Below are 139,962 nucleotides of genomic sequence, written 5' to 3'. Positions count from 1 at the left end.
AGGTATTTACACACCGACGAGTTGTGATTGAGTTAAATCATTTGAAGCTGAATGCTATATTCAGGTGCGTAAAATATAATATTATCTTAAACGGCTATCTATGTTTACGTTTCTGTAATTGTCGTGCAACAAAATGACCATGAGTATAACATTATTTGCGCGTACAGCGCAGACCTTGAAGCTGGTTAAATTACGGTTTATGAACTATATAGATTCATCGTATATGGTTATCATTACTGATAAATGATAAATAGATACCACATGGTTATGGGTTATTTATGAGTATAACATTTTTCGTAATCAATTTTTGTTTTTGAAATGTTCTCCACAAAATATTGAAAAATGTGTATTATTTTTTCAATGATTTGGTGTGAATTTTCTGCATCTTATTATGTACCGATATTTTTTGATTTAATGCATTCTCACACTTATTAGGCTTATTATCTTAGTATGCTTTACATAATCTGTATCGTATCAGTTCGTATATTATACATAAATTATCATATGTTTATATCACACGAATATTATTGAGTAGATGCGTACGTGTGGCATCTGGTTCCAAAATATTTTTGATTTGCATCTAAATGAAGTTAATTCATGAAATGTTTTTCCAAAGAAAAGTTTTACACTATTCACTCAACCGCAATAAACTTAACGTTGGACGTGTTATTCCATTAAAAACGAACTTATAACGTACCTTATATACGTACGCAAATTGCATCGATTGATATATTTTATTGTCTTGCTTGAAATCGTGTAAATACGCGGTTTCAGATGGTTAAACCAGAATCGCTGATTGTCACTTGAGGCACTCGTCGATGACTGTAGTACATCGCATTCGCATTACTTTATATAACACCATGTTCCGTACACGTATATAATACTGAGCGATACTCGATGATAGACCGATGTGGTATGACTGATGAATGTCTCGCGGAAATCGACACGAAAAAAAATAGGTTACTGGAATACTAGACCGACTCGGCCCGTTGGACTTTGATGCTATTACTTATTTTATTTTATTTTTTTCATCGTATTTAATCGTTTGTGGTTTTTTTTTACCCCATTCTTTAACGGATGCTTGCGTGCGCGACTATAATATCAAAACCGGCCCATGTTGACGCGATAGAACGTATACATTCATAACACGATACGGACACTTAATACGTCGTCGATCCAACGCTTGTGAAAAAACGTATTTTGTATCGTTTACGTGCGCGTATAGAAATCAAATATACTTCCTCCGGTTGGTTTTCTTTTAATAACGTGATATTTAAATACGACCGGTAGTGTCCGCAGAACTATAATCATTGTATATTTTACTATTAGAAGAAAAAAACGATCCGCGTCACAATATTTAATATATTTTCATATAAACACTGTTGTCGGTGTATGAACCTAATTTGCAGTGTCGACTCGTCGTATGTTGTCTCGTTTCTCACCTCCATTGCGTGTATGTCATAGCTGCTCATAAACGTCTCGAATTTTGTGTGTTCATTGTATACAAGTAGCGCTTTGCATGTTAGTAGGTAAAAAGAAAAAAGGAGAAATTTTTTTTTTTTTTAAATTACTTTTGGTCTCACGAGAAAAATTCAAATTATTCTCGTGATGTGATAGATATTATGGCGTATTTACTATTTATGTAAAAACGCAATGTATGCTATCGGAAACATATTGTTAACGGTAATTTTTTCGATCGAATATAAATCGATCGGGAGTTAAAATAATAATTACAATAAATACTATTTTACGTTAATTTTTTCACTGCGCCAATTCAATCCTACAACTGCACCACACGTAATCGACTCACCGCCGAATTGTCTAAAACGCGGTAGACATTGTTATAACGTTATTCGTCCGAGTGCATGTGTGCGCGTATCATGATTAAAAACACATAATAATAATGTATTGAGAAGTACAGATATTATGTACAACGTGAACGCGATTGAAAAAAAATCATTATGTACAACGTGGGCAAGCGTGCGCGCGGGAATTGCTTTGATATCCGTACGCGCATAATATTTACAAGACGTATAGATATTATATTTGTCAATAATTATTGTTTTCCCTTTGGGGTAAAAGTTGCATGGGCCGCGTGTTCCGCGTTAATAAAAAAAAAAAAAAATCGGACAACCGGACGACGGTAAATCAGACGGGCGCGCTCGCACAGATCGGAAGGTCATCGTTTCATTAAAACTTATGTAACGCGTTGATATTAATACGTCGTATCCGAAAAACATTTAATAACCACTTTCTTCCTTCCGCGCACGTTACACGCGGCTGCGCGGTCTTTAAATGTCACGAGTCGAAATCTTATCTGAACTTCTTGGTATGGGCTCGCGAACGCGACGTCGGACGTTGAAATCGCACGTCTGTACAGGTGTGTGTGTGTGTGTGAAGTTTTAGCAGATAATGCGTGGCTATCGGAAGTGATAGGATCGTCGACGCGACTGCAGCTCGTCGAACTGCTTTCACACGGGGGGAAAAAAAAACAAACCAACACAAACGGAATGAGAAAAAATTAAAATTAAAAATTGTTAAATATAGGTAGGTATATATTGTAATATTGCTATCGGATGGTGTGCGTCGATCTCTGCGGTACATCCTCGTAAACTCGTTTTCGTCAAGTTATGAGCGCGTGCATGTTTTCTGTGCCGGCGTAGAATGTACAGGTGCATACCGTCGTGTTATAACTATACAATGTACTACAAACGTACAAATTTTTGTCGCACAGCGGGAGCACCGGAGTTGACGGTATTAAGGGTTTTTTTCGGAGAAATGCAGAACCTGGTGAAGCAGTGACAAGGGCAGGTATGTTCATACGATTGTATGGTGATCGTTCGTTTTCAAATCACTATCAGTATATAAACAGGGTAACCTTATCTAGGTTCTTCCGATTACTAGCGTTGAAGGTTTTCATATGTCTCGAGATAATGTATTATGTATCGACTACGGCAGTAGCCTAATTGCGTCCCAGAGTAGTACATTTGCGCCCCCAGGGATGTAGACAGATGCGCCCGAAAGATAAGGTACTACTTACCGATTTATAGCCCATATGCGACCATTTCACAACGTTGCCATTATGATTTATAATATAGATTATTTTTATCTTGATAAATACTTAAATAGATTAGTATAGTATACTATTATAGTACTTTAATAATAATTGTCTAAATAATATAGTTAAAATTTTATAATTTTTTCAACATTTCGGGTTTAAAAAAATTAGTCAATATGACAATAACGAGTAACTCGATTATTTTCACTTGATTATGCTCATCACTATGTACAATAGTTTTAACTTTAAAAGGTTAATAAATAGTATGGCTTGTATTCCAGAATACAATTTGGCAATCTTGCACGGGTTTAACACATTTTTATTAAAAATATTTCGGGCGCAAATGGGTTATAAAAAAGGTGTGATGGGCGCAAATGGTTTTCACCATCGATTACGCGTCGCTGCAGACTGTGGTGATCTTCGTTATTCCGTTGCCGGCGTTGTGAAGCATCATCCTAGGACGTAGGCCATGACATCGACTGACGTTGGGTCGCGAACTCCCGCGTTTGCCTTACATATAAACGTAAATTAATTATTTGTACATGAATCGATGCGTATATGTATTTGATGTGCGCGCGCGAGCGATTCAAAATAATAATAATCGCTCGAGTTTGTTCGTAACGCGCGTATATCCTTTCTAAACATGACAAAAAAAAAACCAGTCCGTACGCTCGTTTGTCTCGAGGATAGGTTCAACAGGAAATTGCTTCCTGCGAGCTCGAGGCGTGCGCAACAAACCCGCGCCCGTCACCACTACGTACGAGTGTACGCGTCGGCTTTGGTTCACGACGTGATATTATGTACATAATAAACGTATACATATATAATATATAAGTCTAATGTGTACAAGTATAAATACTATTATTTATACGCATCGCATTGTAGAGGTGCACACATCGTATACGCATAATGTCGACAAATGAGTGAGTGTGTGTTAATTGACGCGTTTTTCGTAAAACCACTGCCGCCGCACACGTACATCTGCACACTTGCACAATTATTCAGTGTCCTGCGAATACCAACTCATCGCGATATCTCCTAAGATAAAAAAAGAATGAAATTTGGTTTTTTTATTCAGCTCACCAGGTTATTGATTACAATTAATTAATTTGAAAAATTAAAAATAGCCTTTTAATTTTTATAGACATTCGGTTAACCATTAAATAAAAATATTAAAAATCACGAAGTCCGTGAAAATCATAAAACTTAAAATGTTTAAAAGACTATCCAAATCTTATCAAATGGCTATTATAACTCTAATAAAAATGTTTTTATACATTTATTTTTAATATTAATGCATAGTAATGTATTGAAAATATACGAACGTTTGTGTCCGGGAGTATATATATACATATCTCCGGGAGTTATATAAAAAAGTAAATTGTTTTTTTCATGATCTCAGGAGATATCGCAATAGGCAGTGGTGTACCTGTGAAACATTTTTTTTGGAGGGGGGCATAAATTAATTGCACAATTTTTTATGATTATAATATAATCTGAAACTTTATTATAAATTATTACTAAATATATAAAAATCATGTTGATCACTTGATATCAATGATAATCACATTATAAAATAGTGACTATATGTGACAATCACTTCTAATCCCAATTCGGTCGAATATTGATATTTTATATTACATTGATAAGTGATATCAAAACCTTTTGATATCAAACACGATTATAATTAGTGAAAATTAAAAATATTTATAATTTACATTATTTAAGCTGAACAATTAATTTGCATTATGGCATCAAAAAACTTCTCGGGGGGGGGGGCAAATGCCCCTGTTGCTCCCTCACAGGTACGCCACTGGCAATAGGTCTATGTCTCCGTAGAATACCCTGTATGTTACACGAGTGTAAAAAATACACACTCAGTTGCGTGATACCTTTTGTCGGCTGCGATCAATGTAATATAATTTAAAGTGTGCGCATTACGTATATTTTTGCATATAAGAGATGGTGTATACTAATACGCGGCGTGTAGTACATGTGCATGTACGAGAGAAAGAGATTGAGGGAATAAACTTTTCCTATCCCACCGGTCAATAGAAACAATTTAACATAATGAACTCCAGTGTGAGTGTCGGTCGATCGCAAACCAGATTATTGCGTAGGATTACGTATGCCGAGGCGATATCGTCGCAGGTCTCGCGCGCCCTGAGGACACCGAACGTACAAAACTGTAATACCAATTATAAACATAACGTTCGGGTGTAGTGTACGAACTAATAACGTTATTTCAAATGATTCATTCAGTGGTAAACACTTTATAACAGTAGTAATATAGTTGTATTTTCTCTGCGGTCACCGTATATTATTTGAATACATACATATTGTGTAGGTACGATATTTTTTATGAATTGGAAAAAAAGCCTCTTATTCAAATGTATACCTATTTCAGCGAGTGGTCTAGTACTACATGAATCAAGGTGCATTTTACTCGTACGTTTAGTAGATTATTACCGGCCGATAATTTAACTGGTTTTTTGATGTACGATTTTTAAATGTTTCACAACTCGTCAAAGTACATTGCCTTGAATAACGAAACTTTCTATGTACGAATAAAAAAATAAGTATATTTTATACATTTACGCGTAATAATTTATACCTATTGAAAAATATTCCGTTCCAAATAAATAATAATAAAGTACGAATAATACTATAAATAGAAATATAACCTTCTGCGACTACTGGAAGGAGTTAAAAATGAATTAGTTTGAAGTACTTACATTTTTTTTTCGTATAGCTAATTATTATTCACTTTTACTTGATATTTTTAAGTATTAAATTTTATTTTGAGATACTTAATTAATGTATATGGGTTGATTGTTTTGTAAAATATGGCTGTTTCTGTATATAATTTATTTTGAACAAATAACGCATCCACCCATGATATACCATATGATCCACCCATGTGTATTTAAATCTTTGTAATTCTTTTGGACTTACTGAACTGAATAGTATAATATGCGGTATGCATACCTAAGCTTTAGTAACGTTATATTGATTATGGAACTTTTATTTTGGAACTTATATCTTTTATATAGTAGCGATTTCGACTATAGGATATTAAATTACGTTATACAGTGTGTTTCACTTAAAAGGTAACACGAAATATTTTAAGTTAAATACATTTTTTATTTTTAAACATAGATTTAACTGATAAAATAAAACTATTAGTTTAGAGTAATATATTTAACAAATGGGTCTTGTGAAAGAAACAGTTGAAAGTTATAACCTTTTTTTAATTTTTTTATACTCTTTATAATCACTTAATATTTGGGAACGTTTATCAAAGAGATATAAAAATATCAATTTTATACAGGTAAAGGTTACAAAAATAATAGTTAATTTCTTATGTTCATATTCGTCAATTTAAAAATGTAAATTAGAAATAATATTACTGTTATTATACACGAAAGACGCAATTATATAAATTAATAGCTTTCAAAATTGTATGTAATTGAAACGAATAAAAAAGTATTTAAAAATGTAATATTTGAAAACCGAGTTTATACTCATGATAATTAGACTTGGAGTTTTTTAATTATCATTACTTATTCATTAAATATTTTAATATTTTTTAATTTTGGTTAATTTACGGATGAGCAATGCAAAATATCATGTTTTAAATACATATTGAAATGTTGTAATTTTTAAGTTATTAACAGTTAGATTGATTTGTCATTATAATGTGTCGTTATCCGATTAAATACAATTAAATTTTTTTTTTTTCAGAATTCAGTACAAAAACTTTTTTATACTTAGAAAACACTATTTTATATTATACTTTAGTTTTGAGTTATGGCTGCTGAAAATAAACTATGTCATTGGTTATCGATGCTGTTGATTCGTCATATATTTCCTTTTCTTGTACTCCATTGCAAAAAATAGGAAATGCGTACATCAGTCCGTTATCCACAGGATGAAGCTACACTTATCACCAGTAGTCATACTATCCGTTGTGTTATAATGATTACTCTTTGTAAATATTATTACACAACGGATAATACGACTTGATTATGAATTTTGTGATTTACTGAACTACCAAAAAGTTTGGGGTGGGTGTCATTTTAATAGGTGGGTATTTGGTCTTGGCAACTAGCAGTGGTAGGTAATATAAAATTAGTAATTTAATAGAAATTGTAAATTGTTGTACCTAATATGACTTTTTGGTAGGTTAGGGTGAGTGGTATTAACTATGCTTAAACCACCAATTGAAAAATGTCAAACCGCCTATAAATGAATTATTATACTTGGTATTATGTATGTAGCTATTTTAATCCAACCAGAAAAAGCTATCTGTTGTTTTTATTTTAGGTTTTGAACAAAATGCCTCCGGCGGACTGAGTACCCTATCTCATCCACTTATAGTACGAATATAGGACGTGTATCTAATAGAAAACAGAAACTTAAAAATAAAAATTAAAGTAATAATAACAATAATAAAAAGACATCGCCAGAACGCAGCAGCCGCGCAATATCAGGTTATAACTTATATTACACTCGACAACGCGGCCCGTGACATATGTTTTTATTTTAATATTTACATATTGACCCTCTCGCGTGAGACCAATTGTGAGATAACGTTTATTTTTGTTCTAGAATGCACATCCAATTATAATATTTAGTGGCGTGGATGGTATATAGCTTTAAACTTATAGTGTGTCCGTACTGAAATATTCTTTGAAACTTATAATAACCCGAAGGATATAATAAAATGTATCGATAATAATACGGTTTTTTAATATTTTTCCGATCGACAAGTGTGTTTCGTCATGTTATGACAATATTACCGTGTATTTTACGGCATCGGGTTTGGTATCAATAGTTTTCTTTATATTACCTATACATTTCTCGTATTATATGGTATTTCAAATTCGCAATTTACGGCGGATTAGTGACGATAATAATTTATTTAATGAATTATGATACATTATCTATCTTTTTGATATAATTTACAATTATTTTCAAAAAGGGTTGACAACTTTGATTGGGCTGACATAAAAATACATTTTGTAATATTTAATTGTAAATTATATTTTTACATGTGCGCTTATAATTCACTTTATAAAATAATAGTCCGATAAAATACCCAAAGTCATAAATGTATTCAATTTTTTAAAATTTTAATTATTTTTAATTTTATATCACGAATGCTTAACATTTTTTCTTCATTTTATACTAAACTTTTTATACAAAATAAGTGTTTTTTTTTTTTTTGTTTTTTTATAATAATTTGGTGCATTATAGTGAATTTTAATTTTTATTAACTATAGAATATTCGGCCCATCGGCTGTCGGCCGTGTAATCTGTCGACCCAATGATTGTTACATTGTCGACTCAATGTTATGATCCGAATTATATTCTAGAGTCAAGAATCTAGTCCATTTGCTATATATAGAAATGGATATACAAGGATGAGAAAATTGATTGCTGTCATTATTATTGTTATTAGACAAATCCGCATGTGTTCTAAACGTTCTACCGACTTCCACTTCCTATACAGTTGTCACCGTCGGCCATATTATTATAGGTACAGTGGTATTGATCGGTTTCGTTTACAGGTACCTTTTTCTCTCGTGGCCAGAAGCAGCAAGGCAACAAGGCAATATTCTTACCTCGCGCACTGCATAAATATTGGATTCCCATAACAGGTCGGGCCGCAGTTAACGTCGATACGAGTCCACTCGCGTACACATTTAACATTGCACTGTACGACCAATACTTAATTCCGACGTTCCCGTTAGTAGTAAATAAATGTAAACATTTACATTCGTCGTTCCCGTTGCTATTATGCGTGGTTTTTATCGGAAAATCAAGTGTGGATCGAGGCGTTTTACATAATAATAATAATAATATAACATCATTTAGTAGCAGCTGACTTGTTGCTACTCTATCATATTAGTCACAAACACGTTCAACACATGTGCGCGGTGTCCGTACACCGGCGCAGTACACGGGCATAATAACGTGACAATTATTATTTCGTTTCCAACGGAAGTTAACCTAGTCGATTGGCCCGAGGATCGGCGACACACGTATCGAGGAATTATTAATCGACGATGTCGAGCACCGTGAATGTCAAATGAGTTTTGAAGTTATTGAAATCGTCGAATCCGCTAAAGTTCCACGGTGTATCAAACTTGACGTCACGTACGGACTCGGAGAATGACACGTAATTGAATTAATAACGTGTAATGTATGTAGCGTGTCGTATTGTGACAAATGAACCGGTGTAACGAAAAATGGTCACGAAACCGTTTTGACTGCCGTCACCGTACTCGTATTACCCACCCCTCCGTAAGAGGGTAGCTCTTACAGCGATCCATCGTCGTTTCAAATACGTTTCACGATCATATTTCATGCTCGAGAAAAGTTATAGCCGTGCGAGATAACCGGTAATGAACACTGCAGTTTTTGGCAACACGATACACATAGTGTAGGTACACACTGGAGTATTGTGTGTGATCACGCTCACTGATGTATATTATAAAGCCGCAGGAAAAAAATAATTTGTTAATAGATATTGGGCAGTTACTGTCGACTGTGGTCGGTACTTGAAACGGTGGTATTGCGTAATCCTGACACGAAAAGAAATTCGGTTACCTTATAGGTATGTCGTATACGTATGAGCGTTTCGGTGTGGCAAAGGAAGTTATGTACGATATTCCTTCGGAATTCTGGATAATTTTCGCATATGAAATTAACCCGCAAAGTAAACATTTGAATCTTTGTGTATTAATTTTTATTGTTGGTCGTTAAAATAATCGTATTGTGAAGATTTAAAACATCCGAGCGACACATATGCATGAAACCAATTGTTGCATAAACAATAAGTTTTACACGCATACGAAACAAATTAATTTTTATGTGCATTTTTCTGTTTTAAAACGTTGTTGACTGTAGAAAATAATTTATGGTCCATCAAACTTCCTAAATATCTATCTACTAATATGTAAGCACGTTTCGGAATTTGTTTGGGAGTAAAACGTTTTAAGTTTTCCCTAGCTAAGGTTTGGTTTAATTTTACTTAACGTACCAGATGCGTGACTATGTGGTAATAACACTTGAAAAATAATGTTTAGTAAAAATAACTTATAATAAGAAAAAATAGTATTGTAAACTAATACAACCATAAGGCGTGCAATTGGTAAATATAGATATGTTAGGATTACGATACGTATTACGGTATGAATTCGGTTAAGTTTTTTATTTAACATTTTTGAAATAACGAATGAGTTTTTGCCTAAAAATGTCTTAAAAATGTTTATACCTACCGAGGTAATATTATTGGTTGTTTTGTACGTAGGTGATGTTTGTTCAGAAAGATTTGAGTGGCCATGAATAATCTCATATATTCACATCAATGAAAATTGATCCTAATTCAAACGCCATATTTCGTGAACGTAAATGTAATTGAAGAAAGCATTAATTTTCGTAATGCATAAGTACATAAAAATTTAATTTAAAAAAAACGAAAATAAATTGAATTTCTTGTTTTAATATATTGTGATGGTGAATCATTCTTAAAAAAATTTTCTTAGCAAGTTTCTTTATAAAAATATAATCATATAAAAATCAATATACTCGTAATAATCATACACAATTATATAATAAAAAAATTATTATTATTTAAAAATTTAAAACCAATACAGTTTTATCATTTTTTTTTCTATATCATTATTACATGATTAACAAAAATGTTCCACTCACAGAAAATAAATTTAATTTTCACATAAATATGTTTATAAATTTTGTTCAAATTTAACAAATGTCATCATATTTTGTTTGACCATATATTGGTTGAATAAATTCGAAGACCATTTTGGGTTATCCAATGTTTAAACTTACATTATGATTTTCTTCATCTCTTATATGGGTATGTTAATGTACGATCTAGTTTGTATGACTAATTTATAAACAATTTTATACATATAAAATTAACATATTAAAGTCCTATATAATTTTTATTTTTATTATTGATGCACTTCTTTTCAAAATATACGTTGTCGTAACAGTGCGTATATTATTATAATAAACGTTATAATTTATACTGTTATTTTATTTGAAATATTTGTAACTGTAATCGTAACTTAATAACCGTTCGTTCGATTTTTCTATGTTTAACTGTAATACACTTTTAGAAAAGCATACGGTATAAACTATACATTTCCAAAGTAATTTCGAAAATTGTCTGTATAGTAAGTAATTTATCGATTTTTTCACGCAATACTTTTATACGAGTAAGATCACGCACTTTTGGTAAAGTTACTAGCTTAAATAAACTATTATACATAATCTATAATAGTGCATTATATTATTATGGGTGTGGTCGTAGTAATGTAATCATCATCAGATGACTATCATAACATTTTGACATTATTACGTGTAGTTTGCAATGAATAATGATATAATAGTGTACATGCTATTTAATTGTGTACTTCTGTGTTAGGTCGACAAGAGGAAAAGAAAAGTAAATATCAACTTGGCCAGTATTTGTTTGTCAGGCTGGCAATTTACTGACAAATAATTGTAATTCTCGCATTTGTTCTCTCCGTCTTATAACTAGAGCGCGGATTTGTATGCACTTAAAAGTATCGAAATATGCCATATAATATGCAGTAAAAATCATGAAAATATGCAAAAAATATGCAGTCAAAATCATGAAAATATATAAAAAATATGCAGTCAAAATTATGAAAATATGCAAAAAATATACAAGAATTTTTTATTTATTTAAAATTTATAATTCAACTTATAAAAATTAATTATTTAAATACTTAATACAAAAAAATTTAAGGAATTTTCTGAACTTAATTTATTTTTAAAATTTTATTTATTATTAAAATTAATAATCATATGCATTTCAAGTTTATCTTCTGTGAAGCTGTGTCATTTATCGGTTAACATATTTTTAAAGACTGAAAACGAACGCTCGATATCAACCGAAGTTATTGGAGTATATTTGAAGCAAGTGGTATGTCGATAACCTACTGACACAGCAAGAGCTATTAAGTTTACGTCGTAATCGATTATTTATTTTATAACTAAATATATATATATATATAAATTATTATTTAGTGACTATGAAATTTATTTTTAATTTTTCTACTTGACAAAATATTATTTTATACATTTTTTTTTAAATTTTCACTTCAATATACAACACATTTTGAATTTTGCCAAAATATGCAAAAATATGCAATAATCTCGAAATATGCAGAAATATGCAAAAAAAAATTTCACCATTAGCTTCAAATTATGATGATTCGTGGAGATAACTGACAAAAATCCAAAAATGTTGAAAGGAAAAAAATATGCGATTGCATAGAAATCCGCGCTCTACTTATAACTTACAACCTAGTAAATCTGCGTTCAATAAAACCAATATTATTTTGTTAGTTTTAATATAAGAATAAATTTTCCAATTGACAAATTTAAAGGAGGACCATTATCTGTATGATATTATTAGTTTTAAAGATGTTATAGTTCTTTAGCGAATTACGATCATGTAAAATATTACAATTTTACAAAGGTCATAACTCGTTATAATTTAATGTATGGTAAAAATTGTATATCATCGCATAGATAATGTTCTTCCCTCCGAGTTTGTTATTATGTCAGTTTAATCTAATATTAAAGTTAACTACGCAAAATTGTTTCTATTGAACACAGATTTACTATGTTGTACGTTTGTGAGACGGAAATAACACATGCGGATGTGGATGCGAACGTTCTCTTAACAATATTAGCTGTTATCGTATTAGCAAGTGTACGAATTTGGTATAATTGTTGACGAACAGTCCCATTGTTGGGTACCACCAATTTATTTATTTGTATAGTGTTGACAAAGAAATTATTATACATCGAATGTAAGGCTTAGCTCTTTTAAAATATTGGAGTAGACATATTTCCTCGAAAAAATTTTTATTAGAAAACAATTAAAATTAAGAACAATGATTTATTATTGTTCAGGAATAGAAGTTTTTTCATTAAAAAACAAAAAAATAAAATGCATTTACAATAATTGTCTATAGTATTAGAAATGTTGGGAATATCAATGAATGACATCTTAGTAAAGTACGAGATGTCACAAAGGTCCATTTGTCTTCTCGGAGAATAACCGGGTAATATACTGGAAGAAAGGTTATTTTTTAAAAGTATTGATTGGTACTGTTCACCGTGGTGGTTGAAACTTATGATTAACCAGGATGACTGAACCATTTGATGGAGGCGTATAGTCTAAAAACCCTGGATTCTTCTTCTGAGATTTAACAGTTCAGCAGAATCTCATTATTCAAAGTTCTGTAGGATTACCTTGACAATTTTATTTTTGTTTATTTAGTGGATTGCCTTTAAAAGATATTATTTTCCTTACATATTTTATAATTCGTCTACGGGTACATTATGTATACATTTTTAAGAAGTATAACCTAATCCTCTGATATCCCCGACCTACTCGTTCTGGGTTTCAAACGTTCTTTCATCTTCGTACCAATTATAAAATTGCTTACGTCTCTGCCACCGCGTGGTATTCGATATTGTGTGTACGCGATGTGTATTGTAACAGAGTACCTATCAATTAAAGCTGATGTAGAACTCATTGTTTTCAATTAGCAGAAGACGACGGTAAAATGACTTCGTTATTATTATTATTATGAGCTCTCCCACATGCCGCGCGATCCCCTCGCTAGGGCTTAACACGTGTGTAAAATATGTACGTGTACAAACCGAATACGTTTTGTTAATCAACGACGTTCAGGATGTCGTCGCACGGGGTTAATACACTGTGCGCGCGGCGAGTGTAAATTGGAAGACGAATATTTTATTATATACAGGGTATCTCACGAACACACGCTGCTATATTATAATGTAGACTCTTATGGAATTATAAAATTATTTGAGTTCGGTTTTCTTAGAACGAAACAATAAATAGTAATAATAATTATAATTTAAATATCTCGATCAACGTAGAAGAAATAAAAATCAATAAATCTTCGTGGAACACCCTGTACATAGCTTAGTATTATTATCACTGCTTGATCGCTATTTCTTATGGGTCAGCCGTCGTTGCCGCTTCGTAGTGTGTAATGGCGTCGGTCGCATCGATTATTCCTCGGGTCGAAGGAATTCGTCTCCGACAGGCGGGAAAAAACACAAAGGATCGTATTTATTGTTTTCGTCGACGTATCGTACGCAAGTGCATTCGTGTTGCCGGAAGATCACGTGGATGTTAGTATGTCACATCGAGTGCATTAAAGTAAATTGACCACGACTAAATGCTTTTTGTATGTTAAGTATTTAACATATTGTATAATTTTTATTACTTTTACACGGACAATAGTTTTTTGTTTTTTTTTGTGCGTGGCACAATGACGATAATTTCTATTTATTATTATTTATTTTATTATTTATTTTTATTTATTTCTCATTCGATCATTTTATATTTTCAATATAATATCGATCATACAAGTTCACTTGCAAATAGCTTTAATAATTCTTTTTTAATATGCGTTTTCATAATTCAAACGTCATTCATCTAAGGGTGGTTTTCGTCCATTTTATTTGTAATATTGTAGACGTGATAGTTTCCGACGCCATGTAATACTGCCGAACATTGTACGTCATTGTTCTGAAGTCCGTATATATAAGCCAATTTTGGGTTACCGATCATTTCCAAGGTTTCTGTAAGGAATCGTGTACCGGTTGTTTGCTGAACATTCACATTTACGTATTTATACATTCACGCATTTACAAAAAATTATTTTTCTAAAGTTATTTAATAGAATTAAAAATAATGTGAGTATTTGGTCTACAAATCGCCAACAGGGAGAAATTTTAGCCAGAAAAATAATTCATCGGTAGACGGTAACGGTTTCTCGATATCGGAAAAAAAACTCGATGAACGCCTCAGGTCTGCCAAAAGTCCGATTCCTTCGACAAAACCTTGAGAAAATATATAATTTGTATTTTTATTTAAATTAATGTATTATATTACTTACTATTATCTTAATTCATTATCAATCACTGACTGCAATGTTATAAAAAACTCCCTAAGGGAAAACATTTTTCAAAACCCCCCAAAAGAAAATCCTGGATCCGCCACTGGTGGGACATATAATTTATCTATTGATATTAGACATTTTCAGCCGTGGGTCCGGGGCATCTAGACCGAACAATAAGCGACTTGTCAGTATTTCATAACATATTCTATGTCTGAGCATTGGTATATCGCTCTGGTTGAAGGTCAGTTTCACTCCTCTGGCCAAGTATTCCGCGTTTGCACAGGTAAAAACTCCGCAATCGTCATCGTTAAGTTGTTTCGGACAATCTTCAGCGTGCAATAACTGCCACTCATCGCTATTGAATTCGTTACCAATATTTTTCCTGCTTTCCATTTTCAAGTAGTCTAAAACTACTTTTAGACACTGTAGATTTTTCCCACCTACACTGTCGTAATATTTAATGATTTTGTCTTTGAAATAAATACACACTAGGGTCCAGTGATATTTCTCATAGATTGGTATCAGGACTCTATCATAATTGAAGATGTCTTTTTTGTATTCTCTATTATTGACAGCATCGTAACCGCAAGAACTGTAAAATCATAAATTATAATTTATGAATAATTATTCAATAAATATATTATCGTACTTACGAATATAATAATATAAAAATTGGACATAATGACAAGTACACAGTTCAGAAGTTTGGTTGTTTATTATTTAATAATTATGAGTTCATTCATTTTAAAACGTATTTTGTTTTTGTGTAATGTTGAATTCATTTTATGAAAAATTATGTTGATTTCAATACGATTTTCATAATTTAATTTTTACAATTGATTTAAGTTATTGTATATTGAAAATTATCTTAATTATCTTATTATCTTTATTAACGAAAAAAAATCTAAATGATGATATTTAAATATATTCTCGGTCTACGTGAATGAAAGAGAAAAGCTTAAAAATAGTTACTTGTACATAAACTTACGATAGTATTGTGTAGAAGTACGTATCGAAAGCGTACACATTACAGGGATCCCGGTCTATTATTAACTGCATGTAGTTGGAGATTGCTTCATCGGTCAACCATGACCTTTGTTCGAACACGGTTCTCACATCACCGATCTTGATGGATTTACCCGGGATCACGACTTCTTCATCGTGCCGGTGCATGTTTTGGCCGATAAAGTATAACTTGTCCATTGAGTAACCGGGAAATATATCGTCATTGTCCACTCCGGACACGTCTTCACCTAGTGACCATTGCCTATCGCCAGTACCTGCAGGTGTTTACAAAAAAAAAAAATCTAAATGATGTATAAAAAAACATTGCCACGGTGTTATCTTGAGAAAAAAAAAATGTTAACCGTCCAACGCGCGAAGACCGGCCATTGCGGTCTGCGTGTGTTTTATGTTGCCACCGCCGTCGATCGACTTCATCTTACAAGGTCCCACCTGGCGCATCTTTTTCCCAGATATATGAGCTGACACTTGAAGTTTGCGCTTGTTATACATTGATCGTCGCAAGTTTGCTGACAGGATATTGTTGGAAGGGACTACTTCACCTAAGACAGTCACTGTGTCCTCAGAGTCCGTCACCTCATTTAATTCCATCACACGCATTTTCTTCCCAAGTGTATCGCCTGGCTCTTGACGTTTGCGCTTGTTGATTCGACAACGAGAGTCGTTATCTCTTCTGGATCCGATTTGTAATGAAAATCTTTAATCAGCTTTCTGAAAATCTTTGAAAAGCTTTAATTCGCCGAAGTTATTTTCTAACCAGTTGGTATTGTCACCAAGGCAATATATATACTATAAATACGATTTAAGCCAGAATAATACAACTATATCGTGTCGACGTATAACTTTGTGTATAATCTTTAATTAAATATATTATCTGTAATTGATTTTTATCTTTATTTACCCATCAATTATTCTTATTATTCTGTCTACAAACAGATTGAATAAAAACAATTATTTAAATAAAAAATAAAAAAAATTCCCTAAAAGTCAAATATATGATATTTTTTGAATACATTTTATACCTAAAAACCAATTCGATGATATTTTGAGAACCAGTATTTTTCTCTTCTTACGAGTATTTGAAGTTCCTCTCACTCGCGACTAATAAAATGTTTTATTAAGTCTTAACTTATAAAAAACGAGTTTGATGTTAGAGTTTTATATATTGCAGAATATATGTTAAGAAAAATATCAAAAATTGTATGTTGGTCATATTTTTTAGACTAATTTTTTGACTAATTTCATTATGATCTATATTAGTAAATATACTGAACAATATTTGTGCTTCTTAGTCTGCATTGGCTTACAAATCTATCACGTTATAAAAACCATAATATTGTACTGTATATCCATGACGTGTTGTGCAAGATTATCGTGTACGTATATATTTAATCTAATAGTAAACATTGTAAATATATATATATATATATATATATATATATATATGAATTGTTTCATTTTAAGTTCGAACAGAGACATTTTTATCATTGTCCATAAAATGCTGATAACATCCACAAATTAGAGGTTAAGGAAAGAATAAATAGTTCTAAGAACGGAGGTTACGATACTAATGAGATAACTTACTCGTTTATGTGTGCACCACGACGCGTATGCATGGGACCAAATATAAATTAGAAAGTGAGAGTGACCGTTCCGAATGATTTCAATAAATAAAACGCTATTAACCACTATAGAATAATCGCATCCATTCAAACCGAGATTCAAACAGTTGTTTTTTTGTTATTATTGTGATTTATTAAAATAGTAAATTTATCGAAAATAGCATGCAAAAAGGTTTCTCAACAAATGTTTATTGTATACCAATATACTGTCCAAGAGAATAATCTACTAGTATTTTATTATAAGATGGCTACTACTACACTATAATTTTGATTGAATTAGTTGAACACAACCATAATTGATAAATTGATTCAGGAAAATTTTTAAAACCGATCAACGTTTAATAGTTATTATTTCTATGAAATAGGATTGGTGATATATAAAGTATAAATTTGAAAAATAATCAAAACGAGTAAATCGTTTAATTTTTTACCTTTTTATAATACCGGTGAAATACCTATTACAAAATTGTCACAATATTTGTTTTCAGCTTGAAGCTTATTTATCAAATTACGAATTGTGCGTTCAGAAAATATCATATTTGTTTAGTTTGTTCATGATCTGTACTAAATTAAACACTATGTGCATAGTAATAAACAGTAATATTTATCTAAATGTGAGTGATATTTGTGTGTTCACGAATATTGTTTGCAATAATAATTGCGTTTACACTTCTTAAGCTCAAACCTATTACAGTTGTTACAATAAGTAATGTGTTAATCTAGTTAACGGTTTTTTTTTATAAAATACCTAATATACTAATATAATATACTAAGCTCTTATATGCTTATTTTATGAATCATTGTTTATATTTAATGAACTTTATTTTTTTAGTTATCTGTTAGGAATTATTGTTGAGTATATTACCTACTTAGTATATAAGGAATAATTCTGAGAACCCCTTTAAAGTATTTGTGTAGTTACAAGAATATTTATCTAATGGGTAAAAGTATCAATACAAACATTATTTTCCTAGTTTCGAGAAACAAAACTATATAATATAAATAACAAGAAGTCTTAAAAAACAGAATATTAATTAATAGCTTTATGTATAAATTACAATTTACTATGTAAATATTACAAAAGCAAATTATTTTTATGTGAGTGCTTAACAGTGTAAAAAGTTATTTTTATAAACTATTCGACGTTTTAATTCTACCTGTAATTAATAAAACCATATTCTTTAATTTAAAACTGAGATCAATTCTATGTAATTATTTATTTAAACTCTCAAAAGTGTGTATTTTTTGTATAAAAAATACATTTAAATATTGACTAAGTTGTTTGAACTCGTATCATTTATAATTAATGATTGGATCAAATTCGCATCTTAAACCATACGAGTGATTTAAGAAGATTTATTGATGTTTATAGTAATATTTCGTTGTATAAATGTTCATTTTAAGGCAAGTTTAAATATTTTGATAACAAACAAAGCGTGCGCGTGTATATGGCAGTACTGAGACATTGACTGTACAAATCAATTTCACAGATGAATTAATTTCATCTAATTAAATACCTATGATTCCGTTTGAGGTTTGACTTAAATAATCGAATATTTTCGTACTCGGAAATTATTTTTTTTAACTCTATAAGCAATTAAGCGGCACAGTAATCATTTATTTATTTTTTATTCGAACTACGTTTTGAAGGCCAATGTGATGAGCTGCATTTTATAACCATTCACGTATACCTACGTAAAAATAAACACCGCTAAACGTTGCCAAATCACGATCGACTGAAGACGTTTAGCATAATTTTTTTCTAAAAACGATGCGTTTACCAGGAAATACGCAACAGCTATTATTTATGGTATATTGCTCACTGAAGACTATAAATAATTTTGCACAAGTATTCTTTTTCTCTAAAAATTAAAGTTTTTGCCAATTGAGTAAGAATACCATAATATTACGTAGTATTTTGTTTAGGTGGTTACTGTATATAGTAACTTCCTAGATATTTTGGTAGAGTTTTAACTTTGTTTATGAACGTCTATACACAACAAGATGTTCGACAAGATATACAAAAGTTTCTCTACAGTTTCCTTCGAAAAACATATGTAGTTGATTCTTATAAACACAAATGAATATTAATGCCAATATATTAGATTTATTCAATATAATATGTTGAATAAAATTATTTATGAATAACTGTCTGTATGATATAATGAACATTTTACAGATGAATATTGTTTCCGAAGTTAGAAATACATTTAATAGTAATTCAAAACGAAGTAAAATAAGAAAATATATTTGTGGCAGTAATTTATTTGGTTTAAGATGTTTAAATCATGAAATTAATTCCGTGTAAATTGTTGGTTTGCAGATGTCACTAAATACTTGCAAACCGTATTGGTCACCGAATCTCTTTCGGAGAGGGCCGAAATTCAACGGCAACAACTTTTGAAAAAACTTTCCAACAGAGAAATGTCACCGGCCAGAGCTCCGTACATGGACATGAATGGACGTTCAAAAGGTGAGCATTTTAGTTTGTGCGATTATTTTGATATAATACATACTTATTATTACGGTTCTCGTAAATTTTAAAATTTGAGATGACAAGCAAGATGGTTAAGCTTTCACTTTGTCGGTAAAATATAATGGTTCGCAAAATAAGATGGCCGTACAACGAAGTGCTAACAAATAACTATACGCGATATGAATACATTAGGAGTTGGTTTTTTTATTATACTATAGCGTTGTCTCGTCACTTATTTCAAGGAACAATCTTGACGTAATATAAAAAAAAACTGAATACAATGGTCCGTGCCACCGTCGCCGGTAGGTCGATAAATACCTACAATACCCATACGAATACTAATAATTATATTATACGAGTCAACTCATATAATTATTTTCAATTTGATTTTCTATTAAAGTTTTTTTAAACCTATTTTCCCATAAATGTCAAAAACGTTAGTCACACAACAAAAAAAAAAATGTACCTATATATCATATAATATCCCAAAATTAATCCTTGTATAGGTATAATGTACCTGGTACATACTTTAAAAATGAAATAATTTTTAATTTATAGTATACGGTTAGTAGTTGTTTTGTTATCAAGTTTTCGATTGTAGAACATAATTGTCATATTAAAATATTACCACGTTTAGATGTAGTTATATAAAACTTCCGACATAGTGTCATCGTTAGTACAGAGGCCGAGACAGGAATTATGTAGTTATATTTTTTGACTTTTAAAATTAATTTAATACTTGATTGATATCTAATACACATCATATAACTCAATACTTATAAGTAGGACTAGTATAATGCATTTGCATGTTTTTATTGGGCTATTAAATTTATTCCTAAGTAAACTTGAAGTTATTTTCATGAGACCACGAAAAACATATTAAAGTTTATAATGCATATTTTTACATATTTAGTGGATTAAAAATTTTAAACGCATATTTCTTAATTTTGCCATTTTTTAGAGCATATTTGATGATTATTCATGAATTGATAATAATATTTAAAAATGTTAGTAATAAAAAAATATTTATTTTGAGTATTTTTATTAGATATTGTACCAATTATGATTCTCAAATCTCAGGTTGACACAAAATGTCTAGTTTTATTTATATTTAACCATAGCAATTTAATGATTATCGTTGATTGTATTAATCGGATAGTCGGCGATCTCTTAACTTCTGAAAACATTAAAAAATGTTTCATGGTACCGGACACGGACATTTCGGCGTGGCCATTTCGGCGTGGCCATTTCGGTGTGGCCATTTCGGCGCGACCGTTTCGGCGCGACCGTTTCGGCGCGAGGTATGTTTCGGCGCTGGATTACACTAATTTACATAATACACAAATTTACTTCTATAAAATTAATATTAGAATTCACTTTTATAGATATTTTCAAAAAATTTACAATTTTAATAAAATATCAATATGTCCTGTTTAATAAATAAAAAATATAAAATTAATAATACAATATCAATATGTCACTCTAATAATAAAATAAATATGTAGTATATTAATGTGTCATGCTTAAATTATGAGCGATACCTCTTAAAAATATTAACATGTCCCTATGATTATAATTGCTAACTATTATAAAGATTCGCTTATCAACATCCAAAAATTTTTTTTGTTTTTTCGGTGGGCTTTTACCAGCTTCTAATTGGCAATAAAAAGTATCCCGACCACTCTATATTTTTCTTAAGCAAGATATAAAAGCCCATAGTGTTGGATTAGTAACCCCCATTTGAACATTGAGTCGTCTATTAGAAGCTTCGGCATAATTATTAGTTCTATCCTTTTTATTTAAAACTCGTTCGTGGACATTCCACAGATTTGGAGGAAAACGTGCATTTCGACGTCGATTTCTATGAACACTACCTATATAATTTTCTTCAAACCAGTCTAACAAGGGTAAGATTTCTTCTGGTAATTCATCCGACAGAATGTCCATAATAACACCTGGCGCCGAAACGTACCTCGCGCCGAAATGCCCGCGCTGAAATGTCCTAGATCGAGTGGTACAATACAATAGTTTTATTGGTAAAATATAATTCTTACATATGAATTGGATTCTAAGAGTTTTTTCTAATTTTTGTTTATGCTTTACACATACAGTGAGTAAACGCTAACTAAGAACACTCAATATCTTTGCGTAGAGACCTGCGATTTAAATTCTGATTTTTTGTTGGTTTTTATGACATGAAAATATGTATTTTTACGAGTTTTTAATTTTTAACTTAAATAGACAAGCGCATGCGCAATATAACTTTTTTTTTTTTTAAATGGAAACCACCTATTTTAATTACTAATTATTTTTCGCTTATTTTTTTAATGAGTTTTGGTATCCAAACCAACTTTCTAAGTCCAAAATTGACCAAGTTACAGCAATTTAACAAAAAAAAACTATAAAATGCGAGCGATTTTAAATTTTTTGACTATAATTCTGCAAATAATTATTCTAGAATTGTTGAGGCTTGATATTTTCACTCTTATTTATTAAAGTGATATTTACACGCTATTATAATATTATATACCTACTGCATAATTTTCACTTTAATTTGGGTATGTATTATAACTTATAGCAGAAAAAACGTAAATAAGCAGGCATATTTTTTATTTCGTGACGTTTAATGGATCTATTGGAATTTATCAATAATTAACAATAAGTTTAATTTTTATTCAAGTTACAAGTTTATTTATTTACTGATTAATTTGGGTATGGGTGAGTTGCGGCCCGGCGTGTCGTTTCCTGTGTTGGAGACCAGTGAATTCCGGCCCAACAATATTTTAGCTATAGGTGAGTTGCGACCCGAATAATTATTATTACCTATATACCTATTGGCTAGTAAGTATATGTACGATGCGGTGTTGGCTATAAATTTAGTGATAAACGAATAACGATAAACGAATTGTTCAATATGTATGGCAAGTTATATCTTTATATAATATAATACAGATAATATAGATCGTTTTATTGTATTATCTGTCATATAACTTGCATTAACTACGATAATCGGATAATTTCAAATGGCAAATTGAAAATTACTATACGGTTTTATTAATTTACGAATATTTTTTTTATTTATATTCTTGAAATGACAATATTAATAATATACGACAATACTAGAAAATACGTAGTATTAATAAATTTATATTATGATTTTTATATACATGTACTATGTATAGTATATATTATATATGTAGTATATAGATTATTGTATAGGCCGCAACTCGTACGTACCTCTTATAAACTCGGGCTGCAACTCGTACGTACCTCTCATAAACCCAGGCCGCAACTCGTACGTTATTTAGGGTTTGGGCTCCAACTCACCAACACAGATTATTTTAACGTATAAATTGTTAAAATTGTTGTCCTCCGTGAACAAAACATGATTCAGCGTGGCATGAATTCTTTATTTGTTGCAGCAGTAATTTCTTCATCATGTTGAAAAATAATATTTTCTCTTAAAGCTAAAGAAATACCATCAAGCATCATCGGTAATTAATTTGATAAAAAATTATAATATTGTCTAATGTTGAGAGTTCCATCATAAAAAAATGGACCAAGCAATTTACTACCAATTAAACCACACAAAACATTAGTTCCCCAAACGCTTTGGTTATTGGTTTCAAATGTCCAATGTGGATTTTGATCATCCCAGTAACGGTTATTTTATTTTATCTTATATATTTATACCTAGAAATTATGTTTAGCTTATAAAATATTTATTTATTTATTTGGATAAACGCCTGGTATACTCAAGTTAGTTTTATTTGATCAGTTTTTCATGGTGCGAACAATCTAATCTAAAATAATTTGTTTAGTCTTAAGCGATTTAAAACTGCATGCGCGCGTAAACAATTCGCCCAGCGCGTAAGCAGCTCAAAACGGTCCGGGAACATCGACTGTAATCGTCCCCTCCCCCTCGGCAGCTCTTCAAGCAAGTGGCGTGATGAGGGGTTATCCCTATTGGATAATAAGGTGGGTGGGTGGGTAGGTAAGGTGGGTAGGTATGATGGTACCTAGGTAAAGTATAGGCGTAAACGTCGTCAAGTAGGACAATGCTACAAGAGAATTCATATGATGTTACAAGTTACTTAGTTAAAACATAATTGATAAAGTAATAGAAACAGTTGTATCATCTGAATCCACAATATTCGAATATTGACTCTGCATAACAGGTACGCTCGTATATTATGAATTATATACTATAATAGTAACTGCTATTTAATTATTTATTTTGTATAGGTAAGCAAATTTATTGCACCGCCACCTAACCGCATGGTGATAAGATACTAATATGCCGTAGATAAATAAGCGTTAACAAGTGATGTAATGATGAAATCGTTACGTTTTTAAATAATATTTTTTGAACATAAATGTATAATTTCAATGCAGCATAATCAATTTTAAACCATTTTGTTATAAAACATTTAATACTGTAAAAAAGAGAGTTGTTAATTTTTTAATAAACGATATACCACCCTTAGCGTTTAAATTTAAGTGTAAATATTAATATTAGGTGGGTAGATGGGTTGGAAAACTTGGCCCCTGGTCAAAAAGTAGTTCGCCACGCTACTGTCATCAAGTATATATGTGTATGCGGCGTGAATAACGTGAAGGACGGTTGTGTGTCCGCAGGTCTGATAATGAAGTCTAACAGCTTCGCGTGCCTTCACCAGCAAGCGGCGTACGAGGAGCTGTGCGCGGGCCAGCCGATCTACAACAACATGCCGTACGAGGACGACCCGCTGGACAACTACGAGCCGTTCGGCGTGGGCAACGGGTACACGGGACCGCCGCGGCATTTAAACGCGGCGAAACGTCACAGCGCGCCCGATGGTGGCGGTGGCGGTGGCGCGTCGACCGCGGTCGGGTCGCCGTTGACCAAGTGCGCGCTGAACGGCAGCAGCCTGAGCAGCCGGTCGACGAGCGACTCGTCCGAGAGCTCGCGCAGCGGCGACGTGATCTACGTGTCGGCGAACGCTGTCAAGTACTCGGCCAGCAAGTACGGCGCGCTGATGAAACGCGAGAAGATCCTGTTCGTGGATCACACGAAGAAGTACTGGGCCGCGGTGCTGTCGTGCACCATGTACGTGTACAACGGCGAGAAGGAACTGAAACCGTGCCTGGTCGTCAACCTTGAGGGCTACACGGCCAGGGACGCGGGCGCCAACAATCGCACCAAGGACTGGACGTTCGAGGTCGTCTGCCCCGGAAAAAAGACCTATCAGGTGCGTTGTGTTGCGCTATGACCGAGGGGGATAGTTTTTGATTTCAACACGCCCCCTTCCCCAATCTCCTTGCTAAGTTTTCATCCGACTGTTGAGCCGCCTAAGGGATGACCTTGGGTCTTGGCGTTAACCCTAGATCCAACCTTCGTTGTATAACACCGGTGTTGCAGTCGTATCAGTCGGCCGATTGCTGATTGAATTACTTGACGACGTGTTACGATGTGCATTTAAGATAGCTGAAATATTCACTTTGTTATGCTGAAGATACATGATTTCGTTGTATCGATTTTGTTTCGATACTGTCCATTCTTACTCGGCGTCTCTCAGCCGAACAGTGTTTAGCGTGAGACAAAATTCCCGGCTAGGAAAAAACCCCTTCACGTGGGTTGACGTTTAGCAGTCAGTTTTAGCTCAATGATTCGTTGCGTGATCAGAGAATAACGAAGTGGCCGCCAGAATGGTCCTCGCTAATCTAGCGTGATGTTTACCGGTCCATGGTAATAACGGCCCTAAATATTAAATTTTTATATGCGCAACAATTAACGTCGTATGGCGCGCGGTAACTTGTGCGTGTCCGTGCGATGTACGGATAGTCACACACGAGCATATTATTATTATTTCTAATGTATTGTTAAAGGTATAATGATTATGCCGAAAGCTGTTAAATTAAAAAAATATAAAAAAAATGTATTGTTAACAGTGGGATATGACGTGAAAATCATGTGGTTACAAACATTGTGCAAAACGCGCGACAATTATCCCGCTCTTGTTCGCGACTTTTATCTCCATATCGTTAACGACCGACCTTGTAGACACCGTTTGAACGTGAATATTGGTGCGGTCGGATAAACAATTTTTCGAAAAATTTCGTACCAAACTCGCCCACTGGCTAAAAAAAACTTCCTTCCTATTTGAATGATATCGTACGTTTTCTGGTTGTAAATCTCCTTAAAAATTCTAATTTTCAGCTACTATTTTATACCATTGGATAAAAAATTAAAAATATCGTTAAACTTTGTTCAGCAAGTATTAACACATCTTGATAAAAAACCTATCACGTGTGTTTTATGGTTTGAAAGGTAAACTCAATGTCAACTAAAATTCAATTCGTACAGTCTTTTGGCCTGCGATTTTTTTTAGAATCGTTTTAATTATTGAATACAGCAGCCAATTGATTGTTAAGATTTATGATAAAACGATTATTGTTCTAATAGGTACGTGTCAAATATGAGTTAAGTACGATATATAGTGTAATAAATATATTACACTATATAATAATGTGTGCATATAAATAGACGTTACATAATTTACATTGACCTTCGTTCAAAATTGGTATTTTAATACGATGATCTATTATTTCTTTATTCGTACAAGCAGTGCGAAAAATACCGATAAATGATAAACACCACGGGTACATAGTTCTACCATTTTTCATTTTTTTTTTAACTCTCCGATTTTACATATTTCACGTCCATCATTGATTTACCGCGCTAATACATTTATGTGTTTTATATAATTTGTAGAAATTCTAGGGAAATCGCATTGTATTTATATTTTATTTGTATTATTATTATTTTTTTTTTTAGTTTATAGCTCAAAACCAAAATGACATGCTCTCTTGGATTGAAGCCATTAACAATTCGAGCAGTAAGCCATCCACTCCGGATATTTTGCATTCGCCGTCTCCTACTATATGTTTCAAACAGGAGCTGTTGCCTACCCGTGAATTGCCAGTACCTCCCACCACAGACCACACGTCACTGGACAACTGTTACGACAAACCTAATCCGGTTATCAGAGCTGTCAATCTGTACGAAAACGCACCGGACGAATTAGACATGGAGTCGATTTACCACTTCATCGACGAATCGAAACAAGAAAAGGACATGTTGCCAAAGGTTCAATTCCATTAACCATTATTTTCCACTATTTCTGTTATTATTGTTGTTGTTGTTTTGTTGTATTATACACTGTTAATCCGTCCTTGTAGATTTCTCGTTACTGATAAAGGAAATATGGTTTTGTTGTTGTAGATCGATAAACAATTTTGGGATGGCGACACGTCGTATTACAATATACCCAAAAGCACACCAGTGCCGGTGCTAGTCAAGGAAGATCGGAACAACAACGACTACGACGATTATTTCACCGAAAAAGAAACCAGCTACGACATTATAACGAGTAAGTGTTGGTCAAAAATTCGGTTTTGGGTGCCACCACAGTGTTACAGTACGATTGTAATATAATGTCTATAATATCTAAATATGTGTACGCGTGGAATCGTTGTTTTCAGACGACAGTTGCGAGATGAATGCTACCACTCCGGCGCTGGGCGTACAGCAGATTATACAAAAAATCGAAGAGATCAACAGTAAAAAGATGTCGCCGTTCTTAAGACGAAAATCGCAATCGAAAAGCAACAGTCTGATGAGAAACTCCACGCCGCCGGTGTACACTACCGAAGATTATTACGAGCCCGCGAGAGTGATGAAAAACATGTCCAACAATGTTGTGGTTAGTTCCCAATCTTTTCGGAAATGCCGTTGATGCGTACGCATTCTTGTTTAGAGAACGGATACAATTGGTTTGATTTTCTACCAGGCTTGTGGACACACGACAACGTCCATTGGATATTGTGTAATATTTACATAATAACTATGCATTTAAAAACATAACTACGGCGTGATTTATAGTAAACTATTATCGCGTTGCGCTAATGATGTAAAAAGACGCTCAAAAGATTTTTGAAATCGTATATAATTTTAATATTGTTGTATCTAACTAATTGCCTCATATTCTGACAAATCTGCTTACCGGTAGAGATCCTGTGTAAAAATTTGAATATTATTGGGAGTTAGAATACCTACCTATGATTATAAATTATTGTACATTTTTATTAACCACCAAAAAAATAGGAAAGCTACTTTTATGTTTCTAGTCTGTAGGATGTAAACGATTTTTATTTTGTTAATTATGATTTTTCTTTATATATATATTATTATTATTATTTGACAGCATTTAGGCTGAAATTATTACCGTGTAATGTGAAATACTGAATTATTATTAACTTCTATACTTTTTTTTTATATATATAAATAAGTATACATACAAATAAACCAACACATTCCGTATTTTCAATTAATCACATCAAGATGATAGAAATAATCTGTTAAAAGTTATTGCTTGATCTCTTCGTGATATATCTTTAAAATTATCATGCACTTGATTATTATTATTTTTTTCTTAAGTGTTCATTAATTTGCTTACATTTTTGAATTCTTTCCGCTTTTTTCTATTAGTCATTTCTTAATACTTTACTTGGATGAACTATTTATTATACTCTGTAAACAATATAACTTAAATATTTTTAGTTTAAATAATCGGAAAATGTAAATTCGATGTAGTTTACTAAAATTGAAACGATTATAATCTTTGTACAAAATCATATTAGTTGATGTATTAAGTGTAGTATATGAAATTAACTATAAAATTTTTTTTTTTTTTGTTGTTCTGTATGTATTTCCTAAAAATGTGATCAAGATTTATAAAAGTAAAAATAATATGATAATTGATTTGTTTTCCATTAAAGCATTTCATCATCAATAAAATGTTCAAAATTTAAGTACTAAATGATATATTGTTACACAAACACAAAAAGTTTTTTTTACTCTATAACTTGGTCCAAAATAAAATATTATATTCAAAAAATGTTTATTGTTTTCTATTGATTAAAATACAATTCTACCACTTCCATTATTAAATAGTATAAATACTATACTGTATTTATATTTTATGATGCAAATGCAAATGTCAAAAAATCATAACTCTTGATATATCATCATTTAATTTGGATTCATTATTTTTAGTTATACTATAAACAAATTGTTAAACTATTTTTTTAAAAATAATGTTATTATTGTTTCTCGATATAACATAATAATTATAATAATAGTAATAATAATAATAATAATAAATCTTATAATAAATAAATAAATGAATTCTTAGCTTGAAGTATTATATTTGTATAGTACTACCGGTTTAGAATTTAAAATTCATCGTTAGATATCAAAATACGAATAATACTTATGTTGTAGTTTAATTTTATAAAATTGCAAAACTAGTAAGGGAAGGAGTTCGCTTTGGGTCATGAATACCCTTAACTACTAAATTAGCCCTCTTACACTAAAAGTGAAAAATATTATTTACCTTCTTATTTGATTTTTTTTTTTTTGTACGTTATAAACTTATCTATGTTATAATTTAGAAAATATAAATTGGTGGAGCTGAAGGATTCACTTGATCATTGATGTCTAATTGTGTCTATGGTTATGAAATTTAATTGAAAAAAATATGTCTTGAAGCACTACATTCTTTTATATGAGTCAATACAATATTAAAATTAAAATAATGGATTCAGTATTTTTTTTTATCAAATTAATTTATCCTAAAAACTTATTTTGTGCATTGACATATCAAGGATATTTTGAAACCAATACAGTGCTGTAAAAAATTTCGGTTATACTATTTTAGATCAATTATTTTCTCGTAGTTATTAATACAAAGCAAATTCAGTGAACAAAGAGTGCGAAACAGTAGGAAAAATTGCTCTTGATTATAATGATTGTTGTTATATCTTATTAATACATATTTTTCCTCCAATTTCGTTATTATTCTCTCGGTATTAATTGTAACTTGCAATGCTCGCCGTTTCAATTATACTACATTACTTTCTATTACACTCAATTGTTTTCGGTCTTCCTTATTTTTTTTTTTTCATAATTTTCCCACGTATATATATATATATATATATATATATATAAACAGCAAACAAAAACGCTCACGTAATACTCTGATACATTTTTGTTGAGCGGTAAATCAACATTAACCTCCTAGTTGAATTGTTCGTTAAAAGAAAAAAAAATAAAGAAAAATAATACATTTATATTTTGAAATCGATAATCGTGAATACTGCGGTCTAAGACATTTGGACATTGTGACGTTTGATCGTGACCGTTTGGACTTCAAAAAAAAAATAATAATAATAATATTAATAATATGTTATATCACATACAGTAGTGGTTTTTTTAAATTTTTTTTCTGGGGAGGTATTTTCAGGGCCGTCTTGGAGGGGTGTCTCATCCACCTAACGAAAACACTAGTCGGCAGTCGGATTTGTTTCATTAAATCCTAGAAGGACCTAATTTTATTTTTGGAAAACAAATATTACATATTTCGTAATATAGTGTATACACGAATGAAATGTATATAACTACTTATTATACAATATAAAATAGGATTATATATATATAATTAAACTGTTAATTTAAAGAACGTGCGATACTGACACACATATATATATGTTAAAAAGTAAAAATACGATTACATATAGCTAATTATACTACCCACATTGAGTAAAAAATTGCAGTCGGAATTTTTCATATTATTCACCCCCCCCCCCTTGATTTTCATCTTTGGAACGGCCTTGGGTATTTTTACACTATCTTATAATAGTATATAATATATACTTATAATATCACCCAGTGGCGCCAACCCTATATTGAGGTGGGGCCTTGACCCAATATCTTTTGGTAATTTAGGATGGGTCCGCTTCATATTAGGTCAAAGCTTGGTTGGTTAACCTAACCGTATAAAAGCTTCATTACAAAACTAAAGCCGAACATCAATGTTTTTTAGGTAAAAACTACTATCCCCCTACAGGTATGTTTCTGAGGTCGATATTTAGATATCGTGGCTTTTTTAAATATTTTTCGCTCTTTATTTTACTTATTTACTTTGATTTATTATCATTTGTTCGTCTTCAACTAATCGTGGTTGTATGTCACGAAAATAATAATAGCTATATTATGTTATATGATACGAAAATATTTATATTTTATTTAAATAACCTCAGTGTTTATTGAAGAAACCAGTCTATATAAAAAAAATATTTGCCCCACTCTGCCCCCCCCCTGGAAAATTATTCTAGTGCCGTGATTGTCAATCTCTACTATGTATATATTGAATATATATATATATATATAGCCAGGGTTCCCACAAGGGGGGGACTGATGGACCTAGAGTACAGGGACCCAGCTATTTTAAGGGCCAGCGGGCCTGTTGAAATTTATATGTAATTTTTGAAATTTTAATAGAAATACTTATTTTACATTAAATAACATTATATATATATATATATATATATTTAATTATTTTGGTAGTTCAAAATGTGGATTAACCAATTATTACCTAGAAATTATCTTGGTTGCAGTTTGCGTCTTCCTTATCGCTTATAAGCGTAATTAAATTATTATTACCTTGAATTACCTAATTAAGAATTGGAATTGAAAACAAAATCACTTATACAAAAATACAAATCTGATTTATCTGAAAATATGTGTCAAGAAATGTTACATCTGAAAACTATATATTCTTTAACATTTCAAAAAAGCAATGTAATGCCACCCACTCGTACTATTAGATTCCATTTACGTGAAAAATGTAGAAACAATTTTTCTAAACGTGTGTATTAGTCTCGGAATATTTTGTACTATTCCAGTGACTGTAGCAGAAGCAGAAAGATCTTTCAGTAACTTGGGAAATTCACTGAAAACGTGGCAAAGATCCACAATTAATCAAGAACGATTAAACTCACTTACTCATTATCTACGGAGAATGAATTGGCTTCGACAATCAATGTTGACGATATCATTACCGAGTTCATTGAGCTCAAAGCTCACAAAATAAAATTTTCACTTAAAAAAAATATTTTAAATTAAATAAAAATATACTTGTTTTTTCTTTTTTAATTTAAATAATATTGTAATAAAAAAATAAAATAGACATTATTAATGTTAAAATGCTTATGAATCTTGAATTCGAATTGGTATAATGAAAAATCAAATATTATTCCTAAAATTTTTATATATATAGTAAATTGTATTTTTGGAAGTTTTATAAAGGGTCCGGACAAACATTTAGTATAGGGGATCGTTATTGTATGTGGGGAGACTGTATATAGCTACTATATAAAATTGTAAAGGGTATTTTACGACCACGCTAACCGAGAAAACTGCTGAACCGATTTAGCTGAAATTTTTCACAACACGGTTATTTATTATTGTGATAATAATGCATATTTTGGTGAGGGAGAGTAAATTTACGGAATAGTCAAGTGCCTACCCTGACTATCCCGTGCGCACGCTTATGGTCGGGATAGACACTTGCGTCGAGTTTCCGAATTGAATAGATACTTTGATGCACTGCAATGTTCTCGTATGATAGAGGTAAAGACGGATGTCACATTAATATTGCTGTGAGCAAAATTACCAAAATCTAACAAAAACTGTCTCCTGCTTGCAATTTTACTCTTTATGGTTAGATAAACAAGTCTAAATCACCTACATTATTACAGAACCTTATACAATAAATTCGTTGTAGACATGGTGCAAAAATGATTTCTGAAGATTACACTTTATTAGTAAACATCAAGTACAACTACGAGTGGATGATTATGTTCACCTCCGAAATGCTTTTAACAATGATGCAGATATTAATGCTAATAACGTGCAACAAGTAATTCTTCCCACCTCTTTTACTGGTTCCCCGGGTTACATGTATGAAAATAATCAGGATGTCATCACTTATGTTCGTAAGTTTGGTCATCCAGAATTAGCAATTTTTTTTATTTGTATTTTAAATAAAAATATATTTATCATGAATACCGCCAACATAGGCGTAACTTGGAAATTTATTAGGGAGGTGGGCAAAAATATAAATACATATCTAACGAAAAGGGTGTCCGAGGCTAAACGCCACTTTACTACCTATATATTATTATATAAAATTGTTCATTTTCTAACATTATGTTAAATAAGCAAAAATTTAAAATAAAGATTTAAAAAAAAAATAATATTATAGTAATAGCTATAACCAGCAGTTGTGTACTTATTTTAAACAAGGTATGTTAAATATCAGAGGGGGCACTGCCCCTCCTGATTTTTTCTAATGGGGAATTCCCCCCCCCTTGCCCCCTAGTTTACGCCTATGACCTCCAGAAACATTTTAATACGTTTTCATGAACCATTTTTTATATTTACTTACCGATCACATTAAAATTAATCACATTAAACAATAAAGTTTAAATAAAAAATTCTATATATTATCGTCCGAAGGCAAAATAAAGAACTAATCACGTCCCAAGCCGTGATAGATCGGCTAGTTTATATTTTAGGTAAAAATGAAATATTAATAATATTACGTTTTATTTGTTCAATTTAAATTCAAATATTTTTCTAAAAGCTGTAATTTTAAAAATTGTATATTTTGATTAAAACGTTTCACAAAAATATATTGTTTTTGATAGTATAGAATCAAATAGATTATCCTATGGATCAATATAGCGATACAAGTTGTGTCAGCAAACATATAACTTCAACTAATATTATAAAAACACTATCAGCTCAATGTTAAAAACCGCTGAGTAAAGAGTAAATAATAACAAATAGACATTCGTTCAGCGTTTTGTAATCACAGTTTTCCACGTAATAATTATACTGTACAACCACTTGTAAGGCTATCGTTAATGAAAGTTGTGTCAATTTTTATATTTCCATTTCGTAAGAACTAAATTAAAAACGACTATTTTGCTTAAAACTTATTTTTTATTATTTTTATCATGGTGTAACGATAAATTCTAGATGAATTGCCTACACACAGCGCCGTCTTCCTTTCGATTCAGTACATCATAAATATTTTATGTTCATTAAACCCAATGTTATAAATCAATAATAAAACTACGATCAAATATTGAATGGTTATTTTAAAGGACCGGTTTTCTAATGTATAAATAGATTTTATAAATGATTGGTTTAATATCACGTATGATAGGGGTCAAAATTCGTGTAGAAGTTAATATCTTATCCTGTCACAATGACTATAATATAAGAACTTATGTATTTTATTTTTAAATTTTAGTAAATCACTGTAATATCAAATACATAACATTTTAAAATCAGAAAATACAAAATGTACAAAAATGTAATTCAGATTCTATTTTTTCAATGCCTCTTTTTTTTTTTTTTTAGTTACTTTTAGTATAAAAATACTTGGATCAAAAAAGTCTTTTTTATAAATTAAATTGTTTAACTAAATTTTTCGAATAAATATTCTTGAATTAAAAATAATATTATCCAGTAAAAACAAGTCATGCAAGGCTATAATTTTATATTGTGTTTTGAGGCCAATAGTGAAAATTATAGTATGATGATTTCTTGCGATATTTATAAATAAAAACAATTAATTATATTATTATCATCAATCAAACAGTATAAAAAGAACCGAGACACCACTACAATGATAATTAATATAATTTTTATGCGAAATAGTAATCCTTTTGTCAATAATACACTGCTAGCACAAACACGTCATGACCGTAACATACACAATGTCTACAACAAATAACAAATTGAAGTACGATTTGAAGTGGTTGAAGCACCTGAAATGTAATTAGATAATAGTTTATAAGTGTATATATAGACCGGCGAGGTTCAACCAATAAAAACGTATATAGTGATTCATAATTATGCCATATAACTTTAACAAGATTATTTTTTTATCAATAAACAAATAATTATCATTAATGTCATCATAGGCGCCCGTAATCATGTTGACGCATATAATTCTTATAAATTCACAAGTTATATCAATATTCTAGAATTACAAATATATCTATATAAAAAATAATTAACAAAATAATATTACGAAATTTAGTATTGTAGATTTTATACTGAAATAAGAAACAATGAAAAGTCATCTTTGTGACAAATTTTTAAATTTGGGTTTGCAAGTATTGTCTAGAAAAATGATTTCCGCTTCCGTTTAAGAAGAAACTTATACAAGTCATTCGTAAACCCAGTGGTGTATTGGAGGGTATACGGCGTATACCCAATACTTTATTTTTATTCATGGCGTATAGCTTACGATAAATTGATGATACGCGGGTATACGGCCGTATTTAACGTATAGCTTGTAATTTAACAAATAACTATATAATACTTTGACTAACTTAACTTGTGGTTATATTTATGACGTGAATCGGTATCGGATATATCATTATTATTATTATTTTTTTTTTTAATGAAAAATTCAAACTTGTTATTATTTAACAACAAATTTTTGCTATCAAACAGTCATAAATAAGGATGTGTAGTTCATGATTGAGTTTTATTGGTTCCTGCCATATGATAGTTATTATATGAAATAACGCGTATACCCATGATTTATTTTAGCAATACATCACTGCGTAAACTCTTGAGTGGGACCGCAACTGGTGCTAAATACTATAGAAGACTATATACAACTTTGTGTGTTTGGAATCAATCCGAAACCTCCGATCATTTGATATTTTTGAACTCCGAAAGACTTATTATAAAAATTTGTAGTAATTATCTTCCAGTCCGGCGCATTTAGTTCGTTTTTATTCGCGTGAATTTTTTTTTAAGTCTCGTATGAATTTCGTACTGCGCGGCCTTGTTACGAAAAAACCCAGGTCTTAAATACACACCGGATAGATATATAGATCATAATAGCCAAGTATAGCAATTGAAGTCAATTTTTATAATTGCGCAAGAACGCGTCTATTCGAAATTGATGCGATGGTCGCTTCCTGTTTTCCTTATCAATGACGTATGCGAAACAGAGACTTAGGTCCAAAACTACTTTAACACACGTGTTATGGCTATAGAAGCATCTCTCAACGGTGTAGGTCGCGAACAGTTTTTAATGGGTAAAATGAAATATTTTTATTGAAAAAAAAAAGTACAAATTCAGCACTATGATCTTATTTAAAGCTATACAAATTTGGTCAACATTTGCGGAAACTTTATTATATTCGATTAGCTAGGTTCAGTGAATTGCGTCCCATAAATAAAATGTTAATCCCCTCTAATCGTTCTAAGGAATACAACTCTAAATCTCTTGGCTGAATTAGCACCAACGACAAATCGGACAACCAACACTTGTGAGGCATTTCACTCTCAATTAAATAATCTGTTTATCACTAGCCATCCATTATTTACAATTTAATTAATGTTTTACAAAATATTCAGTCTGAAATATACATATATGAAGTAATATATGAAATATAAGTATATATGAAGTAATGGATAAAGAAATATCCACTAAATTGTCGAAAATGAAAATTATATTAAAAAAAAAATATTGAATATAATAATAAATTATTGACTAGGTTCGAATACAGTAAAAACTCAATCAACCATCACTGTCGAGACCGGGACCACGATATTTCTTTCAAGTTCCAATGATTAATATTTTTGACAATAAAATATCTAGTATAAAAAAATATAATAAAATAATAATATTTTCCAATCATTTTTCAAAAATAGTTAACTAATTTAATTAATTGATTAAATATTTTATTTAATCATCTATTTCAAAAATTTTACAACATTCTTTAGTTAGAAATAAAAAACAAAATAATATTTTCTCTAAAACAACGCTTAACTACAGAATATTAATTTATTTTCAGATTTTTTCGAATGCACCCCTACATATTCTGGATAGAGTTTGTTTTACTTTGTATATTTTATTTAAAATATTGTTGATCGTCAAAGTTATTTAATCAAAGCGTACAATTTACCACTATTATTAATTCGAGGATATATGTTGTTTCCTTTAAAATTCAACAGCATAACCTAGTACACTGACATTTTCCGTATGGTAACATTTTCTGATGCTTTCATGGAGTGGATTGTTTTCTTATTCGGCTGTTTGTTCAAAACTAAAGTGGCAATTCATTTAGTCGGTGGGATTTCATAATAAGTTTTACTACATTTACGATTGTCACTAAAATTATGAATAAATAATTAAATTAAAAAGCTTACGTTTACCAAATAATTATGTTTCTAAGAACTTAAATATAGACGCACAAGCCCACCCGATCTCGAGGTGCACTTAAAATTAATTTTTTTACCCAGTAACCTACTTGATGTGGTGTTGCCTTAATATAAAATTATAAAGGTTTTCGGCTTTAAAATTATCTTTCTCAAAAAATAAAAAAATTGATTTTATCTATGTGAGGATTAAATTTGGTTACGTAGATAAATAATTGACGTTGCTATCAACTGCTGATCACTGCGCAACGCTTTTAAACAATTTTGTTGATGAATAATTAGGGTTGCCAGATTTTGAAATTCTTAAATCGGGACATCATATTGAATGGCTTTTTTTTTGTTTTTTTTTTTTTTTTGATGTAACGTTATTATGCGGAAACAATAATAAGTATATAATTTTGTAATTTAAATATTTATTAGCTAATAAAAAAATACATTATTATTCTATATAACCATGTTGATAACCATAATATAATGATATAATGTACAATATTATTCTATGTTTTAATAATAAATAATACAATATTAAATGTTATTATTAGGGCTCGGATTTAAATGCACTGAAAACCATACAAATATGCTCTAAAAATAGCCAAAAATGTCCTTAAAAAATGCATTTTACCACAAAAATGAAAAAATGACATTTAATTTTTTATTTTGGGCATTATTTAACACACTATTTAATACATTAAAATCACATTCACACACACGTAATACGAGCAACGTCTGTGAGGTAATATAAACTATAGCTGATTATTTGTTATTTGATCGAATACTGGTGACGTTCCATAGTCAATAATAAATTAAGATAAGATGAAAACTGAATCGAAAAATAAAGATTGACAATGTGTACAGAAAAACCCGATAAACCTACTAAACCTACTTAATATCAAGAAAATAATTTTTCTTTTGATTTTATTTTGAATAGGCTAAATTTGTTTAATATATCGAACAAATATTCATTAAAAACCAACAAAATGACCCAATAATACTAAAAATGAAAAAACGTCGAAACATGCAAAACAACGTAAAATAAAATTTGTAGTTTTGAAACCCTCGTTACATGAAACGAATTATGTTCTTAGAGAGCATTGTGTATGATCAACCAAAAAAATATGCACTTTGCATTGAAATCCGGGCCCTAGTTATTACCTTTCAGCTTCTATTAACCGGGACAAAGTGATTGATCGGCCGGGACACCAGGACATACCTTTAAAACAGGAACTGTCCCGGTCAAACCGAATGGCAAGCTTATGCATAATGTTTTTAAGTGTTTTACTATAAAATTATAAAATTTAATTAACTATAACTTCAAAACTAAATTCTTGCGTCAAATTTCACGATAATTTTTTCTACCCAAAAAATGACCAAGTCCCCCCAAAAAAATTTGTCAACATTTTTAGGGTGCTCCGTAAACTAGAAATATTCCAAAAGGTTACCCTGCTTGCGAATAACCGTGTGCGGATGGTCGTTAATGAGGTGATAACGCGCACGGGTATCACGACCCAATGCCTGTCACCGCAACGCCACAACAACAAACAGTATTATCTTTAATTCTTATCTTATCGACGTCCGTGTTTAACATTAACCGGCTGCGCTTTGTCCATAGAGTAATTACTCTATGGCTTTGTCGCAGTTTAACGAGAAATAAACAATAACGAGAAATTCAACGCTCCAATAATAGGTACTATGAACCAAACATTACAATATCACCGTTGGTGACGCGATTATCGAACCCATTTTTTTTCCCCGACCGATAGCTGTTCGCTTCCGCCGTCACCGTTGTCGTGGCACGCGTACACGTTCGTCAACAGTCATCTTCGATCGCCGTAGTCAACCAAGACACTGTTGCCCGGAGTTGACGACCGACCCGAAAAAATAATTTCAGCTCGGAGGTTTCATTGGCATCGTTCGAACCCCGTTGTCCGCCGGAAACCCAACACCACTCGAACCACGCACAATGAGCGACGGTGAGTGTGTTAAATGGTATTCCCATTGTTTTTTGTTATTATATTCATTTAGACCGATAATTAATCTTTTATATTTGCGATCAAACGCCGCTCTTGCTGCTATTTCTTTTCCACTGGTTTGTTATTATCGCTATTCCGTGAGCACCGCCGTGTACGTCAATAGCGCAGATGGACAAAGTCCGTGTACTTTGTTACCCAATTACCAGCCCGGCTAGTAGGTCAATTGAAACGAATGATGCATTTATTTAATATTATGTACTTAGCGCTATCAGTTTAGTGTTTGACCGAGCACTGAACAGTTTCCACAGTATAACGTTCTGATCTTGGTGGATTTCACCAAAATCAAAGTCTTCCTTTACCATCAATACTTGAACGCGTTCTGCGTTGAATGGTAAGTGTTTTTTTAACTGTGATCTCAAAATGCTTTTACGTTCCAGCAAAGTTTGATCCATTCGACATGAAATGGAATATCACATTTTATGTTGTGCCAGTGTATTTTTTATAAGGTATTTTTCAGTTGACTGAAAAAAAAATTCAATTCTGTGAGAATCGAAGTTGATACTTGTTCATAATATTAATCACTTTCTCTTATATGTGTTTGATATGTAAAACATGTTTTTTCCATTTAATTATTGCATTTAATATCTATTATTATTGTTCTTAGCTTATAAATATAAATATTAGAACAGTAAGGTTTTAATGCCTTATAGTTAAATAGTAATAATATTCTATTTTGCTTCTTTATTAATTATTTTTTCCATTAAAACTATGTGATATAAAACAATAAATTAACAATTAATACATAAGTAGATATAATATACATAAATGTATACTATAAATCACTGATAATTTAATATTGAATTTATGTATAAATTAATATTGTATTTTAAAACCAGGTGTCTACATTTAGATATTTTTATTTTACTTCCAACAGTTCTTGTTTATTATAAAGTATCTAATACATTTTTTTGGAATCTGAAAAATACATTTTACTAGCCAGCAGTTCATTAATATTTTTCTATAAATTGAGTTAATTTTTCATAGGTACTATGTATTTAAGTGCTAACAAAAATAGGTTTTAAAAATAAAAATCAAGTATTTTTATTAAACAAACTTGAGCGAGGGTAGTAATTTATTTTTTCATGGTAAAGTCATAAGAAATATACTTAATTAACTTGTTAAAAATGTATGTACATTAAATTATTACACTGCTGATCTGAATATTAAATATTAATATATCATTAATTTGATTTTATATAGATGTCAACATTTTAAAATAACTTTCTGATTCATAATATGCAATTAAAAGTAGACATTGTCATTTTAAAAATGTAAATAATTATTACAATTACAAGTTAAAGTATATTATAAAAATGTCTAAATATTTATAGTTTTATCTTTAACTTGTAAAAAAATTATTTTTTACAATTTCATGGACAATGACTTGGAAATAAGTTCTGCTTGTTAAAATTATGTTGTCTTTTGTTATGTGTAGTATTTATTAATGTTTTACCAGGGTTTTCACATATTTTTATTTGTATAATTAATTATTATTAATTTTGTTTTTAGATTAAAATAATTGTATAATCCATGGTCATATACTCTTGCCTAAATTATCACATTATTAAACGAAGGTTACATTTTTCAGTTACTATTATTATTAACCCATTGTTAATCACTATTTCATCAGTACTTTCGGTTAATTTTAAAGTTTATTGAGTTAATTAAATATTAATTTTACACTTCATGCATTTTGTTCCTTTAAATATTGAAATAATATTATGTAGGTTTATAATTTGCATAAGCATTGATAGTTAAAATGTACCTAATGTGAACAAATATATTTATTTACTAAAGATTTGAAATAATTTGAACAGTTTTATAGTTGATTATCAGTTTATAAATAGTGTAATACTATAATGTATGATATATTCAATTAAATGAAATCTATTAGTATTGTTAATAATATGTTATGTTCATTATAAATGTATAAAACAGCTTAATTTTTTTTTTATTTCAGATCCTAAAAACATGGCACTCACAAACTTAGAAGCATTAAACTTGGCCAATCATGATTTTTCACTTTCTTTGTATACTGTAAGAATTAATCATTATATTAAATTAAGTAATTTTTTTTATAGGCACTACATTTTTAATTTTTAAAGGAACTGGCAAAAAAAGAAACTGGGAATATTTTCTATTCTCCATTCAGTATTCATGTGATAATGTTCATGGCTAGCGTCGGAGCAGCTTCAACAACATTTGATGAAATGATTGCTACTATACATTTAAATAAAACTACTCACTCACTGGAAACATATAAAGAATTATTAGACGATTTAATTGTAAGTTTATTATTTTGGTCTGAATTAGTAAAAAAATATTTTTATGTTTTTGTTTTATTTGACTTATAACAAATTGACTGACTAAATTTTATTAATAAAATTTAATTAATAAGATATCATTATTTTTTAAATTGAATATAATTATAAATTATGTATTAATTTTTTTTTTGTATAGCTTATAATAAGTAAGTACATACATTTATTGTGTACTAATTAATTGTTACTTAATTGTTAATTGTGTTTTTTTTTTATAATTTTTGCTATTTTTAATTTCTTATGTACTTTTCTATTATAAAATTTCAATCAATGATAAAAAATTTTTAAATTCACATAAAATTAAGTGAATATACAAATAATATAACATAATTTATCATTTTTTTAGAGTGATAGTGAGAATTTAAAATTGGCCACTGGAATGTTTGTTGATACAAATTTTAATGTTAAAAGTAGTTATGTGGAAAACACAAATAAATATTTAAAAGCTACTATGGAAAAATTAAATTTCAAGCAAAATCCTGAAAAACAACGCCAATATATAAACAATTGGGTTTTACAAAAAACCAATGACAAAATCAAAAATTTATTCCCTAAAGGTTGTTAATTTAGTTGTATTTACATGTATTATTTAATTTAATTATACTCACTTGATTTTCTTTTTTTAAAGATTCTATTAATGAAGGTACTCCTTTAGTATTAGCAAATGCTATACATTTTAAAAGTGGTTGGGCACATAAGTTTAGAGATGCAGAAGATGAACCCTTCTATTTGACTCCTAACAACAAAGTAACAGTTAAAATGATGACACTGGTACATGATTTGAGTTATTATCATAATGATGAGTTGAAATTTGCAGCTCTTGAACTGCCATATGAAGTAAATTTTTCTTTAAATTTAATTTTTGATATTTTTAAGAATTTATAATTTTGTAATTTTGTTTAGCATCATGCTTTTAAAATGATGATTTTATTACCCGATGAAAAAGATGGTCTAAAAAACCTTGAGAATAATTTGTCTAAAATCAAAATTCATGAAATCTCTAATAAAATGAGCCAGTATCATGTAACTGTCAAATTACCCCGTTTCAAACTAGAACAATCATTGCAGCTTGAAGATACATTATCAAATGTGAGTATATTTAAAAAACAAATTCTTATACTTTTTATTAATATATTATTATATTTGTAGCTTGGATGTCCTACTATGTTCTCAAGAGCTGCTAACTTTTCTAATATTGCTGAAAGCGGCGATTTATATGTGAGTAAAGTTGTGCATAAGGCATATGTTGATGTAAATGAAAAAGGAACCGAGGCTGCAGCAGCTACAGGTAATGAAATATATTTGTGTATTGGGATTTTCGGTTATAATTCTTCAATTTACTCTAAGAAGTACTTTGAACATTTATTTCAAAACTTATTGGTTCTTAATTTTTAACCACTTGTGATGTATATGCAAAATTTAACTATATGAAAATAGTATCAGTGGCTGTCTAAAAAATGGTTTGCTTGGTTGTTTAAAATTGCTTTGTTGAGTCTATATTTTTATTTTAATAATAAAAATTAAGTACAATTATTAGTACTGTAAATTATTATTTAAATAATTACTTATTTATTATTAAAATTTCTTTCTTATGTTTATTAATTTGCTGTAAAATTAATACTATTATAAATTAATATAAACTTAAATTTTGGCTTCCAACATTATTAAAATAATTAATTATGGTTAAACACAAAATAAAAAAAAAAAATTGAAATATTACCAGGTATGTCAATTCGTAAGAAGAGATGTTTAAAAATGAATGAACCTAAAGATTTTGTTGCTGATCATCCATTTTTATTTTATATTTTGACCAAATTGGGTAGTATTATTTTTGTAGGTCGTTTGACCAATATTGAGACATTAGTTTATCCTGATAAAGATGAACTCTAATTATATATTAGAAATTGCATTGATTTATATTAGTTTTATATACGTTTATTTTCTTTGTATAACACATTTAATGGTATTATTTATAGTAAGAGTATTATATATTAGAAAATAATATTTATAAACGACAGTAAAAAAAATTTGTTAGTTAGTAATCTTAGTTCTGATATAAATGTATGATTATGTTATTAGGAATGACTATGCTTACTCGGTGTTTGATGATTCCCCAAGATTATGATAAAGTGGACTTTTTCGCTAATTGTCCATTCATCTTCTTTATAGTGGGCAAAAACAATGAACTTTTATTTTTTGGAAGAATACTAAACGTAGTTGAAAATTAAAAAATTAACCCATTGCTATTATATTTATGTCTTAATAATAGTTACCTAATTATCAGTATTTTGAAATATTAATTAAATGTTATAGATTATTTATTATTTTTATTTTGTAATGCATACATTTCTATTATATGTTAACTATATTTTCAAAAAAATTTATTTTTATTACTAAAACTAAATGTTTATATTATTAGTTGCTAATTGTTGTGTGATTTATATTTCTTTATTGAAGATTATTTTTTGCAGCTATATAACCTTTTAATATAACTCTTATACAAGAATATTATTTATTTTTTTTTAAACTTATTTCACATAAACCGCTGTGATAAAGTGTGCATTTTTTTTTTAAAAAAAGGTATGTTCCATTGATAATTTTGATTATAATTTATTTATAATATACAAAATGAACGATTATATAAAGTTTCATTGTTTTCATACGAGTTCAATGTTGTCCTTGCTCAGTGAGTTTTTACTTTAAACATCCAATGAACACTATAATAAATTGTATGTTTATAAAGTATTGGGATGTCTTTAATAATATTTATTAATAATAAATTATTTCTTTTAATCATATTTGATAGCTTGTTTTAAAAAATATTTATTTAAAATGCATTTACTTAAAATAGAAGATTAACGTGGGATCCCCACTAAAACATAAAATGGAATTATTAAATACTAATTTGTTACATTTATTTTGAAATTCTCTCAAATAATTCATGACAGTTTTCTTGGCATTTCATAAGATGTTAGAGAGGGATATCCTTAGTAAACAAATTAAAAATTAAAAAATGGAACTCATCTGTTATTAAATAACTTTCCCTAGTCAATCTCAATTTATTATATTTTTGGCTCATTTGTTTATTGTACTAGATTTATCAGATTAATACTATACTTTTAATGAATAAAATAAAAGTAAATATTTTATTATATAGTTTTAATTATGTTTTACAATTGTATTAATTTAGTTTTGACATTCCTGAACTACTTTTAATTATATGGATTTTTAAAATTGTATTTTGAATTGAGTATTTTATTAAAAATTGTAGTTTTATATGTTCAAATATATTGATATTTAAATTTATGAAATAACTTAAAATAGTTTAGAAAGAATGTCAGAATTGAAAAATCTATTAATTTTTATAAAAGATATCTGTATACTTATGTAATTCTGTTTATTTGTATATTATGTACATACAGTTTTATGACTGTTACTAAATGAACTATTAATGTTATATATTAAATTGGTACAAGGTAAGGTTCATATGCAATTTAGTTTAGTGTTGTGGTCTGTGTTGTTTTGCTTATTTTTCAGGATTCTGCTTGGGTAAACATTTTAAAACCTAATCTACTGTAAATCATCATCATAGTATTACATGTATATGTTCTATAGGCTGGGCTATGGACAACAGTATGAGTTTTCCAAGGACAAAACACAGAAGTGTATTCAATGCTGATCACCCATTCATTTTTGCTATTTTTTGGGGTTTTGACTTTTCTAACATGATTTTCATTGGTAGAATTATTTCGCTGTAATAATTATACCACATTGCCTATTTTAAACATATTAAATATGTTTAAATATTTAATTGTAATTATACATAATTATTTTTTAAGCTTTATGCATGATGAAAAGCTAAAGATAATAATTTGTTGGATTCATATATTGGGCAAATGTGTATGATATTTTTAAGTTAAACACTTTTTGAAACTACTTATGTTATTGTTACTATTTTTATTAAATTATAATCACTATAATATATTTTGACAACAATCAAATTGTTAAATCTAAAAACATTAGTATAGTCAATTTTGATTATTTTCGACAGTATTTCAGTTACTGGCACATGCAGACATATTACTAATATTGATCACAGTAAAATTTATAATAACAATATTGTTCACAAATTTTTATTGATAGCTCTTATGAATTACATAAAATCTATTGTTACTTAAGATATTGAATTTTGTAATCGTTTAAACTTATACACCATTTAGCTTATTTTTATCCTTGTTAATGTGGCATGATTATTCAGGGTCCAAATAATAATATATCTACATATAATTGTGCACAAATAGTATTTTTTTTTTAATAAAAAGACTTATTTATTTGAGTAATTTTTTTTTTGTACAATAAGTAATATTTTTGATTTATAATATAATTTGATAATTTATTAACAGTTTTACGAAAAATAAAAATACATTTACTTATTATTTATTGTTAAACTAGTATTTTTTATTCATTGTTTAGATATCCAATTTCAAATAGTTAAAGAAAGTTCCATTTTTCATTTATTCAATTATTTTTAATTTCTATGTTGAAAATAATATCTAAACAATGTCTAATAATTATAATATTTCTAAAGTAAAAATACACATAGGCGCATTTTGAACTTTAGCTCAGATTACAATATTTGGTTGCTCCTATAGTGTTATTATGTGAGCTCAGTATCTAAATTGTACAGTAATTGTTATAGTGATATAGTTTATTTCTATTTTTTTTTTTTCATTATGGTTTAAATTATATTTTTATTTTGTAAAAATCAGATTAAATCAGAATCTATTTTAATTTTTCTATATTTTGTCAGTGATAAATAAAATAATTATGTTCTATTGTTTCTGTACAGGTTATGAGATCATGTTAATGATGCTATCTAAACCAAAACCTGAAGTAAATTTTGTCGCAAATCACCCTTTCATTGTTTTAATAGTTTCTGCCAAATGGAATGTATTGTTCATGGGCCGTTTGTTACAGATATGAATTTTAAATAATTTTTAGTATCAACTATTAAAGTAATTATTTCGTTCTAATTATAATTCAATATATATTAAACATAATTCAACATTTTACGAAAAATAAATATTTTATACCAATTTTTCATTTTTATTGTTTACGGACACAACAGGTACAAATAAATTTTAAAAATTAAAAAAGATGAATATTTAAAAAATCATATTAATTATTTATGAGATCTTTTCCTAGTAATAATTTAGTATACAATTTTTTAAATCAAATTATAGTCAATAATACGATTTTTTTTAAAAATAATTTAATAGAAATACACTTTTAAATAATAATAAATAATTACTATATAATAGGTTATAGGTAATAATAGTCAATCAAAAATATTAATCAAATTAATTTTAATAATAAATAATAAATAATAATATAATAATAAGAAAAAATAAATAAAGATTTTTTTTAATAAATCTTCCTAATCTTTATTGTAATAAAATACAACTATTTGCACATATTCATAACGCCTTCATTTTTTGGTTTTTATAATTCTCAATTGTTTTTAAAGTTTTTTTTAATCTGGTTTTAACTACACTTAAAATGTTTACGCAGGTAAATTTGGCGCAAATTAGCTGTCTGAAAAAACATACCTTTTTTTATTTTGGCGCAAATGGGCAATGCCCCCAGTTGGTATTGTTCAGGAAAGTTTTTTAAATACAATAGTTTATTGATTATTAAAAACTTCAAATATAATACTATGATATACATAATAGTTTTGATCAGTGTTTTAACTTAAGGCATTGAATATGTGTTGATTTGTTTTACAAAAATTACTTGATTATAATTTTTTCAGCTATGCATTTATAGTGTTTGCTCCAGAGACCAGAGTTGGTCCCTCAAATGTATGTAGGCCCCGGGACCCATTAGAAATCAGTGCAATTGCATCACTTGGTACCCTACATGGGTGCTACTTTAGGTCAGTAGGAAATGTTTTTTTTTAGTTAAATTTTTTTTGGTAAAATGAGGAATTGAAATTATTTTCATAGGTCAATTTTATTCCAAAACGGATTCGTCTAACTACTATTTCTGCTAGTGTTAATGTATTATGATTGTTTGATGCAGGTAGTTTTTATGTAATATTGAATGTACATTTTCAAATTTTATGTACTTAAATTTGTGTTGTTTTATGAACTAAAAATCTTAAAATAAGCGCTAAAATTCTGTAAAATCACGAATATATCAATAAAATAGCTGTAAGTGTAAATATTTCTTTACATTTTTTTTCTTGAAAACAGCTTAAAAATTATACCTACTCAGTAAATAATTATTTTTGAATAAATATAGTTTTTAAAAAATGAAAAAAAAACATGAGGGTAATGATAATTTTAATTTTATTTACGGTAATTTACGGTATTTAAGATGAATAATATAAATCAAATAAAAAAGCACAACTCATGCGTTTTGTGATTCGTCGATAATGATAAATCGAGTTAACATCGGTTTCTTATAAAACTTACCGTCTACATCAATCTTGAATTTTATTCAAATTTGTCAATTACTTGTATTGAATGAATGGAAGCACTCGTCATGTCGAGCTATGTGTCAATTCAATCATTTGCCACTGAATGGATAATTGCATGGTTTTTTTGGATTTAAGAGAGTTCGTTATAATTAAGTAATTCGTTACTAACATCGGGGATGGTCCTCATTTTAAAACAAGTTCTATTACCATATATCAGAACGTATTCTTGTGTATTGAACGACTGTAAAAATGGTGTAGTTTTTCGCTTTGTACTCTGTTTAATGCACACATTTAATAACACTATTTTTATTTTAAAATACTATTTTTAATCTAATAGTAATTGCGTAGGGCGATGGTGTCGGTTGTATCTACGTTAAACGTTTATTGGTAGGATTTAAAATCACTAATAGTTAAAAAGGTACCTATAATTATTTGCTCTACGAAAACTTAATATCGGTTTTATCATTTTCGTTTCAGATTTAAATACATTCTAAGTACATTTTTCACGATACGCATGTACACGGTTTTGACCATAAATTAATTTAAGATTGTTGTTTATTATTTATTATTTTTGTTGTGCAGGTTTGACGTTTGTAGTAACTAGTGCGGTACACGTATATCCGCCACCGCCTGAAGTACAATTTGTCGCTGATCATCCTTTCTTTTTGTCTATATTGTCGCGCAATAATGACGTTTTATTTGTCGGTCGTTTATCAAAATTGTAATTCGTAGTTCTTGTAAGAGTTACGCTTGTCGTCATCACATTTATTAAATCATATATATACATTAAATTCATGTTATATTATATTAAGTTACTGGAACAAATCAATTTCATCCAATTCCATTGGATGTTCCAATAGTTCCATTGAAATATATTTTTGTTATTAGCATTATGAAGTCCAACTTCGATCAGATTTTAATAGATGTATATTTTATATACAGTATGTTGTTATTGTTGTAATCTGTGAGTTTAATTGACTACTTTAATATTATTAATTCATAAATAAATAAATAAATAGTTAATGTATAGAAAAAAGTAATAAATGCTTAGCCGGAATATTATTATATATTTAATTCGAAAATGGTCTTACTTTAATTATAATAACACCTCAGGCCAGGCATATCAAACTCTTAAGTATCAGATGGGCTAAATATATTGAATAATTTACTACGCGGGCCACAATTAAACATTTTACAAAAAATAAATATTTTATACCAATTATTAATTTTTACTGTTGACGTGCACAACAGGTACAAATAAATTTTAAAAGTTTTGAAAAAAATGAATTTTTAAAAAATCATATTAATTATTTATGAGATAGGTTTTATTTAAACGAAAAGAAAAAAAATAATACATTTTATTCGGTTGCATTTATAATTAGGCTTCTTACTTCAATATTCATAATGATTTATTTAATTTAGTTCATTTTCAATCTATTACTTCAGATATTGTAAGGTATTCGATAGATTTCATATTATAATCAAGGTATATTTATCCATGATTGAATATCGACCGAATTTTTTTACAAAATCAATTTTCTTGATTTGAAAGCTAAAATTTTCTGAAATTTGATATGAATTAGATATGATTTGTATTTACTCAAAAACTGTCATAGCGTGTAGTATATATATAATAAAAAGTTTCGAATTATTGTGTAGGTCAGTAGGAAATGTTTTTTTTAGTTTAATTTTTTTTTTTGGAAAGAAGGGAATTTAAATTATTTTCATTAAATTAATTTTACTCCAAAACGGATTTGTTGAACTACTATTTGTGCTAATGTCAATATACTATGATTATTTAATGCTTGTAGTTTTTATATAATATTAAATGCAGTCTCAGATTTTATGGCGACTAAAAATTTTAAAATAGGCATTATAATTATCTATAATCACGAAAAATATTAATAAAAAAATAAAGTGTAGATATTTTTTTACATTTTTTTTTCTGAAAAGAGTTAAAGAAATTATTTTCAGTAAATAATTTTTTATGAATAAATATAGTTTTTAAAAAATGAAACAGAAACATGAAAATTAATAAAAAAAAAATAAAATTTCTATAACTTTAATTTTATTTATGAGGTTAAAGATAAATAATATAAATCAAACACAAAAACACATCTCATGTGTTTTATGACTCGTCGATAATGATTAATCGAGTCAACATCGATTTCTTATAATATATACCGAGTATACCAAATTTAAATTTTATTTAAATATTTGAACTACTCGTATTGAACGAATAGAGGCGATCACACCATTCGTCAAGTCGAACCATGTGTCGATTCTCCTTCGCCACTGGATGGGTGTTTGCATGCGTTTATTTGGTTTTTAGTGAGTTTGCTGTTATTGAGTGATTCGCTACTGGCATCGGTAATGGTTCTCATTATAAAACAAGTTTAATTATCAAACATTAGCACGTATTCGTCTGTATTGAATGGCTGTCGAAATTGTGTGGTTTTTCACTTTGTGCCCTCGTGTTGTTTAATGTACACATTTAATTACAGTGTTGTCTTTTTCAAATATTATTTTTAATCTAATAGTAATCGTATAAGGCAATGGCTTCGGTTGTATGTACGTTTATCAGTTGGTTTTTATATCACTAATACTTAGATTGGTATCTATATTTTTTTGCACTTCGAAATTCTTAAATAGGTTTTAAATATTTTCCTTTTATATTTGAATACTATCTACACATTTTGCACGATATCCATGTAAGGTTTTGAATATAAAATCATTTAAGATTGTTGTTTATTGTTTATTATTTTTGTTGTGCAGGTTTGACGTTAGTAAAATACAGTGCGGTACACGTATATCCGCCACCGCCTGAAGTACAATTTGTCGCTGATCATCCTTTCTTTTTGTCTATATTGTCGCGCAATAATGACGTTTTATTTGTCGGTCGTTTATCAAAATTGTAATTCGTAGTTCTTGTAAGTGTTACGCTTGTCGTCATCACATTTATTAAATCATATAGATATATTCAATTCATGTTATATTATATTACGTTACTGGAACAAATCAATTTCATCCAACTCATAGTTCCGTTGAAATATATTTTTGTTATAATCATTACGAAGTCCAAGTTCGATCAAATTTAAATATATGCATATTTTATAAACAGTATGTTGTTATTGTTGTAATCTGTGAATTTAATTGACTACTTTAATATTATTAATTCATAAATAAATAAATAAATAGTTAATGTATAGAAAAAAGTAATAAATGCTTAGCCGGAGTATTATTATATATTTAATTCGAAAATGGTCTTACTTTAATTATAATAACACCTCAGGCCAAGCATATCAAACTCTTAAGTATCAGATGGGCTAAATATATTGAATAATTTACTACGCGGGCCACAATTAAACATTTTACAAAAAATAAATAAATATTTTATACCCATTATTAATTTTTACTGTTGACGTGCACAACAGGTACAAATAAATTTTAAAAGTTTTGAAAAAAATGAATTTTTAAAAAATCATATTAATTATTTTTGAGATAGGTTTTATTTAAATGAAAAAAAAATAAAAAAATAATACATTTTATTCGGTTGCATTTATAATTAGGCTTCAATCTAATATATTTTTTACGATAACCATGTACACTAGTGTTATGTTGAAACCAGATTTATGAAATCGAATCGAACTTTAAAATATATTTTCGAACTCGAACTCATAACTAAACTTTTATGTTTTTTATTGAACCGAACCGAATCTAGAAAAATTTCAAGTCGAAGTCGAATTCAAAGTCGAATTTTTTTTTTTCAATAAATTTAAAAATTAAACGGCTAAACATCGTTACTAGTCGTAGTTTCTAAAATCTAGGTCAGCCGAATGTAACTAAATGTTTAATTAAATGTTTATGACTGTGCAATCAGTCGATCATAAAAATTCCTAATTTATAAAAATATATTACTATGTAAACATGTTTTTATCAACAAAACAGCTGCAGAAGCGGAATAATTCTATGGGATTTTCCAAAATAGTTTTTTCCCGTTAAAATAAATATGATAATGTAGAAGTCAATACTGGTAATTAAAAATACTTTTTACTAATACTATTATAATACTGATACTAATATTACTACTACTAATAGTACTAATATATATCTATACTATACTATACTATATATTAATAGTATTACTAATTAATGCAGTATAATTCTTCAATTCCATGTCATTATTAATAACACTAATATTTTTAAAATCTTTAAAATTATTTTTTTGAACAATTATAAAAATTGTTATTCAAATTCAATATTTGGTCTTCGAACCATCCTGGCCTACTGGTCTGGTTCGACTAATATTTACAAGTGCGATTTTCGAATATTATAAAATGCTTGACAGTTCGGTTCAAATATTTTTCATACAGAGTTTGAATTTCGAATCGAACTGAATGTCAAGAGTTGGAACAGTTCAACTCATTACTACCTTGTATCTATACAAATTTCTATAATATTTCTTATCTTCCGTTTATTAGTCGCAAATCGTAGAAATTATGTACCAACACATTTCGTTGATCTCGGGTAATCGTTTGATCACAATTAATCTTTAGAATTTTAGTTTTCTTAAATATTACCTCTTTCTTTTTCATTGACTTTCGAGTGATTATTTAACACTTCAGAATTCTTCCAATATTATCTAGGGTTTTAGAGGTGAATGATACATTACAGTTTTATAGTTATTGCACATTGTAAAATGTCAAGGCTGACATGCATGACACTAAGAGAAATATTCCTGTGAACTAAATACATCACCATTCACGGTTATGATCATAAACTAATTTAATATTATTGTTAATTACTTTTTATTTTTTATTTTTGTTATGTAGGTATGATTTTTGCCTTCATGAGTGCGCCTTACGTTTATCCACCAAAGCCTGAAGTACAATTTGTTGCCGATCATCCTTTCTTTTTATCTATAGCTTCACGCAATAACGACGTTTTATTTGTCGGTCGTTTATCAAAATTGTAACCCGTGATTCTTTTAAGTGTTGTTAACACATTTATTCGATAATTAATTTATTCAACTTATATTATATTATATTATTATTGGAAAAAATTAATTTTACCTAGCTCATTGTTTCGTTAAAATATTTTATTGTTATAAGCATTACGAAAAGCGACTTCAAATTTAAATAAATGCATATTTTAGATGCAATATGTTGTTGTAACTTGTTTCCCGTCGATCATCCGTTGTAAATTATTAAGTAACTCTACACACTCTAGTATTGATTATAGCATAACACTTGATTCGAGTTTTTGTACGTCAGAAAATAAAGAAACTTGGTCTAACACAGTTAAATATCTCGTTTTATACTGTGACATTTTTTACCCTGAAAAATCGTCGTTCTGAAAATATGTTATGTTTATCCAATCGTCATTAAGTTAAAATATTTCAACAAGCTTGTTTATTAAAACTGACGGTTATAGTATTTTTTAAAAATTATTTACATTTATAGTGAGTTATGCTGTTGATTTTTTTATGTAAGCATTTGGTTTTTTTCCTTAGAGATAATATTTTATTATTGTAAAGGAAGTTTCGTTTATTACTAGTCGAGTAGGCCATTCAACTAATTGTTTTATTTTTATACCTAATTTTATTTTGTATTGTTCGTTATGTTTTTTTTCAACGTGTGTACCCACTGTTAATTGGACTTGCTCTAATTAATTATTTTCATCGTGGTATATTATAATAATCATTGTATTTGCTGATAATATTCCGTGCTGCTAATGAACGTGTTATTCTTGGTTGTTTTCCACTGCACCTACCTACGGCTTCAACTGTAATCACGAATAAAAATGATTAATCGCGGAACGTGGTTCGAACTCGACACGGATAAGACTTTAATGATTATTGAAAATAAAAAATAATTTTCAACATTCTGATTCTTTAACGATTTTATACGGTTCTTCGATGTAATACCTATTCATTTTATCATTATCTTAAATTGAACTTATTCCGCATCAACGTTTGGATCGCTTTTTCCGAGAAGTAGCTCCAAGGATATATGGGTACTTACAGTGCGTTGTAGAAATATTGACCATAAAATGTGTGGCGTATTTATTCGTGTATTGCTCTATTAATAACGAAGCAAATAGTTTAAATAGGTAATATAAGACATGTCCCGCGAGGGTTTATTAATTTAAAGTGACGGGAAAAATGTAGTTTTCGTTACTTCCACCGGTTGTCGATATAAAACGGGATAAAACATCGCGGGACACCGTCGACATGTATGTACGGTTATTATAATTATAATTTTTTTATTGGCTAAAGAAAATTGTACTTTTGATGAGCTAAACAAGATACGCGCCAGTAGTCTTAAGCCGCGGGGTTTTTACTCGCATTTTCAGTGATTAGATTTTCGGCTTTAAAACAAATAACTGCACTATAGTTTTTGCGCTGTAATTTTTCGAATTACTGTTCGGACAAACTACGATTGTAGTTAAATACCTACGTTCAGTTTAGCTGCTCCGTAGCTCATATTCGAACCAGGCCCTATTTTTATGTGCACCCCGACACACAATGTGCACCACGAATGTACAAGTGTGCACTACGGTCTACAAAACAAAAATTAAATAATAAGCTAACTACTAGGAAATATGAGTATTATTGAATTTTTTAAAATTTAATGCATATATATATATATATTATGTATGTAATATATTCCTTTTTCTAAGACAGTAGCAAGACTAAATTTTCATTTAAAGCAGTAAAATCAAGTGTGCAGTCCGAAATTGTACAAATAATAGGGCCTGATTCGAACCCGTTTGAAGGTTGTCTCGTATGGAATAACATTCATACAGACCAGTGGTTCTAAACCAGGGTGACATGGACGCAGACTGCATCACGCAGTGTAGGGGTGACACGAAATCTCCGAGGGAAAAGGAAAAAAATAAAAAAATAATTAATTTTAATAAAATTATATTATTGCCACAACTGTCATATAAATAGCATAACTTTATGTTTGTGTAAAAACATATATTGTTTAGATTCGATAATGACGTGCAGTATTTTGATTTGTGAAATTGCTGCATTATCGATTATCTTATCGATTTAACTGGGGTCGTTTTCAGTTATTTTGCAGTCGCTAGATATGTAGTGTTAGAGCTCTACAAATCTAGAAGATAATACCTCCAGGTTGGAAAGACCAGCCCTCGACTTCCTCAACTTTGTAAAAACCATCAGGGTCCAATTACTCATCAGTTTCCATACAAAACATTATTATTTTTTCACTATTTTTTTTTAAAAATTTGCAAATTTAAACTTTTAACTGACAATGTTTATTGAACCCTGCACAACTCAAATGAATTGTAGTAGGTGTACTTATTATTTTTCTGAGTACTGAATTTTTTTTTTTTTTGTTATTTCAAGAATTATTCTAAAATACACATTATTTATTATTTTGATGTAAGGTTGACGCGGTGTTTTATTCTAGTGGTTTAAAGGTGACACGAACGAGAAAAGGACGAGAATCGCTGGTGTAGACGAAGCAAGATGTTATTGCACGCGTATAATGTATTTACGTGAGATGCGTGATATTAATATATATATATATATATAGCTGGAGTCGGAACGGGCTTTGCGAAGGTTTAACCGCCGATATTTATGTCCACGTTGAAATTACGTCTCAAGTTCGGCGTAAACAATTACAATGCCACGCTGCGCTCTCCTGTGTTCGAATCCGAGCCGGGGGTTAGAGAATAATGTAAGCCGTTCCTGAATCGCGCCTCGGTCTCTCCGCCGGCCCCGTCTGCCGACGTATGATTGGCATAAAACACGGCAAACAATTTTCCGGCCGTCAATCAATGTCGCGATTCGGAAGACATTCGGTCGCGATGATTTCTTTGACGTTCATGTTTGTTTACAATCGGTTTTTATAAATCTGGATGTAGATTTAACGCGATATTCAAACGGATCCGAACATGGGCGTATTTTAAAGGGGGCAGGAGGCAAGGAGCGATCGCCTACCCCCCTGAATCCGTATTTAAGGAATTGATTTTATATGAGATACACATTTCAAATTTTTTTTAATGCGGATCATTTTATGACGAAATAAAACTATGCGTGGCTGCAAATATTGAATCGGGTTTTTTGTTGGGTCCATATTTGGTGAAAAATAAAATAAAATACAAGCGTAAATTTCAAAACAGACAGGTGTTAAAAAATAACTACATGAAATCGATTCTAAGTGGATCCAGCATTAGATTAAAAAAAAAAAAAAAAACCACAAATATTTAAGATTTACCTGATTTAAGTATTATCAACAATTTTACTTTTAAATTTTGAGTCTGAATTAGAGAAAAAATTTGAGTCCCCCCTCCCTTAGAAGTAAATCTAAATACGCCTTTGGATCGGAATCGAAATCCGAAGCTATAGTTTCTATGTCTGATCTCCGGATTGGCTTAACGAACGCGATTATCAATTTTTCGGTGAGGTCAGTGGTGTATTCAGAATTTTTTTTTTTTTTTTTGGGGGGGGGGGTATAAAAAAATTAAACTTTAATTTTATTTTGAATTTTGTGTGTTTTTATTATAATCAATAGACAATATACATACATTTAACATTTTCGTGGGGGGGTTATAACTCCTAATCCCCTGGATACGCCACTGGGTGAGGTAACATGGTTACATGAAAGTTCTGAACGCGCGTAAACAGTTAATATTATCTGTTTACATGTTTTCTGTTTTCTACGGTCGAATTTGCTATTGATCCGAGTAGTTTGATCACTGATATCTTTGAGTTCAATCAATGATCTTAATATTATTGTTATCAACTGTTGGTTATTAATTTAAAAATAATTGGTTGAAATACATTCACGCGAATAGAATAGATATTTTTTTATATTTATCAAATTACGTTTGACGTTGGTACGATAATCGTAAGTGTTGTAGATAAATATCCGAACTACAAGTGTGTATAAATGAAACTATCGATTATCGGATAAAAAACCGAAATATATTACGACAATTCGTTAAATATTATGTATATTATTGTATTTGGCGTATATTATGACGTTGTAACGGCAAAGGTCGAAACCGAAATCGATTTTTTTTCTCTGAACCAAACGGAGTAGACATTTTTCTCCACATTAACTCAATCAATTCAAACGTAGTGTCTCTTAACCGATATTAAATAACTATAATCGTTCGACGGAGTCGTACGTTTTGTGTTCGCTCACAATAGGTGCAGTCATGTTTTTGCTCATCAACTCTCATCTCATTTCGCAGAACGTATTAGTCGTCACAGTGAAAATATTGCTCGCATAACACGACACGTATTTTACGTTTTGGCTATTCTCGCGTCGTCGTAATACACTTACATTAATTATTCCGTTGGTTGGCTTTTAACGTTTTAACACCACATTGAATCATTCATTACACCATTATGCCAGTTTGTAACTCTCGCGTGGATATACAGGCTGTTCCACTAGAGTTACGATGTATCCTGTGCTGATAAAGATAATCAAATTGCTTTTTTTTTTCCCTTTTTTTTTAATATCGTAAAAGCTCACATGACCAAAGACGTTAGTACATAAAAGTCGATTAAACGAATAGAAAAGAAAATACAATCGTTTAAGAAATAAATATAAAATCTTATATTTTATTTTTGTAACATTTGAACAGTTTTAAAAACATCGTTTTTAAATTTCATTTTTCTGAACATTTTGATTGGTTTGACTTTTAAATTGCATACTTCATGACTTCATGATATTAATTTCTTTTTCATCCACCACGGTATTTTAATTTGTATCCCGTCGGAAACTGCTTTTCGTTGAATTTATTTAGTCATAAAATATGACGAATACAAAAAAAAAAAAAATCACTTCCAAATAGTTATCATCAACACAGGATACATGATGATGTACGGAGGCAGTCGGTGAACACAAATGGGACACAGACCTTATGCGTATAATTTATGCGAAATATTAAATTCGTTAGCGTTTTACCGCTGTCTGAATTGTGTCATGTGTATGTATATAACAGTAATTCCGTTAAAATTTTGACGGCATTGTTATAGCTGCACATTACAACGATGATAACTTAATGTCGATTTCGTGTACAGGAATGTTGATGTTCAGAAGTGCCCGAATCCAGGATGATGAACCGCCGAAAAAAGTTGATTTTTACGCCGATCATCCTTTCGTCATCGGGATATTGTACTACACCGACAGCGTAATGTTCATGGGCCGGATATTGAACCCGCAGTAGACCTAATAACACTACGATGTATAACGTTATAAAAAAAAAAATTTTATTCGTTAAAAAATAATTTCCTAAGCTTAATAATTACGTATAAATAATCGAATAATTATTTTAATAACAACATTTTATTTCATTGTTATGCATTGTTTTTTTTTCTTTAATAAAATGACGCGCGAGAGAAACGCCTTTGGTTCTTGCCAGAGCGGCTTTGTAAAAATATCTATAACCTTTATTATTATACCTCCCCTTGCGTAACGTTTGATCATTCTTTTTTCCACAACGAAAATTTGTTATCCTTATGTCTGGTCCTAAATTCAGCAGATTAATCATCTACTGGATTTGATAATTCCTAATTATAGCAGATTCGATCAAGCAGCTGGCACGGAAGTATCCAGGCGAATTGATCTATCAGAATCTTAATAATTTTCACATGGATAGCTAACAAATGTTTAATAAAAAATTCAATAGTTCGCGCTAAAATGGGCATCTCTTGAATAATATTGATATTAGTCCGTTCTCGTTTTCCGTTTCGCGTAGAACAGCGAACAGCAATTAAATTAAGAAAATAAATCAAGTGTCTCTGACTCCTTACTGATCAGCTGAAGAAGCTTTGGTACATTGGTTGCTGAATTTAAAAACATAGATTATTCACGTCGATGCAAATCCACTGAAACGATACCGCAGTGTACGGCTTTTCGATTTCAGTGTTGGTAGTGCACGTATTATCACACTATCAACCACAAATATAGTAGTATTAATTTAAGTGTAAGTGTACGTGTAAGTATATATTATTTTCGAATCACAGTTTTTAACATAGAATTGAAAACAATTGACTAAAAATACTAAAATAATTAACTTTCATGCACAGAGCGCTGTCCAGAATAGTTATAAACGGGTTTCATACGTTGCGTTCGTATGCGCTTATGATGGTACAATAACGCGTACAAATCTTTTCGGGCTTAAACCCAACCGCACGTAATGATATTAATAATAATACGGATGTTGCTGCAGTCCAAAACCGATAATTGCTGTGCGACGAAAACAAAAACGAATCCGTCGTTCGGCTCCTGGAAGATAAATTTTGGTCGCAGCGTTGTTATTATTATTGCCTCGTGCGCGCACTTTTCGGCGACGGACGGCGAAACGTTTCTATTGCTTCCGGTACCAATTATTATTAATGCTATGGTGTACTGACGGACATTGTTGTTGACACAACTTTGCCGACTCGCTGTTCTCGTACAGCCGTCCATAATATATATTAAGGGCTGCGTTTATCGCATCGGTATTGTGAGTATAGGTACTACGTGCTCGCGGGGGCAGCGGCGAATCGCTGCGGAAGCGCTACTGGCGTGTCGAACCTTTTGCCTTCCATCAACGTCACCCCTAATACGTTGGTCGCGTCGACGAAACGTTTTTGTAGCCCGCGTAAAACAGTGGTTTTCGTTTTATTGTCACGTGTAAACATAATTTGGAATTTTTTTTTTTCCCATTATTTTATCTGTAAAATTTTGATCTATAAAGGCATAAGGCATTGTTGTTGTTTAACTTTCATAGAGCGTTTTGTACCCCAAAAATCGATTTTTATTTCACTCGGAAATGTTCATGTGACTGCAATATTTTTTAATGACAGGTTCCAAGAAAATTTCTTGTTAAAGTTTTTTACGCAAAACAATACACAATTACAAAACTGAAATAATAGACTGACGAACTGGATGTCAAAACGGAAGTTGTGACGCGACATTCTTATCTCATAGAACTGCTACTTGTACCCGTAAATATTCGTTGAACCGGGAATCGAGTCCGGTAACCGTGCGATAAGTTTATATCGTAAAATGTATATAATATTGAAATTATGTCTGATTCCACTGTACAAAATTAAATCTCAGAGATATCTTACGGAACTACTTTTGTGATCTGCGAAGTTAAACAATCATTTATTTCCCACCGAAGTTTCTGAGGCTGAGTCGCAGTGAATTTAAATGCGAGATCCAAACCAAACGTCCTTACAATTTCCACGTGTTACTTTTAAAACCACCATATTTTTATATTTTTTTACATCATCTCTTACAGAAACAACTTAAGATGTACAAAAGTCGTAACGAGAGCTACAAACATTTCACACCAATATTTATTATTATTATTAAATTGAAACGCATATACTATTGTATAAAATACTAAAGTATAAAAACAAGTGAACTTATTTAATTATTAGTGAATTTGGAGAGAGAGGCGAAGAAGTACACGAGCAAAAAATCACGATTTCTTTGGATCTCTGTAATGTTGTAGCAGGAGGAAAATAAGTCGAAGGAGCTGTGCAAGTATTTACAGATGTAATAAATGTTTATAGAATTAGATAACTATTACTTCTTCAACATAAAGCAACGTCCTACCGTGTGTTTACTTACGGATATTCTAATCGAAATCGTGACAACGCGACAACGGTCTAGCAAGCACGAGTCATCAACGATTCTAAAAATAATTGAAATCCTATAACTTTATGCGCGTTCATCACCAGGTTTACTTTCGTTTGAATAATTATTCCGTTGACAGTAATGCGAATGGACGATAAATGTTTTGTTCAAGTTTAAAATATCGATAGTAGTCGTCGAGTCAAACTCGAGGACTTGAAAAAACTCGTCTTTTTTACGGGCCCATTCATTATAGAAATAAAAAAATAAAAAATAAAGTCACATTAGTATGTGTATAGTCTGCGGTAACTTATGTAGTTCATACAACATACTTGAATAATAATATTGTTTAATTTATACTCAAGTTTCGAGTGAAGATTATACTGTTATCAACAAACTTTATTCGAAGAGGATTATATAATTATGTTATTATGTTTACGAAATTACTTGCACAAGTATGGAAAACCTGGAGCACTAATAACTAAGGATTTCTATTACATCGGATCGTATAGCGTCGTCCGTCTGATATAGGTGGGGTAAAGAGTTATTAGAGTAACATTTTCCAACAACGTGTTCGACTACAGAGAGTGTGCACCCGGCGAAAAAAAAGTCAGAAGGGAAAACGAATATTATCAACGGTTTTTTAATTATAAAAAGAAAAAAAAAATTAAATTGAATTGTTTTACTGAATCTTGTCGCATGGCGCAACGGCCGCGACCGAATTGTTTTCTCACCGGTAGTTTTTTAAAAAGTTAATTAAAATATTAAAAACGAACGCGTTTAAACGATTATACCGCAGTAGTGGTACATACGCTAATGGGTTTTACTTATTATAATATTATGTGTGTGGAGAGAACGAATAATAATAATATAATACTCGAATTATCTTGAATATGTGATTGCTTTTAATACAAAGGGACCAGACATTGTTTCGAAAAAAAAAATTGTTTCATTTTCATTATTTCATTTCAATTAAATTCAACGGCGGTGATATAAACTTTTGTACATTTTGTACGGTATCTTAACTTATAAGATTTTAAGTGTTACACTTAACTGCAGTTCATAGCTATAACACCGAAGTAATAATGAGTTTTGCATGTCACATAACTATAGTTTGGTCCGTGTGCTCTACAGCTGTACATTTACCATGATTGGCAGTATCATGTTCGTATACACCAATTTCAACTAAAATACTTTTAGAGTTTGCTCAACAATAGGGTGAATAAACGTCTCGTTTAAAACGGGATTGTCCCTTTTTGATCATCAAGTCCCGTTGTCCCGACAAACTTCGAGTGGGATGCTTTTTATCTCGTTTTTAGAAGATTGTCCCGTTTTAATTCTGTTATTTCCATATTATTTATTATATAATGTAGGTATTAATGCTTGTAAATAAAATATCTAAGTATGTTTAATTATTGAAAACCTTGATGAAAAAAAGAGATAAAGCAAAAATAATTTTATTGAAAAAGGTTGATGCTTTTTATAGTGTATTCTTATCTTATGTAGAAAAATGGAGTTGTCATTTTAAATTTTCGTTGGACTCAATTATTAGATATTCCTGCTTGGGTAGACGTTCAAGAAAGTATTTAATATCCATTTAAAAATAAGAAGTTTAACCAGGATTGTAATGTGAATGAGGATAAATTATTTGATGAACATAATCATGTAGTTCATGTGGTGTAAGTTAAAATTGTTGAATGGAGAAAATTTTCAAAAAAAATATCACAGGAAAATTGTATAATGTATTTAATACACTAGAAAAAGTTTCTTTCTACAACTTCTTAACAATAATTGAATATTTAATTTCTGGAAAAAATGCATCTGTAGAAAGAATTTTTTCAATTTTTTCAACAAACGTATTGTAGACAGATGAAAAAAAACCGTTATATTGTCGAAATCCTTAAATCTATAATAATTACAAAACAAAATTTTAAAAACTTATCTTGTTTACAATTTTATGAATTTCTTTTGAAATTCCCAAAATTGTTAAATTCAATAGTTCTTCCGAAAAGTACGAGAAAACAGTGGAAAGTATAGAAGAAGACTTACAATTATTCATAAATAATGGAGATAGCTGATAGTGAATAATTTTCTTAATTTTTGTTAAAAAAATATAAGAGTAACTATAATGTAACCAGTGGCGCATACCTTATGGGTCAAGGGGGTCGATCGATCCCCCCGAAAAAAAATAGGGCGATTAAAAATATTTGCGATTTTCCAGATTTTATTTCAATTTTGAATATGTGAAACTCGATTGGACCTAGGCTTATGCCTTAAGTGCTAAGTTCCACTACCTTAAACTCCAAAATTACCTTCACTGGAGTTGCTTTGATAATGTTTTTGGGTAATGGGTGGGTGGTCGATATTAATATAATATGTTCGACCCATGTCGGTAAGAATAAGTGTACGCCATTGTATGTAACAATACATTGTTTAATATTTTAATTTAATATTAAAAATTAAATTTTTCCAATTTTTTAAAAAATTATTATAATTTTAAAATATTAAATTGTGTTTTTTTGATGAATAATTAAGAGAAAATATTATTTAATAATTTTTAAAAGAATTAATTTATTATTTAGGTTATTTTACTAAAAAAAGAGTAAAGTAAAAAGAAAATAATTGTTTATGATATAACAGAGATTTGAACTTTAACTCTTGAGATTTATGTGCATATATGTGAATGTATATGGATGAGGGATTTTTTTTTGTGTGGGAGAAGTAACAGCTGTCCCGTTTTTTTATTTTCTTCATATGATCACCCTACTCAACAAGAATGTCATAGTATGATTATAATTATAATAGTCCATCAACATTCGTCGAAAGTATAAATAAATAATATCTATAAGTAACCAATATTATATCCATGGCTTAAAGTTATTTTTGTTATTTTACAAATGCATACAATAAGGATAGTTCGTGAATCTGTTTATTGAAAGGATCTGCTCGAATAAACTCTATACTTTTTAATTTTAATCATTAGAGACTGAGGGACGAATATATATAATAATTTAAAAATTGTGCTTTTCTTTTTTTATATCAAAGTTTTGGGCAGTAAATTTGTAAAAAAAGTTTTATTAAACTATTTTGAATCACTGAATTGGATAGGTCTTTCGGTAACAAAAAAATAAAAAAAAAAAATAATATTAAATTTCGTTCAGCAAATATTTATATTTATTCTGATAAATCGGGTAGATTTGTGTGTTAAAAGCTTTTAAATTCGTGTACAAATAAGACAAAACTTTAGCCATTTCGCATCTAGAGTGCTAAAAAAACAAAACATATCGTGAAGACAATTTTTCTCTCCAAAAGTTTAGTATTCCAAATATGCCATAATCAATTGTTATCAAGAAAATTATTTTTCAATTTGAATTATTAACAGTGTGTAAAAAAAAAAAAAAAATGCTCGGATTAAATATAATTAATTGATCTCTGTGTTTTAAAAATTTTAGGACTATTGATTACAACGGAAGTAAATTAAATTTATTACGCATTTCTGTGATGTACATTTGTGTTATAGTGTTGATGAAAAATAAATGACACTCGAAAAATATAACACTGTAAATACACATTTCTAATTAAATTTGTCAATAAAAGTTTCTTCCTTTATTTTTGGTTTTTATTGTCATCATAACGAAATGATTACTTTTTTGCACCCTGCATGGATTGGTATTCGGTGAGAATGGTTTTTTTCAATAGTTTTCAGGTTTAAACAAATAATTACTGATCACGAGAATTGCTATCCGGCAACCAGGAAAACGTGCAGGCCTAGATTTAGTGGTAATTTTTCGGTCAAACTGAATAAAAATTCAGTGCCAAGCGTTCTTAACTCATCGTCTTTGCAGGGGAATCGGAAAAATGCGTGTGTAAAAAAGGAATCGCCATCTCAAACACAACGGACTGGGAAGGCGCGAGGAATTAGTACGAATAAACGATCGATATCAACGAGAAAACGCATCGTCGCCATGGGAAATCTTCGTACAATGGCTTTGGCATTACACGCCGTGAACGGAACGGATACATCCGTTCATAGACACGCACCTAAATGCAAATCAAAAGCCAACGGATATTCGTGTACGCGGGTAGTTTTTAAACACGGAACAATAAACACCCGGAAACGTTTAATAGTTTTTGGCGACGGATTTTTGAACCAAGGGCAGCAATTTATTAGTACAGCGAATGTTTCAGCACACACGCTGTAGGTACACACATACAGGGCGCGAACGGCACACGACGACCGAGGCCTGCAGATTGAAGATAGCAAAGTTTGCGCCACGCAGTACACCTTCATAAAACACATAATGTACAAATATATTACGGTGATAATATTGTAGTACCGTGTGCTCGGCAACGTAATAACCGGTGTACAACGTTTATGCGTTCAACTGTATATTTCAGTTTATCCCCCTCAGAACTTTCGCGGGTTATGTGTGTGTGTGTGTAATACGATCAAAGGGTTACACTATACTGTGTCTACAACGGTTAGTGGGCCGTTTGTGTCGTTGGATTGTGCGTGTGAGCGGCGCTACAAACATCCTATAAACAATTTGACGGTGGCCGAAGCGAATTTCTCAACAACAACAACAACCTTCCGTTGTTTATACAGACCTTTTGGTTTGGACGCGTATCCAATGCAATGCGTGTGGCGGCATACACGCGAACTATAAAGACTCGAACGTAACGCAATGCCTGTCCTCAGGGTCGTTCAGGGGCGACTCGTCTGGAGGGACTTTTAGACTGCGACTCTCCCATTGAAAAAAAAAATAATAGCTAGTTGTAAACAATTACTATTTAAAAATGCATAGAAATATTTTTATTGAAAATATGTTATACCGTTTTCTATGTTTATTACTATAAAACCTATGAATAGTTTTTTCGATGAAAACATTGTATTAGTAATTTCGACGACGGTCGCCGTTCCATTGAAACTTACGGATTCAATCGTAACACGTAATGGTTTGGCTTGTTGGACGGAGGCGGCCGGAGAGAATAATCCGCGTATTATAGAATTAAATTAAGTTAAAAATGTTAACTAAATATTAAATTAAGTATTAAGCATAATTAATTTTCTAATAAAAGGGTTTTTTTTGTTCGTTGTACGGAGTATATGTTAAACAATTTAAGTCTCCCCAGAATATTTATTACGAACCGCTACTGCGTGCGATAGCGATACATATGACACTACGCGCAACGTCGCGGCCGACGAGCAGAACCTCAACATTCGGGTCATATTTACGGACTCGAATCGAAGTGGAATTTGATATTATTGTTATTCATCTGAACCAAGGTACAAGCAGACCCTTCGGTCTTATCGAAATCGAAAGTGTTCATATTATGTTGGGCTTAAAACGGTTAATTCTAAATATTATAGATAAGACTAGATCTATTGACGTTAAAAATCCATGATGAAATGGTTGATAAAATATTTTTTAACCAGAGAAACACGGTAGTATCTTGTTTTCTTTAAAATTGCTGTTATGCCAAGTTAATTATGTTACCTACAAGTACACTAATGAAATTAAATTTAAAATACAAATGTAATCTAGTAATATTACATAATGGTTGGCGTGCCACTACCACTTAAAAACATGTTTTTACATGTAACAATTAAACGAGTATGCTGGGTTACACTTGTTTGGTTCAATATGTTTAGCTGTGGTTTAATATACTTACGTGTTGGTGGTTGGAAAATAAAAATAAATTATAGTGCATTTACCGTACCACTTCTGAACACTAGCATCATTGGAAATTCGTGAGTAGTGCGGCTGGTGTTGTCTTATGGAGATCGTTATTTTTTGCCCGAGAGGTTTTGCAATTATTTATTTTTTCTTGTATTATATTTGATAAAATATCATTTCATTTTTACACGTAATCAATCTATAGTTATGAATACTTATCGTCAATCGGATGTTGTACTGAAAAATATTCATAGCCGTTACAATTCCACTGTCAATATAGCACTAAGCAGTAACTACAAGTACCAACTGTACACTTGTTAAGTACGCAATTAATTTTTGGTTATTTTGAGATGAAAATTAATTTTTATTTCACTGGTTATTAATAACGAAGTCGTATTAATACATAATAAAATGCATATTTTGCGATCGTGGAAATAGTAAAAAAAAAAAAAAATTCTACGAGTTTGAACTGCCGAACTGATCAATGTAAAATTAAACATAAAGTAGAAGTAAAACTACAGTCAATATTTTAATCAAAACAGATTGTGTTGATCGTACGTAATTTAACGGTATTTTTTCAATTTTACATAATATTTTTAATTTACCAATCGCTAAATTAACCAATATTATAATTAAAATTAATTTTTAACGTTCTGATTTTTTTACGATTATGCCCAAGAACTTTTTTAATATTTAATATATTTTTAAATGTATAATATAGTTACCATTGTTTGCATTTGAAAAAAAAAATTCGTTCTACGTTATTTAAAATTAAAATGTTGGGTATCTTTGGCGTTTTGAGTTATAACTTTAAACTTTAAAACAAATGCCATATATTTATACAAATTAATACTAGTTATTATATTCGTATTTCTATGCAGATAAATACTATTCTATATTATCCTTGTGGATTCGTTTTAAATTTTTCTCTACTTTACCAGAGTGATTTCCAATTCCATTTGGGCTTAAATAATTTTCTACTTGGCATATTATTTTAAGTATTTGTATTTAAAAAAAAATTTTCATCACAGAATTGAAATTTGTTGTACCTATGACAATAATGGTTAGAAAAATAAAAAAATAAATTCATATTCCGTAAAATTGAACAATTAGGATATTAGGTCCATTAAATGTAAATTGACAAACCGGTAACAACATTTGAACACAAAAACAACGACAAAACTAGTTTACTGCGCAATTTTTTATCATTGGTTGTGATGCTATGGGGCGGGAATAAGTGGACTGAATTTAAAAACAATAAATTATCGACAATATTTAAAATATATATACGAAAACCGGTGGCCGCTTGATATGCTTTGTTTTTTGGAGTTCAACTATAATTATAGTCTATACATATAGATAATATTTAAACTTTGAGTATACGTATTTACGCATTTATATTAGAGGCAATATGGGATACCGAGGCAATGTACACATTGCTCAGGAAATTTGATCCTGCTCAGGCAATTCGAACCTCGAATATAAATAAACAATTACATAGTATAAAGGGTCTTTAAAATCGCGAAAACTTTAGTATATATCAATTATTGTTCATATATTGTTGTCTGATTGTATCTACATTATCATTATTACTTGTATTAATGTGATATGGGAAAACAATAGATATAACAGAATAATATAGTGAGTAAGAAATATACTGTTTTTTTATTCTTTGTTCCATATTATAATACAATTATGAGAAATTATTAGTAAAATATTTTACAATATATTATTATAAGTTATTATAAGTTTAACAATTATTCATTTCTGTTCGAGATTCAAATTGCCCAGTCAGGACCAAATTGCTCGAGTACATTGTCCAGTATTCCATATTGTCCGTAATATTCATATATATTTCGTCAATGATGAAAATTAGGTAGTAACGTAAAAGCTTAGCTAATATCTAAATGTCTAACATTAATAGACAATATTTTCAATGCTGTAAAAATTAAATATTAAATATTTTGTTAATACGTTTATAATAACGACTAAGAAATTACCTTAATATCTAATACTGATGGACAAATTTGATATTTTTGTTCAGCGAAATATTAAATTTAGATGAGAAATTTATAAATATAAGATAAATTATTCGTAATTATTTGTTTTCCCAATTTACTGTACTATGACATTTTTAATTGCATAAAATATTAATTTTTTTTACAAGCTTGTCAAATAGTTTTGCATCATGTTTTACAAATACATCTAGTATATCCTCGCAATCCCACGATTAGCCAGCAGACTCACGAATGGTAACTTTTTATAATTTTATTAAATCGATTTTACAACGCAAGGCCATTTTTAATTCAACAAAAAAATATTTTTATTATTATTCATTATCTTCATTATCTAGAGAATATTTCTAAATGCTTCATTGCCTGGAAATAATGAACATTAACGTCACTTCCTAGTCAATATCGTATACTATCTAATTTGATTGGAAATGTCGTTATTGGCTACGCGTTTACATTAATTCCTTAATTTACGTCTTTGCCGGTAATATGTATAAATAAATATATTGTTAATCGTTTTGTGTTATTTAGTGATATCCTGTATTTTTCAATTTATTTTATGTTTGATTTTGTTGTATTTTATTTTTTCCGTTTATCGATTTCCATTTGATTACGTTTAAAAATGTTAATCGTTATTTATCATGTTTAACGTTATAATTAAAGAATGAATTTATATGCATTTTAAATTATAAAATATGCATAAAAAAATGCACTAAAAATGTCAAAATATGCAAAATGAAATTTCAATTTTTATAAAATTTTATATTTGATTTTAATTTGCAATGATAATTATTTATTCATTTTATTAAAATTTTTAAAAACAAAAAGTAAGAAGCAAATATACAAAACGAAAATGTAATTTGTTAAACTATAGAAATTATAGAAATAACAAATTACAGAAATATCCAAATAAATGTTTGTAAGAACATATAAGATGGAAATATTTGATCACCTATTTATAAATAATAATAGTTTATACACACTGTAGTCGAGTATCAAAAAATCGAAAAAAAACATCGCTTATTTCAAACTCATGTATTAAAAATACACGGAAAATATCAATACAAATTTCTCCAAACTCGTTGTAAAAAAAAAAAAAAATACAAGTGTACTCATATGGGAACGCCAAGGTTAACTTGTAGTAACCTATACGTACCTACATACAATTTGTTTTTTTTTAAAGAACATCTTTTTGAATTTTTAGGTGTATATTTGTAAGGTTTTTTTAATTAAAATATGCAAAAATATGTAGTATAAAATTTTGACATTCAATCAATCAAGTAAAGATTTGTGGACACTCATTGACTGCATGTATATAATGATAAATACATATTTATTCATGGTTTGGATGAGGAGGAGAATTAAGGGCAAGATTTTGATAGGCGGTAGCTATCTTAAAAAATGCAATCTTGTCTTACCAAAAAATAATGTTACCGCTTAATTGCCTATACAAAACGCCGTCATACAAATGTGTAAAAGTTGTAATAACTAGAAACGAATATAAAAATATGGGCCTAACACGTTTCTACCAAAAGTAGACCTTTCCTTTTCCACCAATACCCGTTTCCACCAAATAAGATAAAATACCTATACTTTTTATGAGTTTTTCGGATTGATGTAAAATATACTCGTATATAAATATACACACAATATAATCAATGTATATTGTACATTTATTGTATTTAATTGTATGTTAAACCGTTTTTGTACTTATGCATGCACTTTTATGTCCATTAACCATTATAATATCTAAATAATTAAATACTTTATGAACAAGTGAAAAGATGACACAGTTTAAATAGTGTATTACAACTGCGTGTGTGTTAAAATAAAACTTAAATTTCAAAATTTATAATTCTATGATGGCTAAAGTTATCGAAAGTAAACGTAGAAATAAAACACTAGTACTAAACAACTTTACATTTTTTATTGGATCAGTTAACAAATATCAACTAATTATACATATAGTTACAATTTACATAACTAAGGTATCGTATATCATAATATATTATTTTTTCATCTTTTTATATCTGACCATTTTTTTAAATAAAAATTTAACATTTTCCAGCCTATATTGTATATATTATATAATGCCTTTAAATTTATTGAATTAATAGTATATGTTAAATAATGTTATTTCTGTGCTATAGCTTTTAATTTAAGCGTATTATACAATTGTTTTGGTAAAAATCTAGTCAATATCTCATTTGGTGGAAACGGATATTGGTGGAAAAGGGAATGATACACTTTTGGTGGAAATGGGCATCGCTCAAAAATATATTGATGGAGTAAACCGGTTTGGTTTCGATTTATTATTTTAGTATAATAGATGATAGAATTGAACAATGATTTATACATATTATATATATATATATATATATATATAGGTATAATTGACTACAAATAAATATTTTATGAGATGTAATAATTGAAGCATGTTAAAATCATAAATATCATAATATGTGATTCTATAGTTTTAAAAATCATTAGTATTTTAAATTTTATTTGTAATATTAGTTTTTGATTTTCAATATTGTACCGAAGTTTCAATAGTTAGGTTTGTTATTTGTTTGATATGAAGTTGACATTTCAATACATCACAAAATGTCATGTGTACGATGCAGGTGTGGAATTCCGGTAAAAGATTACCAAACATTTTTAATGTTTTCAGAAAATTTTCGTCTCCCCCATTCGAGCACTTCTTGTTTTCTTGTTTGCTGCTGTTATAAATTGGTACTATCGCAGTTATAGCATATAAATTCTAGATTTTTGTTCGGTTGTTTTGCATACATGATTTCCAGAAATTAAATTACCACTACGGTTGCGGTCACTACGACCGTAAGGATGGCTTATTTTTTTCCACGGTTAATTGAAAATTTTTAACTCTTTTTTTTTTTTTTTTTAAATGGGCTAATTAAAAACTGTATAATATAATATATTTAACAGTCGTATGACACTGTTTTATGATATTAAAAATCGTATATGATTACTGAACTGCACGGAAAGCGAAAGAACATAACGGAGACACGATGACCTGCAGCGGCCGACCGTAAAACAGCGATTGTTTATGACAGTAAAAATAATAATTATATAAATAATACTGTAATAAGTGACGCCTGAACTATAAAAAAAAATCACTGTAATCAACAAACTTTTTTCCATTTAAGTATGATTTATACAAATGTTACTACGCAGCATTTGATACTATTCAGTAGTTGTTTTCGAAATGAGCTAATATAAAAAAAAAACATGATGTGCTGAGTCTACCAAACCCTTTTTTATTTCTTTTAACGTCGCAGAGCTTTCATATCCATCTGGGATTGGATTCAGGGGGAGTGACTATGGATTCTGTTCTTCCCCCCCCCTACCTCACATATGAATTGCTACATCGAATAAAATCTTGACATCAAATTGCTGTTCAAAGCGTTCGAAAAATATCGGCTAAACAGGCCTTTACTGTTGCATGAGTAAGTATGTAATATATACTACGTTCGCGAAGTCGAAAAGTGTAATCTAATTTCATTCGTGAAAGTAGATAATAAGTGTTTGTTGAAAGACGTCCAAGTAAAAATTATATGACTCATTATTACTCATATTTTAAAAGTTCAAAGATTTTCGTTTACGAGTCGTGACCAGCCGAGCAAAAGTTATAACCAACAACAATCTGTCCGATTTATTTGTATATTTTTTTAATTTACAATTTTAAAAGCATGTTGTGCGCTATTGAAAATAAAGTTTCCAAATGTGTGCAGTTGCGATAAACGTAATAAATTTATAATGTACTGTATAAATCAGTCAAAGAAAATACAGCTACAGTAAATCGCTACTATCATATCGTAGAATAGTAAAATAAATTTATTTAACATTTAACATGCTTACTAGAACTGCACTTACAGTTTAACTAGTGACGAGAAAAAGTAAACATAAATTTGTTCGTGAAACAGAGGAATAATTGTTTTTAATTTTATTAATATCTGTAGTAGCACCTATCGTTGAAAACATCTAGCTCATCATGATCTACCATTATTGCAAGACAGTGCATAACAATGGGTGTCACGTGGCGTCTGAAACATTTGATTTTGACACCAGGCTTAATTTGCTATGTAAAAATAAAACAAATTTCCATCTTTTTTCGACAGTATGCATTATTTTTCCTTTTTTTTTTTTACATGTACTGCAAGTTTTCTGTCAAACCGACCCCACACGCAGAATCGCATACAGAGAGATTCGAAAAAGAGCAAATACCTCGGGCGGCGATAATTGAATTGAAAAACATATTTACATGAAAATAATCATGATTTTTTTAGAACGATTGAAGCGAGTAATGTATTGGTTTTACATAATGTGCACCGTGTTTCTTTTTTTCGGTTGATTCTGGCTGCGTGTGACAATTCTCGGAAACGTAATGTTGATTGTTCTTTGAATTGATAATTCTTTGATTTTTTTTCAGTAGTTTCATAAGTGTATAGAAACATCGATGAAAAATTAACACAACAAAGGACTTGGTATAGAAATCATGTTTCCGGGGTTGTTTTTTCACAAAGTCGCGGTAAAACGCGAATCGCATTTAATTATACGACAACGTCCCATTCATTATTTGCTAAGAGTGGGATTTTTTTTTATCCTACCAGAATTGTATAAGTAACATGAGAACGTGGTGTCGAAGACATTAAATAGCTCTTGTGTCGACGGTACTGTTGCAAGCCTGCTAGGCAGGTTTCAGAACAATAATTATTGCCTGGCCCCCGTTAAAACGGTACGCACTGGACCTCGTGCGTTATATATTACATAATATATAACATTCGGAGCGCAAGAAAGCTGACTAAGGACATCTGGAAAAGTAATTCAAATTTTATTCGGCACAGATGTTGTACATTACAGTGCAAACCGTGGTAGACGCACCCGCGTGTTTCGACGAAATTCGCTCTTTCGGTCGTTCTCCGTCCGTTGATGAACGCGAATTACGTTCAATTATTCAACCAACAGTTACACAACACACTGATTACATTACAATAATAAAAACAACAGCAACAGGATAATAGTAGTAATCGTAGGTACATTACATACTACATCGGTCTTTTGTTTGCTCCATTGCAGGCGGCCGTCGTCCTGGCATTGTTCTGTCCCTTTATTATGCCGATAAGGATTTTTTTTTTCCATTCCGCGTACACGGGACCACGTGTTGGTGCATATTGCCTTTGGGTGTTTTTTTTTCGGAATTTCAAATAAATACGATAGTGATTATTTTTTACAAAAACGACCGTCCGTTTTCGCATTCGTAACAGCATCATTTGTCCCCGAAGGTTTGCTCGAACGACGTCGACCGTCATGACTACACTGCCATTGTAATAAAAATAAGGTTCACGTTTCGTATATACGTAGTTGCGTACGGATCAGTATAATTTTCGTGAGAAATAATTAGATTATGAACGGTTTTTTTTTTCTAATAATGTTCACGTTTGACGATAATGGCTAGAACATTATGTCGTATTGACTTTGTTTGACTTTTTTTTTATGACAAACTTTTAATTCGAAACCAATCTTGTACTCTACTAATATAATAATATTCCAAGTTAAGCTTGTATTAATTTCTATGTATAAACTATTTGTTTATTTGCATATACTTTTTTTCGTAAGCCGTGCTATAACACTGTCGTGCACTTTTTTCGACAACAATTTTTTTCATCTTATAGCACTGTTTCACCGGGTTTTATTGTAATCGAGAGGTATTTCGCGGACATCTAGACCGCTGACCAATTGAACGAATCGACGTTATACATATTTATAGTGTATTTCACCTGCCAACAGTGCTAACAGAAAAATATAATCACAAAACGCAATAAACATCGACGGAGCATGTATATTATATAATGAAACATAACATGTATATTATAATTTTGCATGGCATTTAATTAATTTATTCATTCGAATGTAATACTTTTGATTATACACTTTGGATAATAATAATGATGTGATATGCTCTTTTGTGCAATGTCATTGATAAATCCGATAGCAGGACTGGCGAATACAATTCAAATTATGTACATTTAAGTTATCTGTAGTACGAGTACATCGTCACATACAATAATACTAAATCGTTTGGTTTTTATCATTTCTTACGATAAACACAAAAAAATATATGAACAAATACCTAAAAAAAACAATAATTAAAATATGAAACGTTCGTATATTATCCAAGGTTACATTATATCAAGTCATAGAAGAAGCGACCCCCAGGAGGTCAGATGACTGATATAGGTGAATTTGTTTTTATATTCGTTATATTTTTATATAATTATAATTACACGGAAACAGGGAGTATATTTGTAATTATTAATAGTTTAGACTGAAAAAACAAGGGAGAAAAACATTCTCCATCGTCCAAATTTTAGTAAATTTTAAAAATTTGACTGTTGTACGGTTTTGAGAGTAAAAAATTTATATTTTTTGAGATGAAATGAAAAGGGTACATTATTAAAATGAAAAAAATATAATGGAAACATAATATTACGAGTAGAATTTTTTTTAAAAAAAAATTCTTAAATTTATAACATATTTCTCTTGATATGATTCGAAAGATTAATCAAATAAAACCATTCCGTCCATTGATACATATACATAGATTCGTGTATCTACACAGTGCATAGTTATTATTTGGTTTTTAAATTGAATAAATATTCGAATAATAACTAAATTTACACTCAAGTTAGTCAAAATAAGGTTATAAGAATTCTTACAAATCATCGTCCAATTTTTCTATTGAAATATCGAAATCCTGAATAGAAACAAATTAAAAAAAAACTATAACCATTTTTCAAAATTTGAAAAGTCAACATTTTTTATATATTTAGAAGAAAACCACGATGTGCATAATTTTTTGTGAATGCCTATTATAAGATGATATAAACAGTCATATACTTCACCAACATGAAATTATTTTCTTATATATGATGTGTAAAAAATCGAAATCGCAAGACTTTGATTTGGGATTGAAACCGGATTTGAATTTATTCATAATATAAAATAATTGATCAGTTATTTCTTGTTTGTTGGTAACATAGCAAAAAGTTAATAGTTGTACTTTATTTAAGGCAGTTACAAGATTTGTATAAACTTGAATAAAAATGGTGGTATTTTAAATATTGTAAAATTAATTTTTAAAATATAAAATATTTATTAATCCGATATAATTCTGCTTAATGTGGACACCAGTTAATAGTTGCATCCACGTAATATGGTCTGGTCCCAAATACAATGTATACTAACAAGTTTGAAAAATTCAGCATAATATGGACACTCGATTCGGTTTATGTGAGCAATAATTATTTAATTATAAACATATGTATTTAAAAACGATTGGTATAATCGAGTTTTGTCTTGCCTATAAGATTGTGTTTATCGAAAGTGATAAAAGCAAAACCATTGAAACCATAATGGAATTTTTTAACTTGATAAAAGAGAAGTAATATAAAAGCGATATACGGCAGACGTTCTGTAACTCGATAACAATCATTTCAGTTTTAACGTGAATTTCAACGTGACACTACAACTTGAAAAAATCTCTTCCTTAAAGAAAAAATCGCGATTTTAGACCAAGTGAAGTCGCTTTCTCCAGACACAACGTACAAACGCAGAAAAAGAGTTCCGAAATCATTCCGTCGATTTTTTTTTTGATACACATTTTTGTATTTTGAACTAATTTCGGTTATTATAGGTAATCGCTTAATGTGGGCAAATGGAGCTGGTCCCAACGTGCCCACATTAAGCGGAATCCACTGTATATATATTTCTATAGGTATCTACCCAATTATACATTGAAGTAGTTAATAATGTTTAATAGCTGTCTATTATTCCAATAAAAAAACAACTAATTATCGATTGATAATAATGATATAATAGTTAACAAAATTAATTTCACTGATGTACACTTTTACACAGACTAATGAGCTAAATATAATCAACCATTTAAATTGAAATATAAGATATTCACGTTTGAGCCAAGATAAAAAATATACGATAAATGATACGATAAAATAACAGTTAAATATTTTTGTATTTTTAATATCTAACCATCACAACGTCTAAACGGTCAAATCCGAATAGCTACATCAAAATAGCCACGTCCAAACGTCCTAATTTCATACGATTTTCGACGAAGATTTTTTAATCGTACTGCACATTACATTTTCAGCACTTCCTATCACGATATAAAATCATAGTTGAGCTATAATGTTTAAAATCCCTCCCTCTCCAATGGTTTGAATAATTGATAGAACATAATATTTTGTTTCGTCCGAGAATACGGCACGTGTATACATAATTATATCCACATATGTCGTATTGCAGTTTCACGCGATCTCTTCTCAATGGTGCGTTTCAGTTATTGTTACACATAGTATTAGTAGTTGCCGTTCATCAGGCGAAATGGCGTAACAAGCGAAATCCTGTACAACTGGCGCACTTAGAACTTTGTCGTTATCCTCCTCTCCACCAGCACCAACACGGAAAGTCGACTGGTGAAGTTCACGTTTCCTCCGCGCAAGCTCTGCCGATTACACTCGGAAAGTTAGAGGAAGGGAAAAATACGGGTTACGGGAAAATGTGTAACGATTGCGTTTTACAAAACAAGGACTGCGTACCGGTAAAGTGTGATCTATTGTAGTTTTGCGTTTAGACGGATCGCTGTTTAAACGGAGGGTGGAATTAGTAAAGAAACCTTTGGTTGACCTTTAATGTATAATCGTTCTCGTAGAACCTTTGTTCAAACGCGCGTAATGTGACCCGCGGGGTTTGGCAGTACGCAGGTATACTTCAATGTACTCGTACCATGTATAATATCATAGTTTTATACGCTCTTCAACAGTCATTCGGCGCTTCGTAAACAGGATTACACCGAACACTGATTATTTTATACTGGTGCATAGGCACACACTCGCGCAGCAATATAGTACTCCGTGACGAGAGCGCCGTGTCTTGGGCGCAGACGACCGGTAATAATTACCACTGCGTACTATCAATGATTTCAACAAAACAAAGCGATGAGGTACACAAGTGCGTGTATTAAAACCGTATTGTTATAATACGTGTAAACGTTATGTTCGTAACCGTATGCATTGTGTTATAGGTTAGTATGTGTGTGTGTGTGTGTGTACGTGTACGTGTACGTGTACGTGTGTGTGTGTGTGTATGTGTACGTGTACGTGTGTGGTTAACTTAATACAATTATTATTCGTATGGGAGCCATTAAAGTTGTAAATTTTAAAATCTGAAAAAACGAGAACTCAAAAATATTGAAAACCACTGGATTACTTGACAAACTTGATAATACTGACGTCATTATAAAGTTTTATTCCGTTTTCATATAATATGTTAATCGTGAACAGCTTTTATATCTAAAAGCACACGGCTAGCTGTTTTAATTAAAACCGTTCAAGTTTTAATTTAAACCGAGATTTTTTTTTCGCGTCCGTGACATGAACATCGGTAATATCGAGTAAAAACACTCAGGACTATAATATTATGACCGCGTACATTTATTTTTTTGAAAAAAAAAATAGCGGAAAATCAAATCATATGCATTCATCGGGATATTGAATTCAATTTAGATTTAGTTTTTTATTTAACACTATCGCGTTCAATTCTAAACTTTTCAATTTATTATTCTAAATCAATTAACTAATACTTACTGACATGTTGTCTATCTCGGTATATTTTTGCTGGTATTATTTAGAACTGCTGACCCGTGGCTCTGTTCAGCGTAGGAATAGGTAAAATTGTTTGAACATCGACATTCGATGTATCGATACATACATTTTTAAAATATCGATGTGTTCTATGTATCAGTGAAAAACCATCGATGTTTATTTTTAAACAAATTTATTATTAATTGTTTTCCAACATAAATATTTATTTTTTTGGCATGCAATTTAGATGCACCGTTTCCGTCATATTAATATTAAAGTACGATGATTTAGCATAAACGCTTATCGTCATTATCTGACAGCGTTTTCGCCCATCACCAACGCAGAAAAAAACGAGAACGTGAACACCGATTTTTCGTTGACGGATGTCTCGTAATTCTGGGAGCCGTTGTTGCAGTTTACCCGCTTAGTAGCACCGTTGACGTGGTCATCCTGACGTGGGTCCTCATCGGGATCCAGCTACATGTTTGCGAAAAGTCAAACCGCGTTACAATTACAACGTTCCAACGTGTATTCGATTCGAAAATTATAATTACGATGACATTTAAAGACGGCGACGGTAAAGGTTTGTCGCCCATTGTTTTATCTGTTCGTGAATCGCATTCAAGCTTGACGGCTTCCTCGGGCTGGTCATGAGTTTTGTTGTCTGCTAATCCGCTTTGGTCCTGCGGGACTGTGGCACTGGCACTGATCGATTGCACGTGACTACAAAGTAACTCATCCGTGTTCACCGTGCAGACCACATAAGGGAATAGTACTTTCTGTTTCAATTACTAAACCATCGCAATTGAACGAATTCGGTAGTATTATTTAAACCGTATGAAAAATGAAAAACAGCTATTTACTCTCATAATTGCAGTGCACAACTGGAAATTTCAATGTGTCTTTCACGTCGGTTTCGATGGTAAACGCCTCTGTGTCTGTCGCAGCAGCAGCACCGCACTGGTCCTCTCGCGCTCCGACGATGCACTCAGTCGTTTCATTGAAAACTGGTTTCGAATCGATCACTGTACTCGTGACACCATCGTTATCCGAAGCGTCTGATTTTTCGTCAGCTGAAGCACCCGTTTCTTGATCAGAGACGGACGAAATGCGTTTGTCGTGACACGTAACTTTCGGACCGCCAGATGGCAAGTTTTCTTCGCTTAAAGTCATCAGGTCATATTCATCATCAGTATCGTTGGGCGAAGAATTTTGTTGCATGTTCGATTCTCGTTATTGCGATCGTGCTTCGCGCGACTGGGTGAGTCGTTCCTGGCCAAACGTCCGAGCGGCCGTCAGTTGTCGTTGTAATGCTACCAAGAGGGGACGCCGGTTATCCTTGTCCTCCTGGATTTGTTCTACGCTGTGATTTTCTATCAGCAGTGTTTCCTGATGAAGCCCCGTTTGATCGTATCCTACAACGTAATTGGGCGACGCGATCGTCAACTCAGAAAAAGTCGAATTATCAACACGGCGTCGGGTGTACCGAGCACATAAACTCTAATAGCTTATATTGCTTTGCGTTTATTTACCTGCAATAATCGCTGACGAATCGTCCGACCATAATGTAACTCATTTCCATGATTCTCGCCGGTCGCACGAACGGTCGCTGTTCGGTCTGTTGAGATGTTGACGACTCGTTATTGTCGAACGTTGCCGCGGGTGCATCAACCTGAGGCGTATACGATTGTAGAAATGAATAGTTAATTTTTTATAAAGAGAGTTGTACGCGTGATGATGATAAATCCATATGAGCACGCAAAACATTCGCAAAGTAATTACCCGTCAAGCCGCGTCCGTTCGGCACACGTTGTTTTTCGAACTCGTGCGTCTCCGGTGGTTGTAACTCTTGCAACCAGTGCATTTGGCCATCGGCTTCCAGACGGAACTCCGATGGCATTCGGAACACTTGTGAAACCATTTATAGAAAGGTTTGTTCACGAACGTGTCCGACACTTGATTTTCCATATCGTGTTCGTTTGTCAGTGTTGTTTTGGAAAAATTATTTGAAAGTGTTCAGAGAGGTTTGTGTTTTTTTATATGATTTCGCGAATCGTGAGAATTAAGATATTGCAGGAACTGGCTTCGTGTCTGTTTATTTTATATCGCATATTCTCTTCGATAGTTTTGCCTAGTGATTCGACCTTGTATATATTGGCCAATCAATTTCGAACATAAACATAGATGTTTAATCGATTAATCGAAAACAAATCATCGATGTTAAAACATCGAAATATCGACCTAAAACATCGGTTTTTCTGAACTAACCTAGTTTAGCGTACATCGTGATCTAAGACCCAGGTAGTAACTTGTAAGCGTGTTTAAAGGAATTCGAATTCGGTCCATGTTACTTTTGTATGTTTGAATTGAGTTCAGTTTATTATCATAATGTCTTCGTATTGAGTCCGTATGGATAAGATACCGTAAGCCGATGACGACAGTTGTATCGGTTACGGAACGATATGGTACTTACTCGTCAATAGCTCAATACTTAGTGTAGGAACACACGTGCGTAATTTTACGTCCTGCTAAAGTACATTAAAACGAGTAAAGCAAAAACACACACGAGTGCCGCGTCGTAAGATTAATGCGCGACTCCGAAAACTGTCGCGATCACCTTGACTTTACGGCGCATTAAGAACTTTTTACTGAAACGCATTAAAACGGTACGTGATGTATTATTATTTTGTTTTCAATATTCGTTCATTCGTAGTTTGTGTTTCAAATATCAACCCATTTCCACTAATTGCTGTCGGAAGAAGATTTGTCTCAATCCGAAATTGGTAGACCTTTTGATTTTGTTCGATTAAAAATAGGCCTATTTTATGGGATAAAAATTCATTGGATCTGTTCTGATACTTTTGACAATTAAATTAAATGTATTTTCGGAAGGAAGTGTTATATTTCTATTCTATATTTGTTTTTAATAAAAAAAATCGGTTACCCAAAAACAAAATAATATTTTCATCTGCTATGATATTGTTTGCCAATAGAATCATAGACGCAAACCAAACGTAAGTAATTATTATTTGATAAAATATTGAAAAATTAAAAATTATTAAACGGTGTAACCGTACTCATAAATGAACTGACAAACAGTTTATGCGTAGAAATGAATAAATAAATGCTCGGTCTGGAGTACTATTATATTTGTAAAGCACCACAGAGTTCGGATTAAAAATTCATCATCGGGAACATGCAAAGTTAATAATTATTATTGCGCTGACCTAGAGTCGTGGCCACGGCGTCCACATGCTTCGATCGTTGGTCGTGGCTGCCGTGACCCTGTGACGTCAGCGCCGAGGTCACGGATGTACTTTGTCGGTTGATATTTACCGAGAAGATCGAATGTTTTGATAAGTTCTGGACGAGAAAATAATTTGCATTTCCCCCACTATCAATTATTAACTTGAACGCCACTAGCCCGTCAACCGTGTCCCGTTATGGCAGTCGTTAAGGGTCCGGTGTCGTCCGCGTCGAACGTTATTTTCCAAAAAGTCGCGGGCAAAAACCAGCGTCTGCGGTTTTAAGGGACCGTCAGGATCGGATTAAGAGTTTATCGAGCCTGGAGCCTAGTAGTCTAAAGGACCCTTAATCCTTATAATATTTATTAACGATAACTGAATTTTATTTCTTTAAAACAATGATATAAAGTATCATAATTGATTATAAAATATCTTTAACAATTTTTAAAATTTGTCAATTTTCGTTACATGCAAATATGCAATATTATTCATTAAATGTAAAAACATAAATATAATATTTTAAAACTAACTTTAATTTCTTATTTTCTCTTCTCTTTTTGGAACTCCGCAATAATTTCACGTGTATTTATTTATTTTAGTAGAGATCTCAATTATAGATACAAATAATACAATTACGAAAATTAAAAAAATGTATAACCAAAATAAAATTTAAAGATTTTGAACTGGGTTTATGATAAAAGGCCCCTCTGGGGCCTTAAATATTTTAGGACCTGGAGCCTGGGCTCCTAGGCTCCATGCTTAATCCGGCCCTGGGGACCGTTAGTGCGTAACACGCAGCCGCGGTGCACTTTGAAAGCCGGTATTTGCAGCAGCAGCTTAGACGCCACCAACAAGAGCTTTTTCAATAACTGTTTTCGTACAGTTGTTGTTCACTTCGGAAAATCAAAACTCGTTTTTAAATATTTCGAGTCGGTAAAGCGCAAACGTCAATTCGACGAACAAATACAGTATTTCTACCATTACGTTTTACTATAATGTGCAGTTGACTGTGACGAAATGACAAGTGGAGCTCCACGTTTTATTTTTCCTCCTAAACCATCCCAGGAAAATATTGCACCGTTTCAGTTTCTGGCTCACGTGGCCGTAATACACAAATAATACGAAAATAATTATCGTACGCGTAACGTTGTTTCATGATAAACCATCACGGGGTCAAGTAATGACGATAATGATAACAACAATAAAGGTTGTTCGCCAGTGTGTGTTTCCGAGGGTCTCGTAAACACTCGGCCAGAACGCAACGTTTTAACGAGTTCGAAATCGATTTACGACAAGTATAATTTATCTTACTTAATTCTTCATTAGACGTTTTTACCTCCCCGCCTCATCTTGACGGTCATCTGGGTACATTTTTTAACGATCGCTATAACAACTCCTCTTGTGTCATTTTTATTTTTTATCTTATTTCACTGCACGCGCGCTCAACTTTGTGTATGGTAACAAATACACGTCACGCGCACGCGCAAACAGGCCGCGCAGCGCACTTACATGGGGTGATCCGGCCTAATAATATCCTATTTATTTGCATATAAACATATATATATATATATATATATATATATATATATAGATTTAACGTGTATTAGTTTCGAAAACTAATTATCCATACTATTTTCCGTCGGTACACGATGGTGATGATATTGATTATTCCTTTTATTATTCCGCTTTCTTCGAGTCACGTACATCGCGCTTTCTAATATTCCGCATATTCCATAACGACATTATTATAATAAACACCTACAGCTCTGAACGTATCTGGACGTATTAATCGTATTGTAAAACAAAACTTTATCTAACAATATGCGCCTTCGGATGTTCACACCAAGCGAAGCTATTCATATAAAGTATACCGAAATAATATTAGTAGGTGTACTTCGGTATATTATACTAAGAAATCCTTTTCTCCTATCCTAAAGCGATGTTCTCGTATTTAATATGATTTTTTTAAAATGTTTTCAAGAATAGTGAATAAACTTTCACAGAAGGAGACTCTTAGATTAAAAAGTTAATAAAATAAAAATACATTGGATAATCGTTCTATAAATGCCTTTGATTTTTTTTTTTTTTTTAATTCTTTTGCAATAAAATTAAATTTTAAGCTTAAAAGTTTATTTTTATGTTTCGCAATATCTTTTGATATTCCCAGAAACGAATGTAGAATGTATTATACATTTTGTTTATCGACTGAAATTTCTAAAACAGGAATGCCATTAAAATGTACCAGTAATACTTGTACAGCTATAAAAAAAAGTAATTATGATAATAGCCATTTTAATGTTCAAGCATTTTACGCTTCTTACTATTATAATAAATTTACTTTTTAGTAAAGTTTCACATCATGCTCAGAAAAATTGTCACCTTTAAACTTTCAATAAATTAAAGACCTATTAATGAGATTGGTGTATGTTAAAATATTTTCAAAACCCATTTTATTAGAAAAATTAATAAAATTTAGTGTTGCTAACACATAGTGGTATAAATTGTATATACAGGAATACATTAAGTAGTCCGGGAATTGATTGTAAAATAGCATAACATACACCAATTTTAATGATATGTATTCGAATATATGCTCTCCTGAACATTTTCATTTTTGTATCATACACCGATTTCATTGATAGGTCTTCAATTATGAAATTCCGTCTATTAACTATTGTATAATTTTAATAAGGTACGTAATCGAGACTTTAAGAATTAGTTCTATGAGTCTCAAATATAAAATACATTAACTTTTATTTCATAATATTATATTATGCTTTATCAGAGTATATTTTCTAAAAAATAAAATTTAAATTTAAATTTCTATCTCAAACATGGGCGTTAATGTTTGAATTTACACGATTTACGAGTGTTAAATTAGCATATAGAAACTCTAGTTAGATGTCAGAATAGTCATAAACCATAATTTATGTTTTAGATTATCGAAAAATTGACTATCGAATAATTTAAGACATATATTGAGTATATAAATAAATAAAATATAAATATAAAATATAAATAAAATTGTTAAAAATTAATAATAAATTACAAAAATTACTATTTGTCATATAGAGCAAGAATTATGTAATATGAGATGATACGGTTATAGAAATATATTATTCACGCATTTTTACGACGTTTACGTCATTTTTGCTCTTAATGTATCCTGTGCTAGAAAAAATCGAATAAAAAAAATATTATTAAAGTTATAGCGGTTGAAATGATTTGGAATTAATATTTGCATTGCCTTTCGAGACTAATTATTTATACTTGTAAATAACGTAGTTATTTTTTTATCATTCAACAATTTTTCATTTGTTTAAAAAAAAAAAAATATATATAAAAATTTGTATTAATAATATGCTAATACGCTAATATGTAAATTAGCGCCACTTTAAACAACTAATTAAAACTTATACTTAAAAATGGCTTTTGTTAAACGTTCGGTGCATTATATGCCGTACGCGAGCCACTTGATTCCATCGTACCCATTGTATTGTATTTTATTTTATAGTGAATCAACATAGCACACACCAGTGTATGTTAACACGTGGCCCGGCGTAAAATAAATAATAAAATATTTTTATTAAAATTACTACATGCGCGTACGATGAAACACCGACATTGGTCGCTTCGATGATATTTTCTCTTACACACACACGTCCATTGACCAATTAATAGTTATTGTTTTTTCGTGTTAACAGATGGACACGGGAATAATTCGATAGCCGTACAAAAAAAATATCAAAATTTCTTTTTCCCGCATAAACACGAAAGTCGATTTGTTTTGTGGTAAGAAAATAAAAAACATCATTATGTTTATGTTTTATATATTTATATTTTAATATCGGTTCGAAATGGGAACGATGAGGCATGTTTGGAGTGCGATATTGCGTTGACATTACGGATCGTTGTAGAAATGCATTCGGTGTAAGTAAAACAAAACGACAAGTTTACTAAGATCACCTGATAACGTTTACATGTATTGCTGGGATGGTGAGGGGGAATCGAAAACGGGTAGGGGAGTGAAATGAAAAAGACGGTATTGTTTGTTAGAGCGACATTAAATTAAGTAAATAAATAAACAAGAGAGAAAATGCTGTCAACTCGGCAAGAAAGAAAATAAGCTGATGTATGATTTTTCTGAGGCAAATTTTTCTAAAGAAACTTTGAAGACTTCACCGACCCGCAGTCATTGCGTCCGTACTTAAATATATACATTGATATAACACATTGTATTGTATTGTACCGCTTCGCACCGAACGTATCTACTCATTTACATATACGTGTATAGGTAAGCATTTTATTTGACAAACTTTTTTCTCCGATTTCTGTATTTTATTCTGTGCTGTATTGTTTTATGCTTTAAGCCATTTGGAAAAATCATTTTTCAAAAATTACAAAAATGTGAACAGCTTCATGGTGAATTTTTTCGAACAGTAAAATAATTCGAATACGACTAATCTCCAAAAACTAAACAAATATTATTTTCCGTTAATATTTAAATTTTTCGGAAAATTTAACAACAGGAATACCAATATTAATGTTTTATTCGATAATTTTTATTGGATCCTCGTATAACCGTTCAAAATATTTATGTAATTTAGTCGCATAGTTAACTTCTAGATTTGTTACGTATAATCAACTGCGTATTTGACTTTTTTTCATTCCTCTAAGAGTTAATTATATTTATAGGATCTATAAGCTTCTTCATATAGTCTATGACGTGACTAGTTTTACATGTTGGTTTATCGATTTTTTTGGCAGTTCACAATAAATAAATGTTATATATAATATAATATATATTTATTAATTAATATATTTCAGAGCAGTTCCCATGTATTCATTATCCCAATGTATTTGGTACAATAGTTTGAATACTATAGAGGATTAATCTAACGGTAAATAATTATAATATAGTTTTTTTTAAGATTTATCCATGACTTTGGTATAGTGTGTTGATATTTCAGACCTATTATTGGTACCAATAGTATGTTGGTAATTTCGTGGATTATGAACACATTCTAATCAATTAAAATCATAACAGATCATTAATTCGATAAGATTTTGAATTGATTACTAAGTCATTATACCGTTATAATATTGGATATTGTGTGTACTTATGTAAATTAAAATAATTCAAAACACGGTTACCAAATTTTCAAATGGAATTTTAAAAATCTAAAATCGATAACGTTCTAAAGAGTACAATGAAATGGTTACTAGTTTATTATAATATTATAAGGTTACACCGCAATAAGTTAAAAAAACTATGAATCAACTTACTTTATTTTAAATATAACAGATGAGTAATGATTTTGTTTTTCTTTGCATTCGGTCGTAATTATTTGATTCGATGTTGGTTATAATTTATAATATTGGTTAATTGGTTTTGTTATAAAAATTGATTTATAATTTATACATACGTGTATTTGTATTTTTGGTTATTATTTTTAACATAGAAAAGGTTAAAAAATTATTTATAGAATTTGTCAAACGTCCACGAGTGAGTTAATTAAAAATAACTAAAACATGTTTTAATAAAAAGGAAAAGAAAATCAAGCTAATGCAGTTATATATTCCGCAAAAAGACGTCATTTCACGTTGTTTACTATCATCCGGAAATTCATTATGTACCTGGAATCGCGTCCGGTTTCCTTTTTAGTATGTTTATTTCGAATTATCACGATCATGCAGTAGATAATATTTATCATCGGGTAATATTTGCTTTCGGAAGTATAGACGAATAGCATAAACAGCAGTAACAGTGTATGCTCAATGTACAGTTATACATGTTCCGTTTGTTGTATAAAAGAAATAATAGTAGAACAAAACTAAAATAAAACGTTGAAAAGTGCGACGGCGACCATAATAACGAGAAAACAAGAAATGAGCTGGAATGAAAAAATATCGAAATTCTTGTGTATTGCCGTATACAACGATCGCACGTATATTTTATATACAGCCATAGACGCATTTAGGGAATTCTACTTGAGGTTTTATTTCCTCTCTCGTTTGGACTTTCTTCGCGCTCCACCACCATACAGCTATAACGTTTATATTTATTGAGCCGGTCATATCGAATTTCTGAACACCCTCATCACGCCCCATTGGACTTTTGCTTAGCCCTGCAGACTCCTCTCCTTCAGATCTGTGCTCCTCTCCGTAGCATTGGAGTATTTTACCTCCCCTATCGCTTCACCGCTTTCACGAACGTTTGCACCTTGTCATCCATAGCTATACAATCATTGTCACGGACAAACTACACGTGGTGGCCACTCTAAATAGTATCTAGATTCGAGAGAGTGTGTGTGTATGAGTGTGAGTGCATGCGAACTTATTTTGTCGTAAAAATATGGACGATAGACATGTTAAGCTCTTTTTTTTAACGATTGATTTACAACAATAATAATTCACAATAACGAAATATATATTTTCAATTGCTCTATGTTTCTCTCTCTCTCTCTCTCTCTCTCCGTGGACATAGCAATTTTTATTCACGTTTACATACGTAAAATACGTTTTAATTTTACTAAGTACCAATCGGTGCATAGTATTTTATTAACATTAATAGATTCATGATTTTCCTACAGGTGATCATGCAACTTATAGATGCCCATTAGTAATTTTACCATTATTTATTAATTTATATTATATATATTATAATATATATAATATAATCATTTATTATTTATACAATTTACCATTAGTAATTGGAGAATCATGGATTTTCCAAATTTAAGCAACAAATGGACATTGTTTGGTCTTGAGACTTATTTAGGGTTATCCCGAAAGCCAAACGAATAGAAAATTGAAAAAATTGAAGCTTTTTGGATTGTATTGGAGATTCTGATGGTATCAATGGAATATGTGGCAACAGAACGATTTCTCATTTAAACTTTCCAGTCAAAATGATTGCTTTAAGAACATTTTCAATGATGTTTTTTATGATTAAACAAGTATCGTTGCATAATTTGGGTGGATTTATATTACACAAAAGAATAATTGGTGAATCAATCTTCAACTGAAGATTGTTTAGTGACATTCTTGTGATCTCTTAGGCCGTGGGGACACGAGTTATCTCAGTGGTATCTAGTATTCATTGTATGAATTAAAATTAAATAAATAAATAAAATAAAACAAAAATTCCTAGTATATCCAAAAAAATTAATAAATTTAGTTGAAAAAATGACGGTTTCGTTTTTATCAATTACAATAACAAATTGATTTAAAATATACCAGATCACCTGGCAATAACTGTGGTAAAATCTATGAGAAGTAGCAACAAAAAAATGTCTCAACCTCCTATGATACTCAAATGAAGAGTTTTGTGTTTTTTCATAATTTAAATCCAAACATATATTAAAATTGAACGAAGAAGACACAGAAACCGATGATAAAGAAGATTTTAAAATTTTGAAATGTTACGTTTTGATGACGTTCCAAATCTCTCGTTGCTATCATTAACAAATATTTTGAGTATTTAGACAATTTCAGATTTTTAATGACTATTAACTAAAAATTCAACTTATTAGAATGCTTACTAGAGTATAAAAAAGAAAAGAATGATTTAGCTGTATTAAAAGTCTGCAGAATGAGGGATAACATTGATGGAAGAATTTAATGATAAAGCACAAAGAAAAGGGAACAGAAATAATTTGTCTTACAAGTAATTCTTCATATAAAATAATTAAGTAAGAATTATAAATTATTTTCTATAGTTATACTTTGTTCAAGATTATATGAAAAAATATCCAGGATGTAGTCATGACATTTTGAAAGAAGAGTACAACATTTTTTAAATATGAAATATTTTTAAAAACTAAATAAAATCACATTCTTCTATAATAATTACATTGTGTTTTAGAAAATACAATTTGTAATGTAAAATGTATCATATCTTTAATTATTCACTAGTTATATTAAATAAGTGTAATAAACAATTTTGTATTTTAAAAAATACAATATATTTTATTAACATATTTTTTCCAAATAATGACTTATGACTCTATGAAAAAATTATTAAATACTTTTATTATAAAAAAAATAATAATTCTAACAGTAATAATCCTATAAAGTTTTATAATAAATGCACTAAATTTTGATTTATAATCAAAAAACTATTAAACTCCTTTTTTTGGTCCTTTTTAACCCTATTGAAATACGTAAAGGGGTTGAATTATAATAGTAAAATTTCGTGTAAATTTTATTCTTATGGTAATAAATAAAACGGCAGGTACCTGGATTGAAAATATCGATCTTTATTTTCTTTTTATGTAATTAAGGACCATTCTAATTTATATATAAATACGTATGTTAGGTTTTTTTACTTTTAAATTTATTGCCGACTAAAACTCGAGTTGGATTTTGACCTACCGAGATCGCACTGAAGTATTTGCACGCATAAACGCAACGTAATTATCCAGTGAAATTTTACCTGATCCACTGTTTCATCCAATTCGAAGAGTTCACATACAGTTTTTAGGATTTAATTTTACTCGCGAAAATTGGGTAATTATTCACAGTTGTTTATAACAGTGAGTTGGGCTTCGTTAAAATAATGATTTGGGAAAAAGCAACTTGCTCGCAATGTATATAAGATTTATTATTTACATTAAAATAAACGGTTTGCATAATATATGAACACAGCGAATATTTTAATCGATATTATATGTGTGCATGTGTATGTGTGTGTTAGTTTAAAATTACAGTGTGCCATGTGTTTGCACTTCTAATAGAAAAAATAAAGAATATTTAGTTTATATATTAAAATCCATATTCATACTATTTTTTGATGATGTTTTTAGCCCTTGGGATCTTGAGCTCTAAAATTTTGATTGTGAACAACTGCAGATGATGTTAACATTGAAACAATGTTGACATTGGCCATGCACTTTGGGTAATGTATATTTCTTCACTTATTAATAAGAAATATCATTATCATACGTTCTATGTTAAAATTATATAGTATTTACACTAAGAGGTACCACTTAATATTTCCGGTATTCGTCAATTATGCTAAATTTGGGACACTACCTATATAGTGTACATCTATTACGTCGGTATAAAAAGGGTATATTTAAATGGTATAAATCTATTGCGCCGGTATAACAACTATATAATACAAGTAAAAATCGTAATGGCTACAAACAAAAATTAAAATTAAAATTAAACTTATCATTCTATGTACTTGGTATTTACACTAATAGTATATAATATATATTTAAATATATTAATATTAATTCTACAAGTTTTGAAAAGTTCTTAGGTCTAATATTAAAATTCGTAATGTCTATTTTATTATTTATTTTTTTGTTATAAATGTAGAGTGTGGTCTTTTTGTGATAACTAAGAGTGATAACATGTATTATGATTTTTACGTTACATTATTTTTAAAATTTCATGAAAAACAAAAATATTTGGATAGAGTGAATAAAAATATTTTCCAAACGCTGAGTGAAATGCCTCACAGGCATTTTTTGTTCTTTCGCCTGATATGTTACACGATAACCAAATATACGGGGGAAAAGTTGAATTTTCATCAATATATGTATCAATGAGTTAATCACAAAATGTAATAATTCGAATATCGATCGGCGCAAAAGATGTATACCTATAAATTATACCCTTTTTATACCGGCGCAATAGATGTTTTCCTTTTTTTTTTTCCATCTCATAATTTTTCTTTCTTTACCTGCGACTTTCGGTGCAATTGATATAAAGCCAATATTTCAGTTGGATAACCTTGTATTGAAATGGGGTTTTCAGGATCGAAAGAAGTACTAAAATAAATAATTTCAGATTAATTTCAAATTGTTGACTCGGTAGGTACGCGCATGCTCAATACATCATACTTTCTTTTAAATGGACAATACAATTTTTATATATATACGGATAATATATTACTTTTAAATTAATTTTTGTTTATAAATTATTTTTCTAATTCTAAAATTGATAAAGTTGTAGTATGCTGAAGCTTAATATTTGCAAATAATCTGGTTTCGGTGAAATTTTAATTATATTTAACTTAAAACTTGAAAATCAAAGAAATATCTTCTTTATTGTTAAAACATGTTTGTAGACAGATAAGGTACCAAACAGGTTAAAAATTGAAATTTATATGAAATTGTGTATTTTGGTACTCTCTTTCACTTTCTGAAAATCCCATTTCAATACAATGTTAAGCAACTGTAATATTTAGTGATACCTCTTAGCGTATATCGTATGTATCGTATTTCACTGTAAATCATTAGCACCCGTTGATATTAGTATACTATGTAAAAAATAATGATTTGTATGAAATACTAAGTGAGATACACATTAATATTGGTCATGGTGGATAGCATCAAATAATGGTACAAATGGTAGCATACCACGTAAAAATATATAATTATTGGATTGGTAATATTTAACTATTATGTTTAAATTAATTTATTAAAAAATTTTTGATAAAATGTTTATTATTATTTCACATTGTGACATATTTATGAGTGAAAACTCATTATTCAGAGATCCTTGGCTTATTATATATTATCCTCCGGACAATGTTAACGTAAGTCAGCGTTTAATAATATTCATAGTGCCTAATGATAACATATAATCTTGGTGATAAGTGCGCGCTAGATTATACAAATACAATTGTACTCGGAATCCTAAACTTAACGTCGTTTATCGTTTTTTACTGGAATGGGCTTCCGTCAACACGCCATAAACAATTTATATGACTAATGGATTCGGTGTAGCGTAAAAAAAAACAGAAAATAAATTAATTAATTAAAAAAAAAAAACCTTGTCATGCTTTTTAAATTTAAATTTCACTCATTTCAGATATACAGATACACATACTAGGGCTTTGTATATTCTGCTGCTCTTCCATACAGTTATATTCAAATATATATAATTTTATTTATATATATTTTTACGGCTGTACGAGTATATATCATAATTTCGACCGTTTTAAATTAGACAGTCGACGTAGGTTAGTTTTGATATTTAGTGGTATTCTCATAAATCATGTACAACGTTATACGTTTTAAAAACATTAGTTTACAGTTATACAGTTTTCGGCCGGAAGAACAAGCAAAGGGGGTAGGAAAAGAACATTATATTATAATAATATAATCGTAATCAATTAAACGTAATTTGGTTTTGTATAATTATAGCATCACACCAAACGCTTAACAAACGGATAACTGCATGATGCGTTTATGCACTTATTATGTCTCAACCTTTTTCATCCTATGCCCCTGATAAATTTTCAAAAATCTCATTTCCCTTTTTAAATTAGAGTTTAGGCAATTTTTAGTTGTAAGAATCAAATTTGGTTTCTATCAATATTAGGTTAGTTGTGAAAAAGTCTATCCACTATCATTATAATATATAATTTTTATTGATGCGGAATAATCTGAAAATATATAGTGATTTTAATTTTACACATTGAAATTGTAAAATAACATAATTATTTTCATTATATTATCATCATTATATTCCTCCTTGGGAAGGAATTCTATATGAAGTATATATACTATATAATAGTGAAGACATTTAATGTATTATTTTCGATAACTATGGAATTAATATTGTAAGAACTTTATCGTTTTATTTTTTAATCGTCACTAATCGTAATTTATCTCTTCGATAGCCGTCAGCCGAATGTAGTTTTATTTTAGTTTAATTTGGTCAGTTGTAAAGTTTTTATGATGAGTGCATCAAATTCAAAAAATAATATTGAAAAAAAATGAAACTAAATTCAATGAAATAGAAAACCATAACAGATTTCTTCAAAAAATAATAATTTAATTTATATAGTATAATTATTATATAGTTAAAATTTACATTTTAAAAACAATAAATAACTAATACCACCTAATTTGCTAAAATAATTAATAATTATCTACAATAATAAAAAACAAAATTTTTCTCTTAACTCGATGATTGGAATTTTTTTTATTGCTCTCTCGTTTTTTCGAACTACTCAACAATTCGAACCCTCGGTAATTTGAAATTTTTGAACAGTCCGTCAAATTCAAATTATCGAGAGTCGATTGTATTTTTAATTTAAAACTTTTTCTTTATTTATTTAAAAATAAAATATTTCATCTTAAACGTACGAACAGTGTAGTGGCAGATTCAGGATTTTATTATTTTATTTTTTTTTTTTTGGGGGGGTTTGGAAAATGTTTTCCCTTGGGGTATTTTTTATAACATTACAGTTTGTGATTGATAATGAATTAAAAAAATAGTACGTAATATAATACATTAATTTAAATCTAAGACTATTAATTTTATGTATAAATAAAAATATAAATTATATACTTTCCCTTATACTTTTTTTTAAAAAAAAAAAAGATCTTTCCTGATTTTTTTTTTTGGGGGGAAGAGGTTAAACTTTGATCCCAATTTTCATACCAATATTGGTGTATACCACATGCCTATACGAAATAATTTAAAAAAGTTAATAAATACTTTGTGTTTTATTGCTTTTATTATCTATGTGTATTGTTAATGGTATCAAATATATCAGATATAACGAAATTTCGTTATTTTCGTTATATTATACGGTATTTTTCGAGTTTCAATAAAAATAGTAGGTCAAGGAATCCAAATTTAAGCATTTTCAAATAATTGATTAACAATAATTTCATTCAAATAAAAACTGTCTATTTTATTTATTATTTTATTATTAATTTATTTTTATGAACTATTATAGAACTGTATATGTATTCTATATACATATATATTATTATAAATATTATATTATATTAGTATAATATAATTTATAATTATATATATATATATATATATATATATATATAATAATATATATAAATATGTATTTTATTAGATATAATACAGGGGAATTAGTAAATTTTACAACGTTGCATACAATTTTATTCGCAATCGTGTTATACTCATTATTTCATGCACTAACATTCGTTCGGAACGTTTCCTGTCAATGCAGTCACCTATTTATTTCGGTTATTTATTTTAAGGAATCCTCATCCTAATCATTCTTTGCTTTGCGCTCATTAACTATTTATTGAATAATGATCATGTTTGGTGTAAAACGTATATCGGCATGTATCGATTGCGTCGAAAATCATAGGTTAGAACTATGGGATAAAAAAATAGGTTTTTTCTATCAACTGCGCCGATCGATATTCAAATGTAATAAAATGTTGTATGCCAATTGCACCAATCGATTCTTACATATATGTAAACGCAGGGACGTATTTAGGGAGTAGGGGAGAGGAGGTACCATCGCTCCGGTTGGCAAATTTTTATGGAATTTAGAGGTGGCAGCATTTTTTTGTAACTTTAATACATCATCCATTTTCATCCAAAAAATTTTATTATTTTTAGATTGCGACCACACTGTGATTTTTATTTTCATGAAAATATTATCAAAAGTTGACTGCGTGAAGTACATAGATAATAAATATTATCTTTCTCGAAAAATTGTATAAACGCATGTAGGGGAAGCAAAACTGGGGTGTCAAAATTCTATATACGTCTCTGTATAAACGTGTTTAATATTTTTATCATAATAATATTTAATTAATTGAATACAAAAGAAAATGTCAACAAATATGTGTTAGTAATATAAATTTGTTGTATTTTTCAGTATAATTCCACTCGTTGTATGTATAGTCGTTGTGGCTCGTGCTTAAATTTATAATGGTAAAAGTTTTAAATGAATAAAGATATAATTATTAACCAACATTCTAAATTTTCTCGTAAAGAACTTATCTATATATCTTTTCAGTTAGATGGTCAAAAATTCTCCAGCGCAATTGATGTATACTTTTTGATATCAGCGTGATAGATGTATATTATACGGGTAGTGTACCAATATTGACGCAATTGATGAACACTGATGTATACCAATATATAAAACACAGCATATTTTATACAATGTAGCTTGATTTACGTTTATAGCATATTTTTTTAAAATACATATGCAATACCGTAAAGTGAGGTAACTTTGCACAACATTTTTCGTTTTTTTTTAACCTAAAACATCCACTGGCACTTGAATAATTGTTATAAAATTTTACAAAGTTCACATTCTTCTAAGTATTAATATTAGAAATGATTCCTTGAAGCTTAAGTATGACTAACTTAAAAAATGCATTTTTTTTTCTTGTCCTCACCGCAATCACGTTGTCCACACATGTTTTTGACAAATATCAAATTGTTCTTGCATTGAGTAATACCATTTATGATATTTTTAAATTTATAATTCTTCATTTTTAGATATTTTCCCACACCTAATCTTTTTTTTGTCCATTCTTTCTTCGGGAGTCAAATTTGCAACTCGAGGACATTTTAATTTTGACCAAGCCATATATCCTCATCAATCAAATCATCTGGAGTTGTTCCTAAGTAGTGGTGATCAAAAAAAAACACCAAGACCAAGAATTTCAAAATCTTGGTCCTGGTCTTGGTCTTACAAGCTCAGTCTTGGTCTAATCTTGGTCTTGCGCAAGACTCTTATAAGACTCTTGCTATTTTCACAAAGTATAAAAATAAAACTAAATATCTACCTGTTATAGCTGTTTAGGTTTTTAGCTATGACTTCTAAGATGAAAATTAAGTCCAATATGTTATAGAGTATATTAATAATATATAACAATCAAACGATTTAATTTTTATTATAAGTACTCATTTTAAACTTTGCATTTTAAAATATTATGTTTATATTATTTTACTTGTATTTGTATTAGATGAATCAATTTACCAGCATAATTAACTTTGTAAGTTCCTATTACAATCATTAATTCATTCACACTCTCGCTTTGGTTCACTACATCTTCAATGTAACTCGTTTTAAAGGTACAGTAACAACAACTAACAAGGTGTATTATCAACAGACTACAAGTTTACGACAGTAATGAAATGATATGCTGTATGACACTAGTTTAAGTACACAATGTCTAGTACGGAAAAATCACACTAGCTACGAACGAAAATAAAGACGTACTTCTAATCAAAATGATATATACTGTAGTCCGTAATGACTTCTAGCAATTATTAATATATTCGATTCAAAGTAGAGGTGTATTATGTATATAAGTCATAAATTATTCTATGAGCAAGACAACTTTCGACGTTTTCATCGATTTTGGGGGAAAAAAATAATTTTTCAGTAATTGCTAAGTATGAAACAACTATATTATGTTATTTTGTAATATTAATTCTAATTATTTCTAATCATTTTTTCAATAATTCGTTATTTCCTCAAATACTGATCAAATTTAATAACAATAAAAATAATTTCTTATTGTTTTCGTTATAAATTATTAGTTAATGAAATCTAGATAGCTAATGTGTTTTCGGGGAATAAAAAAATTTTGCAAGACTGCAAGAGTCTTACAGTCATGGTATTGTTTTGGTCTTGGTCTTGCAGCTTCGGTATTGATTTGGTCTTGTTCTTGCAAGTCTAATCTTGGTCTTGGTCTTGAGACTATTACCGTCTTGGTCTTGGTCTTGGTGTTGGTCTTACAGCAAGAGTCTTGTGAGACCGCAAGACCAAGACCAATTTCGACCATCACTACTCCTAAGCAATAATTGAGCTTGTCAATGAACAAACAACACACTTTGATTTTTATAGATAGTTTTCTAATCATATTTTAGCTAAATTTTTATGATTTTTTCTATACTCCATCGCTAGCGTATCAACATCATTTCTATAAATTAAATGTTTTATTCAATTTTCACATCCCGTGTCCGGACGACGGTTAATAATTATTATACCTAAAAAATTTGCACCAGTAAGTAATTTACGCCTTATATCCAGCCTATTATGACATGAACTTTGTTTAATAGTTGTTCTTTCAATTGTTTTTCTTTATGCAGTCAATTTTCAGAGACTCTATGTTTCCAATTTTTTAATATTATATTCATCTTTATTCATATCTGATTTCATTGCATTTTCTCCACACGAAATATTTGAATCATTTGCGTCAAATGGTTTTTTATTCAAACCTTTTATTATTTGTCGAGCTATTATTTTATCGAAATTGGTTATTTCGTCGTGTCGTTTCAATTTTTATCGATGGAATTTTCGCTATGTGACTATTTTTTTTAAATTGTTTTGTGTAAAGAATAAAGTGGTCTTTTACAGTTTTTAGTAACTGTAGCAATTGTACAACGTACATCATATGACCCTTTTAGTGTAAAATGTATTCTTTTTCTTCCAATAAGTTTTGCAATAATGGCATTAGAAAATTCAACTATATTGCCATCAACATTTATTATCAAGCTTTAAGTATCAAGGTATCTAGCAGGTTGCATTACGTTATCTATAAACACGTATTTGAATTTAAAATATTTCCATGTAATAAATGTCGTATTTTTTGTTACAAACATATCTTGAACAATTATTATGATTACCGAAAACATGATTGACAACATTTTAAATATTATTCCTGAGTCCTACGTTTGAGTTTTTTTCTTATTTTCAATAGATTTTACCTATACCTTTTCACATTCAGGATAATATTTAATACAATTTTTTGATGAGCTAATTGGTCTGCTTGTTTTTTCATAATCACATTTATATTTTACAAAAATTACGAAGAAGGTAGTTACGAGATTCAACTTATTGCATAATTCAATTTTTGTAAATTCTTGTTTCTAAAATATTTTTGTATAAACTTGAGTCTTCTTGGTAATCAATTTTTGATATCTGATACAATAAATAGGTTCGTTGCGTTGAAAACCTTCTACTATTATAACTTTAAAGCATGTAATATAACTAATAATTTTATTTTATAATAAACAAAATAAAAATGTTCTAGTATTTTAATATTTACAGCTTCCAGGGCAGGTTTATAAATACAACATATCTGAACAAAATTAAAGCCAAGATCTTAATCTAGGTTTATACTTGATATATTTTGAAATAATATTAATTCTATAACTGTTCGAATTGTATAAAATATCCATTTCTTATATTAAATTAAGAATGATCTAATGTAAATATAAAATATAAAGTAACAAATCAAGAAAAACTTTCAAATTTACAATCAAAAAAGTTGTACAATGTTAATTTTTGTAATTTCAATGACCATTTTAATGCTTGAAAAATATATGACCTTTAATACCGTGTGGTATTCGAAGGATGGTAGCTGTGTTAAGTGTTTTCTTGAAATTCATACGCGTCCAGTAATCTCGACTATATGTAAAGTTTATCGATTGTTTTGACATATTTTTTATTTAAGAAATAAAAAAATACCCATTAATCAATTTTTTCGGAATACAATTCGATTCTTTGAAAAAACAATTGAGTAATAATATTGCATATTATAGTATATGATTCCGTGTTATAAACGAATACACCCTGATCATTTTTGTCGATCAATTGAAATCAGTTTTATGATGAAATTAATGTATATGATATATTATAATATGCTCCTTTGTAGATAGTAATATTATGATACTTATGCGTAAATTATGACGTCTATAATTTGATTGAATATCTCGTTGAGACGGATATATGTTGGTTATGCGTCCGATAACAGATTTGACTGCATATATTTTTTCTTTTAACCTGAAAATAAATTTAAAATTTATATAAGTTTGTGTACATTTAGATTTATGATAAAATCTTTACAAATTAAAATAAAACGTATGACAGACAATTAGGCTTTAGTAGTACTATTGAGTAGTAGCCATCTGTTTAGATTATTGATGATGGTGTGAGAAAAAAAAAAGTTTTTATTAGTAGAATTTGGTGATTACTTCGGTGAAGTAAAAGTGAACTTTTGCTAACTGATTGAGAATTCGGATTTTAGGAACTTCGTGGAGTTTATTATTTGTTATGTGCCATATTCGGATACAATAGGTATTGTATTGGAATTGTTTAGTTTGACTGGTTGACGTATCCCTTGGAGTAATAAGAACGTGTTAAAAAAGGACATTCGTTATTCTTATCTTACAATGGTTAGAACAACATAAAATTATATCAAGATGTTTTTCAATAGATTTTGAGTTAACCATTAGGTTTTTATTTGAAAATATTATTATTGTATGATAAGCGTATGTACCAATGGATGTTTAATGATATATTGGAAATCATTAGCTACCATTGAATTAATGAAGGTGAAATGTCATTACATTGGAAGGACTTCGGCCAGTATAAGGTATATTGTTGAGCAGCAGAAAATTAAATTATTTTATTTTATCTGCAATATACGATGCCAAAATATCAGTATATGTGTTGAAATCATATAATGTTAGATATACAGTTAATTAATTTAATTTCAAAAAAAAAAAAAAAACCATTAAATAATACTTAATACATCATATATTTACATGTATACCGATGGAAACAGTTATCAATTAAGAACTTTTATGGAAATTAAATATTTAAAAATGTATTTAGTGTTGCATAAATATCAAATAATTTAGTTCTCATATTTAAAATAATCACATTTTTTTTCACGTTATGAATCGATTAAAATTATACTTTTATTCGTTAATACTTAGGTAGTCAAAACAGCAATCAAATGTTTACGAATTATAATCGGTGTAATAGCGTGTGACGTTTTTATATGTTGTGGAAAAATTATGCATAGGTTACCGAAATGGTAATTTCAACGTAAAAGAATTACATCTGAATATTTGATTCGTTGGAATTGACAAGTGATGCGTACATAAAAATTATGCTGTAATCGAATAAGTATGTTGTTTAATCGCAATGTCTAATTCGTTTAGTGTTTAGTGTACATTGTATATTACGCACAAAGCAAGAATGACATTTGAATGTACATTGTGCAACCGGCGGCGTTTGTGTAATTTTCCGTTTGTGTCTCTTCATCTAAATATAAGTGATATCAGTTATAAGTGTAATTATATATTTGAATACAATTTAATGAAAATCGTGTGCCGCAGTGATAAGGGTCAGCGAAAGGAAAATGTCACGTGGGAAACATTTAATAAAGCTTTTTACAAGTTTAGTGGTAAACATAATGTCAAGATAACCGAATTAATTACAAGACGACGGCGGGTTGTTTGTACAAATACGCGGAAATGCAGAAATAATTTTGATTTTGATCTACAATATTATAAATACGTAATATTTACATTACAATACGAAGGGTATAGCGCATTCTATAGTTTAGTCTTAATATCATACCTCATTACTAGGGTTAAATCACATGATCTAAATAATTATAAGTAAATGGATTGTAAAATTGCAACAATCATTTTTAAATCTTTCAAATACATTACATTTAGTGTTTAACGTTTTGAAAATTAAAAACAAATTGTTGAGCACGAGAAATATTTTTACGATGCCTTTTAAGTAGGTACTAACTATATTTACATTATATTTATCATCAACAATGGAACTATATATTTTTTAATTAGTGATGGAAATTATTCGAATATTTGAATATTCGAATAGCAGTATTCGATGCAATACGTAACGAAAATTATTCGTTTAAGTTTTCACGCAACACAAAACGTTTAATAATAATATTATATGGCTTATGGTGCATAAAGACCTGCGAGAAGTGGATTCGAAGCCAGCGATATTTACTATTTGACAAGGCAATTAAAATACAAAAATACAAATTGTGCAAAATACTCGAATATCATAATTAAATTATTATTAATAGATAAAATTATTAATAATACAGTATAAACTATAAATCACTATAGCGAGCATCGCTTAGAACGAGATACTGCTTACAACAAGCAAAACGTTAGGTCCCGGCACGGCACATATGATTGTAGGTATGCTAAAATATACGTCTACAACGAGTATGGTTATTACGAGTTATCAGCTATAACGAGTAAAATAAAGCTAACTACGAACAGGTTACCTACAAGATAAGAACTATTTTCGTATTTAGGTCGATTAACCATTGACATTCATTACCTTCAGTTGTGTAGATATGCATTACTTATTAATAGGGACCAGATTTATATGCAAATACATATATGTATTGGAATAAGTTTTTTTAAATCTGATGAGCAATGTCTCCTATTTAGATCTTTCTTATTAAAATAACACTAATTTTATTTTGCATATTTTGCATATTTCAACGTTTTTACCTATTAAATGCATATTTGTAGTACATTAATACGATTACAGCCACATAATATCGATAAAATTGCGACCGGTCGTTATTTCCAAAGATAAGATTACATACTCATATCACCCAAAGCAAAAAATGTAAAATATGAATTCAATTTTTGTTTTCACTTTTTATTAATGTGGGTAGTATAAATATACTTTATAGATTGAAGATAAAGAATGTTAAATGGTCAAAAAGACGACAAAATATTTTAAAAGCTTTTTTATACTTTTTTTAATACCGTATTAATTAATGATTATTTTTACATTAATAATACATTTCACATATTTGTACATAATTTTAAATTACATTTTAAGTGAATATTTAAAAATACATATTTTATAGCATATTATAGCATTTTTAGAAGCATATTTTGAGGATTTTTTGTGCATATAAATCCGGTCCCTACTTATTAATAATAAATAGTATAAAAAGCTTGTCACGGAAAAACAGATAAAACAAATTAAGTATTGTAGCAACGAATACTGATATTTGAATATTCGAATATTAAAATATTCGAATATTCGAATTATTTACAGTAGAACTATTCGAATATACATTACATTACTATTATTAATATTTGTTTTATTTCCAGAAAATGCATTGATTTTTCTCATCAGTAACAATCAATGTTGTTTAATATTTTCGAATAATACCACGAAAAACAATAACGTTAAGCAGGTCCTATTATTTGTACAATTTCGAACTGCACACTTGATTTTACTGCTTTAAATGAAAATTTAGAAAAAGGAATATATTACATTCATAATATATATATATATATATATATATGTGTGCATTGAATTTTAAAAAATTCAATAATACTCATATTTCCTAGTAGTTGGCTTATTATTTAATTTTTGTTTTGTAGACCGTAGTGCATACTTGTACATTCGTGGTGCACATTGTGTGTCGGGGTGCACATAAAAATAGGGCCTGATGTTAAGTATTCTGTAATCCCATACATATTTACCTGCTAGATTAAACATTTTTTTTTCCGTTCTAAATATTTAATTATACTTTTTGATAGACGTTGTATAAATTATTTCAATACTTGAAATAATAAAGGTAAATTAATACGACACAGAATTTATCAGTGTCAAATGAAAATCGTTATCGTAAGGCTTAAATTATACACGCAAAGCACACAGTAACCTTGTGCCTGTCATATATATATATATATATTTATATATTTAAATAATAATTTCTCAACAAAATCTATGCGAGGAAAAACGAGGGACTTTTTATTTTTATTTTAACTTATCATATTGGATTTTGCATGCCTCAAGTCAGATCCAGTACGTGTCATATGTCAACCCGAAACACGGGCTCTAATAGACGTGTTTTCGCTTTACGCGTCGGACGTGTGCTTTTTTTATACTTCGCGTCAGATGTCTCATTTAATTAAACATCGATGACGACGTTACTGTATCGGATTTGTCAATAAACAGCCAGACGATAAGATTACGTGTTCGGTTTGGGTTTAGATTTTTGTTAAATCATTGTTCGCAACGTGTTTTGGATAATACTTCATAATGTACGTGCTTTATTCGAATAGAAAAAATTGTGACGTTTTGATTGGTACATTCATATTATAACTAAATATCCATTTGATGTATTAAAAACGCGGTTTTTCAATCAATACACTTATTCATTTAAATTACATTTTACTCAAAAGCAAACACCAGGTGCGCCATCGTGATTCGTTAACGATAGTCAATGTGTTTTTATTAAGTCGATAATACTCTTATTAATCGAAACGGGTACCGAACTTAGTAAGACTACGAGCAATATTTGAGCTGATAAGCCATCCCATTTTTTTTCTTTAACCATACTTTTTTGAAAAACGATAAGCACCTAGTGATTTTTTAACACTACCTCACTTCTAAATGGTTGTTCACGACGCGCCGTCATATCTCATTGCGCTTAAGGGTTGAAAATAAATTCACCATGATTTACCGTATATTATTTTCAAATTGTATAACTGCTTCTGTTTGAGTGGGTTTTAAGGTATTACTGTGCCTGGCTTAACTCACTTTAAAATAATCAAGATAATAGTGTTCTTCGTGTACACCGTGTCATTATCGAATATTTATTGTTATAACACTGAATAAATATAATTTATTAAGATACTTATACGAAAAATACAGGGGACCCGGGAGAAAAATGTTGTAGGTAGCACATAATATTATATCGCCTCGGCTCTATTATATTTATGATGCAGGCATTATAATATAATATAATGTGGTATACACCATTACCGCATTGTTTTTGAATGTGCACGTAGCATAAAAAATATCGAGGTGTCGGAAAAATTGTCAGAAACTGTACACACCTTTATGTCAATGAATTATAATGTTTATAGTGTACATAGGATGAAATTATTTTTATTACCCGTGGATATATTATAAAAAACACTATACATGGCATAATATGTGCATAATTATAATATGTTTTTTATTTATCATCTTAACTTTCACATTTTTTTTACTTATATTTAGTAACTGTTATTTTATTATTGAACTATTGGAGTAACGAATTTCAAAATTTTTCTCAATGACTACCTGAATCAAAAACTTGTTTATAAAATAATCATAAACCTTAATCGTTATAACTAAGGCTCGGAACTGGAAGAATTTGCATATTTGTTGAAAAAGTGCATATTGAAATTCTAGTTCGATACAAATTCGATCAATAGTACGCTGATTTTAAATATAATCATTTTTGATGCATAATTTTGCGTATTTCGTTATTTCTACAGGAATTCGCCTATTTAAGGTTACTTATATGCTGTTATAACTTTTATATGCATATTTCATATATTTAACGAAACAATTCTTTTTTTTTACAAATTTATAGTTCAAAAAAAATCTATAAAAGTAAATGATAACCAAAATTCTAAATTTTATATCAATTGAAAAAATTAACTAATTCATTGAAGACTATTTTAGTATTGCTCCTAATGCCCTTAACGATATAATCTCTTAATATTATTGAGAAATTATAATAGTGATCGCCGATGAATTAATTTTTATCTAAATTTATCAAGGCATTATTATTGTACCATAAAGTGGTCGCTATCTGTATTTATTCATTTATACTTAGGATAATAATTTGATGAACATTGTATAGCTTGTATAACAGGAAACCACAACAATATACAATTGATCAGTGTTAATTTTTGTTTTTAATTTAAAATTTTATTTATTCCCCATGTACCTAATCTAGGTAAACTGTATTTTATTCAATAAATTACAAATTGTTGCATATTTTTACTGCATATTATACCGCATATTATGTTTTTTAACGGATATGTATGTAAATATTTGAGTACTTTTTAGCGCATAAAGTTCTGAATTTCAGTTATGACTATGTTCATTATTTAAGTTTTATTATATATCTGAACTATCATAGGGCATATATAACTGTTATTTTACTTATATTATATTTTAATCACATATAAGTCTATGGTAGTAAAAGTTGTTGAAAGCAAAGTTGAAATTTGTTCATTCAATAGTTCAACAGTTAAAATATATCTTGGTTAAACCCATTCTAAACTTTTTCGAGGATTATAACTTGTTACTATATTTTCTTAAAGGTTAGATCAATAGTAATTATAGAAGATTTAAATTTTTGGTTGATGACTTTGTTAGTTGTTTGACATAATAATTGGTAGCACATTAAGTCATCTTAAGGAACTTTTATCATTCACAAATCTAATGTTGTGTTTTATTTGTATTGTTAATTGCTAATCATGAAGGTTTTGTTATATCCTAATTGAAATCAGATTTAAAATTTCATACTAGGGTAACAAATAAATTGCTTAAATTCATAAACTAATGTGATGAAAATAAGATATTGAGTTTAATTTAAACGTTATTGGCGATAACATTTTCTGAATTCGACCGCCAAATCTTGTAGATTTCTTAAAAGTTTCGAACATCAAAAAAAACAAATACCTATATACGAGTATATGTGCATCGGTGGGAGAAAAAATATTATTGTTGATGATTACGCATCGAAAAGATAAATTAAACGGTGAAGGTTCAATACATATCTATGCTTTCGTGTATATCGCTACCCTAATAGTAACCACACGTATCTGCAAAAACCTCAATTTTCAGGAGAGCACATAAAAACCATCTAATTTTAAATAAATGTATATATCCGAACAATTTATTGATGTAATATGTCATCATGTATAAGTTAATTATACTTTTTTTTTGAATCGAACTTATAAAAAAGTCGCTTGTATTATTGTATGTAGATACGGGTTCTTCACAAATAATTTTACAGATACGAGTAAATGTTTTTGTAGATACTTGTTATTGAATTATTTAAAAACATAAGAAACAACACTTAACTGAATATAAAAAACAATATTATTTTTATTAATTTTAAATTTTATAGTGAAAGTATGTAATAACAGCTTAATTTGCTAATATTATATATTATTTTAATTGAAATATAAAACAAAAACAATATTATGATACTAAGATTATAATAAAAACAACAACCAGTCTTTAGTTTGCATTAATATAATATTATTTAAAGAAAAATTAAAATAAAAAAAAACAAATTAAAATATAATTTAATTGAAACATAATCAAAATAATATTTTACATAATATTATGTAACAACAACTTAATTTACCAGATTTTGGTAAGACTTTAAAAGTAATAATAAAATAAAAAACATTATGACAAATCAAAACAAAAAGTTAACTACCCAGTCTTAGGTTTACATTAATCTTTTTAAATAAAAAAACATAACAAATTTAAATATAATTTCATATTTCTTTTTCTTTTCTTGGCTTAATATAGACCGTTCAGGTCCTTTGCCGCAACCACCACTTCCCTCCATCTATCTCTATCCGTGGCTAGCTCTTCGCCGTTCAAGATTTCCAGCATATCCAAGTCTTTATGGACCCTATCTACCCATCTCTGTCTTGGGCGGCCGAGTGGTCTTTTGCTCTTCGGCTTCCAGTAGGTGACTTGACCAATTGTCTGCTCTCGGCCTCGCCATATATGCTCTGCCCAACTTATCTTTTTGCTTTTCATAGTAGCTATTATGTTCGAATCCTCTAACATGTTTATCACCTCTTCATTCTTTCTTCGTTCATATTCTCTCGTGTTTTGGTTTCTTCTGAGGCCAACAATTTTCCGTAACACCTTTCTTTCAAATTTTGCTAGGTTTTGCTAGTCTGTTTTGATCGTGGTCCAGGTTTCACACGCATATAGCGCTATCGGACGTATCATTACTTTGTATAGGGTTAGTTTAGATTTGATTGAAACTTGTTTAGATTTTAATATTGTCTTTAGTCTGAAGAAGTACTTGTTAGCTGAGTTTATTTTGTTTTGGATTTCTTTGTGGTTATTGCCCGACACGTTCAATTCCACCCCTAGATACTTGAAATTTCCGACCAATTCGAACTCCATATTTCTTACCATCAAATTATTATGTATATTATTTTTCCGTGAAAACATCATGTATTTTGTTTTTTCTTCATTTATAGTTAAGCCCATTAGTTTGCTTTCATCCATGAGAGATTCTGCCATACTCTGTTGGTCGCTCTCAGATTCGGACAGTAAAACTATGTCATTGGCGTATGCTATTAGTTTAATAGTCTTAGATTCTTGCAATTTGACTCCTATACCTGTGTTTAATGCATTTCTAATCACTTCCTCCAACGCAATGTTGAAGAGCATTGGTGAAAGTGCATCTCCCTGTTTCAGCCCTGTGTTGATCATGAATGCCTTCGACAGTTGGCCGTTAAATTTGACCATACATTTTGAGTTTTGAACACATGCTCTTATTATTTTGTGATTTTTGCTGGTACCCCGAGCTTTTCCATGGCTTTCCGTAAACTTTCCTGATTAATAGAGTCATATGCCTGTTTATAATATACAAATAACATGAATAGATCCTGATTGTATTCGTAACATTTTTCCATTACTTGTTTGACAATATGTATCTGATCCACCATTGATTTTCCCCTTCTGAAGCCTTCCTGGTATTCCCCGACTATTTCATCTCCATATGGCTTGAGTTTATTAAGGAGGACATTTTATAGAACTTTGTACGATGTATCTAGAAGCGAGATGCCTATATATATGTCGCAGTTCATTATATCCCCTTTTTTGTAGATTTTTGTAGATCGACAAATTCCAGGCTTCGGGTATTTCTTCTTCCCTCCATGCTTTTGTAATAATTTGTTCTAATTTTTTCATCACAGTTTTCCCACTCTTTTTCAATAACTCCATTGTTACATCATCTTCTCCGGGTGCTTTAACGTTTTTTAGTATATCAATTGCCATTTTTATTTCTTCCGTTGTTGGTTCATGTATCATTTGTTCCACTGTCGTCATATAGTGATCTACAGGTTCTGTTTGTCTTGTTTTAAGTAGTATCGTCTCAAACATTTCTCTGAATTTTTGAGCTATTTCGGTTTTATCTGTAATCAATGTTCCGTTTGGTTCTTTTAGGATGGTCGTTCTTGGTTTGTATCCGTTTTTTATGTTATTGGTTTTTTTGTATGAGATTTTGATGTTTCTTTTAAAGTTAGTCTCTATGTCGTTGATGTAGCTTTTTTCCCATTGCCTTTTAAAAAAGTCTTAAATAAAGTCTATCAGTCTGACTCCTACAGTAATGAGAAGGCATTTTTGGCAGTTGAGAAAACCATTTTTTCAAGTGTTTTATTCTTTTGGATGATGGAGCTTTTTGTCGGGGTGAAATATTATCAGATTCTGTAATTAATGAATGTGTTGATTTTGTTTTGCTTATTTTCCTTGGCAATCCATGAACAGCTGTATTGACCCAATTTCGTACCATCCATTCATTCAACCCCAAAGTGTTTAAAAACATTGTTTTACATACTTGAAGACGCTCAGAACTATTGTATTTCAAGAAATAAGAATAAATAAAAGAATAAAGAATAAATAAAAAAAAAGTATTTGACCTTCTACTATCATTACCCAGGCCTGTAGTATCTTTTTTACGTGATGTATTTATAACCATAGAAGTAACAAAAGTTTTTTTTTCTTCCCAAGTTGCATGCCAATATTTGTTAAAAATATCTTCTTTCATATCTTCATCAAATAGTTGGCAAAACCTATTCTTAAGACTTTGACATTTTTTAGAACTACATGTTACTTTCAGAGTTCTTTTATTTATATTAGTATCATGTTCAACTTTATTTCCATGCCTGCTGTAACCTATGTATGCTTCTCCAGACATTCTTTTTTTTTTGGTTACTTCACGTTTCCATTTCACCAAATTTATTTTTAAACTACGCTTTTTTTTTTAGATACAGTTGTTTCATAATCTGATGAATTTTCTTCTATGTCCATAGTACTTTTATTAATATAAATTTCATAAGTTGTCATAGTATTAGCATCTCGTTCAGTTAAGTCAATTAAAACTTCATTTTCCATGTCCATGAAGTTACTGTTACTACTCTCTATTTTTTCTAGGCTTTCTGTTATTTTACTTGTTTCACTTTCTTTATTTATCATTATATCAGTAGCATCATAGTTAAATAAATCACTAAAATTTAATTCAGAGAAATTAAATATTTCTTGAGATGCTTCAAAAATAATATGATTTTCATCACCTGTTAAATATTCGGTAGTAGATTCTATTTTGTCATCAGCGCGAATTCATTACATTTTTCGAGAGTGGTGTACGTTTGTACGAATTACTGGTGTAAATATTGTAGATACGTGTTATCACATTACATTTTCAGAGAAGGATTATCACTAATGTCTATTTTTTGAGGTTAATATTTTATTTGCAATAACCATGGTTATAGATAATAACGCGCGAAATTCTTCTGAATCGTTTGATAACATAAAAAAAAATCGAAAATTTGCAGATACGTGTTGTTGCTGTTAGGGTAGCGATATGTAGATTTGATCTTTACAAATCGATCATATAATGCTTATAATGGTGGCGAGCGATATGTACGGAATGTTGTGGTGTTATAAAGTTTAGTAAAATGTAGTATGATATGCTTATAAAATTGAAATAATTAAATTTGAAACAAAATGCACTACGTACGGTAAACCAGTTTGTGTTGCTATAATCTCTTACAAACGGTTGATATTAATAAATATAATATAAGATTGACCATCATTTTTTGGGGGCTATTTTAAGACGAGCAAATCGTTTTTTTTCCACGGGTAAGTGAAAACGTCGATGAAAATATAAATCATATAAATCAATGCCGTAGAATTTTTTTTTTTTCAAATTAGCGAGATTCTTAAAAATGTCCCTAACTTTGAGTTATGACGATCGAATACACGCACGATGACTCTCACGACTTTAAAATCCTTTATGTATCATAAGTAAAATTTATAACGTATAAGGTGATTCGTCTAGTGCTAAGGCACTACATGTTCTTTATTCACTCGATGCGGAATAAAATTGTACTATACGTTGTGCCTACTCATTAGTATACTGTACACTACTCCACGTAGGCGCGAATCCGACGCGTATACGAATAATATAAATAATAATATTAAGTTGTTGGTTTTTTGGTGCGTCTCAGCGAAGGAGTGAGTCACGACCGCTCATGCGTGTTGCACTGTTACTATATACGCCGTCATATCAGTAGTTATGTACACATAACTAACAGCTTTCGAGCTTTGGGATGGGACTATATTTTTTATAGACAGGTCATGTGTGGCATCCGTCAAGGGGATGTGACAAGAGTGTTTTTCGGCTACGCATAAATATGATAAATATGTACGTCGTACATACACACACACATACACACTAATGTATTACGTAATATATTGGTGACTTCGGATGAGCTCATCGTGCGATGAACAAGGCGCAGAGACAACGTCGTCTGATGTGAAGTATAACTGTGTCACACGAGTAAGTAAATAAACGTGAAAATATGAACGATAAGAATGATGTGATGGGCGGCAATGAGGTTTTGTCAAGAGCGCAAACGTGACAAAGGGTCTGTGCACCGAGCGAAAGCGTTATTATTTATAATTTTTTTAACACCACTCGACGTCTCACAAGCAAAAATATGTCATCCGCACCGATGTTTACCATCGAAAACCAATTAAAAATCGATGATTTATTAACATCTTCAAAGGGTCGCGTAACAGTAAAAATATTTATTTTTTTTATTCGTCTTTGTTTATATTTTTAGTTTTCATCATTACACTTAATCTGCCCAACCGAGTGACCCGATTTACGTACTAAGTCAACAAACGATATTTTTTCCTCGTTAATTTTTGTGTACAAAATCATTAGGACGTTGATTCAGATTAATTTGTTTACATGACAGTGTCACGAGTAAACCAGAAACATAATTTTGTCCACGTTCCGGTGAAATTGAAACGTGATCATTACCACGTCGGAGTTTTTACCGTCACCATAGTGAATACCTTTGAATGCGTTTATCTACTATAACAATTCGTTATACTGATTATAATTATGTGATGGTTACCGGTCAGTAAATATACTCATTGTAAGACCCGTTTCACATACGATGGTTTTTTCCCTTGAGCCGTGTGCGTTCGGTTGTATTTCATTTTGAAATTCCTAACTCGGTTAGCTTTCAACATGAATCGAAACGCATCGTTACCACGTGGCTTTTGTATGGCTATTTGCAATCACGTAGAAAACGACGTAACAATCGGATTTACCGAGTACATCCAATTAATGGATACACACTTCTTAGCCTAGCATTTTTTGTTCCATTTCTATCTTTGTGGAAATCTTAAGATTTATCCCGTAGTATAGGTCTGCATTCCACAGGAGAGATTAGCATTTCTGCGTCAATATTAAAGTTTTCTTATTACAAAAAGCGACAAAGAGCAGCTTCGACAACGGACGACAGACGAATAAGAATCGTTTTGTATGAAAGCCTACACTTGTTTCACGTAGACTACTAATAATGCGACGACGGTATAGAAATAATCCGATCACCGTTCCGTGCGAAAGCCGCAATTACTTTCATGGGTTTACTGTCAATTAAATTCCGTACGGACGAAACCGTTGTGAGTGACTTGTTATTCATCGGACCTGTAATCGATAAGATATTATAGTAATATATGTGTTAATAGTTTTGGCTAATAATAGTTAATCGGACTAATTATTGAAAAATAAGAAAATGCGGAGTACCTACTGAGTCGGAGTGTGAGAGTACAATGTCTGCCGAACAAAAAACCGAAGAGAACGTACTTTTACGCTATACTCCGATATTCGCATAGGTACGTGCACCAGAGGCGACTCGAGACCAATTTAAGAGGTTTTTAAAATTCAAAGGACACACACGTTCAAGATAACGTGTTACCCGGTTCGTATTATGGCTTAAAATATGTTTGATAAAATTTAAATATACATATAATCGCGGCCGGTACGTATAAACCGTCTAAAAAGTCCCAAATCCTAATGGTTTTTTTTTGTTTTTTTGAGGATTGGAAAGGCCATTGCTCACTTGAAATCCACTCCTAACGTGCGCACGTGCATAATGCGTATACGAATATACGTGTTTGGATGTATGAAAATATGTGTAGCACGTATAATGTGTTATTCGATACGAAAAATATTCTTCCTCACCGTACCGTTGCTCGTATTATTATATTGTTCTTTATGTTTTCCAGCAGAAGTGATACAAATTTAAATATATGCTCGCGTGGTGCGTGTATATGCATCGCGACAGTACACGTGCGTTGTATAATATTTTCTTTTCATTTACATATGCGTGTATTATTATTATTTTTTCACATGAAAACGTATTATTTTCATTTTATACCGATCGAGACTGGATACATTTTACAATATTGTTGATACTACAGGTTTTTCTTTTCGTTCACGGCGTATGTAATTTTCACGTACATTTATATTTTTCATGAAACGTTTAATTTCTTTACAGGCTCCGTACAGTGTATTGTAATTGTACAGCCATTCAAACTGGATGTTATGGACGGGAAAAATTGAGCATGTATTCTCTGTATGAATGTGTGTACGTAGGTTCTAGTTGAAAATAAATTACTATACATAAGGATTGATTTTACTATGGGCTTATAAATCAAACTATTTTCATAAGTCTACGGAGTGTGGGTGTGTGTGCATTTAAATGAAATATTTTATCGGATTTAAAATACCCCGAGTATTTTTGCTTTGTAGGTGTTACGAAATTATTTATGAAAACCGTATTCAGTGAAATAAATAATACGTGTAAAAACAAAATTATGCCTATAATAATTATCATCGTACTTTTTATTTTTACAGCGCAAAAAAGTTAATCTCAAAAACGTGTGTAACCCAAGGTTAAACTAATATGTTATTTCATCACATCAAACGTTATAATAACGGAACGGGTGACATAATTCCAAATACATAAACCATGCATTTACATCGACATATAATATTATGTTGAATAAACTCGGTTTTCTTAAGATTATGCGAAAGGAATTTATTACTCGTAAGATTTCAACTATAATAATCCTTTGAATACATACGTTCATAATAGGACTCAAGTGCTTATGAGAACACCGTTTTTTAAAATGCGTCGTTTTAAAATATTATTGTGTAACGATATCTTCCCCATGCTGCTGTAGTGTCATAATAGTTATTGTGAGTGAGTGTGCATCGGACTGCATATCTTTTTTTTATAAAAAATCACTGTGCAATATTTAGCGTGCATAAACGATTTATTTGTGGTTGTAATTTCACATCTATGTCTAAATATTTCAATTTAAAAGTATATTTAATATAATGTAATAAAACTAAATTATTTTTTACGACATCAATGCGACGTAACTACGAATGCAACGTACCGAATTCAAACGTGTGATTAACCGAAATGTATGATTACGACAGAGAACTTGTAGAATTTTTATATTTGTTTTGCACAATCACAAAAATATAGCAGAGTGCGAAACAAATGCGTTCACAAAGGTAGTCTTGAAATGTCAATTGACGATGCCGTTTTAGGCTGTTTTTGGATTGATTATCTCACATGATGCAATTGAATAATCTGTGTTTCGAAGGTTACCGTATTGACGGTGACTAAGGATGATAGTTAGATAGTAATGTATTTAAAAATAATAAAAATAAAATGAAATCATAGTTCAGAAATAACGAAACGTACGAATCCACTACGCATAAGGTTTTTTAACGGGACAGTTTGGTTTTTTGTACCTGTGTCCCGTTGTTCCCCGAGGGATTTTCTGAACACTAAATGGTTCCATTTTCAGAAAGTAGTAAAAATTACGATGATCAATTTTAATTTTTTGATGAATTATTGTTCCTATTATATTAAACAAATATGTGTGGTACCAGGCGTGGATCCATGGAGGGGGGTGGTAGGGGCGACCACGTGATACGTACGATACTTATGGGTAATATGGGAGATAACGCAACACTACAGACTTAATCATGAAATGTTAGTTAAAAAACTGATGATTGATCGAGAATACCAAATAAAAAATTTGAGTTACTTGATGTGACGTAACTATTTCTTTCGCCGTTTAATTGTTATTGAATAAATCTGCAATTAGAATTGATGTCTATATATTTTTATTTTTTTATTAATTATTAATTTATGAGTTGTATGTATTTATACCGAATGTTAATGAATAATAGGTTTATAGAATATTTTATTATTTAAAGCTCAATGTCGATGGGAATACGGATACCTACTGAATCAATATAATTTCAACTATCAATTATTCCTCCTTCAAATAAAACATTTTAGCTATAAATAATTATAAAATTATAATATTTGTATTAACACGAATTAATATATAATTTATACATTGAGTTAAACGTTTTGCAGTTATTTTTTAACAGGTTTTAACAGTTTTATGATTATTTATTAGGAGTATGCACATATAATGCAGCTAACCATCTAATCAGGATCTATGATTTCATCGAATTAAAGCTGTTTTATTTGTTTAAGTCATAAATTTCAGTGTTAGAAAAAATAATATTCTAGTTGAAATAATATAGTTAATTTTCATGTTAACTAGAACCAGAAACGTTATTTTAGCTTCGAACAATCAAATTCTTTTTAATTTTCCATGAACAAGTCACCGGTTAGTGTAACAACATATAGTATTTCGCACTCTGAAAATAAATGAGATGTATTTTAATTCTAATGAAGTGTATTTCTCGTGGTTCTTTAAACTATATTGATGTACTTTATGTAAAAAAATGGTTATTATAAAAGTAGTGGCGCTTGAAAGGTAAAATAAAATTTATACTCGTAAAAGACAATACCTACTGTTTTATAATTTTTGAATCGAAGATTTAGTTTGGGATGCATTTCGATTTTGAACGTATGTTAATTTTAATTTATAAAAAACAAATTATCAAAGTATCTTATGAATTTCATCAAATTATGAATTAATTAGTTAACTAACTATATTTTTTTTATTAATGCAGTGTTTCTTACTATGTATAGTTGTGCAATTGATTGTAGGAATCCGAAGAAATTGTTGGCAATGTGTTTTTGAGAATTGTATTTGAAGAGGAAAAAGAAATGAGACAAGGTCATTGAAAAATTCAATTAAGTGCATACGAAAAAAAAACAGGTATATAACTATTATAATGTAATATGATGGAAACGATTGGAAAATATTGACATGGAATTGGTGTGTTTACTTGGAACGGATATTACACTATGAGTTTGGGTGTAATTTTTATTGTATATATATTTTTATTTTAAAATTCCAAATAGATTACAATTGATTGATCAAAAAATTACGAGAAAAGATTTTGTATCGTATACATTAGACGGAATGAGTTTGTGTAGTTAGTAAAGTTTCGTTTTCAACTATGGTAGAAACAATTCTATAATAATCTTGTACTGTAATATACTTTGTTTCATCGTGTGGAGTGTGGTATAAAAATATTATCTTTATTACTGTAAGTTATTGTAATTATAACTACACAATAAGATGTTTACAATAGCCAATATTTTCTGGTTGTTCTAACCGTAGAACGGGAAAATAATTTTATAAATTTTAATTATTTGATCGAAAGAATATTGAATGCTACAGACCGAAAAAATAATCATGCAGAGGTGGCAAATTATGATTTTTAATGATGATTAAAAATTTAAATGAGTACTCATCCAACGATATAGACATTCAATGAGAATTTCAAAAAAATTCAAGCCGGACGTATTATGAAAATCTTGTTTCAGGAAATATTCCGCCAAGGAAGTTGAAAACATTTCAAGACACAGATATAATAATAAAAATTTAATAAATAATTATGATAGGCAAAATGTATTTATATTTTCAAGATGTATAGCAAATAATATTGGTTTGTAATAACATTTTAGAATAAGAATATTTATATATATTGACTAAATAATTATACAATATATTTTAACCGTAATAATTATTTATTTATTAATTTTTTTTCGTAATTATTTTATCTTATTTATTTATAATTTAAAACGACTATGGTTTTTATGTTATTAAATAATAATATTTAACATAATATTACACTTTTTTTCATTATTAATTTTTGCCGATACGTCCGCACCGAAATATTGGCGCCGAAACGTCCTATATCCTGATTTGGGTACCCGTAAACTCATAGTGACAGATTTAAAAAGCCAGTCCGATTAAAATAGCGATTTCATATTGTAATATTATCCTGTATGTGTTATACGAGTACGTCAGCGATCGTAATTATCGATATTAAATTAATATAATATTAAATTGCACGTACATGCACCGACGTATTGATTGACGGTCATGAATCATTGACAATTTCCTATTACCATTGTTTTGCAATAATTAAATTTATCTAGATGTTTCATTTACATAACAACTTCGTATATTTATTTTATCCGGATAAAAACAAAAAATTGGTATTTAATTTTCATTTAGATGGAATTTGTAACTATCTAGATAAATTTATCAGGATTATTCACAAAGAGCGAAGTCTGTACTCGATCTCGATGTATCCGATTATAATTTATAGCTCAAGACAAGATATTTTAATGAATTGACAAATATTGAAGTGTTTGAATTAAAAAAAAAAAATCTTTAACTATTAAACCAATATCCTATTATCAAATAAGATATTTTTGAAGTACAATACAGTCCTTCCTTCATCAGCACTTGTAGAAAAGTTGTTTAGTGGTGATGTACAAGTTTTATCATCGAGGCAAAATCATCTTGGTGGTAGAACTTGCGATCTTGGAAGCCAAATTTTGTTACCTTTAAGTTAACGATATTTTAATAACGAAAACCATAATACACCAAATAACAACTTTATGATTATTTTGTGCATTGAGATACGTGATACGGTGGTTGTTATGCACATAGCAGACGTCACCGATGCCGTCCTTAGCGTTACGAGTGCATATATTACTATTATTATTATTTCTGCGTTCTCGGTGTGACACAGGGAGAAGTGGAAGGATGCCAGGTACAGTATACACGTATATATGGAAATAGTATCCTTCGCCACTCGCGTTCTCGTGTTATCGTCGTTTTTCATCGTACTTGACCTTAATGAAAACTCGCGTGCGTTCCGAAATTGATCACTACAATATGAAGTATACATACGTTTACCACGGGGATGCGTAAATATCAAAAATAAACCATTACCCGTACACGTGATGTTTGTACAGTGAACCGAACGGCCGCGTTCGTGAAGGGGTGTTTATTTCGAAGCAATCGAGATTAATCCGTAGAGTTCGAAGAAAATAATAACAACGGTATAATACTTGAATCGTTTTAGCTGTTGGGAATATTTCCAAAGTTTCCGTTACGGTGGACCTACATTCATCCCGGTTTTAATGGCATGCCTCGGCCGGTCATTGAGTTTGTCCCGGTTGATAGAATTTCAGCGAGTATAAAATTTAATATTGTACACACCGTATTATTATATCAAGGCTATCGTATTATGTTATATAAATTACTTTTAATGAGAAAGTATTAATTAGTTAATTACTGCGATGAGTAGTTATTTCAAAATTTCTCACGGGACTTGTAAATATAATGAGTAATGAAGTATTTATCAAAATTTGAAATTTACGTATTTTCAAACCCCACTCCCTTTCCGCATTCCGAAATTTTTTCTTCCGTTCTCCCCTGATTATTTTTAAGGTTTTCGTACTGCCGAAATCCCAGCTGTTTCGAAAATCTCGTCATTTGAGACTTGTATATTATCACAATGTCTGTCTGTACTTAATATATTCCAAAACGTATGCATGAACGTGATTAAGCTAAAATAATTCCTTTTCATTCGGATAAACGGATAGGTATTTCCAATGGTTGCTTAACTTTTTTCTATCGCGGTAAATTATTGTTAGTAATCATAAAAGTTGCAACGCACCTTGTATTTACCAAAAATAAGTACTTTAGAAATTTAAAAAAATAAAAGAGACTTCTAGGTCGAATTAGACTCCGCCGTCGAAGGTGATATAGGAATGGGTGAATGGTGTTGTTGAATTGGTTTTTGTGTCGTGAGTATACGTATGTTACGTATGGAAATAGTTTTAATTCCATTTAAGTCTCGATTAATACTTTTTTTCCGTGTATATGAAGGTCTATAAGACTTTGAATTCGTTTTTGGTGTCGATCGATTTTCTGACGGTGGATTTTTCGACGTAAAGTTCGATTTCCGGACTCGGCTATCGTATGATAAATTGTTCATTGCCCTCCACGCTCTCTGCCGTTTTATACCCGCATAAACATGAGGTCACGTATATGAGCATACTCTACGATTTCTGTTCGTGATACACGAACACCGCAATGAGCGTTTTTAATTGACCGCAATCGTCGTAGAGCTTAATTTTGACATTGGAATTTATTTATTGTTTTTTGCTGCTGTACCACATTTTATTTTTTTTTTTCCATTAACACATGACTACTGTTATATTATATAGGATCGTTTGCATTATACTTTCGCGAGAATTTATATTCAAGCATAACAGTTATAATGTTTGTACTGGGGTTGTGCTTTCCGTTTTAATTTGACAAAAAATAAGTGCCGGTTCATTATATCAAATACGTGATCATATGATCACGTTTTTTTTTATCACGTTTTTTTTAAACTACCTACATTATTATAAAATTATTTTTATCGATATTGTATTCGGTTGTCCAAAATCGTGACGTTTAACTGATACCGTTTGTCGTTGAAAATATTACAGTATTTTCAAGCATGAGACATTTTTTACGTGGTCCATTTTTTTTATTTTTATTTAGGCAACATCGAGAAGGTATAATTACTTCATTTTGGGGTCAATCTAACTAATATTAACCACAGTTAACTACAGTTAATTACTACTAAATTAATTTAAATTACTTCAGTTAATAATAATTTATTTAATTAAAGTTAGCTGATAACTATTAAATATACTATTAATTAAAAAATATTTAGATTGGACAAAAAACAAAAGATACAAAGCGATATTTTTTTATTTTTTATAATTTTAATTTATTCAATCTGTTTACAAAATAAAAACAATAAGTAATACGGATAATTTACAAACATAAGTCGCGTAAAGAGGAGAGTGTTTATTCACAGAACTACAGATTTTTTTTTTTTCTATTTTAGGAGATCTCTAGACTAGTTTCTTTTTAATTAACGAGGAATTTGTGGAAATGCAAGAGAAGACATGTTATGAATGAGGGGGGTTTATGTGGTTTGTTAATTTTGAATGGAAAATTTTTTAGTGGTTTTTTGCAAGCTCATTTACTGTTTGTATTTTTAGGTCATTACTGAGGGCTGCATTTGTTATGTATCAAGGAGCAACGGTGATAAATCTTAGGGTAATTGATTAAAAGGTTTAAATAGGGCAAATGTTTGCGGGTTTATCTGGGCCCTAAATTTGGATGCCATATGACCATACTAGCCTGATGATTACTTTGTTTAGGAATAGAATTAATTACTAGAATTAGTTTTTGAGACTCAAGTTTGATTTTAGTAGAGGTCTAAGTAGATGGAGGTATAAGTTTAGTTGTTTTTGTTTTTACTTGGTGTGATTTGACCAGGTCAACCATTTATCCAGATTGATAACTAAGTATTTGGTTAATTGGTGAAGTGGATTTAGTTTGTTATTAGTGGGATGCATTCTCTTTTGTTTAGTAAAAAATTTACTCGAGTGGTTTTTTCATCATTGATTTTAATTTTCCAGTTTTCGGCCCAAGATTCTATTTTATTTAGATGTAACTGTAAATTTTGAGATGCGATATCAGAATTATTATTTGACAATAGTATTGCTGTGTTATCCAGCTAGGTTATCCAGCGATGAAGATATTATAAAGTATAAGTGAAAGGTCACTATCCTGAGGAACTCTAGCTTTAATATCATGAATAGTCGAATCAATATTTTTCTGACGAATGGAAAATTACCAATTTTCAAGATATGATTTGATGATTAAATAATATGGTGAAGTGAGTAAGGGTTTTGGTTTAAATAGAAGCTTGTCGTGCCAAACACGGTCAAAAAATTGAGATGTATCTAGAAATACCCCAGGGCAGAATTGTAAAGCAATTATATATTCATATTTTATCGTAGTTTGTCTGTTATTTTTAATCTGACTATCATAGATTTGTAATCAATCACTATACGAACTCTTGCTTTGAAATTTAAGTACGTAAAATATCGATAAAAAAAAAAAAAAATTCACAGACTTAAACACTTTGAAAACTTTAAATAAAATTTAAATTATGTACTTGCGTGTGTGCTGTCAAAAACGTTATGAACTAATTTCGTGTTTTTGATAATTTGTTTAACATAACAGTTTGATTTTGGTAAGTTTATTTATATAATACTGCCGGCAGTCATAATAATATCTGTTAATTTTTTATACGCATTTATTTTCCAAAATTCAAGTGACAAAACTATACTAAATCACATACAATTTTAAACAAATTTCAACATTTTTACATTTATTCTTACACCATAGCATTCAACCTTAGTTCAGCGGGTATATATATATTATTTATATTTTATTTCTTAGTAGACACCTCGAATACAATGCGTACACATGGTTAGACTTGGGTGTCGTCGATGAAGTCCCGTTGCCGCCGACGAAGATAAAGCGCCTGACTGCAGTTGGTTACAAAGCAGAGAGAGAGATAGAGAGAAATGCCTGGCCGTGCCACTACTGTATGGGCTTCGTTGTCGGCTGCCGCAGTAATCTGGAGAATAAATTATATTACACGCAAGCACAAACAATGTGTTCGAACAATGAGCGAGTAATTAATCATCGTTTGTTTAATACGTGTAAATTATTATTATAATTGTTATTGTTACTGTTATTATTATTATTATTATTATTATTATTGTTATCAATCCTGTGCAGTATTCGTGTCATATTTTTTCACAATACCATGTTTAATTTGCAATCCGTCTCAAATTGTCGTTTGAAGTCCGACAACTGTCCTGTAGCAATACCAACGCTATTTCGATAATTTTGTACACTGTTCCGGGCATCATCGTATTACTTTCCACGCTTCTGTGCGTGTACATCCTCTGCTCGTTTTGGTCAGAATTTTTGACGATACAAAGTACAACAATATTTTCTACATTTTTCGGTTAAAAACGAAAAACGAAAAAATTAGTATTCGGTGGGGTGGTTGTCCGTGCGCGGACTTTAATTCAACTTTAAATAACAACTGTGAACACCACCAGGCACAAATCCGTGTGCTGCAGGAAAAATAATAACGTTTTACAATATTGCCTGGTCGGCAAAGTTAAATGCGCATAATAATTGAAAACAAGCATTCGACCAGGACTCACTTACAGCGAATAGAATGCTTGTAAATATTATTCTAAATATGATCTACATATTTGATATTGCGTATTTTTTGGACTTTTATGTTAGAATTACCTTTGGAATATAATAACACAACGGTTGATGCATAAAAAATCGTCTCTGAGTACAGTAATAGTAATAATAAATTACAGATTCTATCATAAAAAGGTAAACGTTTTTCAGTCGTTATTGTTGTTGCTCATAAAGTTATAAAACTAACGATCAGCTAAAAAAAAAAAAAATGAAAGGTTCAAGAATAATTCTTTAAGTTTTTCTTTTTTCTAGGTAATTTATTTACTTTCGCTATTTAAATATTTACGAGAATATGAATCATATTTAGAGCAAGAACTATAAATTAATAGGTAACGAATTGTGTTACCTATATAATATAATATAATATGTAATATTATATTACATTTACTACCGATTCGATCAGAGAAAAATTAAATTGGAGTTCAAAGTAAAACATTTTCACTACATTATGCCACTGAAGTAGAAAATGAATCGTACCGTTTAAATGCTTGTTATAGTATAGACCGAAATTATTTATTTATTTATTTATTTATTTATACACAGAACGGGCCGTGGTCCAAAGTACAGTGGTATAAGACGATATAAGATTATATATAAGATAAATGATAATAGTTTTTTACAGTTAAAGAACTACAAAAGTACTGAATATTATCTGCAATCAATTAATTGTAATCGATTTTAATTTTCATGTTGGTGTAATATTCGAAAAGTGTTTGCAGAAAAAAAGAAATAACATATAGTATAATCGATGCGTATTTTTCGATTCTCTTTCTCTGAATTCATTCAGTTGAATGCTTATTCGGACGATTCAATCATTTGCCCAGCTTTAGCCGGGAAAAATAATTTCCTATATCCATCTTGATGATGAGGTTGAACACAAAAAATGTTTTAATCCGGACTAGAAACAGTCACTATTCCGTTTGTGCCCGTAACTAATTAAAAAATAACGTATAATAACATGAAAGGCTAGTCTGCGAGGTACAAAGATTTCAATGGTTTCAGTCGGAAGTCTATATATATCGACCGAAAATGTATAATATGTATAACGTAGACCTTGATAATGAACAGTATGCAACATATATAGATAATTATCGTCTATGAATAGCTCGTACCTACCACGAACCTACTTATGTATGGCCGTCATCGAAAGGGATATGCAGAGGTATTCAGCCACACTGAGAAAGTACGAGATGCGTGGGAACAGAAAGCATTTTAACGGTCTCAAATCGTACAGTCCATTCCGGAGATTGTGATAAGAGCGACGAGCGGAAAGGCACTGCAAAACGAGAAAGATGTAAACGGAAATTCGTTTGGTATGCGCGCGTGTAAATACGCCTCTCTCTCGCACTCGTCCAAATCAGATATGTGTCATTTAACGTTCATTAAAATATTTCGCAGACTTTATCTGGCGAAATAATATTGTTAAATGCTCGTCAAATTAATATTACACGGACAGTATTGATTGGTACGCGTATGCACGCGGGTGTGTTATTACGCTTATGGTGCACGTGGTCGTTTTCAGAGACCACAGGTTACAGCAGTCCAATTAGTACGTAAATAAAATATAATTATTGCACATATACTAGCGGAATGTTGATAAACACGAAAAAACCAACACTAGAATGAAATTACTCTATACCCCCTAATTAATTGTAAATCAATACTAAATATCAAATGCTCATTTCCAGTGGCGTAAATACAATTTTTTCTGGGGGCGGGGGTTATTTAAGAGTCAATTCATAATATTCTTAATATATCTTAATACGAGGTCCTGTATAATAGTATTACATTTAAAATGGTATTATTATTATGTCCCGTATTTAATGAAAATTATTTTGTTACTCAATTTTTAATATATACCTAATCATAGTTATATGAAAATATCATTGTAGTATAATAAGTAAATATTAATAAATAATAATTAAATATCATTAAAAAAAAATCTGGGGGAGGGGGTGGAAACCCCTTACACCCTCCCCTCTTAATTATTTTTAATTCAAACAATTATTTTTTCAATGCAATCTAAAACTGTAACCTTTAACCTTTATTTAATAAAACTATTGTAAAAGTAGGTAATAATTATTTTGAAATAATTAAAATTAATTTTAAATAACCGTAATGTTTATTACTACTATACAAATAAATATTAATATTTTTTCTTGGAGTGCTAATAACGATGAACCGAAATAGGTTTCTTAATGAAACGATTTTAAATGGGAAAGAAAATAACTTTCTTAGATACTCTCTCCTGAAAATAACCATTTATTAAAATATCTAAAACCAAATGGTAAATTTATTCTTTATAAAATAATATAGATTTCAATTTTAAATTGTTTCGTTAAAAGTTTCTGCAGGTTTCAAGAAAGTAATGTATAATTATGGTTGACAGATTTTGAAGTCCCTAACCGGGACATCATATTAAATGATCCTTTTTTTTTTATGTAACGTTTATATGGAAACAAGATTAAGTGTATAATTTTGTAATTTAAATATTTATTAGCTAATGCAATAGAACATTATTATTGTATATTACTATGTCGATTAAATAATCATTTATAATTATTTAATGTACAATATTATTCTACGTTTGATTATTAAATAATACAATATTAAATGTTATTTTCTCTCAGTTTCTATTGACCAGGACAAACTAAATGGTCGGACGGTTCGAATGGCAAGCATATGTTTAAAAATTACACCTTTTTAAACGCGTTTCGTGCTCGCAACGTAGTCATTCGTTTGCTTTCTTCAAACACTCGTATCGTGTACCATACAGTAAGACCGCGTTGAATAACGAATACGAAAATCCGTACTAAAAGCTTTACCGCGCTATAGCATTATTGCTCCGCAGATCACACTGCAAGGTGTTTCTGACGCCGTACCAGCATAAAATTATATTAGTCGCATTTATTATATTGAATTTTTTTTCATTGTGTAGAATTTATTGATAAATCGGTAATGACACATTCAATAGTAGGATGAAACCAACTTAGCGGAAACATATGATTAATTCCATTCATATTATTTATAGTGTACCTAAATGTAACCACGTGGTTCGACTAATTAGAGACGGCTAAGAGCAGGGGTGGAAAATAGTATTTTCTCAACGTGCCAATTTATAAAATAAATAAAAAAAAAAAATTTCAGCCGTGCTTTTTATTCACACAGAAAAATACAAATGAAAAATTAATGATTATAATGTAGAAAATTATGTAAAAATAGAAATAATGCAAAAAAAAAATATTAAATTATTATTATTGTTTTTTAGAATACAACTTCTAGTTGAAGTGAACACACATTTCTAGTAATCTAGTCTCCCACTATATTACAACATATAAATTATATTTTATAATAATAAAGATAACAATACGTCATTGTGAAATATAAATTAATAATATGTGCAATTGATAATTCAATTTATTGTATGTTACTTAAAAATCTATAAATATATATGGACAAATGAAAGTTTTTCGAGTGACATCGAAAATCTCATGTGTGCTAACTTTTGCATGCGTGCCATTTATTTGCCACCCCTGGCTTAGATTTAACGAATTCCGTTTGCGCGAAGGTGTGTTGTATGCTTACGTTCATTGTATTCGCAGCGGTTCTTCAGTAACGTATAAGCTGATTGGTACCTCAGACGAGGTTTACGATAGATTTTACGAAAGTTCATGTACCGCAAGATGAACCTTATATATTTATAAGGTTATTTATTAAATAACTTAAGATAAATCGTTTGCAGCATGACCTCGGTCGTTAATAATTTCACCCATAAAACAATACCGTTATAGTATTGTTATTGATTCGAGAATTGGACCGTTTTATATATACCACCACTAATAGCAAGCATGCAAAATTATGTTTGCAATTCTCTTAAGAATATTGTCTTGTATGAACTTTAAGTTTAACAACAATATTAATCTCTCAGATTCGTCATCCTATTATATTTACTTTTTTTATTTTTTTAAAATAAGAATTCTCTCATTCCCTCAACAATTCATCATTTATCATTCATCATTCTCTATTTAACGAATTTATTTTTATCAAGTATTCTTAGTCCTTTACCAACGGCTTCGATTTCTCCGACTCAGCTGGGTTTTCCTATTTCATTTCACAATTCAGAATCGCTTTCTTAAATTAAATTAATTAATTTACTTTCATATTTTCAGCCGAATGTCTTATCATTATCAGCATTATCCGATCCAGTTTCTCTCTTAACACAGACAACATTTTAAATATTGCTGATTCACAATCATCCTCACGGGCTACTCGTTTCAACCCCTTCAACACCTCATTATCACCGGTTGTTAACCTGATAAAATTCCTGCCTTTCCGGTTGTTCATTAACAATAGGAATCTAAATTTTCTCTCAGTTGTCAGAAACGAGAGAGCCGATCAGTTAAATGTTTCCACAAAATATCTTTCTTATCCCTCCCACTCGAAATGTCTTCTACAGACCTTCTAAAAGTGCGGAGGAAAACCATTTGAAAAGCTTTGAAGTCCAAATAATCTTCCTTTCCTGCTCACTTTGCAACTAGGCACTGTAAGGTTTCCTCACTTATCTCTCACTAACTAGAGTTATCTTCTTTTCCTCTCACAAGGCACACGATAGTGGCCTACTCCTACTCACAGTCTGATCGTTATACTTTCTCTTCGCATTCTTTATTCTTTATCTCGATGAAAACTTGTATAACTTCAAGCATCTCTTTGACTGTCTTTCTCAATCTCTTTCCAGATGATATCTATTCATCATCAGTCTCTCGGTTATCAAACATCCGAATATAGTCGTCTCCTTAAATTTCGATTGCCTCTTTTCATACTCTCTATTATCTCTTTCATTTTTAGTTCTGACTTTCTGATATCAAAAATATTTTTAACTGTTCCTTTACTTTGTATTGCCTACAATTTACTTATAATATTTCAGGCTTTAAAGATTTTTTTCTTTTTTAAATATAGGCACTGATACAAATAAAATATCCCTCAAATACACAAAAGAATAAAGATGTAAATGTTATTCACTTAGAGTTTGTTAAAATATATAAAGGTAAAATGTTTTTAATTTTTATTCTTGCTTATCCAAGAACCAATGAACCCATTTTACTTTGACTACCGTAGTTTTAAACATTTATAAATGAATATTGTTATCTCTATACATTTGTATTGTTACCCATATTCCTTATTTTTTTAAGGCCATGCACCCATGCTTATCATGGATATTAATATTACATTACATAATGTCTCAACTCATTTACATCATACACCTTCTTAATAAATAAAACGATGTATTTATAAATTTCCCATAATTCACGTACAGAGTTAATGAAATTTTTACGCGATGAATATCGCAGTGCTGCACGCTAATACTCACGAAACTGGCCGGGGTAGCGAATGTAATGTTTATGTGTTCGAGAGCAGTCGACTGGCAACAATACAAAATGTATGCGAATGTTTTATTCGTACAATGTGAATTTTCAATTCAACCAATTCTCCAATATTATTAATGTGTAATGTAAACTTTTGATATGCAAATATTGTATTGTATGTTTAAAAATCACCAGTATAACGAAGTGAGACGCGACTGAAATACAATTATGATAATATTAGCACTTTATTTTATATCTGAAAGTTGTAGCTACTGTTGGGCTGCAATATTTTAATTTTAATATTATATATTTTTTATACAAAACTATAAATGCGAATAAAATATTTACATTAATATAATATATATAATATAAAAAATAAAAAACTTTTTTGTGTAAATCGCAACACCAAAATTACATTTTAGCATTAAATAACCTTCGTTAGTAAAAATTAATCGTTAACCTAAATAAACTTTTACAGTAGGTATGGTATTGTAAAATGTATAACTGATTTTTGTGTACAATAAAGTATTTAATTCTTTGTAGTCTGATATAATTAATACAATTAAAAACAATCATGAAAGATAGGTTATAATTTTTAAAAATTAGCTATAATATTATAAACCTAACTGTTCTAAATACCTAATCATCCCTATAATTTTTAAGATTTTTTAGCAGATATCTTTGACATGATCTAACAAATAAATGGTATTTAAGTATGCGGGTAATTAAACAACGTATGATTTTAATGAACGCATCTATTTTTATGAACGTTATTAACATAAGAAGAAGTAAAAATGACTAAAAAAACACTGATATCCATTTACTAACTAAATTCTACAAGTCATCGGGACTAGCTTATGGGTTTAAAATTTATCGCGGTGTTGAAATAAGTGATCAGCTTTATATCATCAGTCAAACCTTTGGTCAACATCCATTAAGCTTTTCACTCTCGTCAAGATCTCTAATCGACGAAAGCACTGGTGAAAGGTAAGACATTTAATAATATATTACACTTAAACTTAAACCAAAGCTTGATTCGATACTTTTAAACATTTTACAAGACGATTGATCGCAGTGAATTTAACCCATAGCCACAATGTGACTTTTAATCTTTAATTATTATTATGTCATAATAATAATTAAAGATTAAAACGGGACGCGTAATAATGTCCGTTTTAAAACTAATACAATTTTTTTGTAAAAATACGCTGCTGTTTAAACGCGAAAATTCAGCTGTGCACGTTTCAGCTATAAAATACATGCGTGTGAAGTGTAATGATTATTATTTTTTAAGTCCATCTAACCGTTATACCCGGTTCGGGTTGTTTACCTACCAGCTACAGCGAAGTGGCACGATGCATGTACATTTTGTCGGATAACCGTAACGAACGTTCGATTTCGAAAGGTATGATTTGAATAAACATAACTGCGGTAAACCAACACCCATGGAAACAATTGTTGCCGGACGAAAATTTTTAACTGTGCGAGAAAAGAGAAACAAGTGTGTCCAAAAAACGTGACATCGAAATATCCGTTCCGTGGTTTCCATCGTTATTATAAGGAAAAAATAAAATGTAATATAAAAATTGACGAAATTGACGTTTTACATGTGCGTATGTGTGTATATGGTGTGGGGACGATTTATACTCGTAGTTTTTGCATACGAAGCGTATTATATAGTTCTGCGTACGCCCTAGAACATCGTATCGTTTTAGTAATTCTATAGTATTTTATTCGGCGATTAATCATAATTATTATTCCGCGATTTCGATGCAACTAACGCAATGACGAGCGGCTAAAGCGTCTGAAAAGAACATCCTCCTCATAGAATTAAACAGCACACCGGTTTAATCGAAAATTTTGCCTAGACGTTTAGCGTACGGATTCCTGTCATCTTTCAGACGACGATAACAATATTATAATTTTTAATTTTTTTTAATTTCACATCTGAAACATGTATTGTGTAATATACAATGTAAAATGTAACGTATAAATATGTAATATTTACGTTGAATTTCTATATATATTATATACATGGTACAACAAATTTTATACCTTTTCTCTCTCTACTTTTGGCCGCTTTTCAAAATTCAAAAGATTTATGGTTCCATTTTATTATTAAAATGTCTTTTACAAGGCCGTATCGAATGCACGAGAAAATTATTCTGAGCAATTTCCGAAGTACTTGTATACATATATTTTAAATTGAATCCACTAAAATTCGTAATATTTTATGTAGAATTTTTGTACAAAAGATTACGTAAATTTTAAATTAACATTCATAATACTTCAATGAAAGACATTGTATTGACGTTATTTCGCGGCCGTTCTAGAAAATGAAAATCGAACAAATAAAAATGAATTGTGAGTCCTGAAAAACAGATGACAAATATATTACGTTAGATTTTATCCAGTCATAGGTTTACCTTAGATGAGGGAGTTTGAAATCAAACCAAGTAAATAGCAGCATCATGTACTCGTGCCATTTATTCAGTTTGCTGACACCGAAAGTTTATTGGAACATTTATCTAAGCGAAACGGTCGCATTAAAAACGTTTACGCTTTACCGACAATGACTCAAGAATAATCGAAAAGAGGCTTAACAACATAATTGTTGAAATCGAAGAATAATAAAAGCAAAGGTGTAAAAATACTGTGACCAGGGTTACTTTAACCGTTAATTTTTGGTTCAGTTCCATAATTTTTTTTTGAACTTTATTTGTGATAAACGTTAAATCAAGCTATGTTTAACAAACGGTTTTAGATTGTAACGTTATAAATTAAATGGTTCACCAAACATTTTACTAGAAAAACGTTAAAATTGTTTGTTTTTTGAAATGTTCGCCAAAAAAATGTAAAAAAAATTAAATTTCTTGAATGATAGACCTAATAAACGTTGTTAAGTTATTTGTTCTTGTAAATTTAATTAGAAGAACGTTTTGAAATATTACGTTCTTGAACATTTAGTCAAAAAAACGTTTTACAGTCATATGTTCTCGAATGCTTTATATTTCCACGTTCTTGAATAAAGTTCTATTTCTTGAACGTTCTGAAAACGAACACAATTTTGAAGATGACCAAGTTCACATAGACGAAGAAAACAGTAACAATATTTCTGAATGTTTTAATGAAGATAATAATAAAATAAATCAATAAAAAAATGAAAATAATCAAGAGACATTGTCTTCAATCTTCAATGATTTGGGTGCAGCAGTCAATACAATATTGAGGAGTATGCGATGTGCTGCTCATACCTTACAACTATCAATTCAAGATGTGTTTAAAATAGAAAGTATATCAACTATAAACAAATCACGGAGATTGATGAAGATATTGAGATTACCAAAAAATTTGGAAGCTCTCAAGAATATGGATATACTACTATATTATTACTCATCATAACTTTTTACTTATATTATCATCATAATATTATATCATCTTATATTGTCAAAAATAAATGATCGGCTATTGGATTTATTTTGGCTGAAGTTTATTTTGTTCTTTCATAGTGAAATTATGCTGTTTGGGTATATTTTTAATCTTTATCTTAGTTATTAGTAAAAATAGGACTAGATGTAATTCAAGTTTTAGATTTTGATATTAAAATACTAATTATTCTTAAATAATTTTAAATTCAAAATAGTCAAAAAGATAATTTTGATTCATAACGTTATTTTCAAAGTTCGAAGAACAGTTTAGTTTGTGTTGTTCTATGTGTTAAAAGTTTGAAGAACGTGTTAGCTTATTACGTTCTTCGTGTAAATTTTCAAGGAACTTAATAAGTTATAACGTTTTTCTAGAAACTATTTAAAGAACTAAATGGGTTATGACGCTCCTCATGTCAATTTTTTAAAGAACTTTTAAGATTATAACGTTTTTCGTGAAAAATGTCAGTAAACTTAATAGTTTATATTGGTTTATATTGTTATTTCATATGAAGGATCAATAAATTAAATTAAATAATTGGTTTCGTTCCATTATATTTTGGTTTATGAACAACAATTATGTTATTTAAACGTTTTTTCATGTTAAATGTTCGGAAACCCTGACTGTGACAAATGGTTGACAGCGAGCAGACCATTGGTTTCCAGTTTGCTGATCGAGGTAAATATCTAATTAAAATATGTGTACAGAAGAATTTCAGGTGATTAATACTATAGTAAAAATCTTCTAGTGAACTTGACAGCGTGATCTTAACTTTTTAATCTAATATATAATTAACCGATTTGTTGAATATTCTTATTGGATTGTTCTCAGATCGCCGTGCGAAGTTTCGAAAGCGGACTGCTAATGCTATTGTGCTACCTACCATACGAGTAACATAGTAGTTTGAAAAATCATAGCGATGTTTATAATGACATAACATCAAGACATTTATAAAAAGTTGGTTATTTTGCATAACCGTTATATTTTAATGTGCATAGAACGTCAAGTTTGACTGTGGTAAAGATGTAACTAAGATATGTTTAATATGTATCTTATAAGTAATATCGCGTTAAAAAATTCGTATTTAATACGGTATCAGGGTTGTTATTCATACATTTATAGAACGCATTTTGTGATGTTTTTTTGATGAAACAGCCCACCAACGTTTATGATATATACTTATGCACAGTGGATTGTGTACGGATCAGATTATCAGATGTTAAATTATTACACATACACACACACACACACACACACACGCACGTATATTGTTGCAAAATATCGAGGTAATATTATTGATAATACTGATCACGTTAATGGTGGTCTATTATAATATTTATAATATTTACTATTTATAATTATATATATAATTATATATTATAAAAATAATATTTATATTTATAATTTATAATATGATTTATTAACACACTTCGTACAGTTCCGACAATACTTTTGGTTAATTTCAAAGTTTACTGTTTTGTAATACATATACTGTAATAATTATAATTTTTGCATGGTTATGTACGAATTTATTTACTATGGAACACATTTTTCTATTGGCGTGTATTATGCCATAAATTACTAAGCTATTAAACTAAGAATTTATTATGTCACATAAAAACAACCTTGTAACTAGTTCTTTTCCATATCTAAATTTCAGAGAAAAACATAATATACATTTTAAAACCTAATCTTATAAAAATAATTGTTTGTTAAAATGATTGTTAAAATAAAGATTTGATGTACCATATGGGAACAACTTTATACCATGTATCTTTTAATCAAATATATAAATTACCAAGGGAAATATATTATACAAGCATGGGCGTAATCTAATAAAAAAAAGGCATATACTTGCAATTAAGACAATTCTAATAATTTAATATGTAATATAGTAATGTAACGTTATGTTATATGTGATGTTATATAGTTCATTTATTAATCTTATATTATATAATTAATTATGAAATCAATTAAAGGCGCGTAATTCAGTACGGAGATCATCTATCAACATATAAAAAGGCTCTGAATCAGCACTAAATTCAGACTTATCTAGCCATACAGTCATACGTTCTGCTTATATTTGTCATTTTCATGTTACTCTGTCTTTGTTAATTCAGTTAATTTCATAAACACTAGCTATATATTTACAAGTATTCTTATACATTTATTATTTCATCTCTATAATTTGACATTGTGTAATCGTATCAAACTCACAAGTCACCACGCTACAATGTAATATAGTAATGTTAAATTATGTACATAATTTTTCTCAGAAATATAAATATAGAAAAGAACTAATAACAAGGTTGTTTTTATGTTATAAAATAAATTTTCAGTTTAGTAGTTTAGTAATATTGGAATATTACAGGAGTTTAGCAATTCTCATTAATTATTGAGCAGTCAAGTTACATTATTATGTAACAGGATATTTGGTGAAAAAATATACATACGCTGAAGAAAACTAACTTTAAATAAATTTCAGAATATTAAATTGAATATTAAAACTCTAGAGTTTATATTAATTTTACACCTTTTACTTCGGAAGGCACATAAGTTCATTTGATTTCTTGGATATTTTAACAAATACATTTTATCCGGTGGTATGCCTAGAAAGACTAAAAACTGTTAATAAATGTATATGGTCTAGAGGATTCAGTCACACAATATGATGACGAAAAATATGTATGATTAACATTAAATATTAATAATAATTAATATTCACATTAAATACATTTTAAGTATAAAATATTATCTTACTACTACAAGTGATACTTACCATTCAATTAGAATATGAAAACTTTCTAGATACATTTTAATTTAATGAAGGATATTTTCTATGCATGGATGTGGTACTCATACCTACATGTCCCTGTTATGTGATTAAAAATCATTACTATATTTTTCGTTTTATTTCCTTGTTGTATTAACGGATACTATTTTAGCAAAACTTGTAAAATAATGATTAATGTTTCAAATATATTAATATCAACCGTTAGTATAATAACAAATTCGCATTGTAAAAATATAAAATGAAATTACAACCAGAAAACATCTACCGGCGTTAAGATTCGAAATGAGAACAAACTGATATAATTCACGTGACCGAGCTATTATAATAATATTTTGTTTTCAGAAATTATAAAAGGCTTTGAATATAAAATTTACAAAGGCATAAAAACCACACCGTAAATGAGCTACCATAAACATTACAATGTTTATGTTGTACATGTTTTCCTCGGAAATATGTTCGAACTACATTTTAAACCACGAATGTTCAAGCCGAAACTTTGTATAGTTAAGTGCCTATGATATGAACCTCTTTAATTTAATCCACGTAGTTGAATAAAAATTTAATAAAATGAATACTGCACTCTAAAACTGAAGAAAAAAATAAAAAATTGTGAATTGTAATTATGTCTCATACAAAATATTTTGCTATCAATAGTAAATCCAATCGAAGATCACAAAAAATTATTCATTAATACATTTGATATACTCATATACTTGTATATATTATAGTAATTAATTATTGTAAAATATTTCTGCTTTCATTTTTATTTTATTTTTCTTATATAGTAGAGTTTAGCGACGGACGAATGATATTTTGGCGGTATATTGAAAACGTTATCTAACAAATATTAAACCGTCATCATATTAACATTGAAATGTTCTTATTCAGAAATCCAGCTTCGTATAAGTTCTACAAGTTTGGTACAATTTATTTTTTAGATAAGGTTAATTTTAAGATCGTTTCGTAAAATGTGATGTTTTCATTGATTTAAATTAAAATTTTAAAAGTTATTGTAATATTCATGAAAAATTTGCTATTTATCGTTCACGATTTCCTTATATGAACTCAAGTGATGAGAAAAAGTATAAGCATGATTTGATATATGCATGTAGGTAATTTAAGTATTTTGCAATCTTCTTCATCTTCAGTTGCCTATAGGATTTTGAATGTTGGCTACCATTCCAGCAATGCTCTCTCTGTTTATTGCATCGTGAAAAAACTCTGATGAGTTCTTTTCAAACCATTCCCTTAGATTACGTATATAAAGCCATAATTTTTTCTTCTTCCATGTCCTCTTTTCCCAAATATTCTTTGATAAATGGATTGTAGTACTGAATTAATATATATATATATATAATGATTTATAATTATATTTATTATTATATTATTTATAATCAATATATACTATATAAATAGTATATATTGAATACCTACTCTCATTTCGCATTATGTGTCCTAGGTATTGAAGAGTTTTTAACTTTATAGTGTTTACTAGCTTAGTGTCCTTGTTCATTCTTCTAAGAACTTTAACGTTTGTAATCTAGATTGTCCACGGTATCTTAAGTATTTTTCTATACAGCCATAATTCAAATGCTTTTATTTTTTTTATAATGGCATCGTTCAGTATCCAGAATTACACACTGTAGAGCAGCACAGAGAACACATTGCATCTTATGTATCTCATTTTTGTTTTAAGAGATAAGTTATGACTTTTGAAGAAAGCACTCGTTTTATTAAATGTTATCCTAGCTTTACCTATACGGCATGTCGCGGCACTTTATTTCTTGAGTGTTGTCCTAATTTTAATTTATCATGGTTTTCTAAGTAGCAATATTGTTTCACTCTTTCTATTCTGGTTTGAGTTACATAAAGGGGAACTCCAGTTATAATGTTCTTGCTAATGTCCATTTTTTGTTTGGTTTTGTGTACATTCATTTTGAATCCAAACCGTTGACTGTGCTGAGCTATGTGATCCATTATGGTTTTCAGCCCGGTAATCCTATCGGCCAAAATTATAGTGTCATCCGCATACCTAATGTTGTTGATTCTGGCTCCATTTAGTTGTACGCCTTCCTTTATCCCTCTTAGAGTCTCATTGAATATTTTTTCAAAATAGAGGTTAAAAATTAAGGTGAATGAATAGACCCTTGTCTAACACCTCGTAATGTTTTTACATTCTCGGTTGTATCTCTATCTAGTATCAAGCAAGCTGTCTGATTCCAATATAGGTTACCTACTATTCTTAAATCTTTACTATCTAAACCGACTTCTTTAAGTATACTCATCATTTTATCGTGTTTGACTCTTATACTGTCTGGAAATATTTATTTGTAACACGTGAAAATAAATATAAAAAATTAAAGTACATTCATTTTGACCATGATATTTTAAATCAGATAGGTGCTTCTCTTGAACATGAATGGTTAATAATATTATATTTTTAGAGAATATAGAATTTGAAGAATAAAGTTTTTATGTTGTACGATATCACGCCGCGACAGCCGTCCGATGCACACGTGCATCGCTCCGCGCTTATAGCGACAATTAAATTTAATGAGCACTATTAAGTTATATTATACTTCTCAAATTATACATAACTTAATCTACATAAAACGTCCTTTTTTTTTCTTCATTATTATTACTAACCAACGCGTTACTAAATACTGAATAAAACAATCTGTAGTCTTACATAAAAACTTCAACACCGGCTCTCGGCCAACGGCCGCATCTCGCGGTCTAAAACACATCCTATCGCACTATGAACACCAACACCAAGACAGCCAGTCCCAAAGGTAAAACTAAACAAAAATGCTTATCACCGTTAACGATTACGAAACCAATTAAGCACACGGCGAGTGAAACGACTCCATCTGTCTGTTCTGATAATGAATTCAACTGGCAAAACGTTGAAACAAACAAACGTATTAGATCGCCAAATAACACTACTATCTCACCACCATGCACAAAAACAAAAAATGAACCAACAAAATTCACTTCCACTAATCGTTTTTCCGCAATTGCTCCAATGAAGAAATGAATACGGACGCTGAAATAAATGTCAAACTTAAAGAACCTCCCCCACCACCGCCAATTTACATAACATCTCCAATACAGTACGTCGATCTGTGTAAAAATTTAACACTAATAACAAAAAACGAGGGTTTCCAATGTAAATCTACTACGAAAAACATCAAAGTAAATCTCCATTCTGCCAACTCGTACCGGGCCACAATAAAATTGTTCACCGAAAATAACATTGAGTATCATACGTACCAAACGCAAGAAGAAAAATCCTACAGAATCGTCATCAGGAACCTTCATCATACAATCCCAACCGAGTACATCAAAGAAGACATTGAAGCAAACGAATTCTTAGTAAAACATGTCACTAACATACTAAAAACACAAACTAAAGAACCTCTTCCTCTATTTTTTGTAGACCTCATCCCTGCACCAAATAACCAAGACATCTTTCAATTAAAAACTATCTGCTTTTCCAAAGTTAAAATAGAAGCTCCTCATATTAGACGCGACTTAGTTCAATGTCATCGATGTCAACAGTATGGTCACACCAAATCGTATTGCAACCATCAACCTAAATGTGTCCGATGTGGTGAAAACCACAGCTCTGATTTATGCTCTAAATCCAAAGACCTACCCGCAAAATGTGCACTTTGCGGCAATAACTACCCGGCAAACTACAGGGGATGTTCCGTCCACAAGGATCTACAACGTCTACGAAAAAAACACCAATCCAACACCAACTCAAGAGTAACAATCAAGAAGTCCACCTCACCTCAAACTCAATCCAGCAGCAAAACTACTCAAGGAGAAACACAACATCACGAAAATGTACCCCTAAATCCTCAAACCGAACCCAACGACACCCAGCACACATTATATTCACAAGTAACTAAAGGTAGTAAACCAAATAAACTATTGTTAAACAATTCAAATGGTCATCTCCCCGATCAATCACTAACAAGCCAACTAACAACATTCATTTCTGAATTTAAAACACTAATATCATCCCTCATAACACTTCTTAATCCTCTAATAACCCTTCTCACCTCACTCATAAATAAATTAAGTTATAATAATGGAAACTAATCTCAAACTTAAAATAATCACATGGAACGCAAACGGTATTCTGCCTCATAAACTAGAACTTCAGGCAATCTTAAATAATCACAATATAGATATAGCTATGATTTCTGAATCTCACCTAACTCCAACGAAAAATATTAAAATTCTCGGCTATAAAGCCTATCAAAGTAATCACCCAGATAACACGGCTCACGCTGGTTCAGTTATACTAATAAAAAATAACCTAATTCATTCACCTCTCCCCGAAATTAACGAAACTTATCTCCAAGCAACTAGCATTCTTATGTCCTTAAATAAATACACTAAACTAACACTCTCATCTACTTACTGCCCTCCTGGCCCTAAAATTAATATGAATAACTTCAAAAACTACTTTGAATCACTAGGTAAATACTTCATTATAGCTGGCGACCTAAACGCTAAACACTCCACTTGGGGATGTTTTTCAACAAACACAAGAGGAAGAACTCTTATTAGATCACTAGAAATCTCCAACATAAAAATACTATCACCTCCTCACCCCACCTATTGGCCTTCGCATCAAAATAGACGGCCCGATATCCTTGATATTTTCATAGCAAAAATCCCAAGACACTGTAATACCAATGTCTTTAATATAAACGATCTATCATCCGACCACACACCAATCATACTTGACTTCGAAATACTCACTTCAAATACCCTCGAAAATGCCCAATCTTACGGAAAAATAGACTGGCCCTCCTTCCAAAAACTCATAGAAATACGTACACAACTCAATCCCTCCTTGAAATCAAATGATGACATCGACAACACTATCCAAAAACTCACATCTGACATACAGGAATGCTCTTTCTTAGCAATCACCTTCAATTCTCACATTAAAAACTACCCTCTCCCTTATCACATTAAACAACTTATTCAAGAAAAACGCAAAGCTAGATCTCGCTGGCAAAAACACAAATATCCTATCGATAAACGTAATTATAATCAATTAAAAAACAAATTAAGTAAAGCACTTCTCCAATATAGCTCCCTCACCTATCATCAGTACATCCAAAACTTATCAACGCACAACTCTTCTCTTTGGAAAGCAACGAAAAAAATATTAAAAACTCGCTCTACTCCATCCCCTTTGCGTAACGAAGACAACTCTTGGGTTATTTCCGATACAGATAAAGCAAATCTTTTCGGCGAACATTTATCTAAAACCTTTACACCACATAACATAGCTATAAGCAACACCCAAAGTAAAATAGTCACACTAACCTTGAACTCAATTTTACCCGTTTCACTCCCGGCCAAACATACTAGTCCCGGTGAAAATGAATTTATCATAAAAAAACTTCATAACAAAAAAGCTCCAGGTTATGATCGCATTACTAACGTCACTGCTAAAAATTTACCAAAAAAAGTAATACTATTACTATCCTATATATACAACGCAATGCTACGCTTATCTTACTACCCTCTAACCTGGAAATTCTCCGAAATAATATTAATTCCAAAACCAAACAAACCCCCCGAAAACGTCACTTCGTATCGCCCTATAAGCTTACTCCCAACTCCTTCTAAAATATTCGAAAAGATCCTATTAAAAAGACTTCTACCTTTGGCTACCGAAGCAAAAATCATCCCAGATACTCAATTCGGATTTAGACCTAAACATTCGACCATATATCAACTGCACCGAGTATTTGACACTATATCCTCGTCACTAGAAAAGAAACACTATTGTGCAGCCGTTTTTCTTGATGTGTCACAAGCCTTTGACAGGGTCTGGTTTGACGGCCTACTATTTAAATTAAGAAAATTCTTGCCTGCACCTTACTTTCTTCTGTTAAAATCGTACCTAACCGACCGCACTTTCGTTGTACGCCAAAACTCAAGCATATCTAAATACTTTAGTATCTTAGCTGGAGTTCCCCAAGACAGCGATATCGCTCCCTTCCTATATAACGTATTCACCAACGACATCTATAAAACACCCTACACAGAACTTGGCATCTACGCTGACGACACAGCAATTGTGGCCTCCAACGTGAATCCAGCTATGGTCTCTAACATGATACAAAAACACCTTAATATAATACATCTTTGGACAAAACGTTGGAAAATTAAAATTAATGAATCCAAATCCTCCTACATAACTTTCACCTTAAACAAAAAAGCAACATGCCCACATGTATCAATGAACAATATCCAAATCTCTACCTGCTCAGAAGTCAAATACCTAGGCCTTACTTTAGATAGTAAACTTACCTGGAATGCCCACCTAACACTCAAACGAAAAACTTTAAATGCCCGTCTCCATCTATTAAGACCCCTTCTGCGATCGAAAATGAACATAAACAACAAATTTATAATCTATAAATCCCTTCTTAAACCACTATGGACTTACGGCATTCAACTTTGGGGTGCCGCAAAACCCTCCAATACACGAAAAATTCAAGCCTTTCAATCCATTTGCCTTCGCCTCCTTTCCTCTGCACCTTGGTATATAACAAATAATAATCTTCATAAAGACCTCAAAATTCACTCCTTAAATCAAATTTCTAAAATTTATTACACCAAATTCTACACTAAACTTCATTCACATATAAACCCCCTAATCACAAAACTATCTACAAAAACACTTCCCGATAACCCCCATCGACGATTAAAAAGGAAATGGTGTAGGGATCTCCTATCCTAACACAGAAAAAAAAAAAAATGACCATACATAAACAAATTCACGTGCTGGGTGTTACCACTGGGTAATCTCCCATATTCAAATCAACTCACATTCATTTTATATTCCTATATCCCACCTACTTATTGTACACAAATAATTGTATAGATTGTAGATTACTTTACCTAATAAAAAAAAAAAAAAAATGTTGTACGATATACTCGTATTACAATACTGTCCGTTGTGTTTACTATAAATTATTATTATGAGAAGGTTATTTTAAATGTATACAATATAAAGTTATCTGAAAAATAAATATGTATTGAAAAGCGACCTCGAGGA

The 139,962-nt window shown here is 30.1% G+C and overlaps 6 protein-coding genes and 1 long non-coding RNA gene across 17 annotated transcripts in view; 4 read left to right on the top strand and 3 right to left on the bottom strand.

The window, feature by feature from the left end:
• LOC112680411 (V-type proton ATPase 21 kDa proteolipid subunit-like) overlaps window positions 1–11,597 on the top strand; it is a 36,686-nt gene extending 25,089 nt beyond the window's left edge. The window contains exon 2 of the mRNA XM_025550496.1: window positions 11,520–11,597. Coding sequence (XP_025406281.1) covers window positions 11,520–11,597 — 78 coding nt within the window. The remainder of the gene's footprint in view (window positions 1–11,519) is intronic.
• Window positions 11,598–15,189: 3,592 nt separating this feature from the next.
• On the bottom strand, window positions 15,190–16,695 carry LOC112680410 (sentrin-specific protease 1-like). Its single transcript, XM_025550495.1, has 3 exons — window positions 16,440–16,695; window positions 16,061–16,352; window positions 15,190–15,664 (listed from the first exon to the last, which is right to left on the bottom strand). Exons 1-3 carry the CDS (start codon window positions 16,693–16,695, stop codon window positions 15,190–15,192), a joined length of 1,023 nt encoding a protein of 340 aa, XP_025406280.1.
• A 3,186-nt stretch (window positions 16,696–19,881) lies between these two features.
• LOC112680409 lies at window positions 19,882–28,558 on the top strand. The gene is made up of 6 exons (XM_025550494.1): window positions 19,882–19,933; window positions 20,041–20,190; window positions 24,832–25,424; window positions 27,011–27,322; window positions 27,458–27,605; window positions 27,718–28,558. The coding sequence occupies exons 1-6, from the start codon at window positions 19,882–19,884 to the stop codon at window positions 27,969–27,971; spliced, it is 1,509 nt and encodes a 502-aa protein (XP_025406279.1). The 3' UTR covers window positions 27,972–28,558.
• Window positions 21,729–22,344, bottom strand: LOC112680376. The gene has a single exon (XM_025550460.1). The coding sequence runs from the start codon at window positions 22,138–22,140 to the stop codon at window positions 21,877–21,879; it is 264 nt and encodes an 87-aa protein (XP_025406245.1). The 5' UTR covers window positions 22,141–22,344; the 3' UTR covers window positions 21,729–21,876.
• Window positions 28,559–38,908: 10,350 nt separating the features above from the next.
• LOC112680446 (serpin B4-like) lies at window positions 38,909–58,590 on the top strand. 11 transcript variants are annotated; one of them, XM_025550536.1, is made up of 9 exons: window positions 38,909–39,017; window positions 39,094–39,303; window positions 41,324–41,400; window positions 41,469–41,648; window positions 42,031–42,241; window positions 42,313–42,521; window positions 42,588–42,773; window positions 42,834–42,972; window positions 43,408–43,589. In XM_025550536.1, the coding sequence occupies exons 2-9, from the start codon at window positions 39,294–39,296 to the stop codon at window positions 43,572–43,574; spliced, it is 1,179 nt and encodes a 392-aa protein (XP_025406321.1). In that variant the 5' UTR covers window positions 38,909–39,017; window positions 39,094–39,293; the 3' UTR covers window positions 43,575–43,589. The 11 variants fall into 11 exon arrangements, with proteins under 11 accessions (XP_025406321.1, XP_025406332.1, XP_025406331.1 ...); XM_025550544.1 differs by lacking the exon at window positions 43,408–43,589 and adding exons at window positions 48,748–48,902; window positions 52,998–53,071 and having other exon boundaries at window positions 38,916–39,303; XM_025550545.1 differs by lacking the exon at window positions 43,408–43,589 and adding exons at window positions 50,941–51,095; window positions 52,998–53,054 and having other exon boundaries at window positions 38,916–39,303.
• Window positions 58,591–108,767: 50,177 nt separating this feature from the next.
• Window positions 108,768–109,139, bottom strand: LOC112680408 (the record flags this gene model as incomplete). The annotated part of the gene is made up of 1 exon (XM_025550493.1): window positions 108,768–109,139. A coding segment is annotated over one exon (372 nt), but the record flags the coding sequence as incomplete, so codon positions are not given.
• Window positions 109,140–114,503: 5,364 nt separating this feature from the next.
• On the top strand, window positions 114,504–115,703 carry LOC112680445. Its single transcript, XR_003148308.1, has 3 exons — window positions 114,504–114,791; window positions 114,917–115,046; window positions 115,498–115,703. It is a non-coding gene; the product is annotated as an uncharacterized LOC112680445 (long non-coding RNA).
• Window positions 115,704–139,962: the final 24,259 nt, after the last annotated feature.

This window comes from Sipha flava, unplaced genomic scaffold, assembly GCF_003268045.1.
Source record: "Sipha flava isolate LNK unplaced genomic scaffold, YSA_version1 176_pilon_pilon, whole genome shotgun sequence".
Lineage (NCBI taxonomy): Eukaryota > Metazoa > Arthropoda > Insecta > Hemiptera > Aphididae > Sipha > Sipha flava.
The sequence above is the reverse complement of the archived record's forward strand: the minus strand, read 5'-3'. Positions and strand labels throughout refer to the sequence as shown.

What these genes read in the sequence shown, in the direction of transcription:
- LOC112680410 (XM_025550495.1), bottom strand. Translation starts at nt 16,695, where the DNA reads ATGCGTGTGATGGAATTAAATGAGGTGACGGACTCTGAGGACACAGTG. An exon ending in CGGTCTTCGCGCGTTGGACG is followed by an intron (nt 16,353 to 16,439) that starts GTTAACATTTTT and finishes AAACACCTGCAG; the next exon opens with GTACTGGCGATAGGCAATGG. An exon ending in TACTTCTACACAATACTATC is followed by an intron (nt 15,665 to 16,060) that starts GTAAGTTTATGT and finishes ATGATTTTACAG; the next exon opens with TTCTTGCGGTTACGATGCTG.
- LOC112680409 (XM_025550494.1), top strand. Translation starts at nt 19,882, where the DNA reads ATGAACATTTTACAGATGAATATTGTTTCCGAAGTTAGAAATACATTT. An exon ending in AAAAGGACATGTTGCCAAAG is followed by an intron (nt 27,323 to 27,457) that starts GTTCAATTCCAT and finishes TTGTTGTTGTAG; the next exon opens with ATCGATAAACAATTTTGGGA. An exon ending in CAGCTACGACATTATAACGA is followed by an intron (nt 27,606 to 27,717) that starts GTAAGTGTTGGT and finishes CGTTGTTTTCAG; the next exon opens with ACGACAGTTGCGAGATGAAT.
- LOC112680376 (XM_025550460.1), bottom strand. Translation starts at nt 22,140, where the DNA reads ATGGACATTCTGTCGGATGAATTACCAGAAGAAATCTTACCCTTGTTA.
- LOC112680446 (XM_025550536.1), top strand. An exon ending in AATTATTAGACGATTTAATT is followed by an intron (nt 41,649 to 42,030) that starts GTAAGTTTATTA and finishes TCATTTTTTTAG; the next exon opens with AGTGATAGTGAGAATTTAAA. An exon ending in CAAAAATTTATTCCCTAAAG is followed by an intron (nt 42,242 to 42,312) that starts GTTGTTAATTTA and finishes CTTTTTTTAAAG; the next exon opens with ATTCTATTAATGAAGGTACT.